The 131,600-nt window shown below is 44.5% G+C and overlaps 1 protein-coding gene and 2 long non-coding RNA genes across 4 annotated transcripts; 2 read left to right on the top strand and 1 right to left on the bottom strand.

The window, feature by feature from the left end:
* Nucleotides 1-53,216: 53,216 nt before the first annotated feature.
* On the bottom strand, nucleotides 53,217-82,560 carry CAVIN2 (caveolae associated protein 2). The gene is made up of 2 exons (XM_081843223.1): nucleotides 81,768-82,560; nucleotides 53,217-55,649 (listed from the first exon to the last, which is right to left on the bottom strand). Exons 1-2 carry the CDS (start codon nucleotides 82,272-82,274, stop codon nucleotides 54,858-54,860), a joined length of 1,299 nt encoding a protein of 432 aa, XP_081699349.1. The 5' UTR covers nucleotides 82,275-82,560; the 3' UTR covers nucleotides 53,217-54,857.
* Nucleotides 60,526-67,824, top strand: LOC309335655. Its single transcript, XR_014153623.1, has 4 exons — nucleotides 60,526-61,129; nucleotides 61,463-63,188; nucleotides 65,452-65,544; nucleotides 67,295-67,824. It is a non-coding gene; the product is annotated as an uncharacterized lncRNA (long non-coding RNA).
* A 29,680-nt stretch (nucleotides 82,561-112,240) lies between the features above and the next one.
* Nucleotides 112,241-117,449, top strand: LOC309335628. 2 transcript variants are annotated; one of them, XR_014153613.1, is made up of 4 exons: nucleotides 112,241-112,319; nucleotides 114,845-115,016; nucleotides 115,965-116,157; nucleotides 116,994-117,449. It is a non-coding gene; the product is annotated as an uncharacterized lncRNA (long non-coding RNA). The 2 variants fall into 2 exon arrangements; XR_014153614.1 differs by lacking the exons at nucleotides 112,241-112,319; nucleotides 114,845-115,016 and having other exon boundaries at nucleotides 115,889-116,157.
* The last annotated feature ends 14,151 nt before the right edge of the window (nucleotides 117,450-131,600 follow it).

Below are 131,600 nucleotides of genomic sequence, written 5' to 3'. Positions count from 1 at the left end.
TCTCCTAGATGGACTATCTTCCCAGCTTCGTGAGCCCCATATGTCCCTCATTTCTCTCTTCAGCATGTGCAGAGACTGCCTTCTTGACCGTTGGACCCACTACTGGTCCTGGTCTCTCAAACCACCGGAGCCTGTCTTCTCATGCAATGGAAACCCCTCACTCACTGAGGGTTTGAGACCCATCAGCTACCCTCACTAAGTTTAGCCAGCCCATTTATGCCATTTCTCAGAGTGTGGCCACTGTCACATGCTGATAGCTTCTAGGAGCCACAGGTGAGAGCTGCGTGCAGAGTGGGGACCATAGATGGATGACCTATCACAGAAGGAGCACAATGTGCCCCCCACCAGAGGTACTACTATTACTACTACTACATTATTTATATCCCACCCATCTGGCTGGGCTTCCCAAGCCACTCTGGGCGGCTTCCAACAGAACACTAAAATACAATAACCTATTAGACATTAAAGCTTCCCTAAACAGGGCTGCCTTCAGATGTCTTCTAAAAGTTTGGTACTTATTTTTCTCTTTGACATCTGGTGGGAGGGCGTTCCACAGGGCGGGTGCCACTACCGAGAAGGCCCTCTGCCTGTTTCCCTGTAACTTGGCTTCTCGTAGCGAGGGAACTGCCAGAAGGCCCTTGGCGCTGGACGTCAGTGTCCGGGCAGAACGATGGGGGTGGAGACGCTCCTTCAGGTATACTGGACTCAGGCCATTTAGGGCTTTAAAGTCAGCACCAACACTTTGAATTGTGCTCGGAAACATACTGGGAGCCAATGTAGGTCTTTCAAGACCGGTGTTATATGATTTCGGCAGCCGCTCCCAGACACCAGTCTAGCTGCCGCATTCTGGATTACTTGTAGTTTCTGGGTCACCTTCAAAGGTAGCCCCACATAGAGCGCATTGCAATATCTAACAATATCTGGAGGGCCAAAGTTTCGCCAGCCCTGATATAGATCTTTTAGCAAAGAGTACTATGTACAACTGAGTAAGATGGCAATCTTTTTACCTGTACATATCAAGTTTTCACTGCATTCATTGCGGTACCTTTTCTTTTTCTTTCCCCCCATCTTTGCATCTTCCTTTTACAGTCCTTTTAAGTGGGGCAAAGAAAGGGGTTAATAGGAAGGTAATACCATAAAAGCATGACTGTGCTAAAGCAAATGTGACTTCGACGTTGATTAACAGCTGATAACAAAGTGTTCTCTCAGCACAAAAGAGTCAAGGTTTTAATATTCAGAATTGGAACAATAAATGTTAATAACTTAATAAGCTTCCCCTCCCCTTGCAGTAATATTAATGCCTCTTTTTCCCAGCATGCCGCCTGAAATACTTCAGTTACAGAAAAGGGGTCAACTTTTACTCAAAGTGTTAATTAAAACTAGCAGGCTTTTCTCCTGTATGAAGCACTTGAAAGCAGCCACCAGAGAATCCCTCTTAAAAGCAGAATCGTTTCGTAGCAAATTGGAAGCTTTGTAGCAGAAATTTGCTTTGTAGCAGGCAGTGCGAGAGCCAGGTTTAGGGCCTGCATTCCACTCGGAGACCAAATCCTCAGTCCATCAAGAAGAAGAAGTGTTCTGGTTTGTGAACTTTTTCGGAAGCTGAATGTGCTCTGTTTTGAGTGTTATGCTTCCGTTTTGAGTGTTATGCTGAAGTCTGTTTTTGCTATTTATTTTATACAGTGGTACCTTGGGTTACCTCCTGCCAACCCAGCAGTTCGAAAGCATGTCAAAGTGCAAGTAGATAAATAGGTACCGCTCCGGCGGGAAGGTAAACGGTATTTCCGTGTGCTGCTCTGGTTCGCCAGAAGCGGCTTAGTCATGCTGGCCACATGATCCGGAAGCTGTACGCCGGCTCCCTTGGCCAATAAAGCGAGATGAGCGCCGCAACCCCAGAGTCGGCCATGACTGGATCTAATGGTCAGGGGTCCCTTTACCTTTACCTTGGGTTACAGACGTTTCTAATGGGAGGCCCCATTAGCTAAAGTGGTACCTCACGTTAAGAACAGTTTCAGGTTAAGAATGGACCTCCAGAACGAATTAAGTTCTTAACCCAAGGTACCACTGTATATTGTTTTTTGTTTGTGCGGCTCTTTTTTTCTTTTTGTGACTGTGTGTAACCCAGTTCAGCTACTGATTGATTGTGTGATTTCAGTACATAGTTTATTGCTTTCGTTTTGTGGATCAATGGCCCTGTTAGATAGTAAAATTCATGTTAAATTGCTGTTTTGGGGGTTGTTTTTAAAAATCTGGAATGGATCAATCCATTTTGCATTACTTTCTATGGGAAAGTGTGCCTTGGTTTTGGAACGGACTTCCGGAAGAGATTATGTTTGAGAACCAAGGTACCACTGTATATTAAAAAAGGGGTGAATTTACATGAGCACTTAAAAGCAAAATGCTCATATGGAAATGGGGGTAATTGAATTAGGAGCGGAAAAATGAGAAACCAAAATTGACAGGTTTGCCAACACCCAGCTGCAGCCCTGCACTTTGTCTCGAACTACAACTCCCATCATCCATGATCATTGGCTGTGGTAGTCAGGGCTGATGGAAGCTGGAGTCCATCAACATTGGGAAACCCCCAGCTTCCCATAGCCAGCACTTTGGGTGGTGCTTGGCGGAAGACAAGAAACCATCGGAACTCTTTTAGAATAGCATAATATGAGCAGAATGAGAAGAATTCCAGTCAGAATTCTGTTTTCCACATTCCGCACCAAATGGAGCTCCTTAACTACCTTGAAAGGCATCCCAGCCCCCATGTATATATAAATAAAATATTATAAGTATACGTGTGTGTGTGTGCGCGCGCACACACACACACACACACACAAAATGTCCTAGCAGCAAAATGTCCTGGGCTGGACCTGTTTTCGATCATAATCATAATAAATTTATTATTTGTACCCCACCCATCTGACTGGGTTTCCCCAGCTACTCTGGGTGGCTTCAAACAATATAAAAGCATAATAAAACATCAAACATTAAAAGCTTCCTTAAACAGGGCTGCCTTCAGATGTCTTCTAAAAGCCAGATAGTTTTTTATTTCCTTGACATCTGGTGGAAGGGCGTTCCACAGGGCAGGTGCCACTACCGAGAAGGCCCTCTGCCTAGTTCCCTGTAACCTCACTTCTCGCAGTGAGGGAACCACCAGAAGGCGCTCGGAGCTGGACCTCAGTGTCCGGGCTGGATGATAGGCATGGAGATGCATTTAAAAACAAGATAAATAAAATGTTTGGAATAAAAAATAAAAAATATTTGTAATAAAAAATATTTGGAAACACAACAACAACACAATCTATGGCCTTTGAGATGTGTTTGTTGTATTGGCTTGCTTTTGCTTTTTGTTGTTGCATATTTTGCATTCTCATTTTGCATTTTTAATGTTGTAAACTGCCCTTTGATCTCTGAATGAAGGGCTGTTGTTGTTGTTGTTTAGTCGTTTAGTCGTGTCCGACTCTTTGTGACCCATGGACCAGAGCACGCTGGGCACTCCTGTCTTCCACTGCCTCCCACAGTTTGGTCAAACTCACGCTGGTAGCTTCGAGAACACTATCCAACCATCTCGTCCTCTGCCGTCCCCTTCTCCTTGTGCTCTCCATCTTTCCTAACATCAGGGTCTTTTCCAGGGAGTCTTCTCATGAGGTGGCCAAACTATTAGAGCATCCGCTTCAGGATCTGTCCTTCCAGTGAGCACTCAGGGCTGATTTCCTTCAGAATACAGAGGTTTGATCTTCTTGCAGTCCATGGGACTCTCAAGAGTCTCCTCCAGCACCAGAATTCAAAAGCATCAATTCTTTGGCGATCAGCCTTTTTTATGGTCCAGCTCTCACTTCCATACATCACTACTGGGAAAACCATAGCTTTAACTATACGGACCTTTGTTGGCAAGGTGTAGACACATTGAATGAATAAATGAATGAATGAATGAATGAATGTCCAGCAACTTGTTTTGACAGTGACTAACCAGATGCACATGAGAAGCATGTAGAGGGGACTTGAGCACATCCAGAGGCATGGCTGCCTTCCATCTCAATAAGAAGTTTTGAACCCGTATAGTGCAAGAATTGACCCTGCCTTTTTAAAAGAACAACAGAAAAACCAATCACCCATGCAAGTGTGTTCAGATGCTAGCTCTTCATAGCCCTTTATTAAGTCCCTGAATGTAACACCAGGTAATCATTGGATTAGTGCTAATTAATGCAACTCTGAGTAATCACTGGATTAGAATTCATTTACGTTGCTACAGGTAAGCTTGGGCTTATTTTAATGAGAGTTTCAGAGTGAAAGATGAGAACGTAGTTCTCGGCACACCACCTTTTCAGAGAAAGTGTTGAGGTACCTTTTCAGGTGTGCCTGATTCACCACAGGAGGAAACAAGTGTATCCTGCTAACAGACAAAAGGCTTTGCGTGGACAGGCCGCCCCCCCCAACCCCGGGCGACACCGTGTTATGTCAAGACAACGTGTTATGGGATTAAAATGGGCCACAACTTTATTAAAGATTCAGATGTAGGGAGGCCTTGGCATAGGCATTGGGCGTTTATGCCTCCCAGTCCCAGCCAGGGATCTGGGGAACTTTAGGGTTATCCAGAATGTGTGGGGATTGGGCTGGCTCTGGAGAATGCCTGTTCAAGCAGAGAGCGCCCCCCCCCCCCAATTACGCCTCCGTCGCAGGGGAGAGCAATGACAACCTATTGACGTATGGCCAATGACTCCCCTCAAAACAACCCCTTTAACGGGGAACCCTGGGATCGCCGCCGTGGGGGGAGGGGGGGTGGTTCACCGCTTCACCCCCCCCCCCATTTAGGGAAAATAAACTAAAGGATTCCGCCCAAGGTCTGAAACCGCCAAACTTGTGACGTTTTGCTATGGGGAAGGCAAAACCTGCCAATGCTGGAAAATTCCTTTCCGGCCCTTCAACAGCGACCATAACATAGCGGCGCCCACGTACCTGTGAAGAAGAGGTTAACCTGCGAAAGAAGGCTTAACTGAGGGAGGGAAGAGTGGTGTAATAAAAAATTTAAGGTCTTCTATATATAATAACTGTTCACAAATGTACCAACCAAGCACGTACATAGATATGTGGACCACATGTCTGGAGCAGCACAGGAAGACAGCCCTGAAACCATTTTGACTCCCAAACTGACCAATGTTTTCTCTGTAAGGAGAGAGGGGATGAGGGAACCTTCCCATTGCCTCAGGAATTAGGTAATCACCATTTCAAAGGAACGGCCAGACTACCAGGAAAGGCAACCAGATAAGGCATCATCAGATAACCTGGCAGAAAGGAAAAACAACAACATTCAAATTTCTGTTGTAGACCACCTTTTTTGTGATGTAAGTATGATGTTTGTGGGGGGTGGTCTTGGGTTACACCCCTTCTGTGATGTATGTATGATGTATGGAGGGGTGGTCTTGAGCTCCAGGGTAGGGAATTTAAAATGTCTATATAAGGGCAGGCACACCTTTGTTCTGGGTCCTCCTCTGTCCTCCTGCGTGTGAGGGGAGCACCCTGTTGCAACAGCTTTAATAAAGATCAGGCTTACTAGCTGCTTTGCTTCTCAATATTCTCTGGTTGGCCTCTGTTATTTTCTCCTACCGATAGGGAACCCACTTAAGGACTCTATACGGGCTCTTGGCAGATTTTGGGCAGATTTTGTTTACAACAGTGGGAGAAGCTCTGAAGCTGACTGAGAAACAGGTAAGTTCCGCCCACTATTATGTGGGCAGGTCAATCCCTCCCCTTACCTGGCCAACGCTCTCCTGGCAACACCTCCCCAACTGGGATTGGGTAACTGGCAGAAGTAGGTGGTCACCTCCAGGTGTCCAGCCTGGGGTGTGTGTGTAATCCAGGCTGTACTGCCGGGAGCCGCATGGGATCATGGGGGCTGCGCATGACCACGCTAAAGGTGCCCCCCATTTGATGTGGGGAGCGGTCATTCCATTTCTGTTGTATTCCATAGAATGTTCTATGTTGAGAATTTATTGTTGAGTTAGTAAAGGCGTTTCCAGTGTGGTGTAGTGGTTAAGAGCGGTAGTCTCGTAATCTGGGGAACCGGGTTCGTGTCTCCGCTCCTCCACATGCAGCTGCTGGGTGACCTTGGGCCAGTCACACTTCTTTGAAGTCTCTCAGCCCCACTCACCTCACAGAGTGTTTGTTGTGGGGGAGGAAGGGAAAGGAGATTGTTAGCCGCTTTGAGACTCCTTACAGGGAGTGAAAGGCGGGATATGAAATCCCCCCTCCATTATTCCACATGCAAACACTGATCCATCGCCATTACTTTAAGGGTAGCCTTTGGTATATCAAGCTGCCATTGAAAAAGAAAAGAAAAATGTTTCTGTTCCTAATTGCGGCAAATGAATGATGGGGTACAAGCCCCTCTTGAAACGACTATGCTGTAAGATCGGGACTCCCTCCCTGCAGACTGAAGGTGTAAATAGGTGAATAAACCATATTTCTTTCTTTCCCCCCAATGTTTCCAAAAGAAGAAAACCTTTTTTTTTTTTTTTTTGCACACGCACATGCACTCGTTTACATTAAGCCATAGTCCAGTACCTTTATAGGGTTCCCTGAACCCCCGGACTTCCCTCCATCCCTCCCTTGGCTTCCAAAATATATATTCCATTTTTAACTGCACATAATTGCATTTATCCAAATTAATATACTTCATTTTTATCCTTTGTTGTTTTAGAAGTCCCGGGCCCTAAGGAAGTCAGATTATCCTCCACCAGGGCCAGGGCCTTCTCAGTGATGGCTCCGACCTGGTGGAATGCTCTGTCCCATGAGACCAGGGCCCTGCAGGATTTAACTTCCTTCCGCAGGGCGTGTAAGACAGGGCTATTCCACCTGGCTTTCAATTTGAATTTAGCCTGATCTTTTATTCCCCTTCCTTCCCTCCCCCTCCCCTTTTTATGAAGATTACCCGCTCTGGTATCCCACAGCTAATTCTTCCCTGGTCTCCTCGCTGGCCCAAATAGGACTAATTTAGCCAGCTAGCCCTGGTGATCATCTAATGTTTATTGGATGAATTTCCCCTCTAAATTTGATTTTTGATTTTTGAATTTATTGTTATTCATGTTTTATATGGTATTTTATGCTGTTTGTTGTTGCATCAATTAAGTGTTTTAAATTTGTTGTTAGCCGCCCTGAGTCCAGTTTTTTGAACCAGGAAGGGCGGGGTATATATAAAATAATAATAATAATAATAATAATAATTATTATTATTATTTTACAAGTGCTAACGTTTTTAGATATTTACAGTGTTCTTTAATATACTCTATAAAGTTATGCCATTCTCTGTAAAATTTATTATCCTCTTGGGGCCTGATCTTCCCGGTCAGTCTTGCCATCCCATAGTTCATCATCTTCGTTACCCATTCTTCTTTTGATGGGGCTCTTTAAGAAACCATATTTCTTAAAGCTATGGCAGTCTCTGCCGTGTCTCAATTCTCCAAAGGACCCCAGACCCCGGGTGGGTGCCTGGAACCCCCCTGGTATCTTGCTATCGCTAGGCGGAGAGTGGGGGAGGCACCTAACTTTTGCAACAACTTATATTTCTTTTCCAGTATCTTAAACAAACGAAGGTTTATTCCTTCCACCGATACATTACATCCAAACGGTGTCATTTCATTTCAGAATGGATTCCGGTCTATGGTAGGTTGCGAGGAAAGAACTATGTTAGAGTCGTAATTTTCTTCTTTGGCTTAGTGGGATAAGTGCTGTGTATATACTTGAAGTAAACAGTCCAATTTGGGCAAGGAAACAAGCGTTGCTTACCTACCACTTTGACGTCTTAAAGCACTCAAGGAGTGCTACCATCTAATCATCTCGCTCCCTCGTCTGGGTATTAAACTGAAGCAAAAAGTGCCTCCTTCCTAGACAATTTATTAACTTTGCCGGGTTTGCAAAAAATTGGGGGTCATGTTTTCTTCACCACTTGAGAGTACATGTAAAGCATATCTCTTTATGTCTGTCATTAAAGTCATACATATTTGCCAAGGTATAAAGAAACATCTTTTGACTTGCAATAAAACCTAGACTGGTACATTTCAGGAGATTCCCCCCCCCCAAGACAAACCTCTCCCTCTTTTTCTTTTATAATAATAATAATAATAATAATAATAATAATAATAATTTATTTATACCCCGCCCATCTGGCTGAGTTTCCCCAGCCACTCTGGGCGGCTCCCAATCAAGTATTAAAACAATGCAGCGTTAAATATTAAAAACATTCCTAAACAGGGCTGCCTTCAGATATCTTTTAAAGATAGGATAGCTGCTTATTTCCTTCACATCTGAAGGGAGGGTGTTCCACAGGGTGGGCGCCACTACCGAAAAGGCCCTCTGTCTGGTTCCTTGTAACCTTACTTCTCGCAATGAGGGAACCGCCAGAAGGCCCTCGGTGCTGGATCTCAGTGTCCGGGCTGAACGATGGGGGTGGAGACACTCCTTCAGGTATACAGGTATACAGGACCGAGGCCATTTAGGGCTTTAAAGGTTAGCAGCAACACTTTGAATTGTGCTCGGAAACGTACCGGGAGCCAATGCAGATCTCTCAGGACCGGTGTTATGTGGTCCCGGCGGCCACTCCCAGTCACCAGTCCAGCTGCCGCATTCTGGATTAATTGCAGTTTCCGGGTCACCTTCAAAGGTAGCCCCACGTAGAGTGCGTTGCAGTAGTCCAAACGGGAGATAACCAGAGCATGCACCACTCTGGTAAGACAGTCCACTTTTGAAAAATGTTCTGTGTTAATGCCTTGAGTAGCCACAATTTCATTACGGAGGCCTGTATAGATGACTTCTCATGTGTGTTACCTTTAGTTCTGAATGTCCTTAAGGCCTGCAGGAACATTCCACCTTTTTAGGCCGGGTCTTAATTTGTTTTTGAGTTTCTGCAGCTTTCAAAGACGGCAAGGAATCCAGAGCTTAACTAGTGACTCACTGAAGTTAATTTATCTTTTTCCTTGGAATTAGATATGCTGGTATTTTCTTTTTTTTTTTTATAATAATTTTTATTGATTTTACAACATAAAGAAAAAACAAAACAAACATAATGCGACTTCCCCAAACCTCCCCTTCACTGCATCCAAATTTCAAAATTTTTAGCAATTCTTCATCCCATTTTTATATTTAATTCTCTTTAAAAAGAGTTTCTGCTTTATAAATTTCGATTTATAGCTGTAATTCTTAGTGTCCAATCCCCTGACATCTTAACATTCCGAAATTTTACAACAATTTTTAAGATAGATTTTAAATTTTTTCCAGTCCTCCTCCACTGTCTCTTTCTTCTGGTCACGGATTCTGCCGGTCATCTCTGCCAGTCCCATAAATTCAGTCACCTTGGTCTGCCATTCTTCCAGAGTAGGTAATTCTTTAGTCTTCCAATACTTCGCCAAAAGGATTCTTGCTGCTGTTGTTGCGTACATAAAAAAGGTCCTATCTTTCTTTGGTACCAATTGGCCGACCATGCCCAAGAGAAAAGCCTCCGGTTTCTTTACAAATGTCCACTTAAGGATTTTCTTAATTTCATTATAGATCATTTCCCAGTAGGCCTTAATCTTTGGGCAGGTCCACCAAAGGTGATAAAAAGTTCCTTCCCATTCATTACACTTCCAGCAATTGTTATTGGGCAAATGATATATCTTTGCAAGCTTGACTGGGGTCATGTACCACCTGTAGATCATTTTCATTATGTTCTCTTTCAGGGCACTACATGCCGTAAATTTAATACCTGTGGTCCATAACTGCTCCCAGTCAGCAAACATAATATCATGACCAATATCTTGTGCCCACTTAATCATGGCTGATTTAACCGTTTCATCTTGTGTGTTCCATTTTAGCAGCAGATTATACATTCTAGACAAATTCTTAGTATTGGGTTCTAGCAATTCTGTTTCTAACTTTGACCTCTCCTTCTGAAATCCTAGTTTTCTGTCCTGCTTAAAAGTTTCATTAATCTGGTAATAATGTAACCAATCTCGGACTTTAGGTTTCAATTTCTCAAAACTCTGTAGTTTCAACTTTTCACCATCATATTCTATAATTTCACAATATTTTGGCCAGTCTGTATCCATGTTCAATCTTTTTACCGCCTTAGCTTCCATTGGTGACAGCCACCTGGGGGTTTTACTTTCAAACAAATCTTTATATCGATTCCATACATTATACAATGCTTTCCTAATAATACGATTTTTAAAATTTCTGTGTACCTTTACCTTGTCATACCATAAATATGCATGCCAACCAAAACTATTATCATAACCTTCCAAGTCCAGAATATCTGTATTCTCAAGAAGTAGCCATGGTTTCAGCCAGCAAAAAGCTGCTGCTTCATAGTAAAGTTTTAAGTCCGGCAGGGCAAAGCCCCCTCTATCCTTTGCATCAGTCAAAATCTTGAATTTAATTCTGGGTTTTTTGCCCTGCCAGACAAATTTAGATATATCTTTCTGCCACTTCTTGAAACAGTCCATCTTATCTAAAATTTGCAATGTCTGGAACAAAAACAACAATCTCGGCAATACATTCATCTTAATTACAGCGATTCGGCCTAACAAGGAAAGTCTCAATCTTGACCATATATCGAAATCTTTCTTCACTTCAGCCCAGCATTTCTCATAATTATCTTTAAACAGATTCACATTCTTAGATGTTAAGTTCACCCCCAGATATTTTACCTTTTTAGTAATTTCCAAACCCGTTTCTCTTTGAAAACTATCTTTTTCCCCCACCGTGAGATTTTTTTCCAACACCTTTGTCTTGTGTTTATTCAATTTAAAACCTGCTACCTGACCAAATATTTCAATAAGTTCCAAAACTCTTTTTGTGCTAGTTTCTGGCTGTTGTAGTGTCAAAACTAGGTCATCTGCAAATGCTCTTAGCTTATAATGTTTAGTTCCGACCTGTATACCTTTAACCAGCTGGTCTCTTCTAATCATGTTAAGGAAAACCTCCAGTACCGATATAAACAATAGAGGGGAAATTGGGCATCCCTGTCGTGTCCCTTTCTCTATTGGAATTTCATCCATAACCATACCATTTACAATAAGTTTGGCCTTTTGCTCAGAATAAATTGCACTTATACCATTTTCAAAGTTCTTGCCTACCCCCATTCCTTGGAGATTCCTCTTCATAAAACTCCAACAAATATTGTCAAAGGCTTTCTTTGCATCCACAAAAATCAAAACAGCTTTTCTATTTATGTCAGTTTCCAAAAGTTCTAGAATATCTATAATATTCCTCACATTGTCTGACAAATGCCTGCCTGGTAGAAAGCCTGTTTGGTCCCTGTGAATCTCCTCTAGCAGCACTTTTTTGAATCTTTTTGCTAGAATGTCTGCAAAAATTTTATAATCCACGTTCAAAAGTGATATAGGGCGGTAATTCTTGACTTGATGTTTCTCAGTTTCTGTCTTTGGTATAAGTGAGATGAATGCTTCCTTCCACGATTCGGGAGCCTTTTTCCCCTCCAAAATTTGGTTGCAGACTTCTTTCAATGGTTGTATTAACCAATCCTTCAATACTTTATAATATCTCGCAGTTAATCCATCTGGCCCTGGTGATTTTCCCAGCTTCATATCCTGGATGGCACTCTCTATTTCTTGGTCTGTAATTTTCTCGTTTAAACTCCTTCTATTGTTTTCAGAGATTTTTGATAGTCCGTATTTTCCAATAAATTCTTCTATCTCCTGTTCATTTTTTGGCCCTTGTTTGTATAATTTCTTAAAGAAACTTTGAAAACAATTACTTATCTCATTTGGTTTATTAATAAACTTCCCATCTACTTCGAGTGATGTCACTGTGTTCAATTTTTGTCTCTTTTTCAGTTGCCAAGACAGTAGCTTCCCACATTTATCTGCAGATTCAAAAGTCTTTTGTCTCATTTGTTTAATTTTCCATTCTATTTCCTGGTTCGTCAATTCCATATATTGTGTTTGATAAAATGCTGGTATTTTCGCTCCCAAACCTGCTTTATTAATTATATAGGAATTTAAAAAATGAAACCCAAGAGACACTTAGTGCATCCTGTTGCTGTCTCTTGTGTCATGATGGAGAGCAGATGAGACCTTGTAGCCAGAAATAGATTACAGCATCTCCAGGGATCTAAAGTTGATCTGAAAAAGACTTCTCTGGTCATCTCCTACAGTTACTGGCAAGCAAGCTCTGTGGGGATCTTGCTGTACTTCTGTCCTGTTGGAACAGAGATACAGTGGTGCCCTGCAAGACGAATGCCTCGCAAGACGGAAAACCCGCTAGACGAAAGGGTTTTCCGTTTTGGAGGTGCTTCGCAAAACAAATTTCCTATGGGCTTGCTTCGCAAGACGAAAATGTCTTGTGAGTTCCTGCGGGTTTTTTCCCCTCCCCCCCTTTTCTAAGCCGCTAAGCCGCTTAACAGCTGATCTGCTAAACCGCTTATCAGCTGATTCGCTAATCCGCTAATAGCGCTAATCCGCTAAGGCGCTAATGGGCTTGCTTCGCAAGACGAAAAAACCGCAAGACGAAGAGACTCGTGGAACGGATTCTTTTCGTCTTGCGAGGCACCACTGTAATGACCGCTCCCCACATCAAATGGGGGGTACCTTTTCTGTGGTTGCGTGCAGCCCCCCCATCCCATGTGGCTCCCGGCAGTACAGGCCTGGATTCGCGCCCCCCCCCCCAGCTGGACACTTGGAGGTAGCCGCCTACCTCTGCCAGTTATCCAATCCCAGCTGGGGAGGTGTTGCCAGGAGAGAGCTGTCCAGGTAAGGGGAGGGATCGCCCAGCCCACACAATAGTGGGCGGAACTTACCTGGGAGTTCTCAGTTCTAAGTAGAATAGGAAAGACCTCTACTTATCAGATCAATACTTTCTGTACTAAGAAATGCAAACTGACACCTCTCACCCATAACTGTACATCATTTACGAACATGTTTTTAAAGACAGGTCCCAATACTGATCCTTGAGGGGGAATTAAGTTTGTAGTTACATTTGTGGAGTACAGGGTCAGATTTAAGGTGCTGGTTTTGACCTTTAAAGCCCTTCACGGCCTAGGACCCTTGTACCTACGGGACTGCCTCTCCCGGTATACCCCGCGGAGAGCCTCAAGGTCCATAAACAGCAACACCCTAGTGGTCCCGGGGCCCTAAGGAAGTTAGATTAGCCTCAACCAGAGCCAGGGCCTTTTCAACACTGGCTCCAGCCTGGTGGAACGCTCTGTCTCATGAGATCAGGAACCTGCAGGATCTGATTTCTTTCCACAGGGCCTGTAAGACAGAGTTGTTCCACCTGGCCTTTGGCTTGGAATCAACTTGATCCCCTCCCCCTCTTTCTTTTTCCTTTCTCCTGTGAAGAGCCTGCATCCTAATGTTTTAATGTTGTATCTTAATATTTTAAATTGTATTTTAATCTACTTGTTTTTATTATTGGTTGTTAGCTGCCCTGAGCCCGGTCTTGGCTGGGGAGGGCAGGGTATAAATAAAATTTATTTATTTATTTATTTATTTATTTATTTATTTATTATTATTATTATTATTACAGTGGTACCTCAGGTTACATACGCTTCAGGTTACAGACTCTGCTAACCCAGAAATAGTGCTTCAGGTTAAGAACTTTGCTTCAGGATGAGAACAGAAATCGTGCAGCAGGAGGCCCCATTAGCTAAAGTGGTGCTTCAGGTTAAGAACAGTTTCAGGTTAAGTACGGACCTCCGGAACGAATTAAGTACTTAACCTGAGGTACCACTGTATTATTATTATTATTATTTCTACATCTTTCCATTTGGAGAGCTGACTATATATTCCTACTTTCTACTACTTAACTAATTTCTGATCCACAAAAGGGACTATCCTTTTATTCCATGACTGCTAAACTTAGGAGTCTTCGGTGAGGTACAGTTAGCCCACATCTTACACATGTAAATGGTGTGCTTGGTAAAAATAAAAAATATAAATATAAAAAGAGGTCGGAAAGTGGGCAGGCGTCTTTGGCAATCCCACTCACCATTGCAACGTCAATGTGTTTTTACTATACAGGATACAACTGATTTGTGCGGGTTTAAGGCTGCTGCCCTGGCCTGTTCTGTCTCCGGCCTGTTCCACCCCTTTTGTGACATTTGTGGGATGTAATCCATTGGTACAGTCAAGAGCAATGTTCCTTATTTCCCTAGAGTGGACATAGGCAGGGGGACATCCAGTCAGTGTAGCTTCCTGCTCCACTGGTCTCTGGGAGATGGGCATGGCTCTGGCTGACTTCATAAAAGAGCAAAGTCATGCAGCCATTTTCTCAGTCTAGTTTGTCTTGTCTTGTCTTGTTCTCTCTCTTGCTGCCATGCTGCTCCCCTGCAGCCATTTTGTTCTATTAATGTAATTCTTGCTGTCCGCTGGCTCTCAGCCAGCAGCACATGAGTTCAGTCTCCCTATGAGACAAACTCACTCTGTGTAACTACCAAGTAAAGCCTGCCTTTCAGGGATCAAATTGTGAACTGAAATGCGAGTAAACTTTTTGTTACTTTACTCAGAAAGATTCTTGTGTCTTTATTCTTTTAGGAGGGATTAAAGGGGACATCAGGAAATAATCTTTACTAAGAGATTCAAATGAATCTGCAAACTATCTCCCAGCTATATTGAGGGGAATTTGCTCTGCTACATCACTTCAGTCACGTGACTGAAGGAAGGATAATATTTATTCAATATATCCTTTCCTACTACAGTGGTACCTCGGGTTAAGTACTTAATTCGTTCTGGAGGTCCGTTCTTAACCTGAAACTGTTCTTAACCTGAAGCGCCACTTTAGCTAATGGGGCCTCCTGCTGCACGATTTCTGTTCTCATCCTCAAGCAAAGTTCTTAACCTGAGGTAATATTTCTGGGTTAGCGGAGTCTGTAACCTGAAGCGTATGTAACCCGAGGTACCACTGTATCCTTAACATTCCCACAACATTTTTTGGGGTCACTTTTCCTTCCGTTTTCGCGGCAGCACCTCCATACAGGCCCAACTGAGAAGCCCTGATGATATCCTTATTTGAAGAACGGATTCAGTAGACCCATGGCTAACCCCCTTCCACCCCATCTTGCCATGCTACCACCTGCAGGAACACCACCAGTGATATCCTTAGATCTTCTGAGCTTTCCGTAGCTCTCAGTGGGGGACGTCTGCAGCAGATGCCATATCTACTCCAGAAGCTGGTGGAGGCCGTTGGACAAGGATGTCCACTATATCCTCGCCCTCTCAGAAGCAGAGCTCAGAAGGTTAGGACTGACACAGCAAACCTTAAATAAATAAAGCAAAATCTCCCTGTACATCTTGCAACAGGCTTGAGAAAGTCGCCAGCCTTCGGCGGAAAATGTTCCTGTAGCAGGAAGCCGTTAAGTTGAAATCCATTTGTGGATTTGACGCTGTGAAACTTGGGTCTCGCTAGGAACTAGGAGTGGCTAGCTGACCGCAGGATGCAACTGTCCCATTGTTTGGTCTTTATGTACACTCTTTTATCTTGTTTTGGCTGTTCTTCCCCAGTTGGGAGTGAGCCACATCTACCCTGAACCTCTTACTCTTTTGTTTCACCGAATCCTGTTTACATTTGTGCTCTGCAAAGTAACGCGAGGGACACATCTATCTTTTCCATCGCTGACCTTTCCAGCCTTGCTTTGTAATAACACCTGGCACCTGTTTCTTTCTGTACCTGTACCTGTCAGTTGAGAGTAACATTTCATGTATCTGACAAAGTGGACCATCATCCATGAAAGCTGGTGTCACAGTAAGTCTGTTGATCTTTAAGATGTTGCTTAGTTTGTTGCAGGAAAAACCAATGAAGAAGCTCATTCCACTGGAATTTCATAGAATCATAGAATCATAGAGTTGGAAGAGACCACAAGGGCCATCGAGTCCAACCCCCTGCCAAGCAGGAAACACCATCAGAGCACTCCTGACATATGGTTGTCAAGCCTCTGCTTAAAGACCTCCAAAGAAGGAGACTCCACCACACTCCTTGGCAGCAAATTCCACTGTTGAACCGCTCTTACTGTCAGGAAGTTCTTCCCAATGTTTAGGTGGAATCTTTTTTCTTGTAGTTTGGAACCATTGCTCCGTGTCCGCTTCTCTGGAGCAGCAGAAAACAACCTTTCTCCCTCCTCTATGTGACATCCTTTTATATATTTGAACATGGCTATCATATCACCCTTTAACCTCCTCTTCTCCAGGCTAAACATGCCCAGCTCCCTTAGCCGTTCCTCATAAGGCATCGTTTCCAGGCCTTTGACCATTTTGGTTGCCCTCCTCTGGACACGTTTCATGTTTTAATATCATCTATCTATTGCAGGCATGGCCAAACTTGGCCCTCCAGATGTTTTGGGACTACAAACCAGAAATGAGTGTTCTGGTTTTCAAACGATTTTCGGAAGCCGAATGTCTGGTACGGCTTCCACGGCTTCTGATTGGCTGCAAGGAAGCTCCTGCAACCAATCGGAAGCTGCGCCTTGGTTATCGAATGGACTTCTGGAACGGATTCCATTCAGCTTCCAAGGTACGACTGTATTAAAAACAGCTATGTTGCTTCCTATTAAACTGGCCACATCAATTTATGATTCTATTTACATATTGTGGGCTAAACTCTGGAGCCGAATAAAGGGACGGAGGCTTCTTAATGGCTCTTGTTTATTTCAACAAGCCTACTCTGAGATATAATTTAATAAAATGCAAGGGAAAAACATTATCAACAAAACACAGATAAAACCAACAAAAGCTTTTAAAAACGAATATGCATAGCTATATTTGATTTAAAACATTGTAGATTTTATCTTGCTTTTGTTGGTTTTTAAAAAAATTATTGACACTGCTTAGAGTTTTCTGGTTAAGCCATCTAGAGATCCCTCTAAATAAAACAAATACATCCAGTGTAATGAACTTTTAATTCCCCCCCCAGCCTTGAATTATTCAAAAAGGAGGCGGTGGGGGGGAGATGTTGGAAAGTAAACACATATTCTCTGCAACAATGATACACATTGCATGGTGGCGCATTTGCTTTGCTTAATGTTCTCTTCCAAATTTACCTGATTCTGGCGCATGTGCCTGTAAACATGATAATGAGATGAAATTATAGGAGCTGTCAATTGATGCTGTCTGAATGGCTGCCAAGATGTTTGTTGATTGCTGGTGCACCGCCAGGCCTCTTTAGAAATTAAAGGATTCTTTTAAATCATAAAATTGCTTTGTATTGAGAGTTAATTATGAATGACTGCGAAGCATTTTATATTGAGCAAATAAGCCTATTTTCACTCCCTGCACTGATTGGCAAAGTGTTTTGCATCTTTCCTGTGGCAATTACCACAGGCCCCATGCATATTAGGCCTTGTCCTCTGCTGTGCCATGTGTGGAAAGCATCAAACCACCCTTGCTATCTGGCACCAAATTCTGGGAACTTTCTAGTAAAACAAATGTACCTTTAAAAAGTTAACTTTCTTTCCCTCACGATGGTGAAGACCGACACGAAGCCTTTTTTTTTTTTTTTTGTGGAACTCTGCAAGATCCAAGGAAGTCATGGAATTCTACTCAATATTGATCCAGAGCAGACTCCAATGTATAGTTAGCAGAGTAAAACTTAAACACATTGCAGAAACACTATTTCCAAAAAATAGACCAGAGGCAAAGCTCCAGCAGAGCTTTGCTGCTACTGAAGGCCAATGAGTATAATGGGCACAAATTCAATACAGTGGTACCTCTGGTTATAAACTTAATTCATTCTGGAGGTCCTTTCTTAACCTGAAACAGTTCTTAACCTGAGGTACCACTTTAGCTAATGGGGCCTCCCGCTGCCACTGAGCCGCCGGTGCACAGTTTCTGTTCTCATCCTGAGGTAAAGTTCTTAACCCGAGGTACTACTTCCGGTTAGTGGAGTCTGTAACCTGAAGTGTTTGTAACCTGAGGGACCACTGTACATTCAGGATTGGCACTGTCCATAAGAAATCCAATTGTAGCAGACTTAACTTAAGCTTACAATAACTTATAATAAGTCTAAACCTTAACAATATAGCATACTATATACAGAACACCACACCAGAAGGAAAAGAGATAGAGAAACTTATAGTCAGCACGACCTTGACAGAAAGAGATAAGAGAACCAGTTTAAGCCAGTTGTACTCAGTTTATCTGAAGGGATAACCCAAACATCACAAACCTTCTGCTTGCTTCTTTCACACAGAGAAGCTTCCAGAACTCTCTTGAATCAAGCAGAATAAGGGAAAGATCTCTACACATCAGATCAATACTTTCTGCACTAAGAAATGCAAACTGACATAGTGTACAGTGGTGCCTCGCAAGACGAAATTAATTCGTTCCGCGAGTTTTTTCGTCTTGCGATTTTTTCGTCTTGCGAAGCACGGACTTTGGAAAAGCTTCAAAAATCACCAAAGTCTTCAAAAACCTCAAAAAAGGCTACCACACCGCGTGCTATGAGTTGCTCCTCGAACTGAATGCACGGTTTTAAGAAAAAGGAAACAAACTTGCAAGACAAAGGAAACAAACTTTCAAGACGTTTTTGTCTTGCGAAGCAAGCCCATAGGGAAATCCGTCTTGCGAAGCAACTCAAAAAACGAAAAACTCTTTCGTTTTGCGAGTTTTTCGTCTTACGAGGCATTCGTCTTGCGAGGTACCACTGTATATGCAGCCAGAGTCCTTTTCAGATTTCAGAGGGACAGGAGCCTGAAGCTTTTCTGAAATGAAGTCAAGAGAGCGGGAGAGAGGCTGCTCCTAGCTCAGCCTTCCTTATTTGCAAGTAATTAATTAACTCCTCCCATAAAATAGATCGGGCTAATGCAGGAACAAGGTGATCTTTACACAAAAGGGAAGAGCTAGTTCAGCCTTTGCCATCTTTGTGTCCTCTAAATGCTTAGAACTCTTTCATCCCCAGACAGCATGGCTGTGCTAGTCGTGCTGATGGAAAGTTGGAGTTCAAAGGCTGAGCTATAGCTTCTTCCATCGTATTTGGCTAGATCAGGGCTTCTCAAACTTATGTCTCCAGCTGTTTTTGGGCTACAGTTCCCATCATCCCTGACCACTGGTCCTGCAGTGATAGCAGTTGTAGTCTAAAAACAACTGGAGACCTAGGATTGGGAAACTCTGGGCTAGAGGATTTCTTTTCTTCAGTCGTATGAGATGAAGCCCTGGATTGCCATTGGGCTGAACATTTCTGAAGTTCATTTCCAGTTGCAAGACATATCCTGGGGCTTGGAAAAGCTCAAATAGGTTTTTCTCCTTGCTGAAGGCTGCTCACAGTCACTATACACCTTCGATGGTTTCTCTGCTCATGACAGTCCTGCAAACAGCACATCAAGACTCTTCATCACAGGCATAAGCCATCTTTCTCTGCCCCGTGTTCGTGAAGTTAGTGGTGACAAGAAAAATTCTCACCTGCTCTTGTGGCAAAATATTTGGATGACTTGTTTCTGGGGCCGTGGTTTGCTGCTGAAAGCAGAGAAAGGAAACCACAGAGGAGAGTGGGTCTGAATCGGCTGACAGGGCATTTGAAAACAAAACCCCAGGAGATGCGTTCATCCCAAGAGAGGGTTGATAGCTCAGCCAGCAATGATTTGACTTGGTGCTCAAAGTGTTAGGCAAAAGTCTGGTGCTTCATATGTTATGCAGTCTGATACATCAGATGCTTACGACTCCCTCTTCACACAGAATATCTGCAGCTATAGGTACTCCAGAGAGACAAAAATGAGCCATACACAATGTAGAAAAATGCTTCTTGGGAGATTCCCCCCCTACCCTGGCATAGTAGCATCCCTGCATAAATTTTCAGCAAGGGATTATCTGGATTAGAACTACGAAAGGTGATTCCTCTGTTAGGATGCATGTTGCAGCTGCCTTTTCCGTGTCTCAAGTAGGGAGCCTAATCATCTTGCTCTCTTCGATGGAGACACTTCAAAGATCCAAGATATTCATGCACCGACTGCAGCTCGCTCTCTGTGATGTCTTCTAAGGCTCAGCCTGTTGTACAAGGGCAGGTCACACTGGGACTTAAGAGCTCATCGCGGCACTCATAGTTTTAGCTGCTTTCAAACAGAATTTGATATGGAGCCACCAAATTGGCAGGCACAGAGAGAAAGAGAGCTTCTCTCTCCCCCAGGGCAGTGTTGAAAAGGGAATAAATAACAAGACAACAGCTTCTGTTGAGAAAGACAGGATTCCTAGGTGTGGGGATTCTCATCCTCACCCAACATTACAGTCACATAGAAATGGCCACCAGGAATACCATGTGACTTAGCCAGGTGGGCAGGTGACCCAGACCCTTCAAGTGTCCCTATTTTCCAGGGATGGTCCTGGATTTACAGAAACCATCCCAGTTTCTGATTTGATCCCAGATTGTCCCGCTTTTCCTTAGGACGTCCCTATTTTCATCGGAGAAATGTTGGAAGGTATGGATTTATGTGACCCCTGAGCCGAGGAGATAAGTAACTATGCAACCTTTAGAAGACATCTGAAGGCAGCTCTATCTAGGGAAGTTTAAAACACTTGTTTAAAACAATGTTTTATTAAGTTTTTTTATATGTTGGAAGGCGCCCAGAGTGGCTGGGGTAACCCAGTGAGATGGGTGGGGTACAAATAATAAAATGGTGGTTGTTGTTATAGAATAGGACGTCCGTATTTTCATTGGAGAAATGTTGGCGGGTATGTTATTCGAAGGCAGCCCTGTATAGGGAAGGTTTTTTTTTCCAATGTTTAATGTTTCATTATGTTTTATATACAGTGGTGCCCGTCAAGATGAATGCCTCACAAGACGGAAAACTCGCTAGACGAAAGAGTTTTCCGTTTTGGAGGCGCTTCGCAAAACGAATTTCCTATGGGCTTGCTTCGCAAGATGAAAATGTCTTGCGAGTTCCTGCGGGGTTTTTTTTCTCCCCCCCCTTTTTCTAAGCCGCTAAGCCGCTTATCCGATAAGCCGATAAGCCGCTAAAAGCCGCTAAACCGCTAATAGCGCTAATCCGCTAAGTTGTCAATGGGCTTGGTTCGCAAGACGAAAAAACCGCTAAACGAAGAGAATCGCGGAACGGATTCTTTTCATCTTGCGAGGCACCACTCTATGTTGGAAGCAACCCAGGCAGGTGGGTGGTGGTGGTGGTAGTGATAGAATAGGATGTTCCTATTTTCATCAGAGAGATACTCGAGGCTATGGTGACCTACTAGTAGCCATCTTCAAATATCTCAAGGGCTGTCACATGGAAGAGGGGACAAACTTGTTTTGTCCTGCTCTGAAGGGTAGGACTTGAACCGATGGCTAAACATCAGAAATAATTTTCTGACAGGAAGAGCTGTTTGACTGCAAAATGGTCTCTGTTGGGAGATTGTGGACTCTCCTTCCTTAGAGGCTTCTAAGCAGAGGTTGGATGGCCACCTGTCATGGATGCTTTAGCTGAGATTTCTGCATTGCAGGGGGTTGGACTAGATGACCCTTGGGTCCCTTCCATCTCTACAGTTCTATGTTCCTATGTTCTAATATTCCAGAAGCATCCAAGTTCTCCTGCATCCAGAAGATGGCAGTATTGTCCTGCAGGACAAGGCGCTCAGAGCTTCTCGGTTGTCTGTGAAACTGCCTATGCCAATGACCGTCTGTATATACATCCGGTGGTTTTCAAGAGTCTGAGCGGAATCTGATTTTTAGAGTTTTTATGATGATATCATTATTTCTTTACAGCTACAAATTAACTGTCTGCTTCAATATGCCCTGTGTTCTTCATGCCTTGAGGGATCTCCTTGTCAGTTATGCGAGCTTCCCATTTTATGAGTCTGACATGGTACCAATGAGAATCAAGAACGATTCCATAAAGACATACCATTAGAGACGACAAGCCGGCGTAATACCTTTGGGCAGGAAACCCAGCGCGCGCTGCTTTTGCCATTGATTCCCGGCAATTATATTACAGTTGCCTCTATGAACAAACACCCAGCCACGCTTGGCAAAATAACTTTAGTTATTATGACAGCGTCGTTCGCCTCTGTCGCTGGTATTGTTTTGCTTTAGCTGTTAGACACCTAATGCGGAATGAAGGGGGAAAAAGGAAGGCGAATGTGTTGGTTGGAGAAGGATAATCTCGCTGATATGAACAGGCTACAAATGATTCTCATTTTCAAGATGGCATGAGTGGCAGCCAGGATCTGCAGGAACAGATGGTCACAGTGCTTCTACAGTCTTTGAGCCTTATCCGTGGTCCACGTGCGTGACCCTCATTTGATGACTGATGCACCCAGGTAAATGGACCACCAACCCACTGGTTGAACCTTCATTTTAACCTCCTATCGGCCGCTGCCAGTTACCAGGAGAGATCCAGATAGGCTTGCCTCATATAGGCATCGGGTGGTGGTTGGCATGGGTGAATGAAGCGCCTAACACCCAGGGCAGAGCGTTCCAGTAACCCAGTGCCTCTCACCTTGCCGTGCATCTTGGGATATTGAGTAGCCTTGCTGAGTCACCAAGCAACGTTCAAGCATGTATGAACAGGCCTAAAGACCGGTGGGATGAGGGTGAACTGCACAGACTACATGTCAGACTTACATGCACTGACAGGAAGGGACAAAATGCTCTGGGTGATGCTCAAGAATGATGCTGAAGGCGGAGTGTTGTTGTTGTTTAGTTGTTTAGTCGTGTCCGACTCTTCGTGACCCCATGGACCAGAGCACGCCAGACACGCCTGTCTTCCACTGCCTCCCGCAGTTCGGTCAAACTCATGCTGGTAGCTTCGAGAACACTGTCCAACCATCTCCTCCTCTGTCGTCCCCTTCTCCTTGTGCTTTCCCAACATCAGGGTCTTTTTCCAGGGAGTCTTCTCTTCTCATGAGGTGGCCAAAGTATTGGAGCCTCAGCTTCAGGATCTGTCCTTCCAGTGAGCACTCAGGGCTGATTTCCTTCAGAATGGATAGGTTTGATCTTCTTGCAGTCCATGGGATTCTCAAGAGTCTCCTCCAGCACCATAATTCAAAAGCATCAATTCTTTGGTGATTAGCCTTTTTTATGGTCCAGCTCTCACTTCCATACATCACTACTGGGAAAACCATGGCTTTAAGTATACGGACCTTTGTTGGCAAGGTGATGTCTCTGCTTTTTAAGATGCTGTCTAGGTTTGTCATTGCTTTTCTCTCAAGAAGCAGGCGTCTTTGTACTTTGCACTAACTCTCATTTTTGCATGTGTCGGTGCAACTCAAATCAGCAATGAGAGAAGCTGGATCCTATTAATTTATCCAATGTTTTTGTGTGTGCGGCTATGCTATTTTTATTTTGGAAAAAACTTCTTACCAATAGAAAGCCAGCAAAACAACCAGCTCACAGCTACATGGCTGCCAACTTGAATAAAATATTGGGGGAGGCAGGTAAGCCCCAATCCGCATAATCAATCACATGATGCAGCACACACAATGGGACACGGGTGGCGCTGTGGTCTAAACCACAGAGCCTAGGGCTTGGCGATCGGAAGGTTGGAGGTTCGAATTCCCGTGATGGGGTGAGCTCCTGTTGTTCGGTCCCAGCTCCTACCCACCTAGCAGTTTGTTTTTGTTTTTTGTTTTATAAATATTTATTAAAGTTTTTGAATACAATACATAAATAATAAACAACCTTACTTATATCATAACATAGTTTCATCACTTCTTTGGACTCCCTCACGTATCCCGCTCCCACTTACATCGTTAATTTTTTTTCCCAAGCAAATTATCATCTTGTTTACAACCTTATATCCGCTCATTTAAATAGAATCTAGCAGTTCTCCAGAAAGTTTATATTTTCCTTAATCTCACTTATCGTCAAATTCAGATCTAATTCAGTGGTGGACAATTATTTATGATCTAGCATCCTTCTTAACATTCAACCAAATTACAATATTTTTGTAGATAAATCTTAAATTTCTTCCAGTCTTCTTCAACCCTCTCTTCTCCCAGGTCTCGGATTCTGCCAGTCATCTCGGCCAGTTGCATGTAGTCCATCAGCTGCATCTGCCACTCTTCCAGTGTGGGTAGATCTTGAGTTTTCCAATTCTTAGCGATGAGTATCCTTGCTGCCGTTGTTGCATACATAAAAAATGTTCGGCCCTTCTTTAACACCTTCTGGCCGACCATACCCAGAAGGAAGGCCTCTGGTTTCTTAGTGAAGGTATACTTAAATACCTTTTTCAACTCATTATATATCATTTCCCAGAAGGCCTTCACTTTAGGGCAGGTCCACCAGAGGTGAAAGAATGTTCCTTCACTTTCTTTACATTTCCAACATTTATTATCAGACAAATGGTATATTTTAGCAAGTTTAACTGGGGTCATGTACCATCTATATATCATTTTCATTACATTTTCCTTCAGAGCATTACATGCAGTGAAGTTCAGCCCAGTGGTCCACAACCTTTCCCAGTCCTCAAACATAATGTTATATCCAATGTCCTGTGCCCACTTTATCATAGCCGATTTAACCATTTCGTCTTGTGTATTCCATTTTAACAGCAAGTTATACATTCTTGATAATACCTTGGTCTTTGGTTCTAACAATTCTGTTTCCAACTTCGATTTCTCCACCTGGAACCCTAGCTTTTTATCATTTTAAAAAACTTATTTAATCTGAGCGTAATGTAACCAGTCTCGCACTTTATCCTTCATTTTCTCCAAACTCTGCAATTTCCAATTGTCTCCATCTTTTTCTAATATTTCCCAATATTTTGGCCATTTGGCCTCCATATTGGGTCTTTTTCGGGCCTTAGCCTCCAGGGGTGAAAGCCACCTCGGAGTTTTGTTTTCCAATAAGTCTTTGTATTTTGTCCAGACATTAAATACTGATTTCCTGACAATATGGTTCTTAAAGGCCTTATTGATCTTAACCTTGTCATACCATAAGTATGCATGCCAACCAAAAGCATTGTTAAAACCTTCCAGGTCCAGTACATCAGTGTCTTCGAGAAGTAGCCAGTCTTTTAGCCAGCAGAAAGCTGCGGCTTCATAGTACAACTTTAAGTCTGGCAGGGCAAAGCCCCCTCTTTCTTTCGCATCAGTTAATATCTTAAACTTAATTCTGGGCTTTTTGCCCTGCCAGACAAATTTAGAGATATCTCTCTGCCACTTCCGGAAGCACTCCGTCTTGTCCACAATCTGCAATGTTTGAAACAAAAACAACATCTTTGGCAATACATTCATCTTAATAGCAGCAATTCGGCCTAACAAAGAAAGCTTCAATTTTGACCAACTGTCCAAATCTCTCTTAATTTCAGACCAACATTTTTCATAGTTATCCTTAAATAGACTCAGATTTTTTGCTGTTATATTTACCCCTAGGTACTTTACTTTTTTAACCACAGTTAGTTCTGTTTCTCTCTGAAACCGTTCTGACTCTGTATCTGTCAAATTTTTTCCCAACACCTTAGTTTTCTGTTTATTTAGTTTAAATCCCGCCACCCAACCAAAATCTTGAATCAATTGTAATACTCTTTTTGTACTAGATTCTGGCTCCTGCAGTGTCAACACTAGGTCATCTGCAAAGGCTTTAAGTTTGTATTGTTTCGCTCCAACCTGAATCCCTTCCACCAACCGGTCCCCTCTAATCATATTTAAGAGCACCTCCAGAACCGAGATAAATAACAAAGGGGAAATCGGGCAGCCTTGTCGTGTTCCTTTTTCAATTTTGAACTCTTCTGTGACCACATTGTTAACTATCAATTTAGCCTTTTGTTCTGAATATATTGCCTCAATCCCATTTTCAAAACCCCGTCCCACTCCCATTTCTTTTAAATTTCCCTTCATAAATTTCCAAGAGATATTATCAAAGGCCTTCTCCGCGTCTATGAAGATTAGCACTGCTTTTGTGTTTATATCTGTTTGCAAAAGTTCCAAGATGTCAATAATGTTTCTTGTATTAGCAAACGTGTCTACCTGGGAGAAAGCCTGCCTGGTCCTTGTGAATTACTTCATTTAAAACTTTTTTAAATCTACTTGCCAAAATGTCTGCAAATATTTTGTAATCCACATTTAAAAGGGAGATGGGACGATAGTTCTTAAGTTGTGTCTTTTCGGATTCCGATTTAGGTATCAATGTAATGAAAGCTTCCTTCCACGATTCCGGCGCCCTCTTCCCCTCTATAATTTCATTGCTGACCTCCATCAGTGGTTGTATCAAGTAGTCTTTTAATGTCTTATAATACTTGGAGGTCAACCCGTCTGGCCCTGGAGATTTGCCCAGTTGCATGTTCTGAATGGCTTGTTCAATCTCTTGTCGTGTTATTTTACTGTTCAGGAGTGATCTATTTTCTTGTGACAGTTTTTTAAGTCCATTTTTCCCCAAAAATTGTTTAATCTCAACCTCATCCTGCGGCCCCTGAGTGTATAATTTTTTGAAATATTTCTGAAAACATTTTCTAATCTCCGCGGGGTTCTGAATGTTTCTTCCTTCAATTTCCAAATTTGTAACTGTGTTTAATTTTTGTCTCTTCTTCAACTGCCACGCTAGCAGTTTCCCACATTTGTTTGCCGATTCAAAGGTTTTTTGTTTCATTAGTTTAATCTTCCACTCTATTTCCTGATTTATCAGTTTAGAATATTGTGCTTGATAAAGTTTGATTTCTCTCAGAATCGGCTGTGACTTCGGATTTAATCTTAACTTCTTCTCTAATTCTTTAATTTTCTCCAAAATCTTATCTTTCCTCTCGTTTTGTGTCCTTTTCTTTACAGCATTCTGTTGTATCAAGAACCCCCTCATCACGGCTTTGCTTGCATCCCAAATGGTTCTTTTTTCCACCGTAGTGTTCATGTTTATCTCAAAGTAGTCCTTCAAAGCTTTTTGGGCCTTCTTAATGATCTCCTGATCTCTAAACAAATTGTCATTCATCTTCCATCTAAAGGAACCAGTTGGTAATAGTGTCATATCCATTTTCAGTGCATTATGGTCGGAGCAGGTCTTTGGGCAGATTTCCACCTGTCTGACCTTGGGTGCCAGACCTCTAGTTATCCATATTTGGTCGATTCTTGTCCAAGTCAGCTGGGCTTCAGAGAAAAATGTTCCTTCTCTTCCCAAGGGGTTCTTCGTTCTCCAGATATCAATCCAATCCATATTGTCTGTCATTTCAAAAAAGGTCTTTGGTAGTCTTCCATCTTTTGTGACGTTTTGGCTTTGTGACTTATCCATGTTAGTTGATACGACCCCATTCATATCTCCCATCATAATGATGTTGTTGTAGTCCAGATAGTCCAGCATAATCTCATGCAACTTCTTGTAAAATTCCGATTTCCCTTCATTTGGGGCATAAATTCCTAATATCAGGATTTTCTCTCCTTGGTGTTGTATTTCGATTGCCAAAATTCTTCCGTGTTCATCTTTAAATAGAAATTTAGGTGAAAGGCTCTCTTTTGCATATATGACCACACCTCTCTTCTTTACTCTGTCCGAAGATATGAATTCCTGGCCAAGCCTTTTATTTATTAATACTTTTCTATGGAGCCTAGTCACATGTGTTTCTTGTAAACAAATAATGTCCAATTGTTCCTTTTTTAATATGTGAAAAAATTTCCTCCTTTTTTCCGGGATGTTGCAGCCATTTATATTCCAGCTCAAAAGTTGCAGAGACATCCTGAATAAATCTGGTTATTTTCCTTGGGGTGGTACTTTGTTCTCCGGGTCTTCAGGATCCGAGGGTACAGGTACCCCTGGTGGTTCAGGCCCCGAAGGTAGTTCAAGTCCTTTGTGAAGGTCCTCTCCGTATGCAGTCAGAAACTTATCTCTGTCTTCCAGTGTTCTCATTTTAATCTTCTTCCCTCTAAAAGTAAAAGATAATCCTTGGGGAAAATCCCACCTGAAGATGATTGAGTTGCTCCTCAACAGTCTTACTATTTCCAAATAGTCAGATCTAAGGTCCAACAGTTGTTTAGGGATATCCTTGTAAATTTCAATTCTTTTGTCCAAGATGTCCAGTGACTTTCCGTAATGCAGGCCCAAAATCTTGTCCCTTTCCTCCTTTGATCTCAATGTTATCAAACAGTCTCTGGGCTTCTCTTTCTTTATAAGTCTTCCAAGCCTGAAAGCTGATACGATTTTAAAGTCTTTTTCCTCTAGATTCCAAAACTTGGAAAATTCTTTAGTCAGAAACTCAGCTAGGTTGCCTTCTTCCACTTCTGGTACCGACCTTATCCTTAAGTTGGTCTCCCTGTTCTGCAGTTCTATCATGGAAAGATAGGTCTGATGTTCACCTACTTGTTTACTGAGTGGTCTTACCTCTTTTTCTAACTCTCCCAATCTTTGGCTGGTATCCTCAGCCAATTTCTGATTTTCACCTGCAGCCTCCTTCAGTTCTCCAATTGCTTGTGCATTCTGTGCAACTTGTCCAGTTAGTCTATTTAAACATTCTGTGTTTTGATCAATTTTAGCTGTTTGCTGATCAACTTTTCTGTCCAAAGAATCCAATTTTTCAAGAATTTTCTCTAATATAGAGCCAGTTGCTCCTGAGGCCATATCTTCCAATTGTAATTCCTCAGTTTCTCCCTCCCCTGCCCGTGGCAGAGAAGCAGCTTCTTCCTCAGAAGGCAAAGTAGGCACAGATGATCTGCGTGCCTGTGAGGCTGCGGTTAAGGTTGTTAGAGTTGATTGTCTGGTTTTTGGTCCCTTTCTTTTTGCGCCACTCATTCCAAAGTTATCTAAAAGTCAAGGTCAAGCTGAGTTGTTCCCATGAGAAAACAACGGCCCAGATGGTAACAGTCAAACAGGAGGCCGGGAAAAAGAAAGTAAAACAATGTCACTGTTGTAAGTCCCAAATCCTCTAGGGGGAGCTTAAAATGTCTTTAGGGAAGAGATCAATTCCAATAAAATTATTAAAGTCTAAATCAATGTCCAGGAACCTTCACTAAGATAGGTTTTGGCAGAGTTAGTATTTAAAAAGCCACAATGTTTCAGACAGTGCTTACTGGAATTCCGAAAGGTGCTTCAAAGTAGCAAGTCCAAACTCCCTCAGATTGTTTCAAAGTTTAAGTTCAAAGTATCCAAGTCTGCAGGCTGACTGCTCAGCTGCTCAGGCAGTTCCAGCTCCTGGGTTTCTTACTTAAATTGTAATCCAAATAGAAGAAAGGTATCACAATCCCAATAGAAGTCCTAAGATCAATTACTTAGGGTCCTTAATCTGCTTAAAAGTAATTTCAGTGGGTGCCCAGATCAGTTAGGTTGAAAGTTCACTCTTTGCCTCCACTCCTCCAGCTCTTTACTTTGAAGTTCAGTGTCAGCGGAAGACGGACTTCCTGTTTTTCGTCACTCCGCTTTCAGCCAAATTCGTTATTTTTAGATCTTAAAATTTTGTAAAGTCCTTATTACTCACGGGTTGTTACTTTCCGAATCAGAGGTTTCAGGAAGAAAGGTCAGCACTCACCGGCAGCAGCAACGCGGCTTCGCTCCGTTGATTGCGAGACGACCCACAGCGCCGCTACCCCCTCCGCGATCCGGAGCCCCTTACGGGGTCCCTTCAACGTTTCGGGGGCTGCTCCTGGCGCCCGCCGGGTCCCGAGACCACAGGCTTCTGCCGCCTGTGGTTTTTCAAAGTGGGTCTCCGCTTCGCCGCAGCGGACGACCCGTTCTCAGCGGAGCTTCCCTCTCCCGGTTAGAAGAGGGCAGCCATTGCCGTTCGCGCCGCCTCCGGAAGTCCCCTACCCACCTAGCAGTTTGAAAGCACACCAGTGCAAGTAGATAAATAGGTAGATAAATAGATTGTGATTTAAGAGATCTTATTTTAGGGGTGCGGCCTATATTTGGGGGCTGCTTATATTTGGACCAATATGGTATTTGTCCTGGCAGTTAGAAGAGGCTTTCATGTTCAGAGGCTTTTGAATGCCCAATGTTGTGGGCACAGAGTGTGTGCATGGAAATATTGTATTTATACCTTGTTTATGAGCCTCCCGGGGCACCAGTCTAGCCTCTGAGGCAGGAGAGTGGGCTAGAGCCACCCTTGATTTCATCTAGAAAGGTTCCTCTCATATTCTTTTCCTACAGCCTGAGTCCTCTGCCTCCAACATTGGGATAATAATACATGTCTAGCTTACTGGAGTGTTTGTAAGGATTGCCATGAAACATTTGGGAACTCTTACCTGCTGAATTGAAGCTCAGCTCAGCTAAATCTCTCTTTGGATTTCCCAGGCATTCGGTAAGATCTGATTCAGCAGGTAAGATTGGATTTTGGCAAGCTACAGCTGTGGAACAACAAGAAAAGGTCTCAGACCCATGGGAAGTAATCATTACACCATATAGTCAAAGTATGGGTCAAGTGAAAGTACGATGAGCCTGTGAACTGTCCAAACCTGTACATAAATGCTAAATATTTCTCTCTCTCTCCCAATTCTGAATGGCCCATTCAGAAATTGGCCAAACAGTAATTCTGCAGAAGGCTCCTCCACTGAGCTGTGCATTTGCTGTTATCCTCGGAGCAACACAACCCGAAATGATCAGGAGAAACACAACAAGCCCCTTCATGCTCATTTGTGCTCAGTATTCGTGTCATTATTAAAAGGTGCAGCGAGGGTAAGTTTCAAGCCATGAAAATGATGAGCCTGGAGCAGAAACTACTGAGCGCGGAGAACATTCCCACTATATTTCCATTTTTCCTTCTGCGGGCATCTCCTTGCGACTCGTTTGTAGCTCACCTGAGCCTGACATTTGCCAAGGAAGATGCAGCGTCTGTTTATAGCACCTGGAGTGGGAAGTTTGCATTCTGCAATCAGGCCCACTGCTTGACGGCTATTCTTAAAGCGGTTATTCTTCACTCTGTCTGTATGTGAGGAATGCACAACTATATGTACAAAGTCTCAAGAGATGACAAGAGTACCTCAGTGGAAAAATGTTTTCAAATAGCTTCCCTTGTACAAATCGTTTGTGTGTGTATTCATTTGAGGGGAAAAATTGTACTGCAATGGCATAAAAAGCAATAAAACATAAGACAATAAAGTCCGTACAAAAAACCAAAACAAAAAACAGGGATCAATTTGTCAGTGTGCATTCTTTGGTGCAGAAAGTATTGTTCTGATGTGTAGAGATGTTTCCTATTCTGCTTAATTCAAGAGGGTTCTAGAAGCTTCTGGAAGCTTCTCTGTGTGAAAGAAACAAGCAGAAGGTTCATGATGTTTGGGTCATTCCTTCAGAGAAGCTGAGTACAGCTGGCTTAAACTGGTTCTGCTATCTCTTTCTGTCAAGGCCATGCTGACTATGAAAGTAGGGCCAGAAGGAGCCTGGGTTTCACTTTCATTTCCTATCTCGTTTCCTTCTGGTGTGGTGTTCTGGTGTGGTGTTCTATTATGGGGGAAAGGAAAGGAGCTGGTTGGCTAACATCCCTTATTTTGGCTGCTGATCCCTTATTTTCGAGGCTGCTGGTCCCTTATTTTCAAATCTGTAAGTTGACAGCTGTGATCCCACCCCATATAGTAAAATGTCCCCTCCTTTTCCTTACACTTCCGACACATTTTTGAAGATTTCCCCGGACATTTAAGCATGCTGACTGTGGCTACTGGGAGTTGGAGTCCAACAAGTCACAGATTCCCCCTCCCCTGGCCGCTCTGAAATGTAACAGGTGTACCTGTTGCAATCACTCTACGGAAGAAAATACATGTTTTTCCAAGTGGTGCAGACAGTTAATCTGAACGAACCTTATGCTTATGGAGAAAAATGATTACATAGACAGGCTTCATATCTTGCTTGGTGCATGCTGACATGAAGCCGTTTTTTCCAAATCATTATTTTTCGCACATGCTAATCCAGATCTTGGGAAACACATGTTGAAACCAGGGCTGCCGCTGTATAATAAAGGCCCGCTGAGCACCTGAGCCCTGATTTGTTCAGGCCCTGACATGTTTGCAAGGAGGGGGGCGCGATTTTCATAGCTTGATAGGCTTTGCTTATTGCTGTCGAGATGTCTGGCCTCTGGCTGATTCCTTAATGACAGGCTGGCTTGCGATTTCCCCCAAACGATAGGAATCGCTGGCAGGTCTTGCCCATGTATTTTTTCCTTGTATATAAGACTATATTTTTTCCTAATTTTTTGATGTTTAAAATAATGGGTCGTCTTATACACGGATACTGTATTTTCTTAATTATTAGTCTCCCAAAATAGGGGACGTCTTATACACATGGGCGTGTTATACAAGGAAAAATATGGTAGGTCTTGAACGGCGTCGGTTTTGCCTGGACTTGCAGGGATAAACAGGCAGGCAAAGGAGGTGGCTTGTGGAAACTTTAAAATCTCTGCAACACTTTTTCTTAAAATATTTATACTTTTCAAATATTTACATTTCACTGATTTTACAATCATTCTGACATTTTAAAACTTAGTTTGCCTACCCATGCAATACAACATTAAAAACAGAACAAAACATCAAATATTAAAAACTTCCCTAAACAGGGCTGCCTTCAGATGTTTTTCTAAAAGTCAGATTGTTGTTTATTTCCTTGACATCTGGTGGGAGGGCGTTCCACAGGGTGGGCGCCACTACCAAGAAGGCCCTCTGCCTGGTACCCTGTAACTTCGCTTCTTGCAGTGAGGGAACCACCAGAAGGCCCCCGGAGCTGGACCTCAGTGTCCGGGCAGAACGATGGGGATGGAGACGCTCCTTCAGGTATACTGGGCTGAGGCCGTAGGCCATGGGTAGGCAAACTAAGGCCCAGGGGCCAGAACTGGCCCAATTGCCGCCTCAGTCCGGCCCGCAGACGGTTTGGGAATCAGCGTGTTTTTTACATAAGTAGAATGTGTCTACTCAAATGCATCTCAGTTATTTGTGGGGCCTGCCTCATGTTTTTACATGAGTAGAATGTGTGCTTTCATTTAAAATGCACCTCTGTGTTATTTGTGGGGCATAGGAATTCGTTCATTTTTCGCCTTCCAAAATATAGTCCGCCCCTCACAAGGTCTGAGGGACATTGGACCAGCCCCGTGCTGAAAAAGTTTGCTGACCCCTGCCGTAGGCCCTTCTCTGTGAATAAAATGCCTGTGGATGCTCTTATGAACTGGTTGTGTTCGCTCAAAGCTTTATATGCAGTAGACTGCATTATCTTGAATGGACCGCACCCCTACCCATGAGATGAGTGGATTGGGATCCAGGTTAGTGTGTAGTATTCAGCTCCCATTTCTTCCCAGCTGACACCTGATTTTGTGACGTCACATTTAGAAGGGTTTGCTAACTTCTGGTTCACACAGTCAACTTGGGGGGCCTGTTGCAAGAGGACAAATAATCACAAGCACACCCTGTTTGTGGGATGAAGCCACACCTGCTGCTTTCCAAATTTCTTCGCACTTGGACCACACAGGGAGCCAAAATGTGCATGCCGTAGAGTTCACAGAAACCGACAGGCAAGCACAAGCACACTTTGTGAAAGCAGAAAAAGACGGGCACTTTTTCCTCGATCCTTTCTATTCATATAAGTTTATACGGAAACAATATGGTCCAGGGCGTTTATTAAGTGGGGCTTGGATTTGTGCTCCTGTTCCTACAGAGCCAGGAACTTGATGTGTGGCCAAACCTAACATTTCCCACCTCAGTTTGCTGTCTGTAAGTGAGATACATTAGCAGGAAAAAACTGAATAATATTATAATTTTAGAATATCTAACTGTGAAGATACACAGAATGAAAGGGTTTAAGGTCAGTGAGAAAGAGGAGGATTGGTTTGAGAAGATATTGAATTATTTGGGTAGGTTTGAACAATTTGGGGCAATTAAAATGTTAAAAGTTAAATAAACCTTGTGGATGGAGGAGTGTCAACGTATATAAAATTGTACATATACAATTGATTTGAATATGTTATTATTGATTATGTAAACCCAATGTATCAGCCGCCTGGGGGGTTTCACTGTTGATGTTTTGGTTGTTGGTAAAAAATAAAAATTTTAAACATGAAACATTAGCAGCTGTGACGGAGAAAGAATTTTTTGAGAAAGAATGGACACTGTGGCTTATGAAAATGATGGAGGATGCAGAAATGGCAAGGCTAAGAGCCCAAATTAGAGATAAAAATAAAGAAATGATTTTTTGGAGGAAGTGTTTTGTAGAATATTTAAAGAAATATTATAGTATTATGAAAACATGAGCAGGATTTGAAAAAAAATGAGTAACAGCTTAGAAATATTAAGATGAATAATTTAGGATGATTAAATCGATAGATTAAGAATAAAAATATATATGCAGCATTTAAGGGAATATATAGAACATCATGGAAGGGAGGATGGGAGGTCACAAGCGGAGTTCAGTGTCATGTCTATAGAAAAATGTGTAAAATTTGAAAATTCAATAAATAAAATTTATTTAAAAAGAGAAAGAATGGACATCAGATCCCTGCTCCCCCCCCCAGCAGATTAAAAGTGTTGCAAGAATTCAACAGCCTAAGGCACTTGAAATTTAATATTTTTGGTGCCTAAACTGTTGTATTATAACCCCATGTGTTTGTGAACATCTTGACCCTTCACTAGCCCTTTAATAAGAAACAGTTTTCTTTATCGTAAGTATTCATTAAAGCATTATTTTTAAAATTTTGGCAAATTTATTAAAGGAATAAAAAGAAGAAAAAAAATGTGGGGAAAACCAAACCAAAATTGTCATCTTATATTCACAGTACGATAAATATCAATACACACAATCTTAATTTAGAAATACAGATAGCTCTATGCCCTTCAAATTTCCCAACAGGTGTTTATAGAAAATACATTTAGTGTATTAAATGTTCCAGGAGGCCTAGTTTGGTCAGAACTGAATATACACTTCCAGAGTTAACACTAAATACAAGACGTCTGGTAAATGAGCCATCATAGTCGCTAGAGGGCCATAAAAATTTGTGTCCTGGTCTTTTTATTTTATTTATTTTATATAATTTATTTATTTGATTTTTAAAAAGTATAAACATGTAACAAAAAACAGTTCTGAATCCAACTATTGAGATTACTCTGAATCTCCTTACTTTCCACCATCCCTTACATGGATACTAATGATAATATTTACAACTGCATATCAATACTTATCCAAATTTTTATCCTTCTAAATTATCCATACTTTCCATTACTTTGTAAGAATGATTCAAATCCTGCTAACGTTTTAACTTGCTTATAGTGGTCTTGTAAATAAATTATAAACTTTCCCCATTCTTTCTTAAAGTTCTTGTCTTCTTGATTTCTGAGCTTCCCAGTTAATTTTGCCATTTCAGCATAGTCCGTCAACTTGGTTTGCCATTCTTCTCTGGTCTGGTTGGGGATATCTCTTCCTTCCACCTCTGGGCTAATAGCATCCGCGCGGCTGTTGTTGCATACATAAACAATCTTTTCTGGTCCTTTGGTATCTCAGTATCTATCATTCCTAATAAAAAAATGTTCTGGCCTTTTTAGACTCGTCTACCCATGTACTGGGGTACGCGGGTGGTGTTGTGGTCTAAACCACTGAGCCTTGGGCTTGCCGATTAGAAGGTCAGCAGTTCGAATCCCCGCGACGGGGTGAGCTCCCATTGCTCGGTCCCAGCTCTTGCCAACCTAGCAGTTTGAAAGCACGCAGTGCAAGTAGATAAATAGGTACCGCTCCGGCAGGAAGGTAAACAGCGTTTCCGTGCACTGCTCTGGTTCGCCAGAAGCAGCTTAGTCATGCTGGCCACATGACCTGGAAGCTGTACGCTGGCTCTCTTGGCCAGTAAAGCGAGATAAGCACTGCAAGCCCAGAGTGGTCCACGATTGGACCTAATGGTCAGGGGTCCCTTTACCTTTACCATTACCCATGTACTATCTGAAACCCAATTGGTTGCCAGTTGTGAATATTTCTTTTTTCCAGTTCTCCTTTCCCACTACTTGTCTCAGTCTTTGGTTTCTTCCTGGTTCCTCCAGCCTTAAAAATGGGTCTGAAATGTGTACGTTGTAGCAAAAGGAAGCATTAAATTGCATGCATAGGTGAAAATAGCATTCAAAGATCATTTCATATCACATTTTGGAGCGATCTTTACCCAAAGTTCCTGGAGAGGAGCCTCCAGCGCACAGTCTGGCTTTCCTAGGGTTCATATTCCGTATAAAGCCACATCTTAGATGTTTGCTAATGCCGGCTAAATCTCTCGCTTTAGCTTAGGCATCCAGTGGCTTCATATCAGAAACTTTCTTTTACAAAGTGAACAATTGTGTAACAATCCCAAGAGGCCGGCAGAAGCTAAAAACAGGAAAGTGAAGGCAGCCCGAGCACCAAATGTTTCTGAATAAGTATGTGAGAGTGCAGTTATTCCAGAGGGAGCAGGGAAGAAAATGCTCTAGCAGGCATGCCCTGTATTTTCAGCTAAATGTGGCAGGTTGCTCAAGTGAGCTTGTTAGGGAAGTTAGCAGAGAAGGAGTCAGGCTTTCTCCCATCCGTATACTGTATGTATATATGTATATGTGTGTGTGTGTGTGTGTGTGTGTGTGTGTGTGTGTGTGTGTGTGTATTCAAAATCCCACAGTAGTATTATGACAAGCCCACCCACAGCAGGTCTCCAGTCCTCAACATCTATGCAACATGAGATGATATATCTATCTATATCTATATCTATATCTATATCTATATCTATATCTATATCTATATCTATATCTATATCTATATCTATATCTATATCTATATCTATATCTATATCTATATCTATATCTATATCTATATCTATATCTATATCTATATCATCTATACAGTGGTGCCCCGCAAGATGAATGCCTCACAAGACGAAAAACCCGCTAGACGAAAGGGTTTTCCGTTTTGGAGGTGTTTCGCAAGACGAATTTCCCTATGGGCTTGCTTCGCAAGTCGAAAATGTCTTGCGAGTTTTTCCGACTTTCCCCCCTTCCCCCCCTTTTTCTAAGCCGCTAAGCCGCTTATCCGCTTATCTGCTAAAAGCCGCTAAGCCGCTAATAGCGCTAATCCGCTAAGCCACTAATGGGCTTGCTTTGCAAGACGAAAAAACCGCTAGACGAAGAGACTCGCAGAACGGATTCTTTTCGTCTTGCGAGGCACCACTGTATCTAGATAGATAGATAGATAGATAGATAGATAGATAGATAGATAGATATAGATAGATAGATAGATAGATATGTATATATATGAAATAGAATCTAACATGCACTCCACACTGGACTGATTAGGAAATGTAGCCTTGTTGAGGGAAGGAATAGTCATGCTGCTGTCCCAAACCACCTGAGGAGCAGGAAATTCGCCACATGCAAAGGGCTAATAGTTTGCTGCTTATCAAATGGTTTGGTTTAGAATCGTAGAATTGCAGACCTGGAAGGGACCACAAGAGTCATCTAGTCCAACCCCCTGGAATGCAGGAATCTTTTGCCCAATGTTGGGCTCAAACCCACAACCCCAAGATTAAGAGTCTCATGGCCTACTGAGTGAACAATGCTATGTTAATAAGCCTCTAAAAGCCTCTAAAAGGAAAATATCCTGGGAACAGAAGCTCTCTGTGGTCTGGGATGTGAAACTGACTAGTCCCACCTCACACACACACACAAAAAAGAAGGTCTGTTAAAGCATCTCTAGTCAGTTTCATCTCAGTTCCTTTAAAGTTTGGAGGCAAATCCTGAAGAACCCGGTGGCTGCCTGCAACGATGAAACCGACAAGCACGCTGTGTGACAAAGTCCCTTCTCAAATTTCACAGTGGGAGGCGAGCGTTCAGACTTTGCCTCAAGATCAGTCGGCTTCAGTGGCGTCTTTTATCCACAATAATATCAGAGACCCTGTTTGACAAATGCTAGTTACATATCTCGCCATCGATCCCAAACACCACTCCAAAGAACGATGAGGATGTGGGGGAGCAGCATTTCCACAGCGCGGCTCATGTGCTTGCATCCCTCTCTTGAAGGAACTTCCCCTTTGTGAATTTTAGAAAGCTTGCATACTTTTCCTAGGAGGGAAAAGAGAACTAAAGGGTCAAACGACCCAGGGCTATCTTCTGCACACTCTGTAAATGTGAACTAAAGCCCAATTCTTTGCCAAGGAAGAGCTTGTTACAAATCTCCGCTTTTTCCTATTGTACCACCACCACCAACTTATTATTTATACCCCGCCCATCTGGCTGGTTTTCCCCAGCCACTCTGGGTGGCTCCCAATAGAATATTAAAAACACGATATATTTAACATTATTTAATGTCAAATACATCAAACATTAAAAGCTTCCCTAAACAGGGCTGCCTTCAGATGTCTTCTGAAAGTCAGACAGTTGTTTATTTCCTTGACATCTGATGAGAGGGCACTCCACAGGGCGGATGCCACTACCGAGAAGGCCCTCTGCCTGGTTCCCTGTAACCTCACTTTTCACAGTGAGGGAACCACCAGAAGGCCCTTGGAGCTGGACCTCAGGGTCCGCGCTGAACGATGGGGGTGGAGAATCATACCTGTTGTTCTTCCCCCTTTTACGTTGGGGCCTGCTCACCACAAATAAATGGCCATTGGACATTTGTCTATGATGGAACAGGTCCCAGGAACTCAAAATATCCCAATTTTATTTATTTATTTTGGCAATCTTCAAAGAGGTCCTCACTCCAATATGTTTTGCTTACCCTTTGTAGCCTAGAATGACTTTGTATCCTGGCAGAGATAATCAATCTGGCCCAAGATTGAACTCAGGAAAGAAATACAGCTTGTACACACTGATTGTGGTCTCTGTCCGGTGACTGCAACAAATAGACCAGGATGCAGTGTCAATAAATCTCTACCACCAAAATACCAACTGAACCATAGGGACCCTGAGAAACATTTTTTTTTCCTTAAAAGGCGCAAAGCCCCTTTGACTAGCTGTGTGGTTGTTTCTAGGGCTGGGCGATATATCGATAAATTGTCCAAAACTGGTTTGAGGTCCATATTGTGATATTGGTTTCATAATTTTTTCTTGCATAATATCACGAATCATGATGTGTGTTAGGGCTTTGTGATATATTGCCCCAAACTGGTTTGAAGTCCATATTGTGATAATGGGTTCATAATTTTTGACCTAGCGTATTGTGTGTGTGTGTGTGTGTGTGTGCATGCTTTGCAAAAATCACAGTGTGGGGAAAACCAAGCCAGCCAATGCGTCAACAGAGCTCCATTCTTATTTCAGACACTGTGATATATAGTGGTACCTTGGTTTTCAAATGTCTCTGTTGACAAATGTTTCAGAACCCGAAAGCCGTAAATGCTTCTGTAAATGCTTCTGTTTTCGAACGCGCGTCAGAAGTCAAATGGCTTCCACTGAGGTACCACTGTCTTTTTCTCAATTTTCTCTATTAAATTTGCAGACCTCTCTTTGCGCCTCGGTTTTCAAACATTTTGGAACTCGAACGGTCTTCTGGAACTGATTACGTTAGAAAACCGAGATACCACTGTATCTATATATCACAATGTTTAGCTGGTGATATAGCGCAATGTTGAAAACCAGATATCGCCCAGCCCTAGTTGTTTCTTACTCCTGTCTCAGATTGTCTTGAGTTCTCTATCCTTGTTTCTTACTACTTTACCCAGATGTAAAGACTGCGAATCCTGCACTCTACTGTCTTCCTCCTTCCTAAGGAAAGTGAATTCGGAGGTTACCAAATAACAACTGCAGCTCTTATTTGAACGCACGCAGCTGCTCTTGGGGATAATCTGATCATCTGAAGAATGGCAACAGTGGGAGGCAAGGAGAGAGATGTCACTGCAAGTGATTCTATAAATTAACCCACACACAAAATGTGTGCAAACCTGCTCTTAATAATACACCCCCCCCCACAAAAGAGACTGGAAGCCCAGGCCATCATCATCATCATCATCATCACCATTTTTTATTTGCATGCCGCCTTTCCACAGTTAAAAAAACAATGCTCAAGGCGGCTTACAGTATGACAAGATTTACATAATTACAAAAGTCAAATAAACCACATCAAAAAATACACAACAAAATGGGAAACAATTTCCACATAAATCGAAATCTAAAACTAAGAATACATCATTAATATCACAGTTTAAAAATAAGGTAAAAAATAACAGCAATTTAAACCAAAACCAAAACAAAACAAAACAAAACAAAATGGAGCCCTCTCTGCCCAGCAGCAGCAGTGGCAACCGTCCTTTATAGAGCCCATCAGGCCCTGCCCTAGGCCAGGTGGTGAGTGGCAGGACTGGGGCCCTCAGGCGCTGAGCAGGGGAGTCCTCCTGGATGGTAGCAGCTGCAGTAGTTCTTATAGGCCTTTCTGCCCATTAGATCCCCTACTTTCTGGGATATCTTCCTTCACCTCAGCCTGCCCCAGTGACATGCGGTCAGTGGACTAGGGGAACTAGGCTAGTCACCTAGAAGTTTCCAGCGGGGTCCAAAAGCCCCTCCATCACCTTCCCAAAGCCCTCCAGCAGGGCTCCAGCATTGCGTCAGAAAGCTGGCACCTGCTTCCCAAAGCATAGGAAGCTTGTGTTTGGCTTAGGGGGGGAGGTGCAATGCTCACACATGACATCACGATTGTGATGGCCTGGGACTCGGGCTCGGACTTGGAACCAGAGGAGACTCAGTCTGCACCGGATCCTTTGCCTCAGGCGTCATCTGAACCAAGTCTGGGGCCTGACCCTGAAGAGTTCCAGTCTGCACAGGTTCCCCTGCAACAAACACCAGCTGGGCCAAGTCAGGGGCCTGAGCCTGCCCTGGCTCCAGATGCGGGGATTACCTTGTTGCCTTCAGCTGGGCCATCACTTACAGCTGCTCCACTACCGGTTGGGTCAGGGGAGGCTGAGGCGGCCCCTGGGTCTAGTAACCCACCGACGTCTCCCGAGCTGCAGAGAGTAAGGTCTGAGAGAAGGAGAGACCTGAGTACTCGCAGGAGGAGTGCTCGTTTTCGGGCAAAACAGGGAGGTGAGTCGACGGGGGATCAGGACCGGCCATTACCCCCACAGAGATAAAAGGCTGTTGGACCCCACCCCAGGTTGCGGGAGCAACATTGCTGTATGCCAGATCCTGCCTGAGATCCTGTACCCGTCCTTGCCTGGTTTCCTGCCTCGTGTCCTGCCTTGGTCCTGTTGGACTGACTCCTAGTGGAACCTTCGGATTCTGGACTGGTCCTGGACTGTGCATCAAAGGTTACCCCCAGGCCCAGCACAGCGATGTCACGCACACAACATTGTGTCGTTCACCCCCCCCCGTCTTCCTTGCCCCTGGCTTACCTCATGGAGCCACTCATGTCCCTAGAATCCCAACCAAACTGACCATTGCCCATTCCCCTCACAGAAGCTGGACTGGAAACACTGAATTCCACCACCAGCTTTGCTTTGGTTGGTTGTGAGCATTCCGGCCAATGGATTCCAGAGACTTTCTTGCCATTAGACAATATAGTGTCCTGTGCTCTCCTGAATCTAATCACCCTACGTATTTGCCATTGCAGAGCCTCATCAGCTACTCCTGGAGGCTTTCTGTCTATTGCAGGTTAGCTCCCGTTCCTTGCACTGAGCCCCAGGAATCGGGCTAGCCAGAGGCCCAAATAAATGCAATTTCTAATGAGGGTATAATTGGACTGAGTCCGATCATTTCTGAATGGAGCATCCTACAGCTGCATATAATCTGGCAGGGACCTACAACGTAATGAGGTTTCCTGCAGGGCTGTTATGAATTAGCCTGTGGGGTAGCCTTATTAGGTAGCAGAAATCTGGGAGCTGCTTCAGTCTGCAACTCTCAGCTCCCGAACGTGATGGGCGCGGTCAAATGCCTAAATTAAGGTTCCCCTTCTCCCTCCCTCCACATCAGAGCACTCTTGAGGAGAGGCCTCCCTCCCCCAATACAGGGAGTGAAAAGTGGCTGAAGTCAAAACTATGGAGATCACAAGAATATATTTTGAGATCTCCAGGCTGATCATAATTAGAAAAAAAAAATGTCTTCTGCAGAGAAATTGTGACTCATAGTTTATGTTCCCCGGAGAGTTGCTATGGCAAAGGAAGTATGTGCCAACCGCCGCACAGATATTAATCCCCAATTTGAAAGAAAGATAAATAGACAAACTTTACTTTAGCCAGAACCCAGCCTAACTTTCTATCAACAGCGGAATGCATCTTGCTGGAAGCCAGGCGGGCAGGAGAAACTCAAAGCTTTAAATGAAAAGGACTGAAAGTACAAAAGGTTTTTGAAAGGAGAGCTAGTTCCTTTATCCGAAGAGGGTGCACACCCAGAGACTAGCAGGAGAGAGACAGAGGGAGAGAGAGTGTGTGTGTGTCAGCTGGTCAAGAAATAAATAACGTGTCAGGTGTTAATACAAAGGCAGAAGGTATATGGCGTTTCCATGCGCTGCTCTGGTTTCGCCAGAAGCGGCTTGGTCATGCTGGCCACATGACCCGGAAAAACTGTCTGCGGACAAACGTCGGCTCCCTTGGTCACTAAAGCGAGATGAGCGCCGCAACCCCAGAGTCGTTCGTGACTGGACTTAAGTGCCAGGGATCCTTTAACTTTTTGAGGGTATTTCCACATGAGGCCTAATTCACATTTTGAACCTCTCTTTGCTCACTATCTGCATTAAAAGTCAGCATTGGTGAGGCAGATGAACACCCCAGCCCAATTCATGCTGGGCGGTGGGTTGAAGCAACCGACCTCATGTGAGAAGTTGCACACCTGAAATGACACTGGGAACAGTGCAACAAGCTATGAAAGCATGCACATCCGAGAAAGTCAATTTCATGTAGTGGCTACAGCACTAGGCTAAGACTACATACCCTCCAGCATTTCTCCGATGAAAATAGGGAACTTCTATTCAACAACAGCAACAATTTTATTATTCATACCCTGCCCATCTGACTGGGTTGCCCTAGCCACTCTGGGCGGTTTCCAACATATATAAAAACAGAATAAAGCATTAAACATTTAAAAAAGCTTCTCTGTACAGGTGTGCCTTCAGATGTCTTTGAAAGGTTGCATAGTGCTCAGAAATCAAGATGACAAGAAATTTTAAAAAAGAATGGGAAATGTTTATTATGTACTTGCAAAAAGTACTGTAAACAGGTTACTACCATAGCTGTCAACTTTTCCATTTTCTTGCGAGGAATCCTATTTGGAATAAGGGAATTTCCCTTTAAAAAAGGGAAATGTTGACACCTTTTTTGGCAGATGGCAGACATCACCTTGCCAACAAAGGTCCAAATAATTAAAGCTATGGTTTTCCCAGTAGGGATGCATGGAAGTGAGAGCTAGACCATAAAGAAGGCTGATCGCCAAAGAATTGATGCTTTTGAATTCTGGTGCTGGAGGAGACTCTTGAGAGTCCCATGGACTGCAAGAAGATCAAACCTCTCCATTCTGAAGGAAATCAGTCCTGAGTGCTCACTGGAAGGACAGATCCTAAAGCTGAGGCTCCAATACTTTGGCCACCACATGAGAAGAGAAGACTCCCTGGAAAAGACCCTGATGTTGGGAAAGATGGAGGGCACAAGGAGAAGGGGACGACAGAGGAGGAGATGGTTGGACAGTGTTCTTGAAGCTACTAACGTGAGTTTGACTAAGCTGTGGGAGGCAGTGGAAGACAGGAGTGCCTGGCGTGCTCTGGTCCATGGGGTCACAAAGAGTCGGACACGACTAAACGACTAAACAACAACAACAATAATAGGAAATTTGAGGTAGAAAAAATAATTTGGAGTAGAAGTGGCATGCAGTTGAAAAGGAAAATTAAGGTTTGTGGGGAGAAGAGTCACGGGATTTGGAGAATCCCATTTTATGGATTTGATACTGTTTTTGTGTATATTTTTCTTTCTTTGTTGTTGTTGTTGAAAATTTAATTAAAAGATTATATAAAAAATAAATAAAAGTTGCGTAGTTACTTATTCCTTTGGCTCGGGGGTCACATAAATCTACACTCTCCAACATGTCTCTGATGATAGTAGGGACATCCTATTCCACAATCATAATACTAATAATTTCATCTGACTGTTGCCCCAGCCCTTCTGGGTAGCTTCCAACATATATAAAAATAGGGTCGTCCTAAGGAAAAGCAGGACATTCCAGAATCAAATCAGAAATCGGGGCGGCTTCTGTAAATTTGGGGCTGTCCCTGTCAAACAGAGATACTTTGAGGATCTGCACTGGGCTAAGACTGGGAAGGGTTAACTGTGAAATTCATTGAGTGGCCTTGAGCCGGTCACTAACTCACCACCTAAGCTCCCTCAACAGGTTTGTTGTAAGGATAAAAGGAGGCAGGGAAGAGAAAGGAAGCAGGGAACCAAGTCTGACTCTGTACTGCTAAGCGGTGTGAGACGGCGCATTAAAAAAGTGTAATTTTTTCTCATAGGAAAATCTGATAAGTGAGGGTGTGCTGCCTCGGGCTGAATGCATAAAAAGAGCCCTGCTGCTGGGGCATCGAAGTATGACACTCTGTGCCGCACAGTGCCTGGGGAAACTCTTCCCAGAAAGCCAGCCAGCGGGGCAGGAACCAAACGAAAGGCAAAAGTATGGTCCCAGCCCACGCTCTTCAGAAATGTACTCCCTTCCATTTACAAGGCAGGGGATTAGGAAGCGGAGAGGCAAAATCTATGCAGCCTCTGCACAGGCGTTAGTGAATATAGCCAGTTCAATCTTCCATGCTTTTAAAGACGCACCGTGATCAGAAAACTGGTTTTTCAAATATGATACCTTCCCATTTCATGAACCCCTTTCCCACCAGGTCACAGAATGAAGCTTCTGTATGTATCAGAAACTGGAATCCACAGGTGGTTTTTTAAACCAAAAACAGAAAAAGCCAACCGGTCTCTTCTCTTCAGCGTTGCCAGTAATGGGGCAGAATAAATCCTGTGTTTCCGCAGTAGCGTCTGCTGTGCTTTGCAGACAAAACCAAACCTTTTTATTCCACCCATGAGCTAAGCGTAAAGGATTAGGGAGATGTAATGCAGCGTTGGTTGTCCTGTGTTCTTGCCCAGATCTCCATGATACTGACCGGTGTGAGGGACTTTGCAGAGTCCTGGTCAATGGAAAATCTATGTCGTTGCTGGAAGCTCAGTCACTGACGCCATTGGGTTTAGAAGCGGTCACATTCTGGGGGCGCATGTAGGTTAAAACAGGATTTGTTCTCTCGGGGCATTTTCCTGACACTATACATCCATCCTCCTGTTTATTTATTTGCATGACTTGTAGCAGCCTGCACTTCATTATGTACTTTCTGCTTGCAAAATATGGCATTAAATGCAGCCTGCAAGGATGTAAAAGTGCTCCTTCATACATCTCTCTCTCTCTCTCTCTCTCTCTCTGTCTCTGTGTGTGTGTGTTTGAAGACTTTCAAATAAATAAACAGATGCCCCTTCATACAAATACCTGTATCTATTTGCATGGAGAATTAAGAAACGTGAGCATCCAATTGCAGGCTGAAGTGGTACTATTCAGACACGGGTTTACCACCTCAGCTAGGCCTCTCTGATGGGCTGCAATTCTCATGTGCTCTGTGGCAAAGCAACCTCTCTTATGTTTTACCTGAGTGAGGCGGTGTACACCCTGCTCTGTACATGCCCTCCAACATTTCGCCAAGGAAAATAGGGACATCCTGGCGCTGTGGGTTAAACCACAGAGCCTAGGACTTGCCGGTCAGAAGGTTGGCGGTTCAAATCCCGGCGACGGGGTGAGCTCCCGGTGCTCTATCCCTGCTCCTGCCAACCTAGCAGTTCAAAAGCACGTCAAAGTGCAAGTAGATAAATAGGTACCGCTCCAGCGGGAAGGTAAATGGCGTTTCTGTGCACTGCTTTGGCTCGCCAGAAGCGGCTTAGTCATGCTGGCCACATGACCCGGAAGCTGTATGCCGGCTCCCTCGGCCAATAAAGCGAGATGAGCGCCGCAACCCCAGAGTCAGTCGTGACTGGACCTAATGGTCAGGGGTCCCTTTACCCTTTACCTTTATTCAATACTACTACTACTAATTTTATTATTTATACCTTACCCATCTGACTCTTGCCCCAGCCACTCTGGGTGGCTTCCAACATATATAAAAACATAATAAACATTAAACATTAAATAACTTCCCAATACAGGGCTGCTTTCAGATGTCTTATAAAGGTTTTATAGTTACTTATCTCTTTGGCTCAGGGGTCACATAACTCCATGCCTCCAACATTTCTCCATTGAAAATAGGGATGTCCTAAGGAAAAGTGGGGCATTCTGGGATCAAATCAGAAACTGGGATGGCTTCTGTAAATCCGGGACTGTCCCTGGAAAATAGGGACTCTTGGAGAGTCTGGGAGATTTCACCTCCTTGAGACGTGCAGAGTGTGTTCCATTCAGGAGTTGACAAAAGCCTGATAAAATAGGCCTGAGGACTCCCATTTCTCTCCCGTAGTACTGTTGTTTGACTTAAAGCTACCAGGAACATAAACAATGCAGGAATAGCTGGGAGTGAAATGCAAACATGATGTTCGATTCCCTCGCAAGTGCTAAAGGGCTGCTGGAAGTTGACAGCTATCCCGTGAAGGTTAAACATACATGCTTTGGCCTGTCAGTAAAATTAAGTCTTCTAATGGCTATGCAGCACTGTGCATGACACAAGTGTCTCTGTCTGAATAAACAGAGCATCCGCTTCAATATGTTTCTGCTGGCGGAGCTCTTTAAAAAGCTACCCTATTAAAAAGTCTTGCACGATACAATAGCAAGGGCAGACAGATCCGTCAAACGCATTGGGGCTGGCAAGGTGCAACTCCTTTCGAAACATGGTACTCTGATATCTGGGAGGAATAAAACGAAAGGGAATAGCATACCCTCCAACAATTCTCCAAAGAAAATGGGGACGTCCTAAATAATAATAATAATAATAATAATAATAATAATAATAATAATAATAATATCCTGCCCATCTGACAGGGTTGCCCCAGCCACTCTGGGTGGCTTCCAACATATATAAAAACATAATAAAGCATAATGGTGCTGGAGGAGACTCTTGAGAGTCCCATGGACTGCAAGAAGATCTAACCTCTCCATTCTGAAGGAAATCAGCCCTGAGTGCTCACTGGAAGGACAGATCCTGAAGCTGAGGCTCCAATACTTGGCCACCTCATGAGAAGAGAAGACTCCCTGGAAAAGACCCTGGTGTTGGGAAAGATGGAGGGCACAAGGAGAAGGGGACGACAGAGGAAGAGATGGTTGGACAGTGTTCTTGAAGCTACTAACATGAGTTTGACCAAACTGCAGGAGGCAGTGGAAGACAGGAGTGCCTGGCGTGCTCTGGTTCATGGGGTCACAAAGAGTCGGACACTAAACAACAACAACAACAAATATTTATTGATCTCCTTGGCTCGTGGGTCGCATAACTCCATACCTCCCAACATTTCTCTGATGAAACTAGAGATGTCCTAAGGGAAAGTGGAATGTTCAAGAATCACATCAGAAACCAGGGTGGCTTCTGTAAATCCAGGACTGTCCCTGGAAAATAGGGACGCTTGGAGGGGTCTGGAATAGAGGCAAATGGACTGTAGGATTGAAGCTGTGGGTGGATGCACCATTGAGCCATGACATTTCTTTTTGAACAAGGAGCTCAAGGTGGCATGTATAGGTCCCACGCACCCTTGTATACACAGTAAAACTCTGAGGTGGGTTAGGAGGAGAGATAAAGACTAGTTCAGAGTTATTTGGGTGACTGGGGATTTGAACCTGGGTCTCGTTGGCCCTAGTCTGACACCAACCCCCCGTGGCGTCATGTGTGAGGGGACCACAGGGGCAGTTGCCCCGGGTGCAAAATTGTTAGCGGCGGAAAATTTCGACACCCGGTGCTGCCTCAGTACAACCGTGTGCTTGAGTTGCCGGGATCCATTGAAAACAGCTTCTCCATGCGAACCAGGAAGTGACCTCTCCAGACAACAGAATGACTCTTCTTTTCTTATCTCTGTGGCCAAGATCTCCTGGGTGACGTGGCTGCTTTTAGGCAGTTGAACGCGCATGTGTTTTCCATCTGTTTCCCTCCCTCCGTGTGACCCACACAACATCACTGCCAACCAACTATACTACAATAGCTGTTGTGTAAGGATGGGGGGGGGGATTCAATTTGGTTCTCATTTAAAGGCAAATCTGTCAGATTTGCACTTTAGCAAACCAAAATGCAAAGCATCCTTCAAAATGTGCACTTATCTGAATTTTGCAATGTAGTTCTCCAACTGATATTTACAAACATGCATATCTTGTGGGAAAGTGTGCCTAAAAATGAAGATACTGTTGAAAAAAACAAATGCATTCTACTAGGGAAAATTGCTTCTACATGAGTCAAAACTGCATACAAAAATGTGTTCTTTGGGAGAAAATGGAATGAAAACCCTGGTGAATTTTTAGGAGGATTTTTTTATTTATTTGCAAATTGTTGCTGAAGGGTGGAGAACTGAAATAAGATTGAAAAATGTGAAACAAACGTGAAACTAAGAGAACCGATATTGCCAGATCCTTCCATCCTTCCTTGCGTGGGCATTTTGTTCCTTCAAAAAAGGACATGAAAGAGGATTTTGAACAGCGAAGCAGCGGGAAGGAGTGCTTCACCCTTTTCCTACTTGCCTGTTGGTTTATTTTCTTTTTTGGCTTATTCCCCATAGGATGAACGGGACGCGGGTGGCGCTGTGGGTTAAACCTCAGAGGCTAGGACTTGCCGATCAGAAGGTCGGCGGTTCAAATCTCCGCGACGGGGTGAGCTCCCATTGCTCGGTCCCTGCTCCTGCCAACCTAGCAGTTCGAAAGCACTGCAAAAAGTGCAAGTAGATAAATAGGTACCGCTCCGGCGGGAAGGTAAACGGCTTTTCTGTGTGCTGCTCTGGTTCGCCAGAAGCGGCTGGCCAATAAAGCGAGATGAGCGCTGCAACCCCAGAGTCGGCCACGACTGGACCTAATGGTCAGGGGTCCCTTTGCCCTTTGCCATAGGATGAAAACATGCATTTTGAACGTAACAGTGGGAAAAGCCACTGGGCAGAGTCAGCAGGTGCTGAAAGGGTAAATCTTCTAGCCACTTCTCTGCTCAAAATCCTCCCTTCAAAATAATAATAATAATAATAATAATAATAATAATAATAATAATAATAATAATTTATTTGTACGCCGCCCATCTGGCTGGGCTTCCCCAGCCACTCTGGGCGGCTTCCAACAAAGATTAAAAATACATTAAATTTTCACACATTAAAAACTTCCCTTCAGATGTCTTCTAAATGTCAGGTAGTTGTTTATCTCTTTGACATCTGATGGGAAGAATAATAAGTCTTGGATTCCCGTTACATGCATTTGGCCATTAAAACTTTCATAATACCAGTTTCATGTTCATAGAGTTGGAAGTGACTCTGAGGTTCATCTCATCCAGCTGGCCTATACAGGGATCGAACCTGCAACTTTGGTGTCATCAGCACTGCGCACCAACCAACTGAGCTATCCATCCTGAGCTTGTAGTTAGCTCTTCAGTCCCCAAGCAGATGGGGGAATCTGCATCTCCAGCAGCCTCAAAAGGCCCATCCAAGCTGGTGAATCAGGCGAGCTGCTGCAACCATTATGGAGAGGCACTTCTAAATATGCATGTGTGCAGTTGTGTATGGAGAAGACTGGGACACAAGTGGTGCTGTGGTCTAAACCACTGAGCTTCTTGGGTTTGCCAATCAGAAGGTGGACGGTTTGAATCCCTGCGACGGGGTGAGCTCCCGTTGCTCTGTCCCAGCTCCTGCCAACCTAGCAGTCCGAAAGCACACTAGTGCAAGTAGATAAATAGGTACCGCTGAGGAAGGTATACAGCATTTCCGTGCACTCTGGCACTTGTCAAGGTGTTCTGTTCTGCCAGAAGCGGTTTAGTCATGCTGGCCACATGACCCGGAAAGCTGCCTGCGGACAAACGCCAGCTCCCTTGGCCTGAAAGCAAGATGAGCGCCGCAACCCCATAGTCGCCTTTGACTGGTCTTAACTGTCCTAGGGTCCTTTACCTTTTTTTTTTAATGGAGAAGACTTTTTCTCTGCGTGAATCTCCTTCACTGGACTAAGAGCCAAGCAAATGTTTGTTGCCTCTTAGTATTTAAAGGGCAGGGGTTTTTTTGTATTATTATTATTTTATTATTATCATTATTATTATTATTATTTAAACACAAACAGCATAAAGAGGGAGATTGCTACCAGTAATCACAAAGGACATGGAGATGGAATGACTCCTTTGTTTGCTGTGATTTTGGGGGAAATCCTTCATCTGAAGGTGCTATTTGTATTGGGAGGAAATCCCCCAATGACACCACTTAAAACCATGCTAATTTGGCTCCACGAATTACATATCAAAAGATTTGTTTGCCCATCTCTACAATAATTTTGTCCAGACAAGTGTAATTTAATGCAACTTGATTTTTATTTACTTAATCACAACTGTGGTTAGTAACAGGCATTGTTGTTAATTCAAAATAAGATGAATCTGTGTGGATAATATCACAGTTATATCTACTGATTGCAACTCTCTCGTAATATTGATTTTTTTTAAAAAAAGTTTAACCATCTATAGCCCTGCTCAAAAAATCAACTCTGATCAAACATCCAGTGACACTTAAAATGATTGTGCGAAGCTCCCCACATGGAATAGCTCACTGCCATCAATAGATTTTCTTAGACTTCTTTAATTTGTATTTCTAAATAATATCTTTCAAAAAAAAAGCAATGCTTTAGTGCAATATTATGTAAAAGCAGACTTATCAGTATTAAAAGGGGAAGGGGGAAGATTGCATATAAAACAAAATACAATTGTCAGGCACTAGTAGGTTGACTGCTAGTTTACGTTTGTGATTGTAAAGTGGAATGGAGGATTTGAAAATAAGGTGCAAGAGGAATGCAGTTTCGTTTCTGAAGATGTCCAGATTTTGGTTGAAAAGCGTAACGTTTGCAGGAAATTCAAACGCGGTATCATTGTGAAGTCCAGTGCATACTTCAAGATGCAAAAGATTGCAGATGTATCTTCACAACGGTATTAACATTGAGCCTGAACAGAGAAAATTCCCTGGTGGGTTGTGTTCATTGCCATTTATATCTCATTTCACACAATACACAAAACAACACACGCAACAAAATGTAACATCTTTTGACATCACCCGCGGAAAAAGAAAACATTCCACCCACTTTTAAAGAACCATATATTTCCATCTGAAGACAAATCTTACACATCACAGTCAACGTTCAAAATCTAGGAACTTTCAAAAAACGGCAAGGACGTGTTGACAATCCCTCATGCGTTTGGCTCACGTCCAAAAATATGAAGATGGTCTAAATTCACTAAACTACTACTTAATGACCCTTATCAGCATTCACAGGGGTCAGTCCATCCTGTTGGACATTTGCCACATGTGTGGAGGTCATCATTTCCTTGTGTTTTCCAACAATCTGCATATTTTGGACGATGGCCAATGCAGCTACGCATACTCAAGTCCCACGAAAATCAAGGGGGTTAAGGTACATGTCATTTTGTGCTGGAATGTGGCCATCTCCTGTACACACACACATAAAAAAATAATATAATGGCGAAGTTATCAAAATACCCTTGCTTGTCATCTGGTGTAGGTGTAGAATGAATATATATATATTTCCAGAATGGTTCATGTGTACTGCTTAAGTGTGTTCTTCATTAGTCTAGTTTGTATCGACTAGCCTCTATTTCCCCCCATCATGTGCTCTCTTTCCTTTTATCAGATTATATTGCAACATGGCGATCTGTCCCTCACATTGCACTCAGCAATACAGTAGTTGGGTCCATATATATATATATGAATCTGTTTCATTATCTATTTCCACGATTACAGTCCTACCTCTCCCTTTTGCCATTTCAACATAGTAGATTGCATTAAGCAAATAGCATCTTTTAATAAAAACAACAGTTCTCTCTTAACAAAGAACAAAATAATAATAATAATAATAATATATATATATGCGCGTATATACATTCATTACTGAATCAGCATACTTGGAACAAAGGAAGTCAAATTAACTAGGGAACATATGTAGACATTGCTAAGCTTACACATAAAGCCAGTTTGTTTTCATGATCATGCCTCACCTCTTAAATAGCGCCTGGTCCAACATGTGGTAGCTCTCCTGTGGAACGTGAACAAAATACAAAGGAGCACAACTTATCCAACAGATAGGTGTGCCCAGGAACAGCACCCCTCCCCCCTGTCTAAATAATCCTAAGGAGTCAAAATACAGTGGTGCCTCGCAAGATGAAAAGAATCCGTTCCACGAGTCTCTTCGTCTTGCGGTTTTTTCGTCTTGCGAAGCAAGCCCGTTAGCAGCTTAGCGGATCAGCTGATAAGCGGCTTAGCAGATCAGCTGATAAGTGGCTTAGCGGATCAGCTGATAAGCGGCTTAGCGGCTTAGAAAAAGAGGGGGGAAGGAAAAAAAACCCCGCAGGAACTCGCAAGACATTTTCGTCTTGCGAAGCAAGCCCATAGGAAATTCGTCTTGCGAAGCACCTTCAAAACGGAAAACCCTTTCGTCTAGCGGGTTTTCCGTCTTGCGAGGCATTCGTCTTGCGGGGCACCACTGTATACAAGAGCAAGATCTTATTCCCACTGTACTTTACTCAGGGTGCTTCATCCTAAACCAACCAGTGCGGTCTGCCTAAGGTTTAAGGGAAGCTCCCGCCAGGAAACACCCCTCACTGGCTCTCCTTTGCACCCTCTCGAGTGCTTTTGGCCTGAATGGAATGGGGCCTTGTTCCCATTCCATCATGCTTGTTTGGATGATGGGCTGAGAGGGTGAGTATGTGTACCGAGCTAAAATTTACATCTAATTTTTTTGCTCCACTCACTTTTGCATATGGAAGGTAGCTGAAAAGGGGTTCCCCACCCGTCCCTTCAGGTAAGACATGTATCTTGCAGATGTCCATGGGTTTATGTGCAAAAAATGTGTCATCTCACCAGGCCAAGACACTATTTTCCATAGAGGGGGAGACCCATGGAATAGATGCTTATTACATCATGTGCCATTACATTCAACTAATATACCAGGGCTGCAATGCTATACCTGCTTAAGCGCTATTGAACTCAATGGGACTTACTTCTGAGTAGACATGTCTAGTCTTGCACTGTTGCTGTAGGAATGCTAGATATTTTTTCTCCCCTGAGCAGAACAGGGGCGGGTCAAATGAAATTCTCAAGAGTAATGAACTCAAAGACAATTATGGCGCTGATCATGTTAACAGCCCAACTATTCTGTCTCAGTAGTTACTAACAGTAAAGCAGCTAAGATTCAATTCTCATAGAATCGTAGAGTTTGAAGGGAACCCAAAGTTCCTCAACACCCTGAAATGCCTATTTCCCATATTATTTTTCGATGTGGCAAAACCACCACATGGGAATCCTTTTTTTAAAAAACCACCTCAACTTGTACAAGGTCAACACTAAAAAATAATAATATGTGTGTTGCATCCTGGTGGCTCAGTCGCATCAAATATTAACATGAGGAAACGAACTGAAGTACTTTATAGGGAGGGGAAATAGGTGGAACCTGCACAAACACTACTATAGGGAGGAAAAACACACAGAGGAAACGGCTTTATACAGAATCAGACCACTGGTCCAACTCTTCAGTATTGCTAGTATCAGGGGCAATCCCTCAATAAGGGAACCTGATTCTGCCACCTTCCAAAACCCTACTAGTTTGGGTCGTGGCATCAGCCAAAAGAAAATTAAAAAGTGCTGGGGTTGAAGGAGAAGAAGAAGAAGAGGAGGAGGAGGAGGAGGAGGAGGAGGAGGAGGAGGAGGAGGAGGAGTTGTTTGGATTTGATATCCCGATTTATCACTACCCGAAGGAGTCTCAAAGCGGCTAACAATCTCCTTTCCCTTCCTCCCCCACAACAAACACTCTGTGAGGTGAGTGAGGCTGAGACACTTCAGAGAAATGTGACTAGCCCAAGGTCACCCAGCAGCTGCATGTGCAGGAGCAGGGAAGCGAACCCGGTTCACCAGATTACGAGTCCACTGCTCTGAACCACTACACCACACTGGAGGAGCCCAGCACCCTGGTGAGGAAACGAATTGCCTCCTACCTGGTCATCAGAGCGGCCATCAGATGAGCAGAGAGGGAGCAATAAGATCAGCTGAAGAGGGGAGGCCTGGGCCTGTGTGTCTCCTTGTATTTGTGCTATGTGTGCCTACATTGACCGCTAGTGGCTCTCCAGGGTTTCAGACAGGATTGAACCCGGAGAACATGTGCTCTCTTTCACTGAGCGGCAGCCCTTCCCCACAGCTTACCACCCACAGTTCGCAGCTTAAAAACAGCGAGCGGGGACACACACACACAAACACACACTTCATTAACTCACATAGAAGGCTATACAAGCACACTCTCCCAGTCAGCAGTTCTGTGGACAAAAGGGCACAGCAAGCAAAGTGGAAGGCAGCTCTCGTCCTCTGCAGTGTAAACTCGCTTTTCCCAAGCAGCGCACAGCAAGGAAAAAATACTGGGGAACGCATTTGAATGAACTTAGCACTTAGGAGAGCTTTTCACCAACGAAAATTGTGCCTACACGGCAGACCCCCCCCCAAAAAAGGTTTAATAGCCTCCCCTTTTTTGTCCTGGGAGTAGAAGTTTTCTTAGGGGAAAAATCTCTGAGAATTCTCAGCGCCCTCACTGAACTACAATTCCCAGATTCTTTGGGTGGAAATGAAACAGATATCAGCCTGATTCAATTTGTAGGGTAGTGCTGCTTTTAAACCGGTTTGTTTAAGTACATCTCCACCTGCAATTGATTGCAGCAATTTGAAATCGATAACCAATAGATGTGTGCAATGGAGGTTGGAATGGACTTCAAAATGCAGCAGAGTTGCCTTTAAATTACCTCATTTCCCATTTAAGTGTATGAAATTAGCCTTTTGTGAAAACCTAATTGTCCAAAAAAGAACCACTCCACCTTAGGTTACTGTTGCCTCTTGTTTATTGTGTAACAGCCCTGTTTTACTGATGTAACTACAAAAAAATGCGCATAGAAACATAAAAGGCGGCTCAGGCGATTTATGCAGTTTGGTTGACGTGGAGGACAGCGGCCTGGCTTGATTCTTCGTCGGAGTGCTCCATCTCCCCGCTGGTCGGTTTGCTCCTCTCATCGTAGAGTTCCTGCCTGATTTCGAGCGAAGCCCTATAGTCATCGCCTTCTTCAACGATGGCGAGCTCGATGTTGTTGTTGACCACAGCATCTCCTTCACTCCCGTTTTCTCTTTCCAGGGAGTCAGCAAAGGCTTTCCCTTCCTCCGCCAGGGAACTGGGAGAGGCCAGGTCGGAGTGAATCTCGGTGAAGGATGTCTCCTCATCGTTTGCAGTGTGCTCACTGCCGGTAGCCTCTGCCGGCTTGTCTTCTGTTTCTGCAGAGGGATCTCCATCCCGAACTTTCTTCACGTTGAACGTGAGGGGAGAGACCTTGAAAGATGAGCTTTTTGATGAGGAGGACTTTTGGTGGTTAGGGGTGAGGGACTTCTTAATCTTCTCCCTCCTCTCATGAGAGACGATCTTGGTGCTGAACTTGTTCATCTTCTTCTCGATATTTTGGCGGGAAAACGCTTTCTTCAGGCTGTCCACCTTCTTGAGGCTGGACCTCTTGATTTTCTCAGCTCTCGTCTCCCCGATTTTCTCATCCATGCTATCGTCTGCCCCCTCTTCATCATGGGGTGCTTCATCCTCTGAGGAAAGCTCTACAGTGTGCAAGGTTTCCTCCAAAGTTTTGTTCTCATCAACAGGCTCTTCCTTCCCGTCAGTAATACTGGGAACAGGCTCTTTCACAAACACGCTGGCCGGGATTTCGTTTTCTTCCTGCAAAGAGTTGACATCGTGTTTATTCAGTGTTCACATAGCACAGACTTGATAAACAAGGCACGGCCCTCAACAACATCAATATTTTTCTTTCGAATAAGGCGGTAAAGGAAGTTTGTTTTTTCTGCTGTTGTTGCCACAGTATATTTAACCAGTAACAATCACTCCCCGTGGAATTGTTCGGTTACGTGCTGTAAGAGTAATGGGCTTACGAGCTGTCAACTGCATTGTAGAAGAATTCATTTTGCTCCACGTTTAGGCCAGCGTAGATCTAACCTAGCCAATTTCTTAATGCAGTTGACAGCAAGATGCAGGATCAATTCCTGTTTCCCCTTCATGCACCCCTCCCTGATGGCCTTAACAGCAATATTAACGATGGTTATGGCTAACTAGGGCTCCTGGTCACATTTAACCCATAGTCTGAAATTGGCTCCAAACCATTGTTAAACAATTGGCAGCGGCGTATCTCCACTAGTCCCGGAAAAGCTAACCAGGAGATTGTTCTGCAAGTCCATTCCCCTTCCCGGGGGGCAGCATTGCAGGAGGGCATCCAGGACCTCCCAGTGACCCAGCTGTGGGTGGAGGGATGCCACCTGCATCATAGGGACCCCTGGCCTCATCACCCTACCGGCTGACCAATTGCAGTAGCTGGGGGGCATGGCCGCTAGCCATTTAAACAGTGGCGTGGCCGGGGGCGACCTCCTTTCGCCTCCTTGCTGGATCTCCCAGCCCACCTGCCCTCTTTTCATGTGTTTCTTGACAGCAGCCTTGCTATGGACTAAGGTCGGCCGCCATATTGTTGGGGCCAGGTATGATTTTTTTCCGCTTGGCAAACTGGCACCAGCCATTTGGTTTTCGCCAACCTTGTAAGCCTTGTTTATGGGAGGGGAGGTTGTTGCCTCTGCCTGCCCCTCCTCGTTAAGGGTATCTGGGGGGGGCATGGTTCCTGTCCAAAGCCTGGGCATGGGCTAGGGCCTTAGCACGACCCCATCAGGTACCCTGGGGGTGCCCTGATTTGATGTATATCATAGGGCTCTCCCTACCGGTGGTTTACCCTTATGAGATTTCCTGCAGATGGGCAGGAGTCAGGATATAGTCTGGTTTCACCCAATGCCTAAGCCAAACTGCTCACATCTGTAACCAATAAATTTGTGGCCTATTTTGTCCCATTAACCTAAACTTTACAGGCATAGGGCCCTCCAGATGTTTTGGGAATAGAACTCACATCATCCCTGACCACTGGTCCTGTAAGCTAGGGATGACGGGAGTTGTAGTCCCAAAACATCTGGAGGGCCAAGTTTGCCTATGCCTGACTTAAACATTTGTTTCCGTGTGTTTATTATCTAAGGGAACTGCGGGGCCCAGAGCCTCGCCACACAATGCTCTTTACACGTCATGAATCTGGGAGCTTCAAACATGCAAAGTATGTGCTCTACCAATGTGCTGGAGCACACAAGACATTTGTACATCCTCCATTCATTTTTACTTGCTGCAAAACCAGGCCAAAACATGGAACAACGGCGATGTTTTTGTATGTGTCATGGGCCTTAGGGAAAACCAAGGGGGGGGGGAGTGAAATTGGAACTGCCTCCAGTTACAAATCAGGCAGGCACCATCTCCTGTTGTCCTTTTGGCGCCTTTCAAAGACGGTCCTTCTCTGACATGCCTTTCAAGTGGAGATGTTTATCCCAGTTTGAGTATTGGACTCAAAACTGTTTTCACGCAAGTTTAATCGCTGTTGTCCTCTTTACTGTCAAATCGCTTTGGGGTGTTTTAAGGTAATCCATTAAAAAAATAGTTCAGTGACAAAGAATTATCAGAACTGTAGGTGCTTGTCGGGATTTGTACATAGAATTATGAGGGTTTTGTTGTTGTTTTTAAATGGTCAGTCTGGACAATAATATAAAGCAGGACTCATGAAGAAGTACCCTAGGTTAATTGAGGATAGTTATTTATGGCTGAGGAGAAAGACAATGTTGCATGCAGGGCATGAGATCTGGCCTTGGGGACATGCACATTCTTCTGTGAAATTTGCTTTAGTTGTTGCAATAACTGTATTTCATAAATGCGCTGGTTTAATGCCATCTGTGCCTCATGCCTCTTGTATCATTCTACACCCACCCCACTTTGTATTTTAAATAAACAAGGGGGGAAATATTCCGTGGCCACCAGCTCCGTTGATACCAAACCCACCTTTTCAACTATTTGATGCATCAGACTTAAGACATACTGAAGAGCAGATCCGTTGAACTTAACAGGCTCAACTATTTCAAGTCTGCTGATTTCAACAGGTCCACTCTTAAATATGACAGAGTTGAACACAACCCTCAGTGCCCTAAACAATGAAAGTGGTCTTTCATTGCGCTTTACGTGGGGCTACCTTTGAAGGTGACCAGGAAACTACAACTATTCCAGTTGACTGGTGACTGAGAATGGCCGCCGAGACCATATAACACTGGTCCGAAAGACCTACATTGGCTCCCAGTATGTTTCCAAGCACAATTCAAAGTGTTGGTGCTGACCTTGAAAGCCATAAATGGCCTTGGTCCAGTATACCTGAAGGAGCATCTCCACCCCCATCATTCAGCCCGGACACAGAGGTCCAACTCTGAGGGCCTTCTGGTGGTTCCCTCACTGTGAGAAGTGAAGTTACAGGGAACCAGGCAGAGGGCCTTCTCGGTAGTGGCACCTGTCTTGTGGAACGCCTTCCCATCAGATGTCAAGGAAATAAACAACTATCTGACTTTTAGAAAACATCTGAAGGCAGGCCTTTTTAGGGAAGTTTTTAATGATTGATGCTTTATTGTATTTTTAATATTCTGTTGGAAGCCGCCCAGAGTGGCTGGGGTAACCAGATGGGTGGGGTGTGTAATAAATTATTATTATCATTATTATTGCCAATAATGGTACCATGGCAAGGCATTATGAAATGCACAGAACACCTTTAAACGAATACTGGAGAGGATGTGATGGTTTGGTTGCCACAAAATGTCTATGATGGGTGTGATGAGTAATCAGTATGTAATGGCAGAGGATGGCTAAAGAAATACAAATCATCGCTCACCATCCCTTTATCCACCCTAGACTTTGTTCAGTATTTTCACAATAACCTCTTGTGTGAGGTACTGATGGCATATGACATGGGTAGGCAAACTAAGGCCCGGGGGCCGGATCTGGCCCAATCGCCTTCTAAATCCGGCCCACGGACGGTCCAGGAATCAGCATGTTTTTAGATGAGTAGAATGTGTGCTTTTATTTAAAATGCATCTCTGGGTTATTTGTGGGGCCTGCCTGGTGTTTTTACATGAGTAGAATGTGTGCTTTTATTTAAAATGCATCTCTGGGTTATTTGTGGGGCATAGGAATTCATTTCCCCTCCCCCCAAAAAATATAGTCCGGCCTCTCACAAGGTCTGAGGGACAATGGACCAGCCCCCTGCAGAAAAAGTTTGCTGACCCCTGGTATATGAGCTTATTTTTCAAAAGCAGCATGAAAAATATATAGGGTAGCTTTGAATGACCCCCATATCCATGGTTCTGCGATGGAGGGGGTTTTCAAACTGTTGCTCTTTTCACGTGGGATTCAGTCGCACACCCAACAAATTCAAGTCTGCAATAAGTCGATCGGGAGGTCTTGTGCCAACAAACCACCTCCCCTAAAAGATTGGACTTTTTGTGATAAGAAATGCGAAGGGAAAACGTACTGGAAAAGGTGAGGTTGTGCTTGCTTTGATGCAACATCGTCTAACACTCCTGCTAGCAAACCAACATGAATTCTCAATATAGGCATCGTTGTCTAATCTTTCTGCAAACGAATCAGGACGAACGCTCAACAAACAGGCTGCCTGGAAGCACCCTGATTGGCTATTCAGTGAGTGGGTGGAAAGACTCACACTGGGGTATATGGTCTGAAGACCCGCCCACCTACTGAAGCTAAGCAGGGTTGGGCATGGATGGTGCCTGGATGGGGGACTGCCTGGGAACCACGCTGCTTTGGGTTTCCTGACAGAAGAATGGCAATAAAATAATTAACTAACCAAAATACAGCTGTCTGGCAGTTTCGTCAAACCAAAAGCAGCCTCCACCAGAAATGGCTTGCGTTCAGCATGTACACGGAACAAGATTCTTCTGCAACTAAACGTTCTAACTTCTGGGTTGCTTAATCCTGTCGGTGTTGTTGACAAAGAGAAGTGTGCTTTTGCGGTGATGCTTGTGTGTGCTTAAAAACACTCGTATTTATAGTGACTTAAAAAAAATTACTCAAAGGAAAAAAGGAAAGGAAAGAAAGAGGTGCTGTTTAAGTAGGTATTTATGACTGATTGCCTTATTACCTGGGACTTAAATCAGTTTTACTTTAAATTGGCTCCCAAGACGAATATAGAACCTACAGCGGCTGCAAATTCTTTCCTGCCTTAATATAGCATTCACATGGGGGTGGGGGGTTGGAAATGAGAGAAAGCTCAAGTCTGGTGCATTTTGGGGCATTATATAGATAGAAGGGATGCTGTGAGGTACTTAAAGGACTTCAAGCACGAACCCATGGCATTTGCATAACGTTAGGGTTGCCATAAGTCCAGAATTTTCTGGATATAATACTGCAGTTTGCAGTCGGAAGCAGTGTCCGGGTGGAAATCGCCCCCTCTGGAAAAAATGTCAGGGAAAATCAGGACGTATGGCAAGTCATGTCAGCAGTGTCGTTTTTGTCAATTATGCTTAAAAATAGCTCCAAACTGCCACCCCCCAGCCGCCGCCAAAAAAAGCAGCTCAACAATTTTGCGGGGGGAAATTGTGTCCGGATTTTAACTTTTTGAAATACAGTGGTACCTCAGGTTAAGAACTTAATTCGTTCTGGAGGTCTGTTCTTAACCTGAAACTGTTCTTAATCTGAGGTACCATTTTAGCCAATGGGGCCTCCTGCTGCCGCCACACGATTTCTGTTCTCACCCTGAAATAAAGTTCTTAACCCGAGGTACTATTTCTGGGTTAGTAGAGTCTGTAACCTGAAGCATATGTAACCTGAAGGGTCTGTAACCCAAGGTACCACTGTATGGCAACCCTACATAACATTTGAATATTATTTATTTACTTATTGCATTTATATCCCCTCTCCCAAGGAGCCCAGGGCAGCATACATGGTGCCCCCCTCCTCATTTAATCACAAGAACAACAACCCTATGAGGTAGGCTAAGCTGAGAGGCAGTGGCTTGCCTGAGGTTTACCCAGTGCGTTTCATATCCGAGCGGGGATTCAAACCCTGGTCTTCCAGGTCCTTGTCTGACATGCTAACCACCACACTGGCTCTCATATGCTGCTAATCGTATGCATAAATGACTTGGGGAAATGAAGAGGTCAGGTAGGGCACTCATCCTTCCTATAAGCAAATTAATCAAATCAAATCAAACTTTTAAAAAGGTGAAAGGGCAGGAGTTCCAGGATCTAGCACAAAGGACCACCTCCTAACAGTGTCTCCAATCTCATACAGTGGTGCCCCGCAAGACGAACGCCTCGCAAGACGGAAAACCCGCTAGACGAAAGGGTTTTCCGTTTTGGAGGCGCTTCGCAAAACGAATTTCTCTATGGGCTTGCTTTGCAAGATGAAAATGTCTTGCAAGTTCCTGCAGGTTTTTTTCCCTTTCCCCCCCTTTTTCTAAGCCACTAAGCCGCTTATCAGCTGATCTGCTAAAAGCCGCTAAGCCGCTAATAGCGCTAATCCGCTAAGCCGTCAATGGGCTTGCTTCACAAGACGAAAAAACCGCTAGACGAAGAGACTCGCGGAACGGATTCTTTTCGTCTTGCGAGGCACCACTGTACAAGATCTGGTTGTGTGTGTGTGTGTTTTTTTACTGAATGCTGATGTGCTGTATGTTTTAGGAGTTTATTAAGATGGGCACATTTTCTTTCTTTCTTTCTTTCTTTCTTTCTTTCTTTCTTTCTTTCTTTATCATTTTTAGCTGCCTGAATCCTACAACGGCCGCCATCACTCCCCAAGGACCTACTGAGCTTTGGATGATGTGATGTGATGAAGCATTTTTTTGAGAAGAAAGGAGATATAAACTGCCCCCGGGCTCTGCTGTTGGGCCTCCCAGTAGGATATGTGCAAACAGGATGCTAGAAGAGATGGACCCCCCCCCCCCCAAGTCTGATCCAGCAGAGCTCTTTGAATGCTCATATGGCTCCTCCAAGGTGCTTTAAATCAGATACACTTTCTTTTTTTTGGGGGGGGGGGTCAAGCGACAATCTGGTCCTTTCATAATGATAATTGGTCCGCCTACAGGGAATAACTAAAAGTATAAATGAAAGGCTGCACTGATTTTTCTACTGCTGTTACCATACCATGTCTATTTTAGTGTCGATAATGATGAACACCATGGATATAGAAATAAATACTGTACAATGGCCTTTTAAACTCTCTCTCTCTTTGTGTGTGTGTTGTATTTTTTTTTGTTGGTTACTATGCTATGTATTTTTGTGTTTTTATATTGCAAACCGCCCTGTGACCCTTGGGTGAGGGGCAGTCTAGAAATCTAATAAGTAAATAAAATAGAAATAAATAACTATGGGATATACAGCCCCTGACTCAGAAGCCTAGACCAGGATTCAACTCAGGAGTCCCATCAGCAGAAGCCCTCTGGAAAGACTTCTGTTTGTGCACAGGGCTCCCTCTTCTTCTTCCCCTGTGCCCCCCACAACTGACTCACAGTCAGCGGTCAGGAGTGTGGGTGACTTGCAGAAATCAGCTGGTTGTTTGCCACACCTCAACCTCTGTGATAGATCAGCAGAACATGGAGGACCCCAGCAGACTCTTCAGAAATTTCCTTCTCCCATCAGACAACTTATTCTAGGGGGGAACTCCTCTCTTGCACAGTTCAAAGTAACAAAGTGCTTATTGTTTCCAGACACAAGACAAAGCTGAGTACTACGATCTAGTAGGGCTGGGAGATATATCCATATTTCGTCCAAAACCGGTTTGAAGACCATATCGTGATAGCAGATATTGGCTAAGAGACAAATGATACACTCAGGTGTCCCAAGAGTGGACTCACAAACTGAATACACACAAACACATCCCCACCTCCCTGCTTGCAGAAAAGCATCACATAAAGGAGAATACTAAGCTAGAGTCGTTTTAGTGTTGGTCAACAGTTAGCCCTGGTAGAACTTAGCAGGGAGGAGAATAGGGAGAAAACTGGGGTAAGTCTTCTCTGACTATCATCGGTTCTGACGCTGCATACTGTTTTTCTCCCTCTCTGCTTTCTGCCTTTCGAGTCCCAACGGTCAACGGCCACTACTGAACGAAGCTGTAGATGGAAACCGATACCAATCCGAGAGGAAATAAAACCCTACAGTTAGAAGTCATAATAGCAGCCATTCTTCACAGCTCTGGAACGGAATGCGGTGGGTAACATTCACAGCCAAGAAACTTCAGGAAAAGCAAATATTTCAGAAGGAATCTCCTCCAAACAAAGAAGAGGTTATGGAGGACCAAGCAAAGGCCTTCCTTCAGAAATGTGCGCTTATGAAAACATCACAGCTCCGTAGGGTATGTCCCAGAAGCTTGAAATGAACTGGGCAGCAAATTGGCACATGGTTGGGGCTTAGAAAAATCTAGCAGCTTTGACATTTCTGAAGTTCTCTCCCCACTGCAAAAAAAAAAATAAAAATTCTGTTGCCATTTGCAATATCTGCATTTTTCTGTTTGCCTGTGTCAGGGTTATATACTTAGTTTATCATTTTGAACGAGATGTTCACGAGATAAATTTGCCTCCACACAGAGAAGGGTGGTGGTGCAGCTGAAATGCTGCAATTGTTTCAACTCTGCTCCCAGCAAGAAGCAGATTGCAAAACGTGGCACATATAATGTAGCTTTTGAACCCGTCAGCTGCTGGTGAAAAGAAAGCACAAGCCCTTCTTCAGAACGGTTTCCCGGAGGAAAGGTTATTGGCAAAGTTGCCTCAGGGTTGAGATTCTGAATACCGTGTGCAGATGCCATCTTGCACTCGAGTAATCGCTTAAACCCCCCCCCCCCCGCTAACCTCACGGAAAACACCAGATCAACATTTCAAATTTTTAAAAAGATATACTGTTAAGGTCCTGGTGTTTGTTTCACAATGTTCAAGGGAGCCATTGTGTTCTGAAATAGAGAGATCCATCATGTTCTACAGAGCCTGGGAGTTTCCCATCATCTGTTTCATTAAATGACATCTTGGGAAACAAGGTTGTTGTGCTCATTGTGCTTTTAGTAGAGAAAATAATACAAAAAGTGGGTTAGGGTTACTTTAGACCTAGTGAGCCATACAACGGAATGGTAAAATAGGTAAAGGGGCCCCTGAACATTAGGTCCAGTTGTGGCCGACTCTGGGGTTGCGGCGCTCATCTTGCTTTATTGGCCGAGGGAGCCGGCGTACAGCTTCTGGGTCATGTGGCCAGCATGACTAAGCCACTTCTGGCGAACCAGAGCAGCACACGGAAACGCCGTTTACCTTCCCGCCAGAGCGGTACCTATTTATCTACTTGCACTTTGACATGCTTTCGAACTGCAAGGTTGGCAGGAGCAGAGACCGAGCAACGGGAGCTCATCCCATCGTGGGGATTCGAACCGCCGACCTTCTGATCGGCAAGTCCTTGGCTCTGTGGTTTAACCCACAACGCCAGCCGCATATAAACGTACTTAGCATACGTACTTAAGGCACTTGCAGATCATGGGTTCCAACCATCTAATTTAGGGGCGGTGGAGTCTTTTAGTTGTTGTTCTTATTAAGCAAATTGGAGTCACAAACCCTTGCAAGCCTACTGTGGATAATTTTGCCAATGGCCCGTGCGTCCTGATCTGCCCATCCCCAACTGAAAATATATGGACAAAGAACTTTAGACCAGTTTAGCTGCGGAGTGATTTGAATTTGCATTTCATCAGCCCTGCCACTATAGTCAAACTGGAACCTAGAATTTAAGAAAGGTGGGGCAACATACGACAACCTCTTGCAACAACTTGCTGGTTCTTCGCCCTAAGGACTTAGTCCAGGCCACAACACTGAAAACAGACTCAGGCCTCAAATATCTGAAAGACCACCTTCTTCCCAAGCTTGACTTGGTTCCATTTCTAATGAGACAGTTCACTGTCTACGGTGCAGATACCCGAGGACAAAACGCCAACAATTCATGTATACATATTGTTATTGGCATCCATCTGTCTCAGGAGACAGTGAGCCATTTGGGGTAATTTTGGAGTTTCAGCACCTGCTGTGGCTGGCAAGAGTGATGAGGGAGAGATATTTTATTGCAGATACGAAGGCGACTGCTTTTGCTGCTACATGTGCCCCGCGGTGTTTCTTCTGCCTCTTCCCAGCAGTCATTCCGCCTGCTTGGCATATATGGGTAGGCAAACTAAGGCCCGGGGGCCGGATCCGGCCCAATCGCCTTCTCAATCCAGCCCGTGGATGGTCAAGGAATCAGTGTGTTTTTACATGAGTGTGTCCTTTTATTTAAAATGCATCTCTGGGTTATTTGTGGGGCCTGCCTGGTGTTTTGACATGAGTAGAATGTGTGCTTTTATTTAAAATGCATCTCTGGGTTATTTGTGGGGCATCAGAATTTGTTCATCCCCCTCCCCGCAAAAAATAGTCCGGCCCCCACACAAGGTCTGAAAGACAGTAGACCGGCCCCCTGCTGAAAAAGTTTGCTGACCCCTGTGCTAAGCCATACTCAGAATAAACCCATTGAAATAAGTGGAGTTGATTACCAGAAGCCCATTGACTTCAAGCCATCTCATTTGAGTATGACTCATTCAGAAGCAACATTCCTTGTAGAGAATGCAGACAAGCAGGGGTTGGATCCATTACTAGCATGCACTTTAAAGGGGAAAGCTGCAGCTGAGACACCCAAAGCGAGATTGTACCCAGGTATGTATACCTAAACACTGAAGGGTATTGTTAAAATTGGCCTCAGAAGTTGCACTGATTGAACCCCTAAGAAAGCATTTTGCCTCATTCTTTTCAGGTTCATTCCTCATCTGGGCATGATTCTTGATGGGTATCCAAATAAACCATTTTGGGAGGAGCAGTTTGGATACCTAGCAAGCTGAAAGGCTGCAGCTTATTGTCCTTCCTGGGAACCTGTGAAATCAAGGCAACAAAACAGTTTCTTCTGTTGGCACATTGCCTTGAGGCCTTAGTCTGGGTTATGGCTAACTCCGATTTGTTTCTGAATCACAAATTCTCTCTCCTTACATGGGCAAAACTCTCTCTGACTTATGCTTGGCAGAGGACCAAGCAGAGCCTTTGACATCTAACAAGAGAGTTTTTCCAAATAAATAAAATTTCGCACAGTGTGGTCAAATCGTCTCGACAACACAGAATGGCTTAATCTTGTTGCAAAGCGATGTCGGCTCATTGGTAATTGGTCTCTTTCTTCATTTACTAATGCTACATACTGAATAAAAGGGGCCCACCATTAACATCCCGATAGCTTGCAGGCAGGGGATGCAATCCTGTATCCCTCCAAAAGGGAGTTATATTCCAACTCCCGCCAGTTCCAGCCAACATGGCCAATAGGCAGGTTTGATGGGAGCTGCAGCCTGGCAGCATCTGCAGGGACACAAGGTTCCCTATTGTCTGGTATTCAGAAGTATGCTAAAAATTAGTCAGCAATAAACTGTAAAAGATAAAAGCTCATTATGTGCAATGAGCACTTGGCACAGTCATCTCACGTGATAATACAGTGGTACCTTGGTTCTTAAACGCCTTGGTTCCAAAACGCCAGAAACCCAGAAGTAAGTGTTCTGGTTTTCAAAGGTTTTTTGGAAGCCAAACATCCAATCCGGCTGTCGGCTATTTGTTTCCGAGGCGCCTGCACCAATCAGAAGCTGCACCTTGGTTTTTAAACACATTGGAAGTCAAATGGACTTCCGGAACGGATTAAGTTTGGTCCTTTTTGTTTTTGCTATTTATTTTGTGTTTTTGTTTTTGAGGCTTTTTTGGCTAACTTTGTTTTTGCGACTGTGTGGAACCCAGTTCAGCTACTGATTGATTGATTGTGTGACTGCGGAAATGGATAAAAGCCCCCCATCTAAACAATGACTACCATCAGTGCAGTTAAGAAAAAATAATAATTTTTATCATCTACAATACTGTCTTATTTATTTCATAGTACAGTACGCTGATTGTTGCTTTCATTTTATGGATCAATGGACTCGTTAGATAGTAAAATCCATGTTGAATAGCTGTTTTAGGGGTTGTTTTTAAAAGTCTGGAACGGATTAATCCATTTTGCCTGACTTTCTATGGGAAAGCGTGCCTTGGTTTTGGAACGCTTTGGTTTTGGAACGGACTTCCGGAACGGATTAAGTTTGAGAAACAAGGTACCACTGTACTGCCTCATAAGCACTTGAGAGGCAACTGTTCCACCTCTTCCACTTAAAAAATCTGCATGTCACTGTAAACCATGGTTAGTGGTGGACTGTGACCACCTAGCTGGGCACTCCTGTTCCTCTCTATTGCTATGCAGAGTAAACAAACCGTGATCCCTACAAACAAACCACGTTGAAGAACAATCAGTGGCTACAGATTGTGGTTTCTGGGAAATGAAATAAACCACGATCCTTGGTTTGGACCTAATGCTAAACCCGGGACTGTGGCTTGCTTCTCTCTCCAGGGCTAGCAGGAAGAAGCGCAAAGCGGAAGTGATCAACCCATGCACAGTACACTATTGGTTTATGGCTGACTGTGATGTACAAATGGGAGCCCTGGACGTGGAAAAGCCGAATGTTTCAGTGAGAAGGTGAGCTCATCATTCCAAGGCGGCAGAGATCTGTGACAGGACTGTGATAGCATGTCTGAATTGGTTTACTGTGGCATAAACTCTAATGGTCTCATAAGCTGCTTCATCAGTTTCTTTAAGACACCATTAAAATTTTCTGCGTCTTTGGCCTCCTGGCCCCATTTCCTCTTGATTTTTGAGCTGGCAAGTTTCTGAGCTGGGAGTCTCTTGGTATTCAAACAGCACAAAAGGCAACCGAACAATGACATTTCTTGGTGTTTTTCTCCTCTTCTGGCTCCTTCCATTTTAAGATCAAATATTTACTAACTGGAGTGGCACTGAATACCAAATTCAGTGACCCCTAAGCTCTCATTTAATGGGATTTTTCTGGTCCCCACATGCTATTAAACTGCACATTGTTGTTACTGTGTTTTGCTTTTTTTATTTTAATAAAAAAAGACCTGAATTTCTCCGTTTTCGGTGGCAACACGAGCTTGCTCATTTGCTGTGGTGCACGATTGGCTGAATGACGTTTATTCTGAACCAAAGCGGGGCGGGGGTGGGGAATCATGCAGGTCATGTGGTTCCAACAAAGCAGAAAGGAACAATGCCAAAGCTTAATAAGGCTTTGCAAACAGTCATTTCTGTGTTTTGTTAGGTATTCTGTGCCGTTTGCAATTTGTAACAACTCCTGCAGCCACGTTAGGAAGAAAGAGAAGCCAAGCTTGGAACGGGACAGTATATCTAAATGAGAGGAAAACAAGAGGCATGCAAAGGTACAAAAGTTTTTCTTTTAATAAAGAAAAAACAATGTATCAAGAGCTCTGCTGGATCAGGAAAGGGTCCAATCCAGTCCACCATCCTGTTCTCACAGTGGCCAACGGGAAGTTTGCAACATAGCTGTCAACTTTTCCCTTTTCTTGCAAGGAATCCTATTTGGAATAAGGGAATTTCCCTTAAAAAAGGGAACACCGACAGCTATGGTTTGCAAGCGGGATCTGAGGGCAACGGCACTTCTGCTCCCCAACTGTGATTCCCAGAAACTGGAAAGTAACCTGCTCACAAACCTAAACCATATGCATTTATTTTCATATCCATCTTGGGTAAGGGGTAGGAACGGTCTTTCTGAGGAACACGAAGTATCACATTTAATCAGCGCTCTTTTTCTAGGAAAAGGAGATGCCAGAACTCACCACGAACACCTCACCCGTTCTCTTAGAATGGCAATGGCGCCCAGAAACTGAGTTCCGGCAAGTTCCGGCTAAAAGAAAGCCATGGATTTAATCTGTCTGGGGGCTGTTGTTGTTTTTTGGTAATCCGGAAGCTAATGCAGAAACCTCAAACACTACAGGTTCTTACTTTAGCTTTCTACAAGAAACCAGAGGTCAAGATTGTTTTGGGAGATTTTTGCTCGTTTCCGGGAGATTTTAAAAGCTCACTAGCGAATGAAACCACACACATTAACGACGGGTTTTTTTTTTTTTTAAAAAAAGCTTTTTATCCTGTGTGTACAATACTTTCCGCTCGTCTCCTTTTTTAAACTAGGGAGTGGACAAAATAATAATAATTAATAGGTCTTTTCTTTATCGAGGTCATATAAGAGGGATCTCTGTGAAGGCTTTTGCCTGGAAAGTCATAGACTGGATGAAAGAAGGGGGGGGGGAGGAAAAGAGAGACCTGAACATGGCGGCTGTGTTTTATGATCCATTCTAGGGTGTGGCGAACCAATTCCCTAGATGTGGGCATTCTTGGCAGGGAAAGTTGTGCAGCCTGCAGGGCTGAATATCTCATAATTTTGCGAGTGCTTTGGGGCTGAAGTGAATGAGGAAAGCTTCATCTATGGGCCAGCCTCTTTGTGTGTACACATGTTCGCATTGCACGGCTAGCCCAGTATGGCGAAAATGCAAGCAGAGGCGCACAAGGGTGGAAAGCTTTTTGAGCACAGCCACAGGGCACATGGGACTCCCTGTTTGGCTAAGTGCGCCTTGTGATGCAGCATGAGCTATAAAAATAGGCCTGAACGTGGTGGTAAGCGATGCATTCCAAAGATTCTTAAATCCTCTGTCTCAGGAGCTACAGAGGCACCCAGGGTCTGGGTTGTTGCCAAGAAGATGGGAGTGGTTGAGACATTCAGCCCTGGAGGCAATATGGCCGTCCCCACATGTTTGTTTTGTGTAAAAACAGGCCTAAGGGAAAACCATTTCCCAGTGCGGAAAACTTTGCCTGGGACTTCCTAAGCTCCTACTCCAGGGGTCAGCAAACTTTTTCAGCAGAGGGCCGGTCCACTGTTCTTCAGACCTTGTGGTGGGGCCAGACTATATTTTGAAAAAAAATAATGAACGAATTCCTGTGCCCCACAAATAACCCAGAGGAGATGCATTTTAAATAAAAGCACACATTCTACTCATGTAAAAACACGCTGATTCCTGGACCGATTGGGTCAGATCTGGCCCCGGGCCTTAGTTTGCCTACCCATGTCTTAGTCCCTAGATCTGCAGTTGCAGGTCTACAATTCGTAATTTGAGAGGAGCTCAGAGGACACGATGACTTCCCAGGGTCTGACCATAGCCTAATTCGTGATGCCGATAATTTTGTTCCCAGGTTTCTGATCAGGTCCAAAGTTCTCCTCACCACATGGCCAGGAAGATCTTAGGAATGGGGGGGAGGCGACAACCCCAAACAAACAAAAATCCTCCCTGAATCAAGGCGCTCCCTTTTCCCCACCAAAACCGGTGGCATGCAGTGAAATCTTTCATAGGGGAACAGTTAGGATCAGAGGCACCAGTTTGTGAAGGCAAAGGGGGGCGGGGAGACAATGTCATGTGTATGAGCATCGTGCCCCCTTCCCTGAGCTGGGCAGAAGCTTCCTGGGCTTTGGGAAGGGGGCACCAGACTTTAATATTGTCATATTCTAATTTAATGGGAACATTTCAGGGACTAGCCTAGCTCCCCATGTCCACTGACTGCATGCCACTGACCAAAATTGATCTCTATTGCCTGGATTCTTTTGAGAGCAGTAAGGAACTCTGAGAATTGCCATTAAATGGGTTTCTAGAAAACACGGATATGAAAAGCCTGAGCAATTAAAAAAAACAGCAACCAACCATATTATATTCCTGTATCTATCTTCTTAAGAATCCTGTTATCTTGGCAGAAAAGCACCTTGCCAACTCTTATAACACCAATGCTATCTTCCTTCTTTTGCACTTCTTCAGCTTCTCTCGTGACCTTTTAAACCTAAAACCTACAACTCCCATCATCCCTCGCTAACAGGGCCAATGGTCAGGGATGATGGGAATTGTAGTCCAAAAACAGCCAGAGACCCAAGTTTGGGAAACGCTGGTCTAGGGCATCCTTTCTCAACCTTGGGTCCTCAAAAGTTGTTGGACTACAACTCCCATCCTCCCTAGCCAGCAGGGCCAAGGATGATGGGAGTTGTAGTCCAACAAGGTCTATCTTTGGTGTATGTTTTTTTTTAAAGTCTATGCAGAGCCTTTGATATGGCAGCGAGATGGAACACTTCAAAGTTTGCTCTCGGGGCAAAGCATTAAAAACTGGAAGGCAGAAGCTGCTAGCATGCCAGGATCCTTTTCCTCCCCTGGTTTTATAATACTGAGAACTGCACAGGGAGCAGAACAATGAGCAGCAAGGTGGAGCCTTTTCCTCCCTGAGGGAAAGGACAGGAGGTTAGCGAGCTAGGGAGCAACCTGTGCCAAATGTTTTCCACCAGGCCTGCTTGATTTATTTAAAGTATTGTCATCTAACGGTGCAAGAGATATTTACATCGTTGCACACATACCCCTATATTAAACTTGGCAAAATCAAACAGCTTTCTTTCTCTTTTCAAAGCCTCATGGTCGTCCCCCCATTTTTTAAAAGAACTGAGTGGAATGTCTTGTATAGTCCATTCAAATTTAGATTTTGTGCAGTCCAGACCACTGCTAAAAAAGGGGATGGAATGCGCACTGCTGATTCTATTTAAAAAAAAAAAAGACAGAGAAAAAGAAAAAGTTTGGTTTTACAAGCAATTCTGCCCTTCAACTCCCTCGCCCCTTGAACTCCACTTCTGAACGGATCGGATTGGTCCTCAAAAGTTTACGACTGGCACTCTATCCAGAGTTAACAGTGTTGATACTTGAAAACAAGTCCAACTTTTAACCAGTAAATGGCCGGACTGCATTATGCAAGAATTCTTAGCAGATTTTGTTTTCTACGCCTGGGGGGCGTAGCTGCTGAAAGCCCTCCCACTGACTGCTTGAAGACTAGATGACAACTAGTGTGAAGAGAACAAAAATGTACAGCCTTGCAAATAAGTCTGGTAGTTACTAGCCTGACTTGCATGTGACACATTAGACACGTGATGCACCAACGTCCTGAAAGACCTGAAGAACCAACCCTTTTCCATTTCACAAATGCTTTGCTGCTTAGCTGCCTGGCAAATTGTGCTTGCTTCTCATGGGCAACACGGCAAGAGGAGCCGGTCTACATGGAATCAGAGCAGAGGAGTGGGAAAAGAGATGCGGATGCTCAACCTCTGGATTTCCTGCATCATAGAACCATAGAGCTGGAAGGGACCACGAGGATCATCTAGCTCAACCTGCTTGGCAGGGGGTTGGACTCATGGCCCTTGTGGTCTCTTCCAACTCTATGATTCTAACCCCTCACAATGCAGGCATCTTTTGCACAATGTGCGACTTGAACACACAACCCTGGGATGAAGAGTCTCATGCTCCGGGCTGGACTTCAACTCCCATCAGCCCCTGCCAGCATGGCCAATGATTAGGGAGGATGGGAGTTGGAGTCCAACATCTGGAGAACCACTGATTCTGCATTTCTGGCTGATCCTGCCTTCCACAATTGCTATATATTGGATATATTGGAGTGGTAATCAAATGCACCATGGCAACTGTCCTAAACTCACCGTGGGAAAAATGAGATAAAAATGTAACCAGTAAGTCAAGATATTCTCTGTGTACACAACACTTTCAAGAATTAGCAAGAATAGCCCACACGCAAAAACAAACAAAACCAAAACGCCTAAACACCCAGCATCAATGTACCCCCTGACATATTTTCACTTCTGCAAATCCCACATGCAAGAAAGCAAAAATGGGTCACTCAGTGGAGGTGCTGGTTTGCCATGCTCTGAGCAAACTATTTTGGTATACAGTGGTACCTCAGGTTAAGTACTTAATTCGTCCCGGAGGTCCGTTCTTAACCTGAAACTGTTCTTAACCTGAAGCACCACTTTAGCTAATGGGGCCTCCCGCTGCTGCTGCCGTGCCGCTGGAGCCCAATTTCTGTTCTTATCCTGAAGCAAAGTTCTTAACCTGGAGCACTATTTCTGGGTTAGCAGAGTGTGTAACCTGAAGCGTATGTAACCCGAGGTACCACTGTATGCATATATTCTCAACAAACTGCAATTGCTGGAAAATGATACACGGAAGCCTGCAAAGATACTTGTTTCTGCCACTATTCTAATCTGCAACATACGTACCCCATGTGATTGCATTCTAGCAAAAGCGGAGATGAATGGGGTTTGTGTGTGAGCAATGATGTAGAAAATGGAACATCATCCGCTAAGCAGGGGGAAGGCGTACACAATACAAACATTTCTTTCAATGCTCATCCTTTTGATAGCTTTGGGCTGATTGGTAGCCTGCCTGTCTGCAGTTCTGGCGGGGAGGCAGGAGGAGAGAGCAAATCTTATAATAGATTCCTGATAAAATATTGATATACGTGGGAAAACAAACTGAATTTGAAAACCTTGCTTAATTCATTTTTTTTAAAATACAATACCTGAAACATGAAGCTGTGTTTTCACTCTCACTAACTACTACAGGATACTTTTTTTTAGAGAGAGAGAAACAAACATATACAAACCCCATAAGAATCAAATCTCGGCTCTTTCATAAGCTTACTAGGTGCCTTAAGGAAAGGCATTTTCTCTCTACCTGAGCAGAATCTACCCCCATTCCTGGTCTGTAAAATGGAGATGATAACACTGACTTTATGGGGTTGTTGTAAGGATAACAGAGATGATACATTGGTACCTTGGTTCTCAAATGCCTTGGCACTCAAACAACTTGGAACCCAAACACTGCAAACCTGGAAGTAAGTGTTCCGGTTGGTGAATGTTTTTCAGAAGCCGTACGTGCTCCGTTTTGAGTGTTATGTTTCCAATTTGAGTGCCACACTTCCGTTTTGAGTGTTACACTGAGGTCTGTCTTTTTTTGCTATTTGTTTTACGTTTTTGTTTTTGTGGCTCTTTTTGTTTTGTTTTTGTGACTGTGTGGAACCCAGTTCAGCTACTGATTGATTGATTGATTGTGTGGCTGCAGTACATTGTTTATTGCTTTCATTTTATGGATCAATGGTCTCGTTAGACAGTAAAATTCACGTTAAATTGCTGTTTTAGGGGTTGCTTTTTAAAGTCTGGAACGGATCAATCCATTTTGAATTAGTTTCTATGGGAAAGCGTGCCTTGGTTTTGGAACACTTTGGTTTTGGAACAGACTTCGGGAACACATTAAGTCTGACAACCAAGGTACCACTGTATATGGGTAGTGTTTCAAGTACTCAATAAAGGTTATGATCATAGCGTCTCTCCATCGTTTCTGGCATGGTCACCTTCAAAGGGAGGGTTCATATGACGCCTGCCATGTTGAAATATGGGTTGAAAAGGGGTCCATGTGGGCTAGCCCTGCTCCTGGGAAAATGTGTGCCATGGCCCTATGGAAATCATTCCCAGTCATCTGCACCTTTGGCTGCAGTGGAAAACTACCGTATTTTTCGCTCTATAGGATACACCGGACCATAGGATGCACCTTGTTTTAGAGGGGAAGAACAAGAAGAAAAAAATCTCCCCCTCTCTGCTCAGCGCCCCTTCAGCGAAGCAGCAGGAGAAACGGAGCCCCTTCCTTTCTCCTCCTGCTTGGCTGAAGTGGCGCTGCGCAGCTCTCCCTCTCTGCTGAAGCTAGGATAGTCTTGCTCTCCCGGCTTCAGCAAAAGGAACCCGAAGCCTGTGGAGCACAGCGGGAACTCGCGCTGCGCTCCGAAGGCTTCAGGCAGCTATCCCTGAAGCCTGGAGAGTGAGAGGGGTCGGTGCGCACTGACCCCTCTTGCTCTCCAGGCTTCAGCGAAAGCAATGCGAAGCCTCTGGAGCGCTGAGGGAGTGCTCCCTCTGCGCTTTGGAGGCTTCGCGTTGCTATCGCTGAAGCCAAGGAGCCTGCATTTGCTCCATAGGACGCACACACATTTCCCCTTCATTTTTGGAGGGGGAAAAGTGTGTCTTATAGAGCAAAAAATATGGTAGTTCTACAGGTATACCGATGTAGAAATCTTCCACCCAAAGGAAGAACTTAACTGAGCAAGATTTCTGGGCCCGCCCTCCTTTCTTGTAACGTGAAGCCATTTCAAGAGAAATTCACAGACTTCTTCAGCATTCCAGAATCAACAGCACGAGACTATCGCTAAACGGGCAGAAACAGACACGCTGGCCAAGTGTTACAAAACACCAAGGTACAAATGTCACTTGCCGAAAGAAAATCTCAGTCCACAATGTAATGTTTAAAGGAATCACTGCTGTCTCTGCCGAGGGGACCTTGAGACGATGGCTGTCTCTTAAATCGCACTAAAAATGGTTGAGGCAATTGTCGTGACTGAAGAAATCACACCGTCCTCCTCGACTCCTTCAAAGACAAAGGCCTGAAAACGGCTGAGCTGTTTCTGGGGTTTGCAGTTCACCAACCTGTCTTGAAAGCAGTTACTTATTTAAGGCGAGATGGCTGCCTTGAACTTTGGACATGGGAGTGGCATGTAGAAGTTCTCCCCCTGTCTTAAAAATGCAGTACTGGATGTAATCCTAAATATGGTCAACTAACAGCCCAAACTTTTGAATATTTGCTGGGAAATATGTCCCACCGGCCTCGGTGGGAGAAACTCCCTCAACATTTTCCACAGGGCTGCAACCTTCCTGTGGTATTTTCTTGCTGATAAGAAAATGTCAAGATTCCTAGGCACATTTCTCTGAGGCACGGGGAGCAGGTTTCTCATTGCAATCTCTCTGGCAGCGTGCCTGGGGTGTTCTTTCTGGGTGGTGGAAAAAAGAAAGCGAGAAAGTCGCCTGCTTCCTCGAGGGTCCAACACAGCCCATTGAGTTAGCTGGAGCAAACTCACTTACACAGCTCTGAAGCATGGCTCAGTATTCGTTCCCGTAATTTATTCTCGACATCGTGCATAGATCTCTCTAAAAATGGGCTTCTTCCCCCCACCCCTTTAATAGCTTGTTAACTCGTTACATAATTCATTACTTGCTTTAAGCTCTTTGCAATTTTCAAAACAGGTTTTTTGTCACATTTCCTGCCTAGGAAAACACTAATCTGCAATTTGGGTGGGGTTGACATGTGTTTTTTTACTCTGGACTTTAAGCATCTCCTGCTGATTTTAGAAAAGAAACACCCCATACGTTATTATCTCTGACAAGACAGGCAGCTGACGCTGCTGTACATTTATGTACGAAAGACTAGCTTTGTCTATCTGCTCGCCTGTGTGGGAGTCACAGATGTGTGCTCCTTCCTACACCACAGAAACCTCTCAGCAGCACTGGAAAAAATTGTGTGGCTTCTCCTCTCTACACCAGGGGTGTGCTAGGGTGGTGAAGAGCCAAAATGTGCCGGTGTAATGTGGCAATTGGGAAGCGGGTGGCGCTGTGGTCTAAACCACTGAGCCTCCTGGGCTTGCCGATCGGATGGTTGGCGGTTCGAATCCCCATGACGGGGTGAGCTTCCATTGCTCTGTCCCAACTCCTGCTAACCTAGCAGTTCTAAAGCACACCAAAGTGCAAGTAGATAAATAGGTCCTGCTCCGGTGGGAAGGTAAACGGTGTTTCCGTGCACTGCTCTGGTTTCTCCAGAAGCGGCTTAGTCATGGCCACATCACCTGGAAAAACTATCTGTGGGCAAACGCCAGCTCCCTTGGCCAGTAAAGCGAGATGAGCACCGCAACCCCAGAGTCGTTCACGACTGGTCTTAACTGTCAGGGGTCCTTTACCTTTAATGTAGCAATTAGGGCATGAGGAAGCTTTGGCCCTCCAGATGTTGTTGAACTGACTGACCGAACCCAAAGGGTGCTCATCAATGGTTCCTCTTCATCCTGGAGAAGAGTGACTAGTGGGGTGCCACAGGGTTCTGTCTTGGGCCCGGTCTTATTCAACATCTTTATCAACGACTTGGATGATGGACTCAAGGGCATCCTGATCAAATTTGCAGATGACACCAAACTGGGAGGGGTGGCTAACACCCCAGAGGACAGGATCACACTTCAAAACGACCTTGACAGATTAGAGAACTGGGCCAAAACAAACAAGATGAATTTTAACAGGGAGAAATGTAAAGTATTGCACTTGGGCAAAAAAAATGAGAGGCACAAATACAAGATGGGTGACACCTGGCTTGAGAGCAGTACATGTGAAAAGGATCTAGGAGTCTTGGTTGACCACAAACTTGACATGAGCCAACAGTGTGACGCGGCAGCTAAAAAAGCCAATGCAATTCTGGGCTGCATCAATAGGAGTATAGCATCTAGATCAAGGGAAGTAATAGTGCCACTGTATTCTGCTCTGGTCAGACCTCACCTGGAGTACTGTGTCCAGTTCTGGGCACCACAGTTCAAGAAGGACACTGACAAACTGGAACGTGTCCAGAGGAGGGCAACCAAAATGGTCAAAGGCCTGGAAACGATGCCTTATGAGGAACGGCTAAGGGAGCTGGGCAAGTTTAGCCTGGAGAAGAGGAGGTTAAGGGGTGATATGATAGCCATGTTCAAATATATAAAAGGATGTCACATAGAGGAGGGAGAAAGGTTGTTTTCTGCTGCTCCAGAGAAGCGGACACGGAGCAATGGATCCAAACTACAAGAAAGAAGATTCCACCTAAACATTAGGAAGAACTTCCTGACAGTAAGAGCTGTTTGACAGTGGAATTTGCTGCCAAGGAGTGTGGTGGAGTCTCCTTCTTTGGAGGTCTTTAAGCAGAGGCTTGACAACCATATGTCAGGAGTGCTCTGATGGTGTTTCCTGCTTGGCAGGGGGTTGGACTCGATGGCCCTTGTGGTCTCTTCCAACTCTATGATTCTATGATTCTATGAACTACAACTCCCACCAGCCCTAAAACAGCACGGACACTGGCCTTGGATGATGGGAGTTGTAGTTCAGCAACATCTGAATCTCACTGAGCAACCTGGTTCACATGTCACACTGAACACAAGGACAAGCTGTCTGTACAAGAGTGCGCACCTGTTGCATTACTTCTCTCAAGCACGCTGTGCACCTTTTGAACGCTACGTGTGAATAATTGCACAAGTGCACAGCTCTACTGTTTGCGTGCACAAGCTGCACACTCGCTGAAGCACCCTTACATCTTTGCCTAGCCTACTCTACAGGGTTGTTGTTGTGAGGGTAAACAGAATGGAAAATATGAATGCGCACACACACATGCTACCTTGCGTTCCTGGAGGTCAGGCAGCATATAGACCCTGAGATCATCTTCTGAGGCCCTCCTTCATGTGCCTCCTCCCTGAGAGGTACAGAGGTACGGAGGGTGGCAACGTGAGAACGGGGCCTTCTCTGTGGTGGCTCCCTATCTGTGGAATGCTCTCCCCAGTGAGGTTCTCCTGGTGCCTTCATTATACACTTTTAGGCACCAGGCAAAAACGTTCCTCTGTCCAAGCTAGCTCCACATGAGCAGGCTACAGCACGGGTGGGAGACATTTTTCAGTCTGAGAGTGGCATTGGAGGGTGGGCAGCATATGCCAGAACTGGGGGTGGCCAGAGGGGAAAGTGGGCAGAGCAATGAAAGGAAATTTCACTTTTGTAGTGTAGATAAGTTTCTACACCTGCCCACTGGATCTCTCTATCCCTTGTCCAGGCAAGCGAGAGGCATCATGCTAGTGGTGTAGCAATAAAACTAGCTAGCACATTTGCAAAGCTAAGCAGGGTCTGGCCTGGTTTCCAACTGGATGGGAGAATATGTGTTGAGATTCCTGCATTGCATGGGGTTGGACTAGATGGCCCTCAGCGGTCCCTTTAATTCTATGATTCTGTGATTATCACAGTTCAAGGACGTTCCACCCAGGCAAAAACATTCCAGGGGGTGTTGGAGCCTGGGAGACAGACAGAGAAGCTTAAGAGGGCTTCCACATTTGGACCAGAGGCCTGAGATGTCCCATTCGTGTTCTACAACAACAACAAAAAGTACCGTATTTTTCGCTCTATAAGATGCACCAGACCACAAGACGCACCTAGTTTTTGGAGGAGGAAAACAAGAAAAAAAAATATTCTGAATCTCAGAAGCCAGAACAGCAAGAGGGATCGCTGCACAGTGAAAGCAACAATCCCTCTTGCTGTTCTGGCTTCTGGGATAGCTGCGCAGCCTGCATTCGCTGCATAAGACGCACACACATTTCCCCCTTACTTTTTAGGAGGGAAAAAGTGAGTCTTATAGAGCAAAAAATACGGTAAGCGCTGTTGAAGATGAAGATGCTTTAGCACAGGGAGAAAGACAGATCTTGGGAGGAGAGCACTTGATAAAAACTTACTTACTGGATTGTCTATATTGCAGCATAATATATTTAGCAACATCAAATTGGAGGCAGATGCCCAGGAAACCAGAGCTCAAGTTTTGTACACAATGAAGAATGAGGCTTTATCAACAGGCAGTGACGGCTGCAGAGCGACGGGAAAAGCTTAGGCCGGCTCAATGCATAAAGCCGTTGGGAGGGAAGGGGTGGGGTGGAGAAGCCAGAAGAATTTGCTCAGGGTGGCAAAGTCCATTAACTACTTTTTAACAGCCAGGATGTGGGGACGTAGGTGGTGCTGTGGGTTAAACCACAGAGCCCAGGACTTGCCGATCAGAAGGTTGGCGGTTCGAATCCCCGCGACGGGGTGAGCTCCCGTTGGTCTGTCCCTGCTCCTGCCAACCTTGCAGTTCGAAAGCACGTCAAAGCGCAAGTAAATAAATAGGTACCGCTCCGGCAGGAAGGTAAATGGCGTTTCTGTGCGCTGCTCTGGTTCGCCAGAAGCGGCTTAGTCATGCTGGCCACATGACCTGGAAGCTGTACGCCGGCTCCCTCGGCCAATAAAGCAAGATGAGCACTGCAACCCCAGAGTCGGTCACGACTGGACCTAATGGTCAGGGGTCCCTTTACCTTTTAACAGCCAGGAACTAGGTGTGACTGTTTTTTAAGCAGGTAAGTATACCCATGCATACCGTGTTCTCTCTCTTTTTAATATTAAAAATAAATAAATAAGGTGCCCTGTACTCCTATCTTGATAAAAGTGCTGGGAGTACCAGAACAAAATGACCCCTGTGGGCAGCAGAAAGAAGAGGGTGCGATGCTCTGTACAGGTGAGCACTGTCACAAAGAAAGCCTTGCTGCAAAACAGGTGAAGGTGAGGCTTGAACCCATGCAAGGACTATGGATTTTTCAATGGCGACTGCTTTGCAGGAAGGGGTGGGCAACCTGTGGCTCTCTGAATGTTGTTGGGCTACAACATCATCAATCCTGACCAGCATGGCCAATGGCAAAGCAGGGGGGGGGGACCGGGAACATCCGTGAGCCACAAGTTCTTCACTTCCACTTTCCAAGTAACAACAGCATGGATAACTGTTTGTAAGTTCAATGCAAACTCCTGATCTTATTTCTCTGGAGGGTGGAGCAGTCCGATACTTCGATATCTGCTGACCAATGGCAGAACTACTCAGACAGAAAAAGGATAGAAACTGGGGAAGTGGTGGTTGTTGCTGGTTGTTTTTAAAACTAACCATATAGCAGATGCCGTGCCAGTTTTTGAAAGAGAGGTTCATCTACTTTTAAAACACATTTATCACTGAACTCAAGCAAAGATGCATTTGCGGCTGCAGTCCTGTGCATAATTCACTTGGGAGTAAGACCCAGTGGGATTTAGTTTTGTGTAAACATGCACAGGACCAGACTCTAGGACTGTTTTCCTGGCTTAGCTGCATATCGGAGCTGAGGATCATTTGCTGCAAAGGAACTAGGTAGGATTCAGTGGGAGGCGTGTTCCATCGGCAGCACCAATCACAGGGCCAGCAGCTAACGGATCATTTTTTCCAGACTACATAAATAAGACCTGTGTTTGCTCAGTGGAATTTGGGAACACAGATCTGATGATTCATACCAATTTCAGTTTTGTGAGTATGGCATGCAGCAGGCATGATCTTTAAGCACTGAAAACTGGCAAGGCTGAGTTTCAGCCTTGGCTTACCATGGCCTCAGGATCCTGTTTTCTTGTCTAGACTCAAACCTGGAACCTGTGAGGCAACCATCAGGACTGTGCCTCTGAGCATGTGCAGATGGTAACCACAGCACACACCTGGTGGGATTCCTGCTGCAATGGGTTTCCTAGCAAGACTTGACCAAATATTTTCTTTTTGCCAGATCTTGGTGTGTGCGAGCCACGGTAAGTGGACAAGAGAGCAGGAAAAGCACAATGATAAATGAATACAGTCTGTATGGCAGGAAAAGGACTGCTATGAGGTTTTCTACAGGCAAGAGGCATATGAATTTTAGGAAACAGGTTAAGGAAGTCTTTCCCAAACTTGGGACTCTAGTAGTTTTTAAACTACAATTCCCATCACCCCCAACCACTGGTCCCACAAGCTAGGGATAATGAGAATTGTAGTCCAAAAAACAGCTAAGTTAAGGGATAGTGGTTGGCCTAGGCTTCCCAGCACACTTGATGATCCAGTGAAAACTGGAACCTGGGTTTTGCCCAGGGTAGAAAGGCACTCTAACCATTGCACCACCCTACCTCGGTGGTCTCTGGCAATTGCTGAACAGCGGCTGGCCAAACATTTCTCCGGGGCGAGCCTGTCCCTGCGGCCCCAATCTCCCCTCATCTCACTCCCACCCACAGAAGCCAACTCCGAGGGCCGAGGTCCCTTCGTCCACACCATAAAGTATTTGTGGGTGTTGAACCCCCCCCCCCCAATTGATGGGCAGTGCCATTCAAATGGTGTCCATGTGCCACGTCTTGAAATCAATTATGTGGGGTGGGGCTTACCCGCCCCCCCCCCAGTGCCAGATTACCAAATAGGAACCAGTAGGAACCAGTTTATGGGGACTTTTAGGGGCCCCGCGACAACAGATCAAAATAATATTGATTTGATCCCGAAGGAAAAGTGCTATCAAGCTTTCTTAGTTTTGGGATATTATTTGCAAGCCCCCGAACCCCGCCCCCCGGAACAGTTTGACTGCCTAGGGGGTGCTGCCAATATTTTATTCGAGTTGGCACCCCTGTCCCCAGACCCCCGGCCCTTTCTCTCCAGATCCCCCACCCCCGACCTACCTGGAAGATGAGCACTTTGAAATGGTTCCTGCGCAGCAGTTGCGCGTGGTTGTGCTCCAGCCGCTTCACCTGCGCGCACTGGCGGTCCATGCGCTCTCGCACCTCGCGCGTGTTGGCGCTGACCTTGCGCGACTTCTCCAGCAGCTTGGCCACCGTGTTGCTGGTGGACGTGTGCTGCTTGCACAGCTTGCTCAGGTCACTCTGGATGCCCTTGACGGAGCCCTCCAGGTCCACCTGACGCTGCTCCATCTTCTGCTGCTTCTCCTGCACCGAGTCCAACATGTTGACCAGCTTGTCCAAAAGAGTCAGCACCGTGATGGCGTTCACTTGAGAGCTGTCGCGGACCGCTTCGCCCGGAGCTCCCGGAGTCCCCGTCGGCCCCGGCTGCAAACTGGGGCTACGGCTGCCCGACGACGGCACCGGGCTGGGGCTGCCGCGATCCAGAGGCCCGTCGGGGCTGGACGGCGAAACGTACGCGCTGCTCTTCTCCGCTTGCACCGCGTCCATCGCGGGAGGCTGCCCGGACGGCCGCGATCAGCCACTTCTGGGTGCTTGGCTGGCTGGGGTGGGGGGGGTTGCCCTTCTGCTTGGGTGCTGCTGCTGGTGGGGCGACTGCAAGAGCAAGGTCCGCCCCGGGAGCGAGCGCCTTCCCCAAACCTCCCCGCCGTCGGTGGGACGCAAAACTTTCGCTCCTCCCCGACGCAGGAGGAAGCCCGGTTCTTGCACGGATCAGGCCTCCTGTAGCTTTAACTCCGCTCCTCTGCCTCTCTCTCTCGCCCCCCTTCTTCCAGCCCGTCCTCGCCCTCTTACTTTATGAGAGGAATGCCATATTTCCCCCATGACTTCATTGGCAAAGGCGGGGGAAAAAAACAAAACAGGCCCTGGACGGCCATTGGTGCAAAGCCTGTAAACTTTTCAAACAGGCTGCGGATGCAGCGCCAGGGATTCTCCCCCTCCCGTCCTCCCAATGTTCCTTTCCTGTGTTGGGTTTCTCCTTTTTTTCCTTTTTCCTTTTCTCCCCACCCTAAAAGAAAATGACTTTAATGGAAAGAATTGTTTGCGTTTGTCCTGAAAGCAAGGAAAGGGAAGGGGGAGAGAGAAGCAGTTGAGAACATCTTATTTATATTCTGCAAAGGATTTTATTCTGTTCTCCTAAGTTAGCACCTCTGTCCTTTGTATTCATGCCTCTGATGCAAAAGAACTTCTTCCCCACCCCCTACAAGTGGGGAGGTGCCCATGGTGGGCCCCCGTTTTGCTGGTGGGCTTCACAGAGGCATCTGGTCATGATGAGAACAGTGTTCCAAACCTGCTAGGCCTTCCGTTGGAGCTGGCTTTTAGGCTTTTATAACTCTGGAGCAGCAGTTCTCAAACTTTTCTGGGTTGTTTGTACGAACCCATTCTGAGTGCTCCTTAAAGGTAAAGGTAAAGGTCCAGCCATGACCGACTCTGGGGTTGCAGTGCTCATCTCGCTTTATTGGCCGAGGGAGCTGGCGTACAGCTTCTGGGTCATGTGGCCAGCATGACTAAGCCGCTTTTGGCGAACCAGAGCAGAGCACGAAAACGGCGTTTACCTTCCCGCTGGAGCGGTACCTATTTATCTACTTGCACTTTGACGTGCTTTCGAACTGCAAGGTTGGCAGGAGCAGGGACCGAGCAATGGGAGCTCATCCCATCGCGGGGATTCGAACCGCCGACCTTCTGATTAGCAAGTCCTAGGCTCTGTGGTTTAGACCACAGCGCCACCTGCGTCCCGAGTGCCCCTTACCCTGCTCTATAAAAAAAATCATTATTCAGAGTAGGGGTTTGCACCACCTACATTGCCAGATTTACCTATAAGCTAAACAAGCTAAAGTTTAGGGCCCCACTCTCTTGCCCCCCCCCCAAATTAAAGTAAAAAACCACACCTGGATGTACATTTCCAAAATATAAGGTAAAAAACAAATGACTGGTTTGCACATTTTATATATAGGGTGCCTACATTCTGCATGGACTGGTTGCATGGCAACATGGGCAAACGGCTTTAGATACCTATTAGGTCCATAAATTAGCATACAGCATATATTCAACACAAAAAACAGTGACAATTTGTTGTTGACAAAGGACAGCTGGACATATAATGGGCCCCATTATCTTCAGTAGCTTAGGGCTTCATCAAACCTAAATCCAGCTCTGACTGGATTGTGCCTCTGGGCTTAATCCTGGAGCCTCTTTTGAGTGTTTTCAAGTGCAATAACACAGTGCCTCTAAGTTTATGCTAAGTGCATTTCTTGCATAGCCAGTTTCTCCTAGTACACACATACGCACTCGTGCACACACACCTCACTGTCCCTGCCATGCATTCAGTGCTTTTGCTTGGCTGAAATCTGTCCTCAACCTCTGGCTATGCCTCAACGTAGGCCAGAGGTACCAAGCAGTGTGTGGGCAAGCCAGGATTTGCCAGGGCATATAGCCTTTGGAAGGCTGCCCAGAAGGAAATTGTGGCCCTTTGGTCTAATAAAAATGTTCCCCATCCCCTGCTTTAAAGACATAAATGCATCATTTCATTTCATGAAATGATATAAATGTAATGAATGAAAAGGATGTTTAAAAAACCAGAAGCTTTTCTCTGGGGAGTTATAGGGACAGAACTACCTAAAATGTATAGAAACTTATACAGCGGCAAGAATGTTACTTGCCCCAAAATGGAAAGAAGCAGAAGTCACAGCAAAGGAAGAATGGATACAAAAACTTATGGAATATGCAGAAATGGCTAAACTTACCAGAAGTATAAGAAATCAAGGTAACAAGTTTTTTGTTTTGTTTTTTACAAAAAAGAGGAAATGGTTTATTGATAAATCATAAACAGATAAAAACATTGGCAGGATTATTGTAATAACCTGCAGTTTTATAAGAGTATATATATTCAAAGAAGATGAATAAATGAGCAAATTAAGTTACTTTGGATATGCAGAAGATATTAAAAACAAATGTTAGGAAACGCAGAAAGAGGGGGAAAGAAGTCGAGTTTTGAAATGTCAAAATGATTGTAAAATCAGTGAAATGTATAAAATTAGTGAAATGTATAAACTTGAAAAGTTTAAATAAATAAAAGGAAAAATATATAAAAACAAAGACATAAATGCACGTGCTTGTTGGCAGTGAGAACAGTGATGGGTTAAATGAGGATTCAAAGACGGCACTCAGATGGACATACCGTATTTTTTGACATACCGTATTTTTTGCACCATAGGACGCACCGGACAATAGGACACACCTTGTTTTAGAGGGGGGAGAACAAGAAAAAAAAAATCTCCCCTCTCTGCCCAGTGCCCCCTCCGTGAAGTGGCAGGAGGCGCTGCGCAGAGAGGGGGAGAATTTCCCCCCTCTTGTTTTCCCGCTCTAAAACAAGGTGCCGTTTAAGGCGGCTACCTTGGAAGCCTGGAGAGAGAGAGGAGTCAGTGCGCAACGACCCCTCCACCGACTTTTTTCATGTATTCCTTAACGCATTCCCACTCTTTGTTAATTTTTTGATTAGAGTAGTCTCTAATTGATGTTGTTAATTTTGCCATCTCTGTGAATCCAATAAATTTGGTTCTCCATTCTAATAATTCTGGTAAAGAATGCTTTTATTACCTTACAGGACCACCACATATGGTGAAAGGTGCCTTCTTTTTACATTTCCAACAGGTGTTTGGACTTGTCTTAAACAATTTTGCTAGTTTCCTAAGAGTCAAATACCACTGGCACATCATTTTCTTTCAGCGTACAGCAAGCCGTAAATTATTATTATTTTATTTGTTTATTAAATTAGTATACTGCCCTGCTGGAGGAACCGCCCTCCAGCCGCTGCCTGCCTCCTCCAGCCCCGCAAAGCTGCCGGCAGCGCCGTAAAAAAGTTGGCAACTCTTGGAAATGGGGGGGGGGGCGCCACCGCTGGAGGGATCTTTGCACCACGGCGCCGGATATACTTAAGATTGCCCTGCCTCCTCTCACCCTTCCTGGGTGGGTAATTTCAGAGGCGAGTCTAAGGCCCAAACGAGACATGATGTGGGAAACATATGAATGCCATCTTCCTGTGCCCCTTTTTCCAGCCATTAGGGCAGAGTTTTCCCAAACTTGGCTCCCCAGATGTTTTCGGACTGCAGTGCCCATCGTCCTTGAACACTGGTCTTGCCAGTGATGATTGTAAAGGTGCTTTGGTGATTGTTATGGTCGCACCAAAATGCCTATGCTCTGGCACAACTCTTACGGTCCGCAGGCACCTCCCCAGAAGCCACTCTGGCGATCTTAAGTGTCGCGTCAAAGCACCTCCGGGAAGCTGGGCCTGCAGCCACAAGAAGCAACAGCGATGAAAGATGGCGCAGCGACATAGGAGCCAAATCCTAGGGGCTGTGGGGAGCTGTGCCCCACCCCCAATAAAATATTTGAGGAGGTTGGGCCCCCACAAAGTTGATGGGCATTGCTATTCAAATGGTGTGTGTGCGATGCATCATGCGATCGATTATGCAAGGCGGGGCTTACCTGGGCCCCCACAATATTTTATTCCAGTTGGCACCATTGGAAAGTGGCAAAGATGAAGAAGGGATGAGCGAGTTGGGGGGTGGGCAAGCGGTGGCGGGGGGTCTGGTGCGTACTGACACATATTTTTCTTTTTAACCCCCCCCCCACAGTATATCTGTATCTATATTATCTATATCTATATCTATATCTATATCTATATCTATATCTATATCTATATCTATATCTATATCTATATCTATATCTATATCTATATCTATATGTTTGTCTGTCTATCTATCTATCTATCTATCTATCTATCTATCTATCTATCATCTATCTATCATCTATCTATCTATCTATCTATCTATCTATCTATCTATCTATCTATCTACAGTCATACATCATGTTATGTTTGCTTCATGTTACGTTTTTTCAAGTTGCTTCCCGCGGCGACCTGGAAATACTGGAAAAGGTTAATTCCGGGTTTCGCTGCTCACGCATGCGCAGTAACGCTAAATCGCGCTTCGTGCATGCGCACAAGCACCAAATCATGCTGCGCACCTGAGCAGATACGGCGCTTCAGGTTGCGGGCTTTTCATGTTGCGAACGGGCCTCCGGAACGGATCCCATTCGCAACCAGAGGTATCTCTATCTATCTATCTATCTATCTATCTATCTATCTATCTATCTATCTATCATCTCATCTATCTATCTCTATCATCTTTCTATCAATGATATCAAGATGAGTACCAATAAATGAAACTTTTCTTCTTCTTTTCCAGATAGCTTTGGAGGATCATTATCCAGCCAAAGTTCAGTAGAGGACATTAGCTTCCCAGGCCCACAGGATAATCTACTTTTTTTGTTTGTTTTTGTACTCCCAAGGGCTACATCACCTTTCCTGCATAGTGAGAGAAGAAGGAAACCTTTTCTTGTTTTTCTTTTTAAGACGGCACCTGCCAGCTGCATTTTTCTATGTTATTAAAATAATTAACAATTCAAAAAACCCTGCTGCCAGATTCATTGTGGGCCCACCTGCTTAAATCAGTTGAAAGCTGTGGGTTTTTGTTTTTTTTAAATTGACTCATCTCACTGAATAATCTGCAAAACTGTTGCAGCCCCAGCAGTTAGGTGCCTAATTTGTGGAAGCAAAGTTTGAAGACCTCGCTGTAAATCTTCGAACAGTCTTGGCACTCGCCTCTGCTTGGTGGGAGAGCTGCAATGGCATGCATATGATGGCTGTATGGAAAGCTGTTCTGCAGGTTCTGTCAGCTTTCCACATAGGAATCTGGTTCTGGGTGGGATTTGTTTTTTTGCACGTGTGCTTCGCAGTTGCCCTAGGGTTGGGGATGGGTGGGAAAGATCAATTCCTTCGGTCGATTTCCCCTTCAGAGGCTTGGCGGATTTCCCTTCACATTTCCCCCCCGTAACCATAGTTGCTATCAGGAAAGAGAAAGAATCCTCTTTCCTTCACAGGCCAAAGCAGTTAGTCACCAAAGGGCTGTGTTTCAGTGAAGGGAACAGCATTTTCTTTGCTTCTCCCTCCTCTTAATTGTGACATACTCATCTTAAAAAAGATAGGAAGCTGGTAGATACTGTGAATTGAACCGTGAGCCTTCTGCTTGAAATAATAATAATAATAATAATAATAATAATAATAATAATAATAAGTTTTATTTCCATCCCACCCTCCTCAGCCGAAGCCAGGCTCAGGGCGGCTAACAACAATAAAATAGGACAACATTCTAAAATCATTTCATTATAAAATTAGTGCAAATCAAATTGATGGCAACCATTAGGCTAAAGTTCTGTGAAGATTGCCAAGGAGGGAGTCAGGCTGCGCCCTGACCAAAGGCCTGGTGGAACAGCTCTGTCTTGCAGTCCCTGCAGAAAGATGTCAAGTCCCGCAGGGCCCTAGTCTCTTATGACAGAGCGTTCCACCAGATGGGAGCCACAGCCGAAAAAGCCCTGGCTCTAGTTGAGCCTAACCTCTCTGTGGCCTGGGACCTTCAGGATGTTTTTGTTTGAAGACTGTAAGTTCCTCTGTGGGACATACCAGGAGAGGCGAATATTCTGCCACTGAGCTGTGACCCTTCCTCAAAGGGATCTTCTGATTGGCTAATTCTGATTGGGATTCACCTGTAGACCAATCAGGTTGCGGATTCACTTCCACCTGGTGCTGGATTGGGTGGCTCCTGTGGACCAACCAGACTGCTGCATTCTGGGTCCTATTGTTCTAGGACCAATCAGACTGCTGCATTCTGAATCCTATTGTTCTAGGGCTAATCAGACTGCTGCATTCTGAATCCTATTGTTCTAGGACCAACCAGACTGCTGCATTTTGGATCCTATTCAACTCAGTACATAACAGTCGGGGATAGGACACCTGTGGCCCTCTAAGTGTGGTCATACTGCAGCCCTCATAATCCTTGGCCCTTGGCTCTGTTGGCTGAGGCTGATGGGAGTTGGGAGTCCCTCAACATCTCAAGCTCAACAGTGTCTCCCATCCCTGCTTTGGGTATTTGAAGAGTTTGATCACGTCCCTCCTCTGAACTCATTCCTCCTCTGAACCAATGTTCTTCTGAACATTCAGTGATATTTTGCAATGACCTGAGACGGAATCCTGACAAGATGGGGTATTGTGGTTAGGTGGTTCTGGTGTCCAGGAATTGGTGAGCAGCAGGCACAGTCCTTGTTGCAAGGCACGGGATCGCTTGAAAAAAAGCTGAATGAAATATACTCGGAGCTGAAGCTTGGATACACGGTGTGAGGCAGCGGTGCGGCAGGTGGCGGTGTGTGTGGCAGTCAGCTCAGCGGGATCCCACCTTCATCGCCAGTGAAATATACTCGGAGTCGAGAGTGGATTTCATGCTCTTTATTCAGCTCATAGTAGCGAGGAATGAAAGTTCCCCCAAAGTATCTGCTTTATATACATTATTTACACAATGGGCCGCATGTGATTGGCTAATTCTGGGATTCTTCTGTAGGCCAATCAGGTTGCGGATTCACTTCCACCTGGAGCTGGATTGGGTGGCTCCTGCGGACCAATCATACTGCTGCATTGTTCTAGGACCAATCAGACTGCTGCATTCTGGACCCTATTGTTCTACGACCAAACAGACTGCTGCCTTTTGTATCCTATTCAACTCAGTACATAACACTCAACAACTCTGGCTCCCCACAGAAAGCTCAACAATTCTGGCTCCCCGCCAAAATATGAAATAAAGTCAAACCATTTTTTTGCAGGCAGAAAATAATAATAATTTCAATGTGGGGGGTGGGTGACAATAAATTTTCCACACCGGGTACCACCTGACCTTGCTACGCCAATGAGAGCGGGGCTGCTCTTTCTGAGATTCCTGCATTGCAGGGGGTTGGACTAGATGACCCTGGGGGTGCCCTTCCAACTCTTCAGTTCTATGAGTCTGAGCAGGGACATTTCTCCACCTCACCCTCTGTTCCCCTTGCCTCTATCCTTAGGGGTGTTTGAGCAGGATCTGTGCATCTGGCCTTCCTAGGAACTCTACTCTCAACATATAATTATAAACAAATCACTGCACTGCAGAGCCAAACTTCAGACTTTGCCCTTTGAAAAGGTGAGCTTTCAGAAAACCCCTGTCATGGCTAGCAGCATTGGAAAATAGAGGCCTTGGCTTTTCAGCATTTGTTCCTCTCTGCTCATTCCCCCGCTCCCCGGCACACCTCCTCAAAACCGAGCCAAATTGCTTTAGTTTTCCTTGTTATTTTCATGTGCTCATTAGAGAAGAGCCATTAGAGTGTGTGAGAACAGAATGTCTCCTGAGCTGCGGAGGGGAAGTGAAGGCCAAATATTGGACCCGTTTCAAGCTCCGAAACAATACCACCGTCCGACCCGAGAGCTGTGTATGTGAGTTTGGCCAAGGGGGAGAGGAGGTCAGGGGGAAAAAAGTTGCCTCGGAAGATTCCGAACCTTTCGCCAAGCCCTGCAGTCCTTGGCAGGACTCCTGCTGATCTCCTGCCATCTCCCTCCATGACCTGAGGAAAGCAGAGAAAACATCAGGGCTGCATGTCGTTCTGCATGTCAGTCTCAGGTCTGCAGGAGCGCCACGACCGCCATCACCCAACCAGGGCCGTAAGCAGTGGAGGCTGGTCTGCTGGGGCGAATCAGGCCACTACCCCACCACCAACTTCAGTCGCCCCACTCAGCAAGTCCCCACCTTCCTATTTGCACCCAGTCCAGGGGGTGGGCCTGCCTGTCATCTTCCTCTTCCTCCTTAGCTTAGTGATACCCTCCTGCAGGAAGCAGGATGGTGACAAACCTGGAATAAGCATATCCTCCAACACTTATCTGATGAAAATAGGGATGCCTATTCCACAGCAGGGACGCAGGTGGCGCTGTGGTCTAAACCACAGAGCCTAGGGCTTGCCGATCAGAAGGTCGGCGGTTCGAATCCCCGTGATGGGGTGAGCTCCCATTGCTCAGTCCCTACTCCTGCCAACCTAGCAGTTCAAAAGCACACTAGTGCAAGTAGATAAATAGGTACCGCTCCAGCGGGAAGGTAAACGGTGTTTCTGTGCGCTGCTCTGGTTTCGCCAGAAGTGGCTTAGTCATTCTGGCCACATGCCCCGGAAGCTGTACACCGGCTCCCTCGGCCAGTAAAGCAAGATGAGCACCGCAACCCCAGAGTCGGCCACAACTGGACTAAATGTCTTTTTTATTTTTATTTTTTAAATTTTCCAACATACATTTATAGTATCCAATCTAAATTTATCACATATTTTCTCTTTTAGGCTTCCTTCAACCTCTCTGACAATCATTCATTATTCAAATTTTTTAAATATGCATTTCCTAATTTTATATTGCATTTTATAAACCTTCACACACTTAGTTTTCATCAATACAATAGTCCTCTATCATTTACAGAACTTCTTGAAATCCCACTAGCGTTATTTGCTCATCACATACACATTTCAGATAGTCTGAAAATTTTCCCCAGTCTTTTGATCTCGTATATATCTGATCTTTCCTGTTAGTTTGTCCAGTTCAGCATACTCCATCAGTTTCATTCTCTATTCTTCGAGCGTCGGCAGTTTTTCCTGTTTCCATCTTTGGGCCAATAATATTCTCGCAGCTGTTACTGCATATTGGAAAAACGACTGGACTTAATGTCAGGGGTCCCTTTACCTTTATTCAACAACAACAACAACAACAATCTGATGAAGATAGGGAGGCTCTGTTCAACACAAACAACAATAACAATACACCAGCCACCTGACTGGGTTGCCCCAGCCACTCCGGGCAGCTTCCAACATATATAAATATGTGATAAAACATTAAATATTTTTAAAAAACCTTCCCTATACAGGGCTCCCTTCAGATGTCTTCTAAAAGTTGCATAGATAGTTACTTATCTCCTTGGCTCGGGGGTCACATACCCTCAAACATTTCTCCGATGAAAATGACATTACGGGATCAAATCAGAAACCAGAACGGCTTCTGTAAATCTGGGACTGGCCCTGGAAAATAAGGGCACTTGGAGGGTTTGGAATCAGTTGGTTCCACCTGTCTTTGGCTCTGGCTTTGCCTCATGTTGGGGCACCTTTCCTTCTACTCTACCAGCTGCAATGAGCATTAGCCACCACTGGCAAGAAAGGAGGACCTGCAGCCTTCCAGATGTGGCAGGATTTCAGTTCCTATCAGCCAGCCAGGCAGCCAGGCAGCCAGCCGGCTGCGAACTCTGTAGTGCAGCCAACTCCTGCTTTCGGCAGAGATCTCTCCTTTGCAGCCCAGCTTGGGCTGAAGCTGCACTGCAAAGGAAGAAAGAAAAGAATTGGGGGGAAATTGGAGTGCACTCCCAATTATTTCCTTTCAAGTTGGGTCGTCTGATTGATAGGCGAGCAGCGCTGACCACCTGTTAAAATAGCCTGGGAGGACAAGGCCTCAAGATCTTTCCTCCACCTTTGCCATAAAGCCCTTACCTGTGTTCTCCCAACACTACTATTCCATGATTCTATGTGCTTGACAATCTCACCAGGAGAAGGAAACCAGGAGGCTTGTTGAGATCTTGGTGGGCCATCCAGGGATGGAGGAAGGGGGCGTGCAGTGGGGGCGGACCATCCCGGGTGTCACCACTGAGGGGGGTGACGAAATGACAGGCAGCACTCACCACGGGGCCTGCAGTGCGCCCGCGAGCCACACATCTCTCCTTGGGCATCTGTAGGCTCTGCGCTGCCCCAAATGGTCTGCCCGCCGCCTCCCCCTCAGCTGTAGGGAGGCTGAGTGGGAGGAGGCAGGCAAACTCCACCGAGGCCCTGGCTGGCCCTGCTTCTGGGCGCAGGGCATATGCGCCGCCCTACGTGCCCAATCTTATGGGACGCGGGTGGCGCTGTGGGTAAAACCTCAGCGCCTAGGACTTGCCGATCGCATGGTCGGCGGTTAGAATCCCCGCGGCAGGGTGAGCTCCCGTCGTTTGGTCCCAGCTCCTGCCCACCTAGCTGTTCGAAAGCACCCTTAAGTGCAAGTAGATAAATAGGTACTGCTTTATAGTGGGAAGGTAAACAGCGTTTCCATGTGCTGCGCTGCTGCCGGTTCGCCGGAGCAGCTTCGTCACGCTGGCCACGTGACCCTGGAAGTGTCTGCGGACAGCGCTGGCTCCCGGCCTCTAGAGTGAGATGAGCGCACAACCCTAGAGTCTGTCAAGACTGGCCCGTACGGGCAGGGGTACCTTTACCGTTTACCTTTAGGTGCCCAAGGTGCTTGTTCCACTGCTGGGGCCATTACATACTCGATGGGCCAGCTGGATTTATCTTGAAGGGTGAAAATTGCATTGACCAGCATTGCAGAGGTGCCAGGAAGCTAGACCAGAGCTTTATTCCCTCCCTTAAGGCAAGAACAGAATGGTAACAGGAAACTCTAGACTCCAGCCGCCTTGTGACGTTTATCCACACATAGGCTTTTCTTTGAAAGAAAGCATGCTGAAGAGTTTTGCTCTCCGTTCAATTTTCTTTTTTGCTTGGATTCATCTACAGTGGAACCTCGGGTTATGTACCGTCCTTCTTACGAACGCTTCGGGTAATGAGCTCCACTAACCCAGAAGTGGATGCTCCTGGTTGCAAACTTTGCCCCAGGATGAGAACGGAAATCGTGCAGCGGCAGTGGGAGGCCCCATTAGTGAACGCGCGTCTCATGTTAAGAACGGTTTCGGGTTAAGAACCGACCTCCGGAACGTTTTAAGTTCGTAAGCAGAGGTACCAGTGTAGTGCCATCAATATACATGGTTCTTGACAGACTAACATTTTTTTAAAAAAATCCAGGTTCCTTATTCCAAAGAATTTGCAGCTTATATTTTTAACAGTGGATAAATCAGCAAAGGGACAAAATAAATGGCCTGTTAATTTTTTAATATGCATGTTGATTAATGTGATAAGGCTGCAGAAAAAGCGGACAGCTGGGCTGCCTCCAAAGTTACATTGCTTCTGGGGTTTTTTAAGGCTGCATTCACACAGAAGTTTATTCCATTTCCCTTTATTTCCATTTCCCCCATTTTGAATTTCCACATGATATCCGAGCTTTCACACGATGTGAAAAGCCACTTCTGTGAAATTAAAGGAATATAAGTGCATGTTTAGTGCTCTCTTCCATGTTATTTGGTTCCAGGAAGGAAAAGCATGCTTGCAGCTCCCTTAACTGGAAAATTGTGGGAGTAAAGTGACAAAATTTGGGATGGCATACCACCAGACAGCTCTTTCCTGCTGTTTTCATTGGGCATCAGGAAGGTGGGGCAGTGGTAATGTCTGATGACACATGTCCACACCACGCCCACTGGTAGGAATGAAATTTAGCGCAACACTGTGGTACGTCGAACACAGAGCAAGTATTGCACAACACAGCAGGAACTGCCATGTGAAAGGAACATTAGAAAATTAATGCAATATTTTCCGTGTATCTGAATGCACCCGTAGCTGCCTGCCACCACCAGCTTAATCCAAAATTACTGCTTTCAGCTATGGATGTCAGATTCCTGTTTGGATGTGGCTTGCATTGCTGGGATGACCAGCTGCACATCAGTGTCTCCTGCAGCACCATTAATGAGAAGTCCATGCAGAAGCCTGGCTGGGCAGCCACCCCATCTGTATAATGTCAGAACCTCCAAGTGTCCCTATTTTCCAGGGACAGCCCTGTGGGAATGTTCAGGGAGGCAGGAGAGGATATATTGTTTGTTAATATCCTTCCTAACTTGTGCTAGCAAGTTCCTTTACTTAGCAGAGTTTTACATTCCCCTTTTAAACGCTCAGCAGGTAGCTGGTTGAAGAAGATGAAGAGTTTGGATTTGATATCCTGCTTTATCACTACCCAAAGGAGTCTCAAAGCGGCTAATATTCTCCTTTCCCTTCCTCCCCCACAACAAACACTCTGTGAGGTGAGTGGGGCTGAGACACTTCAGAGAAATGTGACTAGCCCAAGGTCACCCAGCATCTGCATGTGGAGGAGCAGAGACGTGAACCCGGTTCTCCAGATTACGAGTCTACTACTCTTAACCACTACACCACACTGGCTCTCAGGCTTGTTGCAGGCTTGTGTAAGCCTCTCACTGTTGGTTCCAGGTAAGATCCGTTATATCCCTCTTAAAAGAATAAACATGCCACAATCTTATTTAAAGTCAATAAAAGAAGTTTACTCACATCATCAGTTCACAGTTGGATCCCTGAAGGCAGACTTAGTTATAAGGTATATACATGTGGAACTATCCCATATGGAGATAATCCCAGTGTCCTCTGTTGGCTGGAAGCAAACAGAGCATCTCTAGCTAAAAGGTAAAAGCTGCTTCAATGACGGAGGAAGTAAAAAAGAGAGAGTGTGCTGCATGCCTTGTGCTTTTGTTACCTGAACAGGTAAGGTCATGACCAAAGGAAGTATGTCCCAGTCCAGGAGGAAACAGGAAGTTCCGACTGGCTGGACCAAACATCCCCTTGCATGTCCACTCTAGGAAAACAAGGAATGTTGTATTTGACTGCTGCTTATGTATCACATCCCACAAGTCCTGGATTTACAGAAGTCATCCCAGTTTCTGATTTGATCCCAGAATGCCCCGCTTTTCCTTAGGACGTTTCATAGGAGAAATGTTGAAGGATGTGGAGTTATACGATTAATAATAATAATAATAATAATAATAATAATAATAGAATTGGACGTCCCTATTTTCTTCAGAGAAATCTTGGAGGGTATGAAATTTGTAACACAACTGTGGATCCACAACAACATCCAGAACTGGAAGCTGGACCTTTCTTCCTTGACCCAGCCCTCCATATCAGTTCATCTCCTTCCTTCCCTGAAGATGATGAATATATTTTCCTCTACGTTACCTTCCTCAAGAGTGCTTTGCTTAAAACAATAATAGTCGTAACAATCAAGGTTCAGCATAATGGGAATTAAATTGCTTGGGCCTCTCTCCAAAATGGGGGCGTCATCCTTCCTAGAAGACTAGCCCTGGAAAGTGTGAATTGTCATGAGATCTGGAGTCATTTCCCTTGCTTTCTAAATAGCGATACATGGAGGGAGTGTTCCCCCCGCCATGCAGCCATGTACATGTTTTATTGCTCATCGCAAGGGCAGTGTTATCGCAGCTACAAAATCAGGTGTTTTATGGACAGTATGTGCTAAGCACATTTATGCGGTGGCAATCAGTGTGGTAAACCACTGTGGATGCAACCCTAAAAACAGCTGCAAGGGAGTACAGTGGTACCTCGGGTTACAGATGCTTCAGGTTACAGAAGCTTCAGGTTGCAGACTCCACTAACCCAGAAATAGTACCTCGGGTTAAGAACTTTGCTTCAGGGTGAGAACAGAAATTGTGCGGCAGTGGCGCGGCAGCAGCGGCAGGCCCCATTAGCTAAAGCTAAGAACAGTTTCAGGTTAAGAACAGTTTCAGGTTAGACTATATGGAATTTGCCGAACTGACTTGGAGACTCCGAGACCAGAGAGAAGAGATGGTGGAAGATTGGAAGAAGTTTAAAGAATATTTGAAAAAAATATATGCTAATATTTAAATCTTAGAATAGCTTTGGAAGCGGATATAAGCTGTAGGGTTAGAAGTAGAAGATAGTGTATTTTAAAATAGTATTACTTGTAGGGCATAAAATGTGATAATATGGTAAAAGTGTGATAAAAAATGGTTAAAATTATGATATATGTAAACTGCTAAAGATGAGGTAAAATGAAAATCAGATGGGGGGACTTGGGGAAATGCACCTAACAATGTTTAGAAAAAATAAGGATAAGTGAAGAATCTGTTTGTATTGTTTGTTTTTCTGTTTGTGTTGTTTAGTTGTGTTATAAAATGAATATTTTTTGGGGGGAAAAAAGAACAGTTTCAGGTTAAGAACGGACCTCCAGAATGAATTAAGTTCTTAACCCGAAGTACCACTGTAACACATTCTTCCATGTACTACATTCCTCCATGTGATGCATGGGTGGGGAATGTTTACTAGCTCAAAGGTTTTCAACGAACATTGAAAACATCATGATGATACTTGAAAGCACATTTTAATCACATTCTTTCTAAAAAAAGAATTCTGGGCTGTGTAGTTTACCCCTCACCGAGTTACATTTCCCAGTAGCCCTTAAGAAACTACAGTGCCCATAATTCTTTGAGGGAGAAATGTGCTTCAAATACGCTTTAAAGTCACACAGCCTTGAGAAAGAGAATTCCAGACCCTCCAAGAGTCTCTATTTTCCAGGGACGTCCCTGATTTAGAGAAGTCGTCCCGGTTTCTGATTTGATCCTGGAATGTCCCGCTTTTCCTCAGGATGTCCCTATTTTCATCGGAGAAATGTTGGAGGGTATGGAGTTATCCAACCCCTGAGCTGGGTGAAGGCAATACTGTATAAGGAAGATTTGTTTTAATGTTTATCGTTTTATTATGTTTGGATATATGTTGGAAGCTGCCCAGAGGGGCGGGGACAACCCAGTAAGATGTGTGGGGTATAAATAGTAAAATTATCATTATGGAATGGGACGTCCCTATTTTCATTGGAGAAAGGTTGGAGGGTATGGAATTCCTGGTGCCACAGTGCTCAAAAAACACATGCTTGCGCCAGAGCATGTTTTAGTGCATGGGGATGTGGCACCATCAACAGCTCTTCATCCACAGAACTAAAGGAGCGAGGAAAGATGGGGGGGGGCAGCTGGCTTTTCAAATAGCCCCAATCTAAATCCGTATGGGATTTCCTTTGTACAGCAGTAGCAAAATCTCGAATCTAGCTCCTGAAAAAATGGACAGCCAGGGAGCGCACCACTTTCAACAGGGGATAGATGCGTAGTGCACTGTGAGCTCAGTCAGCCTCAGATGTTTCCCCTCGAAAGCATAAAACTATCTAATGTTAGAATGAGCTAAGGTGATTGGGAGAGGCCGCCGAGACCATATAACACCAGTCCTGAAAGACCTACATTGGCTCCCGGTATGTTTCCGAGCACAATTCAAAGTGCTGGTGCTGACTTTTAAACCCCTAAGCAGCCACAGCCCTGAAGGAGCGTCTCCACCCCCATCGTTCTGCCTGGACACAGCCAGATGGGCGGGGTATATAATAATAATAATAATAATAATAATAATAATAATAATAATAATAATTTATTATTTGTACTCCGCCCATCTGGCTGGGTTTCCCAGAAGGTCCTCTGTCTGGTTCCCTGTAGCGCCACACAGCGCCACACACGTCCCATGAGTAGTAGTCCACATGACAAGTAATGAGAGCCCTATCCTACATGAAGTTATCAAATCCTCTTTTAAAGCCATCCAAGTTGGTGGCAATCTCTACCGCTTGTGGGAGTGATCTCCATAGTTTAAATATGCTCTGGATAAGTAATTACTTCCATTTGTCTTTCCAACGTTCAGCTGGGTTGGATGTTCCTGAATTCCAGTGTCATGAGAGAAGGAGGGTTCCCTGCCCCAACCACTCTCTCCATAAAATGCATACTTTTGTACTCTTCTGTCATTTCACCTTACACATGCCTTTTCTCTAAACCAAAAAGCCCTGAATTTGGCAACCTTTCCCAGAGGCGGATTTAGAGGGGCACGACTGGATGCCAAGCTGAGAGGGCACTATGGGGGTACTACAATATTGACAAAAAAACAGAAGGGGTGGTGGGTGTTGTCAAGGCCCCACTGAAATTTTAAAGCCACTGACCTTTCCTCATAGGGGAATTTCTGCATCGCCTCAATCATTTGGTTTGCCCTTTTCTTCCATCAGCTTCTTCAGATACAGTGGTACCTCGGGTTACATACGCTTCAGGTTACAGACTCCGTTAACCCAGAAATATTGCTTCAGGTTAGGAATTTTGCTTCAGGATGAGAACAGAAATTGTGCTCCGGTGGCACGGCAGCAGTAGGACGCTCCATTAGCTGAAGTGGTGCTTCAGGTTAAGAACAGTTTCAGGTTAAGTACGGACCTCTGGAACGAATTAAGTACTTAACCCGAGGTACCACTGTATTCATATTTCCCCCTTGTACTTATTCATATCTGCTGCTGCTTCAGTGACATTCCTACCCACACCCCCTCTTCAAATAGGGGTTCTTTTTCATTCACAGCATGATCCCTACCAATCAGAGAGCTTATAGTGAACATGACTCCACAATGCTATGTATCCTATCACATTTGACTGTGCGACAACATCACTGAGAGCAAGCGAAGGTCACTAAGAGTGAGGGCAATGATTCCTGCCCTGGTCACATAGGTGATCCCAGCCCTTACTTGAAAGTGGCTTCATGGGTGCATACATTTACGCCACTTTTGCCGCAAACCCCGCAACATCACCAAAAGCGGCCAAGTTTTTCACTACTGCCAAATGTGCTCCTGAAAGCACCCCACTTCCAGCTCAGCCCTAGTGTTGTTTCGTGCAACAAATGTGCTTCTGTAGCGCACAGTTAGGTAATTTTTTTTGGAAAAGTTTTTATTGATAAAATAATTCAGCATTGATACACACATATTGCGAATATACAAACATACATTTCATACAGTCCTTAAAAATGTTCAAACATACCTACACTCAATCCCACAGATAATTCCTTTTCCCATCACCATCCACCACCCCTCACCCCACCTTTGTGTTAGACTTCCAATCTACTCAATTGCAATTTCTTTCCACTTCTATTTCTTTCTTTCACACACCTTTAACCTAATTTCATGCTTCTTTTTCTATTACACATTGTTATCCACCTTATTTAGTATTCCAGTATTTAAAACAGAATAATAGGAGTTCTGATTTTTCAATATGGTTTTGCAAGTATCCATTAAACATCTTCCAGTCCCTGTCAATCTTCTCTTTTGAGATCCTTCCAATTTCTCCCATTGTTTTGGATACATTGTAGTACTCCAATAATTTGGCAGTTAGGTAATTTTTGGTGCATCTTCCATTGACAGAACTATCTGAGGGCTGGTGGCTGTAAGCTGCAGCTTGGTGCTGTGTGTGTGTGTGTGTGTGTGTGTGTGTGTGTGAGAGAGAGAGAGAGAGAGAGAGAGAGAGAGAGAGAGAGAGAGAGAGACAGCTGAGCCAAAAAAAGCTATATGATTAGGACAGCATTCCACTAACCAGCACGAAATATCAGGATGTATGGGATATGACTCATCCCTTGCTACTGTTAATGTTCTTTGACCCCGAAAGAGGAGGTCAAATTCCTCCCAAGGTGTAGCTGTGCAGACTTCGATAGGCACGCGTTGCGCCAACTCTTATCGCAAAAGGAACATCTAAACGCAGAGCAAATTTTAGCAGTGGGGAAAACATGAACAAGTGCAGAAGATTTCATCCGAATGTGGGTGCAGCTGATTCAGAAATGTTTTTCTTAAAGTCACGTCCAACATCCCTTCACACATTTCACACAAGGCATTTCTTCTGTACAATGGTCAACTAGCAGGTTTTCCACTGCAGGCATGTCTGGCAGAATCTGTAGTCAACTGCAACTAGCCATTTTGACAAGTGTCTACATGGGTTTCTGCCGTCTCTGAGTGCTCAGTGCTTATAGGTTGTATGCGATGACATGAGTCTAATTTTTCAGTGGCACCAACAGGCTAGAAAAGAAGTTACACTTAATAGCTCTGTCTAAGGTAAAAGGTAAAGATAAAGAACCCCTGGACGGTTAAGTCCAGTCATAGGTGACTATGGGGTTGCAGCGCTCATCTCGCATTCAGGCCAAGGGAGCCAGCATTTGTCCACAGACAGCTTTCCGGGTCATGTGGCCAGCAGGACTGGTGATGGAAGCCAGAGCTCAGAGAAACACCTTTTACCTACTTGCCGCAGTGGTACCTATTTAACTACTTGCACTGGTGTGCTTTCAAACTGCTAGGTTGGCAGGAGCTGGGACAGAGCAACGGGAGCTCACCCCGTCGCGGAGATTCGAACCGCAACCTTCTGATCAGCAAGCCCAAGAGGCTCAGTGGTTTAGACCACAGCACCACCCGCCTCCCTTACTGTGCCTTAGTGTGGCATGATGACATACCCTCCAACATTTTTTTTGATGGAAATAGGAACATCCTGTTCTATTATTATTATTATTATTATTATTATTATTATTATTATTATTATTATTACCTGCCCATCTGACTGGGATGCCCCAGCCACTCTGGGCAGCTTCCAACATTTATCAAAACATAATAAAACATTTAAAAACTTCCCTCTACGGGGCTGTCTTCAAATGTCTTCTAGAAATTGTAGTTACAGTGGAACCTCTACCTGCAACCATAATCCGTTCTGGAGGTCCATCTGGAGGTCGAATTGGGTTGCTGGGAGAGGCGCAGTTGTGCGCATGCGTGAACGGCAATCACCACTCCTGCGCATGAGTAACCGGTGGCAAACCCGCCGTTTACGGCTGGGTTTGCTGCGAACGTTGGGTGAAATGGACACAAGCGGAGGCGGACATAAGAAGAGGTTTAACTGGGTGGAAGAAGATTGGAAAAAAATTAAAGTTTGTCTACAGAAACACTGCAAAATCAAGGAATGTTAGAAGGATGTTGGAATGAAGTAATGTGGTTTTAGCAGAAATGATATAAAGGATTAGGTAAAAATGGATTTGTTAATTGGGGAAAGATGAGAATGTAAAATTACAGTATATTCAGATAAGTTAATAGGATAAAAACAAAGCTGGAAAGGATTTGCTGAAATATCTAATTGAACTAGAATACAAAAAAGGGAGGTGTGAGGAGGTCAAGGAAATAAGCAAAGGAAAGAAAGTTATGTAAAGGTTTGATTTGTTTTTTTCTTTTCTTAATTGTTTGTATTTTTCTGTGTTTTTTGTCTTTATCTATTGTGATGTATTGTTTTGTTTTTTCTTGCTTAATTTAGTGTTTTCTTTTTGTAACCTTTAAAACTGGAATAAATAATATATATATATATATATATATATATATATATATATATATATATATATGAGGTTTGACTGTACTTATCTCCTTGGCTGGGGGGGGGGTGTCACATAACTCCATGCCCTCAAACATTTCTTTAATAGGGACATTCTAAGGGAAAGCGAGATATCCTGGGATGAAATCAGGAACTGGTACGGCTTCTGTAAATCTGGGGCTGTCCCTGGAGAATAGGGACACTCGGAGGGTTTGAGATCACACTCTGAAGGCATGCATGCAGAGGGAGTTTTTCGGGACAGTTGCAAGCCAGCCCACGTGGAAGACTGGGTGAGTCACAGAGCAATGCAGATCACATGAGAGAAAGCTGCAAAAAGTAAATGCCAAATGTGCCACGAACACTCTCTCTCTCTCTCTCTCTCTCTCTCTCTCTCTCTCTCTCTCTCTCTCTCCCCCCCCCCCCCGCCCCCGCTTTCAAACTGTAGTGTAACAGACAGCCCTGGAAGCCTCTGATCTGCACAAGAGCAGGACGAGTTTTCAAAAATAAAACGAACAAACAGAAAGAAAAATAGAAGCTAAAACATTCAAAAGCTCCCATGCATGACGACCATTTAAACCATTAGGCGGCGGGGGAAGGGGGCTGTTGTTTTTGTTTGTTACTATGTTATGTATTTTTCAGTTTTTATACTGTAAATTGTCTCGTGGTCCTAGGATGAAGGGTGGTGTAGAAATTCAATAAACACATAAATGAACAATAAAGGATACAATATGAATTGTTATATATATATATTTGGTATTAACAGACTGGCTGTATCTCAGCACCTGCAAGAATACTGTTGTTTTCTGTTGCTGCTTCTTCCTCGATGCAAGAATGAACTGCCTCTGGGCATGTACAGAGAGCTTCTGCAAAGGTCCGCTGTTTTATTGTATGATCCATGGGGATCTTTCATTCAGGTGTTGTTTTCTCTAGATCAGAGGCCATGTGTACAAACCTTAAATAGAAGCACTCTTTCCAATGAAGGTTCCAAGCCTGTTAACAGCCTGTGCACTGGTAACGAAAACACCAAACACACATTTTTGTTCCTGAATTTACATCCTCCAGATCTGGGTGCAGGCCAGGTGGGTGAAATTCCAACCGAGCCAGTGAAATTCTGGAGGCTGCGAGTGGATTGCTAGGACAAACTGCCAGGGTGACAATTGGTCTGGCTCAAGCTGAACATGAGTCAGCATCAACGTTGTTCTGCAAAACTTCATTGTGCTTCGAGCCCCAAAACCCATCCCGAATAGAAATAAAGACACAGTGGAGACAGAATTTAGTTTAAATGTTAATGGGCAAATTTTGGCCACAACTTTATTAAAATACACAAATGTGACTGGCAGCGGCATAGCGTGGGTTGTCAGCACCCGGGGCAAGGCAAGTAATTTGCGCCCCCTAACCCGGGGCAAGGCAAGTACAGTAATTTACTCTCCCTGTTTAAAGTTGTTGTTATGCATGTGCAGGTCATCATTTGAATATTTTATTTTAAGTTAATGAATATCTTTCTACTTATGAGTGTTGAACTAATTGGCTGATGAAGAATTCAACGAAACAGCAATTGTTATCTGGAAACATTATTCAGAGTTGGACATCAGAATTGGACATTTGCTGATTATACAAAGCTTCACAGCTTGTTCTCCGCCGGGTAAAGTCTGGCACCGTGACTCATTTAAGGACTTTCAGAGACTTCAGTTTGTTAGTTTTGATGTTTTGAATTATTCCATAAAGTTTCTCATGTTGTAATTGTTTCTGGCCATCGTGTTGCTTTTGATATTGCTGACCCAAAGTGGAAAGAAGCGGAAGTCCCAGCAAAGGAAGAATGGATACAAAAACTTATGGAATATGCAGAAATGGCAAAACTTAACAGAAGAATCAGAAATCAAGATAGCAAACTTTTTATAAAAGAATGGAAATGGTTTATTGAATATATACAGATAAATTGTAATCAGATAAAAACATTAGCAGGATTATTGTAATAACCTGCAGTTTCACGAGGGTATATAGTTACAGTAGATACTGTATTTTTTGCTCTACAAGACTCACTTTTTCCCTCCTAAAAAGTAAGGGGAATTGTGTGTGCGTCTTATGGAGCGAATGCAGGCTGCGCAACTACCCCAGAAGCCAGAACAGCAAGAGGGACCGCTGCTTTCGCTGCGCAACGATCCCTCTTGTTGCTCTGGCTTCTGAGATTCAGAATATTTTTTTTCTTGTTTTTCTCCTCCAAAAACTAGTTGCGTCTTTTGGTCTGGTGTGTCTTATAGAGCAAAAAATACGGTAATTAAATGAGCAAGTTAAATGAACATGGATATGGAGAAGATATTAAAATAAAAAAATTTAAGGAACCGCAGAAAGAGGAGAAAGGAAGTCAAATTTTGAAATGTTAAATTGATTGTAAAACTAATGAAATGCATAAACTTGAAAAGTACAAATAAAAACTTTGAAAAAAAGATATTAAGGAATAGCACTGAGCAAATGAGAGCTACAAAAAGTAAAGAATAAATAAATCAAAACCAAAGCAGAATGGATTTCTGCTTGATTGGGATGTTCATGACGTTTTGCCAAAATCGAATGATAATTGAACTGATCCTGCTAATGAATGAATTAGGAAAGAGAGAGGGGAAAATCCACATTTGCTTGCCTCTGCTCTTTCAGTAGATGGCAGGAGATACCACCGAATTCCAGCTAGAGGATGGAAGCCAAGTCTCACTTCTCCCTTTCTGTGGAGCGTTAGGAAAATATGATTCACAGACTGCCACACATTCTTGTTGATGCCTGGGGAAAATTATTTATGAGTATGGATCTGTGTTAAACTCTTCCACTGCGTACTCCCCTTCCTAATCTAGAGAGGTTAAGGTAAGTATTAAAACAATATTGGAATGGCTCTCCGTCCTGGAGAAAAGTACCTGGGCCCTATGATTAATTGTCCCTGTCGTGAAAATTAATTCAGCGCCATAAATTGTATTAAATGGATTCTCCGCACCTGGGTGAAGAAGGAACGGTGGCCTTTATTTCCACAGCACTATCGGGGGGGGGGGGGGAAGGAGGAATGACCCAACAAAGTTGTGATGTCACAACCTTTCGGGTCAGTTTCCCCTTAAGACTGGACAAATAAGATAAGTGCGTTTTTAGGGCATGGCTTGGAACAATTTGTTATCTAACTATTTTGATGCACTTGAGCAAAAGTCCAAGGGAATGGTTTATTTAGGCAGCGTGTGTATTTCTTTTTTAGATCAGGGGCCATCTGTTCAAACCTTAAAACAGAAGTTCTTCTTAAACAGAAGCTTTAAACAGGCTAGGGTGTGTGCGTGTGTGCGTGTGTGTGTGTGTGTGAGTGAGAGAGAGAGAGAGAGAGAGAGAGAGAGGAGTTTCATAGAGCAGAAAATTCACCAGGCAGAAGCTTGCAGGCTGCAAATTGGCAGTCTGGGGTTTCCATTTCCAAGGCTCAGTCACTTACCCCTCCTATACCAGCCTTTCAAAGAGTGACATGTTTATTTTGCCATAATTTCAAGCTCTCAACAGGGCCAACATTGCAATTGCATATTGTCATTATTACGTGCAGTGTAAATAAATATGTCAAGGATGACGAATGGGAGCGAATTTCATTTAGTTTTAACAATACACTGGTTGCAATCCTATACTCACTTAAACTGGGCAGACATTTGATTCCGTTCACATTTAAAGGTGAGCTTCCATTTTCTGAAACAAGAAGTGAACTGAAATCCCAGCCATTCTTTGATATGCATTCTTCTTTGAATTTTGCGATGCAGATCTCTAGCTAAGTAACGTGTGCCGAAAAATGCATATATTGGCGTATGCATAAAATGCTTATACAGGTACTTACTTTGCTAAACCTTTCTTAGGCATTACAAATATAGACCATCATAAAACATCCATATATAATTTTTAAAATTATAGACAAATAAACAGCCATGTAAAAATATGCGATAACGAGGATTTTCCTCCTGCTAAATAGTGCCATTCAGCACTCTGGGAGATACTATTGATAAAAACTCAGCTACCTTTGCAGTTTGAAGTGAGAGCTGGACCATAAAGTAGGCTGATCACCGAAGAATTGATGCTTTTGAATTATGGTGCTGGAGGAGACTCTTGAGAGTCCCATGGACTGCAAGAAGATCAAACCTATCCATTCTTAAGGAAATCAGCCCTGAGTGCTCACTGGAAGGACAGATCCTGAAGCTGAGGCTCCAATACTTTGGCCACCTCAAGAGAAGAGAAGACTCCCTGGAAAAGACCCTGATGTTGGGAAAGATGGAGGGCACAAGGAGAAGGGGACGACAGAGGACGAGGTGGTTGGACAGTGTTCTCGAAGCTACCAACATGAGTCTGACCAAACTGCGGGAGGCAGTAGAAGACAGGAGTGCCTGGCATGCTCGGGTCTATGGGGTCACAAAGAGTCAGACACGACTAAACGACTAAACAACAACAACAACAAGCATGGTCTCTTGGTCCCTGTGGGAGGCAGTGGAAGACAGGAGTGCCTGGCGTGCTCTAGTCCAGGGGGTCACAAAGAGTTGGACACGACTAAACGACTAAACAACAAACCTTTGCAGTTACTTCTGGATAGAATCTGATTATACAATGGACAGTAGAAAAGAATATATTCTGCTGTGAAAATGCTCATATTAATGATAAGAATATGCAAAAATATATTATAATAGGGGAAATGCATGCAAAAAATGTGTATGTCTGGAGAAATTTGCACGAAAATATGGAATTTTTATGCACCCCCCCCTTTAAACTGATAAGGAAATGTGTAGAAATGAACATACGTTTGGAAGAATGCGAAACTGAAACCCTACCTTTTACCACTGAGCTGAAGGAGACTCCCTGCTCTGAGTAGACATGCCTAGGATTGCTCTGCCAGTGGCTTAAATAAGAAGCCCCATGGTTAAGTGAGCAAGGTTTTAACAAACAGATCTGCTCCTGTGCTGATGGAGCCCACAAGCTCTGCATCTCGGGTGAAGAGGTGCAGTGCAAAGAGATGTCAAGAACCTGTGAAATGTGCTTGTCAATGGAATTCGTCGGGCCTGCCAAACTTGAGAAACCTCGTGGAAAATATGCTTAGGTTTCCAAATATGTAAGCACAGAAAGGAGTGGGCATATTTTTAAGAGGGAGAGAGAGGCCTGGGTGATTCCAGCCTGTCCTTTGTTTCTTGGCTGCCTGCAGAATGTTCCCAACAATCAATGTAATAAACAAATAATAATAATATTTTGAATAGTGAACATACTTTCCTGTTCCTCCTCCAGATGAAGAACCACATCCCAATGCTCATTTTGGACAGTCCATCCTATTCTGGTACATCTTGCATCTTTTATTACTGCTTATGCTGTAAATATGCAACAAAGATCCGTTCCGAGGTCATTATACAGCTTCCTGTTAATTATGATTAACGCCGTACTTTTCAATGCATTTCTATGCCACTTTCCTAACCACAAAAGTCTGTTTCTTTTTTTAAAAATGCATTTGTTGCGCTATATCAGCTGTGCGCTTTCATCTGCTTTAATTGCGCAAACCAAGGTTTTTTAGTAGGTGCTTGAATCATTCCTGCTAAGCACTGACAGTCTGGAGCAGGGGTCAGCAACCTTTTTCAGCCGTGGGCTGGTCCACCGTCCCTCAGACCATGTGATGGGCTGGACTATATTTTGAAAAATAATAATGAACGAATTCCTATGCCCCACAAATAACCCAGAGATGCATTTTAAATAAAAGCACACATTCTACTCATGTAAAAACACACTGATTCCTGGACCGCCCGTGGGCCGGATTGAGAAGGTGATTGGGCCGCATCCAGCCCCCGGGACTTAGGTTGCCTACCCCTGGTCTGGAGGCAGTTTGTCCATGAAGTTAACTCTTTTTTCAAGGAAACGGCATGCAGCTCAGCAGCACTGCCCAGCTGGTCTTGCCCCTGTAGTGCAGAATCCAAACCCTCCTCCCAATCTTCTTCCTCTGACAGGAGAGCCTACTTGGTCCCCAGGTAATGGGTGCTCAGTGCGTGTGATGTCATGATGTCACATTGCGTGGTGATGACATGAGGTTGCACATGCCCCCGGACTTGGAACCTGACTTCCCGTGCCACCGGAAGTCAGGTTCCGAGACCTCGCGAGAACTTGGGAAGCATCTCCGAGGTCTTGTGAGGCCCCAGAGATACTTTCTGAGACCTTGCGAGACCTCAGAACCTGACTTTTGCTGCCACTGAAATTTGGTTTCTGAGGTCACACAAGGTGTCAGACAGCACCTCTGAGGTCTTGTGAGGCCTCGAATGTGACTTCCAGTGCTTCGTGAGGCACCATAAGTTGTGTCGGGGGCCCTGCATTGTGGGTGCTGAGCGCCCACAACAATTTTTTTGTGGGGGCTTTGACACCCAGAGCTCCTTATAGTTACTAGTTATCGCCCCTGCCTTCTGACCTTTCCTCAGTGTCCTACCACCAATCCCCTCGCTCTGAGTCTTCTTCCGCTGGGGTTTCCCTTGGGGTTCCCAGCTGCTGTCTCCCCACACTCCTCTTCATCCAGACCAGGGGTCAGCAACCTAAGGCCCATGGGCCACAAGCTGCCCACAGGGGTTGTTTAACTGGCCCACAAGCCGCCCCTAAACTGAGCCGCCTCCTCAGCAAGTCCCCATGTGCTGCGCTAAACCGGCGCAGTGTGGCGGGGGGACTCACTTCCGTGGTACCGGACATTGTGTCTGCGCAGACACAGGCCCCAAAAATCACACCTGCGCAGACACAAACACCGGAAATCGTGGGCATGTGCGTAATCCGGCCCACAGAGGGATTTCCGCTGCAGTGAAGTAACCCAGGTGAGGTAAACCTTGCTGACCCGATTCAGACAGTCCCCAACAGAGACCCATGAGCATTGAATTGGGTTTGTTTGGGAATTGCTTTGTGGCAAAGGGGGGATGAATGGAAGCAATGTGATTCTCTCTCAGGAGAAAGGAAAGAAGGGGAGGCCCAAACATGGATCAAGATGGAGTAGACAGATGGAAGATAGATCAGACTATTAAAGGAAACAACTTTGTGTTTGTGAGTGTGCACGTGAATGCACACATTTGTGTGCGATACATGGTTCTGGAGACAGTTGGTTTTGTCTTTAATTTAAATTTGTCAAGTTGATACATATAAACAAACAAACAAACAAACAAACAAACAAACTATAAATAAATAAATAAATAAATAAATAAATAAATAAATACACAACTACCAAAAAAGTAAGTTTAATAACATTGACATTCCAAGATGTTCCACCTTTTTTTTTTGTTGAGAATTAGAGGTGGTATGATGAAGCTGTGGCCTAGAGTGTACACAATCATTTCTGGCATCTTTCGTCTGCATGGTTGAAAGTATTTGAGGTGTGAAAGAAACCTGAAGGTCCATTTGACCAGAGACAAATTGGGGCATACACGCCCACAGGTCTCAGTCGTACCCCCAATTCTCTGGAAAACATCAAAAACCAGCTCTCACTTGCCCTCCTCCCTTGGTAAAGTTGTTTGACACTAAAGAACCGAGAATGCAGCTGTCTGCGCTTCCTGCCCACGAGTCTTCTAGACTGATTGGATCTATGTCCCTGTAGATATAGTCTAACTTTCACTTTGCCTTTTCACCTTATAGCCCTTTGGTGCTAATGGCTTCCTCGTTCTGTCAGCTGTCACTCTCATCGCTTTCTGCTCTGTCTCCCTTACAGTGTGAAGGCCCTTGTGCATAACCCAACTGTTTTAACCCCCTAACTTCATAGCCAGGGGGTTGTAGCTATTTAATCTTACTTATTTATTTACTTATCACATTTCCATTCCACCTTTCCCCCAAGAAGCTCTAGGTGGCACGAATGGTTCTTTCCCTCCTTGTTTTGCCCTCACAATAACCCCATGAGGTAGTTTAGCTAAGGAACAGTGACGGGCCCAGGTTGCTGAGTGAACTTCAGAGCTGGTCTCTCAGATCTTAGTCTAGTACTATGGCACTGTGGTCTAAACCACTGAGCCTCTTGGGCTTGCCGATCAGATGGTCGGCGGTTTGAATCCCTGCAATGGGATGAGTTCCTGTTGCTCTGTCCCAGCTCCTGCCAACCTAGCAGTTCGAAAGCACGCCAGCGCAAGTAGATAAATAGGTACCGCTGCGGCTGGAAGGTAAACAGCGTTTCTGTGCAGTCTGGTTTCCGTCACGGTTTTCCATTGTGCCAGAAGCTGTTTAGTCATGCTGGCCACATGTCCCGGAAAGCTGTCTGTGGACAAACGCCGGCTCCCTCGGCCTGAAGCGAGATGAGCACCACAATTCCATAGTCGCCTTTGACTGGACTTAACCATCCAGGGGTCCTCTACCTTTACCTTACTGATCACTGCATCTCTCTTATACCGACTCTCAGCTAGGAGATGTTTGGGATTGAAACTGGAGACATCTGCCTACAAGACATGTTCTCTGTCACTGAGCAGTGGTGGTTCATTCCCAATGAGGGAGGCTAAGGCCTCAATCCTATATCTCTAATGTCACCAGCATGGTGCCTTGCAGAGGACTAAAGCTAACCATGGGGCTGATGAGAGCTGTAGTCTAAAAAACACTTGGAGAGCACTACACTGGCTGCCCCCCAGGGGTGCCAATTTTAGTATAATATTGGGGGGGGGAGGTAAGTCCCACCCTGCATAACCGACCAGAAGATAATGGTGAATGCACACGATTTGAACTCCCTTCAACTTTGTGGGGGCCCACCCCTTCAAATATTTTGTTGGGGGTCCCGAAGGACCTCAGCTTCTATTATTATTATTATTATTATTATTATTATTATTATTATTATTATTATACCGCCCTATACCCGAAGGTCTCAGGGCAGTTCACATAAAAAGATCACAGTATATAAAATAAAAATAAAAACAATAACCCAATAATACCCCCCAAAAGAGCCACATGTCCCTGTTGTATTTTCTTATTTGAGAGAAAGCCCCTAGAAATTAGACTCCCCCAACCTGAAGTAGATATGTATAGGATCACACTATTAAGCATATCCTTGATTCCCTTAACGGACTTTGGGACTTCATTTCACTTTCAAATGTACCCCATGTAGTTCTATGGAGTATGAAATTTTGTATAGGAATTAGTCAAACGGAGCACGAGACCTTTATGTATTTGCCACAGCGGGTGGCGCTGTGGGTTAAACCACAGAGCCTAGGGCTTGCCAATCAGAAGGTCGGCGGTTCAAATCCCTGCGATGGGGTGAGCTCCCGTTGCTCGGTCCCTGCTCCTGACAACATAGCAGTTCGAAAGCACATCAAAGTATAAGTAGATGAATGGGTAATGTTCCGGTGGGAAGGTAAACAGCGTTTCTGTGCGCTGCTCTGGTTCGCCAGAAGCAGCTTAGTCATGCTGACCACATGACCCGGAAGCTGTATGCCGGCTCCCTTGGCCAGTAAAGCGAGATGAGCGTCACAACCTCAGAGTCATCTGTGACTGGACCTAACGGTCCGGGGTCCCTTTACCTTTTCCTTTAACGTGCTTTCAGGGCAGAAGGTTCCAAATTCAAACCCTGGCATCTCTAACTTGAAATGGACCAGTGACATGAAAAATTATTGCCTGAGCCCCAAAGAGCAATTTCTGGTCAGAGATGATGGACAAAATACTTTGACCAGGCATGAGGCTGCTACCTCATGGGTGGATAGTCACATTTTATTGCACCAATGTTGTGGAGAGGGGAGGAGAACCTCACAATAGTGAATGGGTGGATCTGGCAAGATGTTTTTGGTGCCCTCCTCTCCAGAAAACCTCTTCCTCATTTTGATTGCCAACTCCTTCTCATTCTCCCAGTGTGTGTGGCAGAGCCGTTTCTACCATTAGGCAGAGTGGCACAGCCACTTCAGGCGGCCGATTTTGGGTGTCATGAAAAGGTAGCAAATAGTTACGTGTTTATTATTGTTGTGTTCTCACTGACACGGAAGAGGAGAGGTGCTTGTGGAATTCCCTGTCTCTGATGCAAAAATAATTCAACTGGCATCTTGATTTGAGACGAGTTTGCAGATTCGCCTCAGGCAGCAACATGTTTTGAGCTGGCCCTGTCTGGAGGGGAGGCGAGCAAAAGGAGGAAGAGTGGCGAAGTAACATGACTGAGTCTGTGTGATTTGAACGTAGATACACCTTGTCAGGAATCCCTATGAATTTGGAGCTTCTAGAGTAGCATTTAATTATATGCAAAGACTTTCATGGTTGTTTTGGGGGTCCTGTGACCAGTTATTGTTGAACTGGGAATAAATTAAAGATGAGGCACAATGGCAACAAAACTGGAATTTTATTAACAAGCACTCTTTGAGGGATAAAGCTTAATGGTTCTGCTTGTAAAGGCACAATACTTTGTTTCAGTCAAAACTTCTTTTACAGATGTAATTAAAAACTTTACTTATAACTTTCCTCTAAAAGATTGTTTCTCATAAATCCAATTCCTATGAGAATGGGCTATCCTCTTTACCCTGCCTGTAAAATGCCTCCAGCCCCTTTCTTAAATCTCTTCCTTTCCCTAAGGAAATTAAACTGGTTTAATTTCAACCCCCTAACCACCCATCTACTTCCCTAGCCAGGCCCTATCTGGCAGTTAAACTGTCAAATTATACCTTTTTACTCTTCACTCCCTCCTGATTGGTTGTTTCTCCATGATTTGCTATGGGGTTTCCAGAAGGGTGACCCAAGGCCTGTCTGTCACACCCCGATCCCTGACATTCTGGTAGAATCACGATCTCTTGACAATTTTTTTGAATTGCTAACCTCATTGAGGTGTTTTGGGTTTGGGAAAGCAGAAAACTGGCTGTTGCTGTGTCAGATAACCTGTTTAAACTGTTCAAAAAATATGCAATAATCTAATATCTGTTCATAAGAAAAACCACACCATAACTCTCTACTATTTTAGCAACTGTTAAGTTGCAATGTTAAGTTGTGGGCGAGCATATCAGACGACACAGCGATTCTTCAAACAGCTCTTGTTTATTCAAAAGGCCAGAACAGAACTGAACTGAGGAGCTCAGTCAGCCTGCTTATATAGAGCTCCAGAACAGTGTAACTGTTGCAACTTTCTAAAACTATCCAATCACTGAATGTCACTTTCGATCCTTCATTTGTATACAAACTATCCAATCACTGAACGTCACTTTCGATCCTTCATTTGCATAACTATCTACAGTATCCCCCTGCTGGCCCAGGGTGAGAACTTCAGTACATAACATGCACCAAAATTTGTGGGTGCTCAAGAATGCAGGGCCATAGGGAGCCAGTATGTGTTTTACAACTCTCATAGCCAAAAGTCAAATCAGAAAACGAACTAACTCTCCTTTTGTATATTGCCAATTTACCGAATGAGGAGCAAGACTGTGTCGTTCTGTTGTTCTATGTTTGACCCCTTTGCTGCACAACAAAAATGCTGCTAAAATCTTAAGCTTGTTGCCAGGCTTAATTGAAAAAGAGGTGCAGAAAGGACCTTGTTCCGCTGTCATCTTTCATGTGGTTTCAAACCCAATTTCTTTTACAAAAGGTACGATGTAGGCAGTTAAAATATTGCCTAAGGTGCTCTTCTAACAGAGATTCTTTGAAAATACTTATGTATAAAATATGTACACACACACAGAGAGAGAGAGTATATACTCTGCAGCTCTGAGAGCTTTTAAGTCAGGAATGCTGAGTATTACAGTATACTGAGGTCAGAAAAAGTGTTACTGCGTATGTGTGCATCTGTGTGTAAGAAACAGAGAATGTGCCCCCTCCAGTTTGAGCTACAATCTTCTGGCATGTATTGATATGTTATACCATGGGTAGGCAAACTAAGGCCTGGGGGCCGAATCCAGCCCAATCACCTTCTAAATCCAGCCTGTGGATGGTCCGGGAATCAGCATGTTTTTACATGAGTAGAATGTGTGCTTTTATTTAAAATGCACTTCTGGGATATTAGTGGGGCATAGGAATTTGTTCACCCCCCCCCCAATATAGTCCGGCCCCCCACAAGGTCTGAGAGACAGTGGACCGGCCCCCTGCTGAAAACGTTTGCTGACCCCGTGTTATACAGTTGTACCTTGGTTAACTTAATCTGTTTCGGAAGTCCGTTCGACTCCCAAAACGGTTCGAAAACCAAGGCACGGCTTCCGATTGGCTGCAGTAGCTTCCTGCACTCTATCGGAAGCTGCGTTGGACATTCAGCTTCCGAAAAACATTCACAAACCTGAACACTCACTTCTAGGTTTGCAGCGTTTGGGAGCCAAAATGTCTGAGTACCAAGGCGTGCGACAACCAAGGTAGGACTGTATTACAGTTCACTTACCCATATTGAGTTACAGTGGTGCCTCGCAAGACGAAAATAATCCGTTCCGCGAGTCTCTTTGTCTAGCGGTTTTTTCGTCTTGTGAAGCATCCCTATTAGCGGATTAGCGGATTAGCGCTATTAGCGGCTTAGCGGCTATTAGCGGCTTAGAAAAAGGGGAAAAAAAGGAAAAAACTCGCAAGACTCGCAAGACGTTTTCATCTTGCGAAGCAAGCCCATAGGGAAATTTGTCTTGCGAAGTGCCTCGAAAAACGGAAAACCCTTTCGTCTAGCGGGTTTTTTGTCTTGCGAGGCATTCGTCTTGCGGGGCACCACTGTACTTTATTTTGTGACAATTTGTAATTTGTTAATATGGTGAGTTATGAAATTATTTCAGTGGAGACAATGTGGTGTAGCAGTTGGAGTGTCACACTAGGACCTGGGAGACCAGGGTTCAAATCCCCACTTAGCCATTAAGCTCACTGGGTGACCTTGGGCCAGTCACTGCCTCTCAGCCTTAAAGGTAAAGGTAAAGGGACCCCTAACCGTTAGGTCCAGTCGCAGATGACTCTGGGGTTGCGGCGCTCATCTCGCTTTATTGGCCGAGGGAGCCAGTGTACAGCTTCTGGGTCATGTGGCCAGCATGACTAAGCCGCTTCTGGTGAACCAGAGCAGCACACAGAAATGGTGTTTACCTTCCTGCTGGAGCGGTACCTATTTATCTACTTGCACTCTGACGTGCTTTCGAACTGCTAGGTTGGCAGGAGCAGGGACTGAGCAACAGGAGCGCACCCCGTCGTGGGGATTCGAACCGCTGAACTTCCAATCGGCAAGCTCTAGGCTCTGTGGTTTAGACCACAGCGCCACCTGCATCTTACCCAGTGCTATTATCTCAGCCTTACTGAGTGCTATTTTTCTAGAAGAGGCGCCGGAGCTCACCACAAACTTCTCCCTTGTTCTCTCAGATTGGCAATGGTGCCCACCTGAGAAGTGCCAGAGCTGAGCTCCTGTGAGCTCCTGCTGGAAAGCACACACCTGGCCTTACCTACCCTGTGAGGTTGTTGTGAGGAAGATATGGGAAGGAGCAGGACTATGAACACTACGCTGAGCTCCTTGGAGGAAAAGTGTGGTATAAAAGTAAAAATTATTAAATAAAAAATGCTCTTGTTGAAGCACCTCTCCTACCAAGTTCTTTGCTTTGTGCATTGCCTCTTTGGCACCTATACATCAAGGCCAATAACAACTGGAAAATATTTGGCTTATACAAAGGACCTTCCTTTTTTGAGTGTGACAAAAATATTTGTCCGGTTTTTTGTTTGTTTGTGGGGTTTGTACAGTGGACGCTCGGGTTGCGAATGTGATACGTGAGGGATGCATGTTCGCAACCCACAGCTTATGCACATGCACGGCTGCCGAAACCCGGAAGTAACCCGTTCCGGTACTTCCGGGTTTCGGAGGTCCACAACCCCCAAAAAATGCACCTGAAGCGTCTGTAACCCAAGATATGACTGTACTAGCTTACTTCATCAATTGTCAAAACATAAGACCTTTCTGGCTAGGCAAAGTGAGGAGGGTCTGTGCTCTTGTTAAAAAGAAAGAAAGCATTTGTGTTTTGTTAAAAAAGAAAAGAAAGTTAAACATATTAACTTCACTCTGTCCTGACATACAAGTCCTGGGCTGTTTTCATGAGAAATCAATGTGCATAGATTTATATTGACAGAAATTTGCAGCTACTCCTAATCACATGATGCTCAGGACAATAAATGTTTTATGTGAGCGCATTACTGATAATTTATTAGGCAGCGAGTAAAAGGTAAAACAATAGGACGGGGGTCTGAGGAGTTGTAAATGGAAAAGGAAAGAAATAAAGGCTAGATTCATTTACCAACCATCCAATTATTTCAGGAGGCTGTTAGCAAAGATAACTTTGATCAGGCGGCTAATACGTTGCTGGCGTTCCAGCTAGAACATTTGGGGCCATGTTGCTAGAAGAGGGTTGGAATGCAAATAAAGAGGCAAACCATTTGGTCAGTTCCCCTGTCTCTCTCTCTGTAACTGCGGTGGTATTTTTGCCCTTCCCTCTAGGACTACTGTTTTTTTGCCCACTTTCCAGGGCCATAGAGAGAGCAGCCAGCTGAAGTACCCAAGCCTCGGTTAAGGTATTATTCCATTTTTATTCCTCCAGAACAGCCCTATGTGGTATATGTGACTAAGGGTAAATTCAACGGCTGAGTGGAGATTTGAACACAGTCCTCACTGATGCACTGGCTCTCCAGAGGTTTGTACACATGTTTCACCAAATATAGTCACAAGCTCTCTCGACACATGAACAACTGTTTGTGTGAGTTTGTTCATTTGCCCCTTTAAGCCACTGTGTACACAGACTGTACACTCATTGAGAGTTACATGAGAATAACAGTATCATATGATATGAGGATGTAGCTCAAGAATTAGTGTGCACTCTTTGACTACAGTGTGCGAACTGTTGTAATATACAGTTACTTACTCACACTTGCAAGAACAAAAGGGTTAACCTGAGCCCTGAGCTCAAGTTGCCAGTGAGTGTGACTTAGCAGGCATCCAGCAGCCTTTGCTTCCCTTGCTTTCTTTTCTCTCTCAGTTCCTGGAACGAGCAAAGAAGGAGCCATACAGTTTGGCTCCCAGCTCAGCAAATGCTGCACGCAAATGGAAATTCTCTCTAAAAGAAGATTTCTACAGCCTTCATCTTTGCTAACCCAAAGATCGCATGATCCTTCTATAAGGAAACCAAATTATTTTCTTTTAAAAAGTCATTTGTAATATTTTTTTCTACTTTATTTTACTGCCAATTGTTTGCTGTAACTTCTGAAACTCTGGAGTAAAATTTTCATTTATTTGTCAAGCTAAGCATCTCTGATTTATTCTCACCTAAGTATTATCATAGGGCATGTTTTTTTAAAGGTGGATGGGGGCAGATGCAAATCTAACCACATGTTAATGTGCTTGGAGCAATTGCCATTGTGCTAACTCTGCTATGAGGGGAGTAAGAATCTCTCTTCCAAACATCTCTCTCCAACATGAACACCCCTTAACAAAGCATGAACAATGGAGTGTTGTTGTGCTTGTGCCTTACAGGAACGCAATAAGTAAAAAGCGGAAAAGAAGAGTTTCTTTCTTACATTCAGTGTACTTTGGGATGCTCGCATGAAGAGCACAGCAGCAGCAGCAGCTGGCACTTATACCTAACACTGTAAGCACCCGTTTACTCAATGGGCTCCTCTCTAGACATGTCACAGAAATGTGACCAAGGAGTGCTACATAAAACCAGTCATCTGGAGTTCATAGCCCAGGTCTTTTTGGTCTGGGATGACTCAGGGTTGCTGTTATTTTTTTAAAACAACAACAACACAGAATTATGTGAATGATCACCTTGGATGATGTCAGCTTGCCTTTGATTTCTTCTTCGGCAGCAGGAATTAAGCAGAAGACAAAAATACATTGCTTGCCACCAATCTGTCAGTCAATTTTGAACGCTGCCTTTGTGTTATTTATTTCCTCCTCCTTTTCTTAATAAATAACTAACCAAATACATATCCTTAATACATCATGAGTGTGTTATGGTAGATGCAATCAATTCTAATTTCCTGATGCTGTCATCACCATCATCACTGAATTGAGCCTGTGTGTGTGTGTGTGCGCGCGCGTTTTGTTTCTGGATGAGAACAAAACAGCCAGATTGCTCTGCTAAATCTGTCCCAGTGTTGAAACATCTACAGACGCTCCCTTTGCATTCTCCATGCAAGGCTGGAGAGATTTTGATCTCTGCGAATGCTTCTCTTCTGAGTGCTTACCGAACCTGCAAAATACAGAAATAAAAATGCAGATAGAATATGATTTTCTAGCTTCATTGAGCTACTTTAAAATACCAGCCCCATGAAGGGATGAATGAACCTATCTGTTCTGGATTCTGTTGGTTTCTTATATTTTCATTCTTACGTTCAGTTATGTCATTTCCACATGACACTGCATTTCCCGCATGAAAATGCTTCAGCATTCTAGTGCAAATTTATCCCATTAAACACATCTTGGTATGCAATTTTGCCTAATCTACATGAGTTATGGCCCTCTCGGTTAGCTCATTCACCTCTGCCTCCATCTAGGGCAATACAGCATCATATAACATACCCTGCAAAATTGCTCTGATGAAAATAGGGACATCCTATTCCATAAAAGTAATGTTATACCCCACACATCTGACTGGGTTGCCCTAGTCACTCTGGGCAGCTTCCAACACACAGAAAAACAAAAAAAATTAAACATTTAAAAAAACCCTTCCCTATACAGGGCTGCCTTCAGATGTCTTCTGAAGGTTGTATAGCTACTGATCTCCTTGGCTCAGGGGTCGCATAACTCCATACCCTCCAACCTTTCTTGGATGAAAATAGGGACATCCCAAGGAAATGCAGGTGGCTCTATGATTTGCCAATCAGAGGGTCGGCAGTTCGAATCCTCGCGATGAGGTTAGCTCCCGTTGCTCGGTCCCTGCTCCTGCCAACCAAGCAGTTCAAAAGCACATCAAAGTGCAAGTAGATAAATAGGTACCGCTCTTTCGGGAAGGTAAACGGCGTTTCCGTGCGCTGCTCTGGTTCGCCAGAAGCGGCTTAGTCATGCTGGCCACATGACCTGGAAGCTGTACACCGGTTCCCTTGGCAGTAAAGCGAGATGAGCGCCGCAACCCCAGAGTCGGTCACGACTGGACCTAATACTCAGGGGTCCCTTTAACTTACCTTTAAGGAAAAATGGGACATTCCAGGATCAAATCAGAAACTGGAACAGCTTCTGTAAATCCAGGACCGTCCCTGGAAAACAGGGACATTTGGCGGGTCTATTCCTTTCATCTTATGGTGACCTGGGGCAGAGGCGGAGCTAGCTGCTCAGACACCCAGAGCGGCGCACATGCTGTGCACCCGAGGGCATGGCTAGCCACTCACAGGGCAGAGCTAGCTATCCACGGGGGCGGGTCTATCCACTCACAGGGGTGGGTCAAGCATCCCAGGGGGGCTCCGCCTGCGATGAATGTTCAAGGAGGGAGGCGTGGTGATGTTACCTCCCCAGGGATGACACCCAGGGCAGGCCACACCCACTGCATCTCCTTTCCTCAACTAGTGAGCTGATGACCTGTGAGTCTGCTCGGTTTTGCTGGGCTAACTGTGGATGGGCAACATCAAGTTTCCAGCTCTCTCTTCGTAGCATTCTTTATTTTTAAATTGGATCTGGATGGCACAGATGAGGACGCACAGCAACTCTAAGGAATGAGGTGGTGCAACAGGGACTCCACATGAGGACTGTGTTGTCACCTGGGCTTTATCACAGCACGGAGCTATGATCGCTTCACCACCTCTCCATTGACTTCACACTGCCAGAAATAGTCTCTGCGGCTTGGAATTATACCCTCCCCTGAAAAAAATAGGTCATATAAATTGGCCCTCAGAGAGACATTTGCATTTTCACCTCTCTGAAGTTTAAGACGAGGATTTAGACACGGTGGGATTTTAGAATAAAGCAGGTGAGGCGAATTTCTATGGATTGGGCAGGTTGCATTCCCCGATCATTTTCTTTTTGACTTTGGTTGGGGCAGCTGCAAGGGAAGGACGGCTCGGTGGGGAGCAATGGGCGTGTTAAGTGATAATGAGGTCAGGCAGAGAGTCGGTGTGCAGACATCCTATCGCCCCAGCTGTGCTCTGATTCTGAACCTTTGGTCTACCGTATCTAGCCATTTGAAATTTCCCCCCTCTGTGTTACAAATTCCTTTTTTGTTAAGAGTGTGGAAAGTTGAAGAAAAGAGTTCCAAAGTGTCTCTCCCTCCCTTTGTATTGTAGGAAGTCATTAATTTTGATTTGTCTGTCTTGGGGGCCTTGTCATCACATCCAGGTGACTTATCTAGGCCATAGAGAGTCCAAATAAACAATGAAGATTCTCCATTAATCATCATTGTATTGGGGAGATGGCTGGGTGGGAAGTGGGGGCAGAATTCACTCCTGTAATTATTTTCTTTCTTGTTTTGGAGAGAGAGAAGATTTTGCTAGTTTAGAGTTCTGTAACAAAGAGAGATAAAAAAGAAAAACATCCTCATGTAGGGATGGAAGCGAAGAAGAAGAGTTATAATTCATCAACAGGTCAAGTAACACCAGAGTCCAAAAAGAGATAAATGGCACCGTGAGGTGTCATATTCATTTGTCTCGGCGATGAAAGTTCAGACTATTGACTTTGCAGAGAAAGTTTCACTGGAAGGAATAAAGTGTGCAACATCTTCCTGGGGCCCACAAGAGACTCGTAGAAGTTTCCGCTGCCTGTATTCACTATATCATGCCAGTCCTTAAATTGCCCATAGCCGTCTCCCAATTAGGGGATACAGGTGGGAAGGAAACTACTCTGTTAAAAAAGAGAATGGCAAAGGTGACGGAAGGAAACCGGGAGATCAATTGAAGGAATATTTTTGGTTCATCACCTCTTTGCTTGAAAACCGTCTGACTGAAAATGTAGTCTTCTCTCTCTACAGTCTTCTTGCACACTTGCTGGTATTTGTACGCACGACCCAACTTCTTCAAATATTCCTTTTCCTGGTCAGCGATCCCAACCATCACACAAAGGCTGTGTGCAGACTGTGCCTTTGAAGCACACTCAGAGTTCACCCTTCCCCTCAAATAATTCTGGGCACTGCAGTTTGTGAAGCGCCGCTTGGGGATTGTAACTTTGCAAGGGGTAAACTACAGCGTCTGGGATTTCTTTGAGAAGGAATGTGCTTTGAGTATGTAAGTAGCTGACGACTCCTGCTTTTGCAGTGATATTGACTGCAACACAGCGAGGGAAGCTGAGTAAAACTTAAGGTCAGAAACAGTCTTGTTATGTGTGCTTTGGAAGCTATAGATGTCAGATTATCTCAGGGGTCCTTTGGCATTTTAACCCTCACACGATAATGAGGAAAGTGGAAGGAATCTGTGGGCATCTGCCACCCTCCATGTATGGGGTGCGTGCGAATTTCCCCAGCAGGACCCCATGCAGTTTAGACCCATGGAAGTGTGGGGAGCATCTATGAGTACAAAATGGAGGGGGTGGGACCAATAGTCTTGTGCCTTCCCTCCCTCCCTCAATTCTAATCACACGAAGGGAGAACGACTGAACAGGGCATGGTATAAAAAGACAAACCAAACTATGCAGACACTATGGCTCAGTTGGTCAGAGCTTGGTGCTAATAACGCCAAGGTTGCAGGTTCTCCATTTTTGTTCTGTGTGTGAGAGGCTTGACAGTGATGGCTGCATCTCTGTGAACACTGAAGAAGAGACAGTGTTAGATGACTCTCTCTTTCTCTGAACGCAATAGAGGAGAGGAGGGCCAATGTTTCTGTGTGAATGTATGTTGCAGAAAGAAGTTGATGCTCTCCCAAAGAAGCTGTAAGGAGAAGACTGCTGGAAGGAGAAAGTGGAAACCTCTCAGAAGGAACTGCATGGCCTGGCTGGGTCATGGGCAGTGTTAAGTTGTGGGTGAACATATCAGATGACACAGCTATTCTTCAAACAGCTCTTGTTTATTCACAGGCCATAACAGAACTGAACTGAAGGGTTCAGCCAGCCTGCTTATATAGAGCTCCACTAGAACGCAACGTAACCATTTTCTGTAACTATCCAATCACTGAACATCACTTTCAGTCCCTTATTTGCATATGTGGACCTGAGTGAAAATTATCTACAGAGTCCCCTTGCTGGCCCAGGGTGAGAACTTCAGTAAACAACAGACAGAAGGCTGGGTGCAAGTCCTGGAAAGAGAGAAAGACACAGTTTCTTTGAATGTTTAAGGAAGAAGCTGTAAACTTCAGCTAAGAAAAACCAAACCTTAGATAAGCATGTGAATGTAAATACTTTGCATATATTCTTCCTTAGTTAAATGTTCTGTGAGTAAAAGCTTTTGAATATTTTAACAAATGTTTGGGCATTGTTTTGATTTCAAGCAAAGAGTCAGTACAGTGCATGATTTAGCTTCCGAGTTGCAATTAGCTAGTCTGCTAACATACACCACACTGCATTTAGGTATGTAGGGGAAGTGGGTGGCACTGTGGTCTAAACCACCGAGCCTCTTGGGCATGCTGATCATAAGGTTGGCAGTTTGAATCTGCACGATGGAGTGAGCTCCCGTTGCTCTGTCCCAGCTCCTGCCAACCTAGCAGTTTGAAAGCACACCAGTGCAAGTAGATAAATAGGTACTGCTGCGGCGGGAAGGTAAACGGCGTTTCCGTGTGCTCTGGCTTCCATCACTGTTGTGCTCTGTTATGCCAGAAGCAGTTTAGTCCTGCTGGCCACATGACCTGGAAAACTGTCTGTGGACAAATGCCAGCTCCCTCGGCCTGAAAGCAAAGATGAATGCCACACCCTATAGTCAAATTTGACTGGACTTAGCCATCCAGGAGTCCTTTACCTTTACCTTTACATAGCTATGTGTTCCACACACCAGGCATGCTTCCTCAGTTTGCCCTTGCCTTGGCTTCATTTCTGTGAAGAGACATGGATTTCAGTTCTGTATTATTGGGACTTTGACGGTGATTATTCCTAACTTCTTCAGACACTGTCACTGATTAAAAAGCACTGACCCTGCCTGCGGGCTGACAATCCAAGAGACACAACGTGGAAGGGAAAGGGGGTGGAGAGAGGACATTAATGCAGGAACCGACCCCGAATGCCTTCTCTGGCCTCTGGAAATACCTCAGAATGGCAGCACACACAGAGAGACTCAGCCCTGGCTTCATATTCATGATGCAATATGCAAAAATATATCTCTTCAAAGCAGAACAAACAGAAGTAATACTGCAGGGTCCCCCACTGAGGAGAAATTGAAAACTTTAAAACAAAAGAGACATGCTTTAAAACAAACTTTAAAACAAAAGAGAGGCGTTGTACGACATGAAATAGATGCTATTCTACTACAGTTTCATTCTCTGGCAACCTTGGCATCTAGGATAAGTTAATATGCAAAGAAGCAATACAATTTCACTTTATCAGCCAGACTGAATCATGCAGTCCACAGGAGAATTCCCTCTTTTTGCTTCATTCCAAATAACAGTAATTCAGACTAGCGTAGGAGACAAATAAAATAAAAAGCCACAATTTCGCCCCCTTTACTTTTTTTTTTTTTTAAAAAAAATACAATATGTATCAGATATTTCTGGCACATTTTCCTTACACATCTGAAGAATACAGTAATAAAACTCATTTTTCATATAGAAACAAATTAGGTAAAAGATTAAATATCCACAACAGAGGGGGTTAATTGGTTTTAGCAGCGCCTTGCAAGGTGCTTTGAAGTCCCAAGTTCGGGACGTCAAGGCATCTTGCCCCTGATGACATTGCAATGTCAGGTGGCCCCATTCACCTGTCAAATTTGGCCTGTGAGCCCAATCCTGATAAGAATTTGACCTGTGGGGCCAAAAACAGTTCCTCACATATTCATCTGTGATGGCTCCCTCCACACACATATGCTATCACTTGAAGTTGTAGGGCACGAATAGTGCGCATATATGTCTGAACCAGCCCCGCTTGCATAGGACATCTGGACTGATTGTCCCTGGGACACACCTTGTAACATACATATTCTGTGCTTCTCATTGGGCTTGTCCTGATGGGTGGTGTCAGGATGCTGTCAGCTGCTCCCGGCTGGTTGCCAGGAGATTATAAAGACAAGGAAAAGCTTCTTACAGTCCTTTTTTATTTCAGAGCCTGCAGAAGCCAGCCTACTAGATGATAGCATTCTCTTGAGTGAATCTCCACCACCATCTCTTCCACTTCCTCATTCGTCATCATCATCACCTCCTCTATGGGTACCCTCTGTCTTCGAGCTCTCTGCTCTCCTACTTTTAAGGCTCATTTTTGAGTGAATCAGATGACCTCGGAATTTTGGCAAAAACCATGACCTATGGGTAGGGGCACCAAGGGCTCCTTTTTGGGCCTAACTGGAAAAGCGGCGTATTCAGCTCAAAACAATTTGCAGTTGTTTTGCACCGATTTTGAGTGAACTGGACAACGTCAGAATTTTGATGAAACTGTGCCCCGCTGGTAAGGGCGCCGAGGGCTCATGTTGTTGCCTACCTGGAAACGTGGCGTTTGCAACCCCAAACACTGCAGGGGCAATTTGCAGGTGTTTGGCACCGTTTTCGAGTGAATTCTACAACTTTGGAATTTGGGCGAAAATCGAGGGCTCGTTTTTTGGCCTAGCCGGAAACGAGCCGTATGCAGCACAAAATGATGCAGGGGGCAATTTGCAGCCGTTTGGCGCTGTTTTTGGGTGAATTTGAGAATGTCGGAAATTTGGCGAAAACCATGATCCGCAGGTAAGGACGCCAAGGGCTCAATTTTTGGCCTACCTGGAAAAGCGGCGTTTGCACCGCCAAAGTTGCATTGCGCAATTTGCAAGTGTTTGATGCCGTTTTCGAGAGAATCGGACGATGTCAGAATTTTGTTGAAAACCGTGACCTTATTACTCTCTCCGTTGTCTTCTCTCCTGGAATATTACCTGGAGTTGTGCAAGTGAATTTCTACAAGTTATCTTTTGCTGCAAAAGTTTCACAAATGAAACCTACCCACACCAAAGTACTTCAAGAAAACTGTCAGAAATGATATCTGAGAAAAATCTTCAGAAGTGCTGGCATCTGAGACAATGTTTGTTCACAGCTTCCCTGTGTGAAAGGTGTCATAACCGGAAAGAAAAGTAATGTTTCTTTTCTGTTCCAGAGAGACTTTATATACAATATTACCCCAGTCTGGCTTCAGTTATTTAAAATGCTCATCAAGTCACACTTCTAAAAGATAATCTTGCGTAGCTCTCTAGGCTGAAGAGAGTTGGAATGTTTCAAGCATGTTTGTGTGTGTTTGTTTTTGTTGGGTCTTCATAATGTTACCACTGTCCACAATACATAAACACACACACTTTCCCCCTGCTCCCTGTGAGGTGCTTTGCAAATTGGTTGTGTAGGTTTTTTTGGTTTTTTGGATACGGTGCTGTAGCAGGGAAAACTCAATTTCTCCTACAAAGAAGAGAGACAAAGTCTGATTCAACTGTTGCATGTATGACTTTTGCAGACACCTATTGGCTAGTGCCCATTACATCACCAGAGACACTCAGTCGCCCCACTTCATTCCTGGGACAGTCTTGCAATTGTTGTAAGGAGCTAAGTTTGGGTTTCCTTTCCTTTCCTTTCCCTTTACCAAAACAGTTAAAGGATTTTAATTGCTTGTTGCTATTACCATGGTCCATAAATGCACATGCACCTCTATTTTCTAATTGCATTTTAACTATTTCTCTCTCTCTTTGCAACCAGGTACTACAAAACAATGGAAAGCAATAGCATTGGTTTTGCTATATTCTCCAAGGAGTTGTGATAGAAGGCTTTATTTACAAATATCTCTATTGGATTAGCATAAGATGGAAGGTTCACAGTACTAACCACCCCAACAGATCCTCCTCCCCCTGTTTCTGCCACCTGAACTATAAGATTCTTCCAGAGAGCCACTTAGCCTTCTGTGTCCCTCTGGGCTGATAACTACAGACCCTCCAAGTCTCCCTATTTTCCAGGGACAGGCATGGATTTACAGAAGCCACCCCAGTTTCTAATTTGATCCTGGAATGTCCCGTTTTGCCATAGGACAAATATTAGAGGGTAAGGAGTTATGCCGCCCCTGAGCCAATACTTCCTTTAGAAGACATCTGAAGGCAGTCCTGTACAGGGATGTTTTTAATGTTCAGTGTTTTATTATGTTTATGTATGTATGTATGTATGTATGTATGTATGTATATGTGTGTGTGTGTGTGCGTATGTGTGTGTGATATACACACACACACACACACACACACACACACATATATATATATGCAGTGCTGGATTTATGTATAAGCTATAATTTAGGGCCCACTCTCTTGCCCCCCCCCCATATACTTCTTCTTAATTGTATTTCACTATTAATATACTTCTTCTTAATTGTATTTCAGTTCAACAATTACTTTGATAAAATGCACATTTTGTTATGTGCAAATGGCTTTTGATAACCATTATAACCATAAATTACCATATAGCATACAGTGGTACCACGGGTTAAGTACTTAATTCGTTCCAGAGGTCCGTTCTTAACCTGAAACTGTTCTTAACCTGAAGCACCACTTTAGCTAATGGGGCCTCCTGCTGCTGCTGCGCCGCCAGAGCATGATTTCTGTTCTCATCCTGAAGCAAAGTTCTAAACCTGAAGCACTATTTCTGGTTTAGCGGAGTCTGTAACCTGAAGTGTATGTAACCTGAAGCGTATGTAACCTGAGGTACCACTGTATATTCAACACAAAAAACAGCGGCAATTTGTTGTTGACACAGCTGGACATATAAAGGGCCCCATTACCTTCAGTAGCTTAGGGCCTCATCAAACCAAAATCCAGCCCTGTATATATGTTGGAAGCCACCCAGAGTGACTGGGGCAACCCAATCAGATGGACAGGGTATAAATAATAAAATTATAATCATCATGGAATAGGATGTCCCTATTTTTTTTTTCCATCAGAGAAATTTTGGAGAGTATGTTCCTATCAGCTAAAACAGGACCTACCAGGACAATGTCCCCCCCTAAGCCGCTTTTCAGAGAATAGAATAGAATTGTAGAATGGGAAGGGACCCCAAGGGTCATCTAGTGCAGGAATTTCAATATTCTTGCTAGTGGTGGTCTTTTACAATCAGTCTCCCTGGGCAAGAAGAGATCCTTGCAGACCTAACCCCCGCTCCACCCCACAAACCCCTAGTTCAGGCTTCCTCAACCTCGGCCCTCCAGATGTTTTGAGACTACAATTCCCATCATCCCTGACCACTGGTCCTGTTAGCTAGAGATCATGGGAGTTGTAGGCCAAAAACATCTGGAGGGCCGAGGCTGAGGAAGACTGCCCTAATTCAAAAATGCTTGGCGGTTTTGTGTCTTCCTGCCTCCTCCCAGGATTTGTATCATGGCAAGGAAACATGGCGGCGTAGTCACATAGCGCGTTTCCCCAATTCTTTGCCTGGCACAGGAACAGAGAGGATGGCTTGTTGGCATCGGCAGAAGCTGTTCTGCTGCTTAGAGAAACCGTGCATGGCACAATGGAGAACTGGGGAGTCTCAGCTCTATTTACGGAGGAGCCTGCGGCATCGAGTCAGTACAAGCAACACAATAGGCAGCTTGTGTACCTGCAGAGAGGATCAGTCTGTGCTGTATCAGTGCATGTCGATTTAAAATGTATTTTCTATCTCACGGGAAGAGAGTGGGAGAAAGGGAGAAAGGGGCTGCACGCATTGCTCATCAGGTTGATGTTAACCAGAAGGGCTTGGGTGCCCTGGTAAATATAAAGGAGACAGTGTGTGTGTGTGTGTGTGTGTGTGTGTGTGTGTGTGTGTGGAGGATAAAGAATTATTCCCACCATACTCACAAAGCCCCAATTTGAAGGGTTTGGTTGGTGTGTTTTTGGAAGGGGAAAATATGCCTATCGGAACACTTTCAACCTGGCCTAAATTTATAGCTTAATGGTAAAGGTAAAGGGACCCCTGACCATTAGGTCCAGTCATGGCCGACTTAGGGTTACGGCACTCATCTCGCTTTATTGGCCGGGTCATGTGGCCAGCATGACTAAGCCGCTTCTGGCGAACCAGAGCAGTGCACGGAAACGCCGTTTACCTTCCCGCCAGAGTGATACCTATTTATCTATTTGCACTTTGACATGCGTTTGAACTGGTAGGTTGGCAGGAGCAGGGACTGAGCAACAGGAGCTCACCCCGTTGCGGGGATTCGAACCGCTGACCTTCTGATCGGCAAGTCCTAGGCTCTGTAGTTTAACCCACAGCGCCACCTGCGTCCCAAATTTATAGCTTAGCTGTGGCCATATGGCACTCCTTGAAGGCTCCTTGACCAGCACATCCAGCCCTATTATTCTCTGACCAATTCATCATACTTCATCTTACTTCAAAACAGGGTTCCCTTTCTCCTCCTCCTCTCTCTTGCTTCTTCACCTTCTGCCTCCAGAGATGCAGATTATAGTGAACTGGGTGTTGCATGGCTGTCACACCGTGGGCAGTTTTGTGGGAAATATTTAAACTGAGACAGCAATTCCTTTGGGCGTGCTCGTGATAAAAGCATGGAGCTGCTCTTCATGTGGTAGGAGAATTCAAATGCCGAGATTCGGGATTGTTAGTTCACTTTGCATGCTAGGTGACCTCAATGCCAGATGGACAGAAACTGGGAAAGATCTGAGAGATGTAATTCGGATGTGTGCTCTAGCATCTCTTCATTGCCTTCATTGTTCTGCCAGTAAGATGGGAGTAATCAATTAGAGGGCAAATACATTGAATTCCATATCTACGTTGAATTTTGCTGCTGCAAAACGAGAGTCTGGAACATTTGCCTCTCTAGCTGTTGCTGGATTCCAGGCATGGCGAATGGTCAGGGATGCTGGGAGTTCTAGTTCAGCTGCATCTGAAGGGCCACGCCTGTTATAGAAAAATAATTGTGTGGCTGGTAATATTTTTTACCAGCCTTCTTAAGTGTTTTCTGAAAATCTGGAAAGCAGATGGAAACCATCCCAGCACTGAATGTATGTCCATTAAAAATTATCCATGTGGTTTGCCCACCTTGGAAGAATGGCAGATGCAAGTAATAAGACTACATGGAGATGGCAGAAATGACTGGCAGAATCTGAGACCTGGGAGAAGAAGCAGTGGAAGAGGACTGGAAGAAGTTTAAAGACTATCTGCAGAAACACTGCAAAGTTTATGAATGTTAAAATGATGTTGGATACAAAAATAATATGGCATCAGTGATATAGGTTTAAAAAATATGTAAAAATGTAATAGAAAAAAGGTGAAAGACTAAAGTTATATTATGTCAAAAGTAAATAATATGTTAAAGGTGTTTAAATGTAATGGAGGAAAGTTTGGAGACATAATAGAATGATTTTAACAATTAGAAATGAGTTTTGAAAGAAGGTAAGGATTTGCTGTACACGATTGGGTAAAGAAGAACACAAAAAAGGGAGGCGTGAGGAAGTCAAGAAAGGAAGTTTCTGTAAGCATAAACTTAAAAGCTGGAATTTTTATTTTTAATTTTTTCTATGTGTATTTGTGACTGTTTTTGTTTCTTTTTATTTTTGTGGTTGTTATGGTTTTTTCTTTCTTGTAAAAGCAAATAAATATTTATATATATATAAAACAATTATCCATGTGGGTTTTTTGACCTTTAAAAGAATAAATAAAATCCTGGTTCTAAAGCATCAGAGACTATCCAATATAACACTTTTATTTTTAACAAGAAAGAGAGAGAGAGAGAGAGAGAGAGAGAGAGAGAGAAAGAAAGAAAGAAAGAAAGGTAGGTGAGGGAACGATAAGAGCTTCCATTACTGCCTTTTGTATTTTGTTACAAGTGGATAGAAAACACTTCAGTGTTGCTGCTGGCTTTCAGGTACTTTGGAGAAAGTAAAACAAGTGTTCTCATCTTTCCTAGCTATAAATAGGAATGGCTCCTTACATACCAAAAAAAGGGGGGAGAAAGGGGAGGGTGCAAGCCACCCCTCCCCATAAAGTATACTCTGACTTTGTTCATCCTGTTTCACCCAAACCCACTTCTGAATTATATTAGAGTTCAAAATACAAGCGAAGTTGCCAATGATCCTATGAATGGTCTCTACGGCAGAAGCCCCCAAGGCCCACTTTCCCATCCACCGAGGTTTCAGTGCAAGGTGTTGAAGGGCTCGAAAGGAACCTGCGGAGAGGAAGTCCCAAGTCGTGCCCACCTGGACCAGCCTCCACTTCTGTGGCTTCACTGTATTCTTTGCACAGGGACGTATTGGAGACCCTCGTGCCCCATTTCTCTGAGTCCCATTAAGGGCGTATGTGTGCTTGCAGGCTTCTCAACAGAGGCAACACAGTGAACTTGTGGGGGTTGGGCTGGGAGGAGGATTGCCACACTGATCTCCCTCCATTTTGAATGTCGAACGCCGTGTTTCGATTCATGTTTGAAGTCCGCCTTTCAATGTGAACTCGGTTCAGTATCTCCCCTCACCCACACCTGTGGCAAATGATGTGTCTGTGAGCCCCAGAAAGAGGGTGCATATGGGAAGGGATGATAGATTTTCTGCCCCTGCCACCATGCCTCTCTTCCATAGGAGCCAACTCCTAGGGGCCAAGAGGGCTTTGACCCCCACAATAAAATATTTGAGGGGGCTGGGTCCCCACAAAGTTGATGTGCATTCTCATTCAACAACAACATTTATACCCCACCCATCTGGCTGGGTTTCCCCAGCCATTCTGGGTTGCTTACAGCTTATCTAAAAACATAAAAATCAGACGTTAAACACACACACCCTCCCCCGTTACAGGGCTGCCTTCAGATGTCTTCTATATCTCCTAGACATCTGAAGACATTCAAATGGGGTGTGTGTCATGTGATCGATTATGAGGGGTGGGGCTTACCTGGGGCCCCATATTTTATTCAACAGGGTACCCCTGCTCATATATATATATATATATATATATATATATATATATAACAATATAACAAATTTAAATTTAAACAAATTATCCACATCAACATATAGTATTCCCTGAATCCTTTCCCTCTGCCCTTCTGTGGTTACCATTAACAATCATTTTTTTCCAACTGCTTATCTTATTTTCTCTAATTTTTTAAAAGAATAGTAATTTGTTTTCCTATGGTTTTTCATACATTACAAGCGTTACTCAGATCCTGTCAAACTTTTTAGTTGTTTACAGTGTTCTCTTAAACACATTATATTTTTTCCCAATTCCTTTTTAAAATTCTTCTTTTCCTGGTTTCTGATTTTCCCAGTCAATTTCGCCATTTTGATGCAGTCCATCATCTTCATCAGCCATTCGTCTCTGGTTGGAACTTTATCTTCTTTCCATCTCATCCCTGCTCTCTTCTTAATCCTACCCCTTTCTCCTTTCAGATATTTGAAAGCCGTGGTGTTGCTGGGTGCTTGAAAGACTCAGGGGTTCAGGCCTCAAGACATCAGTTCAGACTCCATACAAGATGAACTCACAGTCTCTTTCTTTATGTAACCACTAAGTAAAGCCTGGGACGTGGGTGGTGCTGTGGTCTAAACCACTGAGCCTAGGGCTTGCTGATTGGAAGGTCGGCAGTTCGAATCCCCATGACGGGGTGAGCTTCCGTTCCTCGGTCCCAGCTGGTGCCAACCTAGCAGTTCAATAGCACGTCAAAGTGCAAATAGATAAATAGGTACCACTCCAGCGGGAAGGTACCGTATTTTTCGCCCTATAGGACGCACTTTTCCCCCTCCAAAAATGAAGGGGAAATGTGTGTGCGTCCTATGGGGCGAATGCAGGCTTTCGCTGAAGCCTGGAGAGCGAGAGGGGTCGGTGCGCACCGACCCCTCTCGCTCTGCAGGCTTCGCAGACCTCTCCGCAAGCAGCGGGAGCACTCCCGCTGCTTGCAGAGAGTTGCCTGCATGCAGAGGCCTGCGCACGCTGAGCTCAGCGCGTCCAGGCTTCGCGGACCTCTCCGCAAGCAGCGGGAGCCAGCGCTGGGCTCCCACGGCTTGCAGAGAGCTGCCTGTTTGGGGGCTGGGGCGGGGGAAGCTCAGGCCTCCCCCACCCCAGCCCCGCACCTGGGGGGAAAAATAATTTTTCCCCTTTATTTCCCCCCCAAAAAACTAGGTGCGCT

This window comes from Podarcis erhardii (assembly GCF_964252035.2).
Source record: "Podarcis erhardii genome assembly, chromosome: 1".
In the NCBI taxonomy this organism is placed as follows: Eukaryota; Metazoa; Chordata; class Lepidosauria; order Squamata; family Lacertidae; genus Podarcis; species Podarcis erhardii.
This window is presented reverse-complemented; position numbering and strand designations above follow the sequence as displayed.

Bases quoted from the DNA above. Each gene is read 5' to 3' on its own strand.
- CAVIN2 (XM_081843223.1), bottom strand. From the start codon at position 82,274: ATGGACGCGGTGCAAGCGGAGAAGAGCAGCGCGTACGTTTCGCCGTCC. The intron at 55,650-81,767 runs GTAGGTCGGGGG...AACTCTTTGCAG, and splicing joins TCAAAGTGCTCATCTTCCAG to GAAGAAAACGAAATCCCGGC.